The 144,179-nt window shown below is 37.2% G+C and overlaps 8 protein-coding genes and 1 long non-coding RNA gene across 29 annotated transcripts in view; 5 read left to right on the top strand and 4 right to left on the bottom strand.

Annotated features, from left to right (window-relative positions):
• Positions 1-4,639, top strand: part of LOC133854183 (carbon catabolite repressor protein 4 homolog 4-like) — a 21,138-nt gene extending 16,499 nt beyond the window's left edge. For 3 of the 6 annotated variants that reach the window (XM_062290261.1, XM_062290263.1, XM_062290258.1), the window contains 3 exons: positions 1,440-1,614; positions 1,691-1,838; positions 3,941-4,639. In XM_062290261.1, coding sequence (XP_062146245.1) covers positions 1,440-1,614; positions 1,691-1,838; positions 3,941-4,249 — 632 coding nt within the window. In that variant the 3' untranslated portion in view covers positions 4,250-4,639. The remainder of the gene's footprint in view (positions 1-1,439; positions 1,615-1,690; positions 1,839-3,940) is intronic. The other 3 variants (XM_062290262.1, XM_062290260.1, XM_062290259.1) reach the window with 2 other exon arrangements.
• Positions 4,640-14,423: 9,784 nt separating this feature from the next.
• On the top strand, positions 14,424-27,919 carry LOC133853704 (uncharacterized). 3 transcript variants are annotated; one of them, XM_062289708.1, is made up of 6 exons: positions 14,424-14,647; positions 15,383-15,444; positions 15,595-16,704; positions 16,873-17,101; positions 25,388-25,470; positions 27,588-27,919. In XM_062289708.1, the coding sequence occupies exons 3-6, from the start codon at positions 15,637-15,639 to the stop codon at positions 27,678-27,680; spliced, it is 1,473 nt and encodes a 490-aa protein (XP_062145692.1). In that variant the 5' UTR covers positions 14,424-14,647; positions 15,383-15,444; positions 15,595-15,636; the 3' UTR covers positions 27,681-27,919. The 3 variants fall into 3 exon arrangements, with proteins under 3 accessions (XP_062145692.1, XP_062145690.1, XP_062145691.1); XM_062289706.1 differs by having other exon boundaries at positions 16,870-17,101; XM_062289707.1 differs by lacking the exon at positions 14,424-14,647 and adding an exon at positions 14,708-15,155 and having other exon boundaries at positions 16,870-17,101.
• A 3,643-nt stretch (positions 27,920-31,562) lies between these two features.
• LOC133854660 (coniferyl alcohol acyltransferase) lies at positions 31,563-33,270 on the top strand. Its single transcript, XM_062290905.1, has one exon. The coding sequence runs from the start codon at positions 31,616-31,618 to the stop codon at positions 32,972-32,974; it is 1,359 nt and encodes a 452-aa protein (XP_062146889.1). The 5' UTR covers positions 31,563-31,615; the 3' UTR covers positions 32,975-33,270.
• A 2,839-nt stretch (positions 33,271-36,109) lies between these two features.
• LOC133854913 (pentatricopeptide repeat-containing protein At4g19440, chloroplastic) lies at positions 36,110-42,122 on the bottom strand. Of its 8 annotated transcripts, none has more exons than XM_062291179.1 (6): positions 41,865-42,122; positions 38,774-41,302; positions 38,548-38,624; positions 38,318-38,413; positions 36,270-36,410; positions 36,110-36,170 (listed from the first exon to the last, which is right to left on the bottom strand). In XM_062291179.1, the coding sequence occupies exon 2, from the start codon at positions 41,294-41,296 to the stop codon at positions 38,789-38,791; it is 2,508 nt and encodes an 835-aa protein (XP_062147163.1). In that variant the 5' UTR covers positions 41,297-41,302; positions 41,865-42,122; the 3' UTR covers positions 36,110-36,170; positions 36,270-36,410; positions 38,318-38,413; positions 38,548-38,624; positions 38,774-38,788. The 8 variants fall into 8 exon arrangements, with proteins under 8 accessions (XP_062147163.1, XP_062147164.1, XP_062147166.1 ...); XM_062291180.1 differs by having other exon boundaries at positions 36,303-36,410; XM_062291182.1 differs by having other exon boundaries at positions 38,323-38,413.
• Positions 42,123-53,366: 11,244 nt separating this feature from the next.
• On the top strand, positions 53,367-57,387 carry LOC133855071 (uncharacterized). Of its 6 annotated transcripts, none has more exons than XM_062291369.1 (3): positions 53,367-53,651; positions 54,310-55,267; positions 57,155-57,387. In XM_062291369.1, exon 2 carries the CDS (start codon positions 54,351-54,353, stop codon positions 55,260-55,262), a length of 912 nt encoding a protein of 303 aa, XP_062147353.1. In that variant the 5' UTR covers positions 53,367-53,651; positions 54,310-54,350; the 3' UTR covers positions 55,263-55,267; positions 57,155-57,387. The 6 variants fall into 6 exon arrangements, with proteins under 6 accessions (XP_062147353.1, XP_062147356.1, XP_062147355.1 ...); XM_062291372.1 differs by having other exon boundaries at positions 57,058-57,387; XM_062291371.1 differs by lacking the exon at positions 57,155-57,387 and adding an exon at positions 56,988-57,117.
• A 4,412-nt stretch (positions 57,388-61,799) lies between these two features.
• LOC133853922 (uncharacterized) lies at positions 61,800-63,086 on the top strand. The gene has a single exon (XM_062289946.1). It carries the CDS (start codon positions 61,800-61,802, stop codon positions 63,084-63,086), a length of 1,287 nt encoding a protein of 428 aa, XP_062145930.1.
• A 932-nt stretch (positions 63,087-64,018) lies between these two features.
• Positions 64,019-73,572, bottom strand: LOC133854253 (uncharacterized). Of its 2 annotated transcripts, none has more exons than XM_062290354.1 (3): positions 69,988-73,572; positions 64,525-64,717; positions 64,019-64,401 (listed from the first exon to the last, which is right to left on the bottom strand). In XM_062290354.1, the coding sequence occupies exons 1-3, from the start codon at positions 73,432-73,434 to the stop codon at positions 64,349-64,351; spliced, it is 3,693 nt and encodes a 1,230-aa protein (XP_062146338.1). In that variant the 5' UTR covers positions 73,435-73,572; the 3' UTR covers positions 64,019-64,348. The 2 variants fall into 2 exon arrangements, with proteins under 2 accessions (XP_062146338.1, XP_062146337.1); XM_062290353.1 differs by having other exon boundaries at positions 64,521-64,717; positions 69,988-73,570.
• A 2,752-nt stretch (positions 73,573-76,324) lies between these two features.
• LOC133854487 (rhodanese-like domain-containing protein 8, chloroplastic) lies at positions 76,325-94,653 on the bottom strand. The gene is made up of 8 exons (XM_062290717.1): positions 94,308-94,653; positions 90,363-90,416; positions 87,386-87,535; positions 86,346-86,508; positions 84,187-84,278; positions 82,014-82,117; positions 78,460-78,735; positions 76,325-76,701 (listed from the first exon to the last, which is right to left on the bottom strand). The coding sequence occupies exons 1-8, from the start codon at positions 94,635-94,637 to the stop codon at positions 76,557-76,559; spliced, it is 1,314 nt and encodes a 437-aa protein (XP_062146701.1). The 5' UTR covers positions 94,638-94,653; the 3' UTR covers positions 76,325-76,556.
• Positions 94,654-135,645: 40,992 nt separating this feature from the next.
• Positions 135,646-137,238, bottom strand: LOC133853688 (uncharacterized). Its single transcript, XR_009896704.1, has 2 exons — positions 137,194-137,238; positions 135,646-135,868 (listed from the first exon to the last, which is right to left on the bottom strand). It is a non-coding gene; the product is annotated as an uncharacterized LOC133853688 (long non-coding RNA).
• Between the last annotated feature and the right edge of the window lie 6,941 nt (positions 137,239-144,179).

Genomic DNA, 144,179 nt, shown 5'->3' with positions numbered 1-144,179 from the left:
TGAAGTAGAGAAAAGGTTATCTGGGAATATTCACAGCTTATTGGGCCTGGTGTATGATGGCTTATGCTGCTGTTGCCAGGATGGTATTGGGATGAAAGAGCTGGCTCTGGCACCAGCGAAGTTGGATGATACAAAGCTGAGGTGCAATAAAGGTTAATTGGAAAGCAAAGAATGACTGGCAGGTTACATATGCTGGGGGCTTGTTAGAGCCAGCACCTCTGGTGGATATCATTGGCTTTCTTGATGAGTTTCATATTGTTTTATGTGGGATTCCTATGTGATGCGTGGCTTGCTTAGGTAGTTGACTTTTCACTGGCATGAACAGCCTTTGACTAGATGACACCTTCCAGAGGTGGCTTTGCAAGTAAAGAAACAGATTGAATAGCCTCACCAGGTCTGATTTAGGAATTGTCAAGTATGTGGATTTGTTATCTAATGTAGCAAAATAAAAAGAAAAGGTGATTTGCAGTATGAGTAACTTAGGAAACTTTTAACTTGAAATACCTAAGAGCTATGAAAGCAATCTATCATGATAAGATTAGTTGATATTTGGGACTTTGTATAGATGATGTGATAGTCAAACAGAAAGGGAAATAGTATTGCTCAGCATACTTTTTTCCTTGTTGTCATGCTGGTGCTTGTGATCTGATGAGATTGAGTACATGGCATTTTATGTGGGAACAACCACGCTTACCCATTTGTAATTCCTGATCTGTGAATTAATGGTGGTTTTACTTCTAGAGTGCCAATCTGTGCGCTGTTTACCATGCATATGGGAGAAGGGATTTGGATGGAAAGATAATGAGGATAGCAGAGAATACTGTAGGGATTGATATTTTCTCTTGTTTGGGAGTTTTGTAAGAAGGGAAAGGAAAGGAATTGGAAAAAGTTACCTCCCACCCCCAAACCCCGTTTTAGGGCTTTGCTTTCTGCCCTAATACGGACAGATTTTGGGAAAGGATAATATTTTATGAAATTCTTCATGCACAAAAATATCATTGTCAGCATAATTTCTTATTGAAGTAAAGAGGCATAATGGTAAAAATTAAAATGTACTTCATTTTCTTTCCTCTCATTGACCAAATAATGGATGATCAATTTCTTCAACTTTCCATCATGAACATCCAACCAACAAAATGAAAACTGCCAATCTTTTCCTTTCACTATGGATTGGTCTTATCATTTCCTTTCAATTTCTTGAAAACTCAGATACATAATGTTGGTGAGTGTTCCGTCTAGGTCATAATGAAATCAGTTGACATAGTTTCATGGTAAAATTGAGCATGTCTCTATGAAAATTTATTTCTATCACAGCTTTTATTTCCCTCATTTTCCTTTTCCAGGGATTTCAGCTTTACTTTTCCTTGGATGCATTTTTCACATAGAACTTCAGAAGGTTGCTGACTGTATTCTGATTTCCTAACATGTGATGCTGGCAGCTAACATCAACGATCTTCTTTTAGATTCAGCATTAAAACAAGCCCCAGAGGATCGTGGAGATCCTAATGATCCTTGTGTGAGACTAAAACGTGATTGTGTTGGAATCATGGCTGCATTCAAACTCAAAGATCCTCCACATCATGTTGTTATTGTGGCAAACACACATCTTTACTGGTAAACTGGTTCAATGTTTTATAATTTTATGTGATGAATTTTATCATTTGAAGTAATTTTAATGTTTCTGCTGCAGGGATCCAGAATGGGCTGATGTCAAGCTTGCTCAAGCTAAATATCTTCTATCACGCTTAGCTCAATTTAAAACACTGGTTTCCAACAGACTTGAATGTACACCTTCAGTAATAGTAGCTGGTGACTTCAATTCCACCCCAGGGGATAAGGTTTGTAAGATTATTTTCTCCTTGATTTTTATCTTTTTTCCTCTTTATCTAGCGTATGGCTTGCTTCATCCCTCTGGGAATTTGATGACTTTAAACAACACAGAACCAAAGAATCCCGCTCTGAATATAAGTCAACTGCAAATTTTGCCTCTCTATATCCTCATTAGGTCCATCATTTCCTGTGAAGCACCACAGGGAACCATGCTTGTCTTTTTGCCAGAGAAGAAATCAAAAACCTCCTGACATCCACCACTTCTTCGACAACCACACACCCATCTCAAATTTTTTATACACAAATGCTTATCACAATTTGTGATGCACCCAGTTACCACTGGGGCACCCAAGAATACCCAACCAACAAAAGGTCCTCGTTGTAAGCTCCTCATAAACTCTTTAGACATGGCCGCTGCTTTAGTTTCTGAAAGCTTTCCTTTTATCCTCGATCAAATGCCTCACCACCATTCTTATATTGCCATCGTTCCAGCTGTCCACACTCCTAGAAATAATTTTAAACTTTAAAATGCAGCGACACCCAAATCTACCTCCCTCCTGTACACACCGGCATTCCCATTATTGGCTATTATAGTTCACCTGCCCACTAAGCTTCTTAACTCCAGTTCACACCTTAGCACACCATCCACCTTTATATCCCTATCAATACCCTCTCCTCTGTTATGCTCAGTTTCTGTCATAGACAAGGGATGGATGGGAAGGTATTCACAGCCCTCAGCTGACACGCCAAAAATCAAGTATAGATCTTCATGTTTCACGGAACCCATTGGAAGACTTCTTCCTGACCCCAAACTTTCTTATCTCGTTGTCAGCTTCACTATCACAGTTTGTATACTCTTTCCAATTTCTCTGACATGAGTGGAGCCACACTAAGGTGAGTGAGGGCAATTGCCCAACTGAAGTTCAGAGCAAAAACTGGTGTTCGTTTGAAAATAAAATATTCTGGGGTGTTTTCTTTAATTGCACCAATTGAATTCTTTGAAAATGAGTTTACAGGGTCATATTGATAAAGCAAATGTAGTTTTTTTCATGAATTCAAAAACCAATTTACACCATTTCATACCATGTAATGACATTAAAAAATGCAGCCAAATCCATAATTGCTTATGTTTCTTGGGAAAAATAAAAATTCTTGCACTGGAAAACAGGGAATAACTAAAATTCTTCTTTCCCTTATTTTTAACATTCTTAGCAACCAAATTAAGAGTTGATAGAAACTCATGCATGCACCTGTACGGGAATGAACCCATCCCATTAGTGATAAATTTTTGTCTAATCCTGGCCTGTTCATGCGCTTTAGTTAGTATGATCATCTGTACCACCTACTGTGCTGTCTGACTTACCATCTCCTAACAGAACTAAATTCCAGCGTGATTGAGTATCAATGCATGAGTAAAAAGAAGGAACCTTATCCACATGATCAGTGCTTCCTGCCTGATCAGTACTTACGGCCTCACCATTCGAACAGGCTAAAAAATTTCGAGTTTGCTGCTGACACTCAATTCATTGTGGTGCTTTGTGAGCATAACATAGATCACTAACTGTCTTCTTTGCCTAAACATGAGGGCTCCTCCCACCTGAGGAAAAAGATTGATCTGAAATGGGAGGTCCTTGGACTCCATAGCATGCCTAAATGTTTCTGGTGGAAGCTGGGGCTTCAAATTGGACCATAACCTCACCAGAATGTAGTGAGAAATCAAAATTCCTTTATCAGACCCATATATTGGCCTCTCTCACAGTCAACACTTCTCTCAAGTTAATCCCAGTTTCTTATGCCCCCAGGCCTGGGTTGTGATAAAACTTGGGTTCAAATATTACCGACAAAAAAGAAAAAGAAAAAAGAATTCCGCAGGTTCAGCTTTTTAACAATTGAGCTTGAACAGAAGTCAGAAGCTGAACTTGGTCGGCCAACAGCATTCAACGAGCTTAGCAGTGATCAAATTGCAGGCACTTCACAAGTAGTTGCTTTGTTTACCAGGATCAAATAATGTTTTTTTTCTTCTTCTTTCCCCTTAGTTCTTAAGCTTTTATAGATAAACCAATATTCGTACTCAGGAGTTCTTGCAATAGCTCTAACCTTCTTGTTTCAGGTTTACCAGTACCTTATTTCAGGCAACTGTTCATTGGCACAAGTGGTGGAATGTTTAGAAGATATCCCTATTCCCTTGTGCAGTGCCTATGCTTTTACGAAAGGAGAACCACCATTTACAAACTGCACCCCTGACTTCACAGATACACTTGATTATATATTCTTTTCCCCTACGGATAACATAAAACCAGTCAGTTTTTTGGAGCTTCCGGAACCAGACTCGCCCGATGTTGTTGGTGGATTACCGAACTCTAGCCACCCAAGTGATCATCTACCAATTGGTGTTGGATTTGAAATTACCATGGAATAAATTATCTCATGGTGCATGTGGTATTTGCATTCCCCATCTCTCTGTCTCAAAGAAAGGGTACAACTGAGACTACTTGAAAATTATATTAGTGGGTTGACATGTTTTATAAGACTCCTTTTTTTAAAAAATAAAATAAAATGATTATGAGCCTTGATAATTTCTTTGCAAATTGGCCTTCTAGATTGTAATAAGCAAACGCTAGTGTGTTTTTCCATGTAAATTTAAGGGGAAAAAAGGGAAAGAATCAAGTATCTACATCTTTTGACAGAAATATTTCTAGGGACATTTTGTTTGTAACATTTCTTCTGGTTTTTTATCCACTCTCACAAGTCACAGCTTCCATTGATCTTGGGGGATATTTGATTTGTGATGCTTGGGAATAGTTTTTTATGCTTTTTGAGTCAACTTCTTGGTATGGTAGGCTTTGGTAGCTCTATGCACTGTTCTTTCTTTTGTATTTTCTGTTTCTACAAGAAACTCTTGCACACACTATAATATTCACAAGAGATTCTTTGATCCATGGTTTTCGTTCCAGGCCCATGCTAACAAGAATAGATCATGAACTGCATGCTTAGTTCTTATGCCCTTGCAAAAACATCAATCATTAATATTTATAGGTTATTCCTATAGAAATTTTGTTGAAGTAGAGAAGTTTTCAGCCATGTGTGATCTTGACCGTTGATTACTATCATCAATTTCATTATTAAACTTAAGTCGTTGGATTATATCTATGAGAGTGAGCTCCTGGTCATTTCAAACTTATAATTTTTGGAGAAAGAGATGTGTTACAATTTTATCCCAGTTTCTCTTTACGAATAGCTCAGATTTACCAATAAATAATTGAACGGTTTTAATCAAACTGAACGACACTTTTTTTTAGACTCGATAAATGTGGCCGTTAGGCGGTCAGGGTAGAGCAATAAGTTTTGAGAAAAAAACTCCAACATGTGCGTCTTTGGTGAGATTTGATCCACGTCGCTCGATGTAGTGATGCCGAGTGTAGCCGAGTGTAGATTAAAAAATATTTGATGATTCAATTGTAGTCGTTGAATCAGATGAAGAACTATGTGTAAGAAACACTGTATAAATTTGTGTAAGCCGTGCATTACAGTTGTAACCTACGATCCAAAATGAACACCTAAGATTGAAAAGAAAATAGTAGCATGATTGAGAATTAGAATAAATAATCTTTAATTAATAAATATATAATTAATAAAAGAAATTTTGAAGACCAAAATTTCAACACATGTAACGTACCATTTCATATAATTATACTTAATCATGTATGAAAATATTTCTATTACATATTTATATTTAAGGGTCATGGGATGGTTTGACCACCCCAAACTAGCTGTAAGAGGTGGTCAAAATCACCCATAGGCTCTTGAGGGTAGTTTTAGCCACACTCATTTTGCTATTTAGGATGGTTCGGCCACCCCTTCCATTTTTTTATTTATTTTTTTAGTTCTAGTCCTAGTTTTATTTATTTATTAAATATTTTTAGTTTATATATATATATATATATATATATATATATATATATATATATATATATATATATATATTAATGAGGTTTTTTTTTTTTTTCTTTTTTCTTTTTTAATGAGGTTCTTTTTTTTTTCTTTTTTTTTTTTTCTTTTTTTTTTTTAATTTTAATGAGGCATACTATCACAGGCAGAATTTTTCTCTTGCTTGCAAGCACAACTCAGCCACGTGATGGCCCTAAGCAAGGCACTTCTTACGTAGCCAATAACACTAACAAACGTTAGGGAAGGATATTCATAGTGCAACACACGCAGCTTTTACGGGACAACACCCCCGACCTTTACACTCTATCTCAATGAATGTACACATGAATGACAATGACCCTTACAACACAATGGTACCCAAGTCGAACAGTCACCAAGGCTTACAATAGGAACACAGAATATAAGCTCTCAAGCACTTAGTGTTTCTTCACCAACAGCTCTCATACAAGACTCACCCAACCACTTTTTCTGAAGCTCCAGTAGCTCCTTTTATAGGCAACCAACAAGTCTCAACACTGGCAGTGTGGGCAATCACCTGGCCTTTGCCCACACCATGTTGCAGTAGTTCAAATCTCCTGCAACTCATTCTTGTAACTACAGTAGCTCGACAGTTTCAGCCACCTTCAATCAGCCCCTACAGCCTTGCCACATGTCCTCAGCACTTGGGTCATTTTGAATTGCACCAACTGCCTGCCTTGCTTCCCAAGCCATCCTTCAGCATCAGCCAACCAAGTCAATCACGTGGGTCATGCCCACATGGATAATTTGAATTCAGTCAACCAAATGCTTGGGATACTACCACAAGTCAGCACTATTTGAATTCGCCCAACCACCATGCAACTCATCATAAGCACTCAGATAAGGGCAGGGCAATGCCTGGAACCAAAAGACCTGGGCCAAGCCACAGCCCACATAGCATCCATGCCCACAGGGTCAAGCACTTTGGCAATGCTTGGGCCAACACCAACTGAATCTGTCAAGCCTTCCAGCAACACTAATCCGACCCAAGGCATGTCTCCCTCATGCTTGAACATGGTGGCAAGCAAGGGTGCAAGGCATCCCCATGCCGCCATTACAGCCATGTCACGGTTGTGACAACCACCCATACCACTTGAAGTCGACGACCTCATCGAGTGGGTAGCAAAATAATCATGGACTTCATCTTCAAACTACCACAGGGTTGTATCCCTTTCCCATATAGCCTCTGCAGCAGGGAGACCTTTCCACTGAACTAGAAAATAATTCCTCAAGTTCTTCTTATGCTGGCCTTCCCTCCTGTGATCCAGAATCTTCTCAACCTTCTGCTCAAACTCCTTCTGAACATTAGGTGGTGCACTTTTTGTTTTATTTCGGGTAGGCTCCTCAACATCTTCATGGTGAGGTTTAAGGAGGTTGATATGAAAGGTGGGATGCACCTTTAATCTATTAGGCAGCTTCAACGGATAAGCTACCTTGCCCACTCTTTTCACTACCTCAAATGACCCATCATACTTTGGAATTAGCCTCTTGTGGATCACACCTCTGCGAAATTTCCTCAGAACTTTGGTTGGCAACTTCAGCATCACCTTGTTACCCATTGAGAATTCTAAGGACTACCTCTTTTCATCAGCAAATTTCTTCATACGACGCTGCGCATTGGCCAAACTATCCTTGGCTTGTTGCAGCAACTCCTGCCTTTCTCTTGCAAAACGGTAAGGCAGCAGGACATTTGCCCCTCAGTCTTTTGTGCAGCAATCTCATGAGGGCTAATGGTTACTAACCAAATACTAGCTCTGAAGGATTCATGCTAGTTGCAGAGGACTTGTGCATATTGTATGCAAATTGGGCAACATCCAACAACTCTAGTCAATTCTTTTGGCTAGTGGAGGCATGATGCCTCAAATAATCGTTTAGCAATGCATTCACCCTCTCAGTTTGCCCATCTATTTGAGGATGATAGCTTGTGGAGAACTTCAAATCAGATCCTATCATATTGAACAAGGCTGTCCAGAACCGTCTAATGAACCTGGGATCACGATCACTCACAATGTCTTCAGGTAGGCCAAAAATTTTCACTACATTTACAAAGAACATCCTGGTAACAAGGTCTGTTGAGCAGGCACTTAGCACAGCAGTGAACACAACATATTTGGAGAATCTGTCCACAACCACCATTATAGCTCCCATCCCTTCCACTTTAGGGAACCCCCCAAGAAAATCCATGGAAACTGAAGCCCATGGCTTGTCTAGTATAGGAAGAGGCTGCAGTAATCCTGCCTCCCTCCTTTGTTCCACCTTATCTTACTGGCACGCCAAGCAAGTCTTCACATACAGCTCCACATCATCTCTCATCTAGGGCTAGATTGGGACATAAGGGCAAACATCATTTCTCTATCAGGATGTCCAGTCCACTAAGAATCATGGGGCTCTCTCAATAGTTCACGTCGAATAGGACTAGTAGGAACATACAATTGACGACCCTTGCCATACAACAAGTCATCCTCCAACCTATTCGAGGCACAGCACCTTCCTTCACAAGGTCTGCCAACTCAAGTTGGCAGTATCATTTTTGGACAACTCCCAAATTCTATCCAAAAAGTCAGTTTCCACCCTAGACAGTGTAGCCACTACCACATCAACCTGCTTGCGACTGAGTGCATTAGCCACCTGATTATGCCTTCCCAGTTTGTGCTCCCACACAAAATCATACTCTGGTAGGAGCTCTTGCCATCGAACTTGTTTTGGAGACAACTTATTCTGAGAATTAAAATAAGGGTTGGCAGCATTGTCGGTGCAGACTACAAACTTCATCCCCAGCAAGTACACCCTCCACACTAGTAGACAATGGATTATTGCTAACATTTCTTTTTCATGGGCAGAATACCTCTGTCCTGCTTCCTTGAGCTTCCTGCTTTTATAGGCAATAGGATGGCCTTCTTGCACCAAGACTCCACCAATGGCTTTGTCTGAGGCATCCGTATGCACTTCAAATGGCGACTCAAAATTGGGCAGGTGCAAGACTGGTTCACTTGCAACAACCAACTTGAGCTTCTCAAATGCAGCTTGACACTATTCTATCCAATGCCACTTCACTTCCTTCTTCAACAAACCAGTAAAATGGGTTGCCTTCTTAAAATAGGTAGCTATGAACTTCCGGTATTAATTGGCCAAGACAAGGAAAGACCGCAACTTGGACACTGACTTTGGTGCAGGCCAGTCACATATTGTCTTTACTTTGCCTTCATCCATCAAAATCTTCCCCAAGTTGATCCTATGACCAAGGAACAAAATATCTTGGCGAGCAAAGTCAACTTCTCCTTCACAAACAAGGAGTTTTCCCTCAAACAGGACAATACCAATTTCAAATGATATAAGTGGTCATCAAACGACTCACTATAAACAACAATATCATCAAGGTATACAACTACGAATTTGTCTATATAATCACGTAAGACATCATTCATTAAATTGCAGAAAGTAGCAAGGGCATTGGTGAGTCCAAAAGGCATCACCATAAATTGAAAGGAACCATACCGTGTTACGTAGGTTGTCTTTGGCTCATCCCCTTCAGTAATTGACACATGCCAATAGCCCGATCGAATGTCCAGTTTGGAGAAATAGGCAGCTTTGCTCAGTTGATCAAACAGGTCTTGAATCAGGGGCACAGGGTATTTGGTCTTCACTGTGACCTTGTTCAAGGCTCTGTAATCCACATACATTCACAAAGAACCATCTTTCTTCTTCTTGAACAGCACTGGGGCACCATAGGGAGCTTTGGTGGTAGAAGTGGGCAAATTATTCGATTACTGACTACTGAAAACCCACCGGCCGCCATCAAACCGCCTTTGACCACCTATCGTGTATTTAAAAATTCAAAAATTGGAATAAACTTTTTTCCTGAATTAATAGTCGGCCTGTAATTAGTGAAAATGTGATTTTCGTCGAGTGTTGACCCGACTATTTCAAAATGGCGTTGTTTTGGTACTCTATATATTCGATTCTTTTCCCCAAGCCGCATCATTTGCTACTGAAGGCCCCCACACACACACACACACACACACACACGATTCACCTAACCCTAAATCACTCCCTCTTCTCCGCTCACGCCCATTTGTTGCCCTTGCTCAGCCGCCCACAACCCATGCCCAGCTTGCCAATTGCCCGTCTCTCTCTCTCTCTCTCTCTCTCTCTCTCTCTCTCTATATATCTCTTTCTCTATGGTCTCTCTCACTATGGTCTGTGGAGTCTCGATGTCTCGTCTCTTTGTCTCTATCATTCTCGTGTTCAACTGAATCGAGCCATCGAGGTAACCATTCCAACTCCTTTGATTTGTTTGATTATTGAGGATGCAAATTGAAGGTAATCCATGTAATGTTCGAGGTGGCTCATAGAATTCTGAAAATTGGAAATTTGAAATGGTTGTAATCGTATTGTTTAATTTATTTTGCTTTGCTTTTGATTTTGTTTAAACACGGAATATCAGATTTAGTTGAATTGCTTTCATAAGTGTGCGATTCAATTAATGGGTGGATGTTAGATTTAATTGATTTATTTTATATAGATACTATGTTTTTTTTACCCTGTTTCTCATACTCAATTTAGTTGAATAGGTATTTTCTGCTTGTTATTATCCTTCCATGGAAGCCTGACCTGAATAGTTTTTCTCTTTAGATCATGCAATTCATGCCTACAGCACATGAGGAAAATAGAGTTAAAGAGGCTAATGGACCATTAAACATGTCAAATTAAAGCATTTTTTAGCCTAAAAAATTGTTTTGGTTTGGCCCAAAAAAATTCATTTTGGCCCATCAAAGTGGGATTGGCCCAATTTAAAAAGTCCACTAATAATCTGTTACCCGATTTACTCGACCGACAATTACTGATTTATCTGATTTTTTCGAATTACCCAAAAATTTTGAAAATATTCTTTCACGGAAAAAATTCGGGTAATTACCCGATTTACTCGATTATTTCGGTTGGAAATCGGTGAAGGGGTTTCTGACACCGACTTACCCGATACCCAAGCCTATTTGGAGGGCTGAATGAAATCTGCTTCCAGTAACTCAGTGAACTGTTTTTGCAGCTCCACCAACTCTTTTGGAGACATCCTATATGGAACCCAGGTAGGAGGTGTAGCGCCAGGCAATAACTCTATCTTGTGATTAGCAACACGCGTGGGGGGAAGAGTTTTTGGCAGCCCAAAGGGCATGGCATCTTCAAATTCTTCCAACAACTCCACCACCTTCTCTAGGACATCATCAATATCCTTCTCCTTGAATTCTCTCAAGGCAACCAAGTATATGACCTCCCCTCTTCTCAAACCATCTTTTAGTTGCATGGCTGAGAGGACACCATTCTTATTGCTACTATCTCCAGTGGGCAATTCCTTCTTGATTGCTCTCACAAGGTTGCTTCTCATCCATAATTAACAACCCACCAAGGAAAGGCATAGGTACTGCCTTGGCTAATACAAAAAACATATTGCCAAATCTGACATCAAAATCATCAAGAGGGACTACCAGAAATGTTACCTTTCCAAACCATTCCCCATTTTTCAAGGAGACAGCATGAGCAATACCAATCACAGGTTGTAATTCTGAATTTACTACCCTCAACCGATTAGGGCAGTTGCTCACTTTCAACCCCAACACATCCACCATATGGGCAGCCACGAAATTTGAGTAGCACCAGTATCCAGCATGGCAGAAGAGCTCTTGGAGTTGGCTTATATGAGAACATACATCAGCTGACTAGATGCTTCAGCTTTGAGGGCAAGGGCATTTAACTAAATTTGGAGGGGGTTCATTCTAACCTGAGTGTCACCATCTGCACTCTTCTGCTCCACTGCTACAGTGGAAATGACATTCAATTTCTCATTCTTGGGGCAATCCTTTGCCCTGTGAGGACCATTGCAAATGAAACAACCGTTGTTTTTCTTGTTGGGTTGCTTCTTAGCAGCCTTGCCTTTGCCCTTGAAATTCGGTCTGCCCTTGAATAAGGGCTTCTTCCCATCACCTTGTTTCTTATTGCCTTTGGACTTAGGCTTCTGTTGTTCCCCATCCACCAAGCTATTAGCAACAGCCATGGCAGTAGGAATATCGCGAACTCCCTGCCTTCTAAGTTCAACCTGAGCCCACATCTGCAACCCAGTCATGAAGTTATATAGCTTATCTGCCTCTGACATATCCTTGATATCCAGCATCAAAGAACTAAAATGCTTCACATATTCTCGAACTGAAATGGTGTGCTTCAGCTTCTTCAAATAATCCCTAGCAACCCAAGCAGTGTTGCAAGGAAGGAATTGATCCTTCAACTCCTTGCGTAGTGCTTCCCATGACAGCACCTTAGGTCTTCTTGAGTCCGCCACCATAGCTCTGCATCATTAGTAAGATACATGGTGGTGATAGTAACATGTTCTGTTTCTAGAATATGAGCAGCTTGAAAATACTGCTCCATATCCCACAGAAAATTTTCCAGTCCTTGGCATTCCTGGTAACCTTGAAAGGCTTTGGTTCAGGAACCTTAAGCCTGATGGGTGCCTCCCCACCCATAGGAATTCCACTAAGATCCCTATTGAGAACATTCATTTCGGCCTCCATGCGGGCTGAGAATCCTTTCAAGTCATCGCGCAATGACACTGTTTCTTCACATATACTTTCCATTCCGTGAGCAGCATGTTCCTTAGCTCTTTCTTCCATCCGTTGCATGAACTCAGCGGAGTGTTGATCAAGGGTCGCTTTTAGGGATGTGACCTGTTCACAAAGAGTGGAGGAAGAAAACCCCTCCACAGGAACGCCCAACAGCGCCTCTAACTTCGCCACCCTTTCTCGCAAGTCTTGTGTCGAACCACCAGCCATAATCTTAACTTGGCTATGATATTAGTTGTCACGGGCATAATTTTTCTCTTACTTGCAAGCACAACTCAGCCACGTGATGGCCCTAAGCACTTCTCAAGCAGCCAATAACACCAACTGAGGTTAGGGAAGGATATTCACAGCTCAACACACAACTTTTATGGGGCAACACCCATAACCTTTACATTCTCTATCAATTTGAATGTACACAGGAATGACAAGGGCTCTTATAACGCACCCAAGTCGGACAGCCACCAAGGCTTACAATAGGAACACAAAATATAAGCTCTCAAGCACTCAGTGTTTCCTAGCCAGCAACTCTCATACAAGACTCACCCAACCCCTTTTTTTAAAGCTCCATCTTCTCTTTTTATAGGCAACCAACAAGTCTCAGCTTTGGCAGTGTGGGTAGCAACCTGGCCTTTGCCTACACCATTTTGTAGCAAGTTCAAATCTCCTGCAACTCATTACTGTGTAGCTCAATAGTGTTAGCCACCTGCAATCAGCCCCTACAACCTTGCCACATGTCCTCAGCACCTAGGCCAATTTGAATTGCACCAACTGCCTGCTTTGCTTCCCCAGCCATCATTCAGCATCAGCCAACCAAGTTCGCCTAACCACATGAGCACTATTTGAATTCGTCCAACCGCCATGCAGCTCATCATAAACACTCAAACAAGGGAAGGGCAATGCCACCATGTGGCCACTGCCTGCAGCAACCAAGGGACCACCAACAACAAAGGAACCAGAGGGCTTTGGCCAAGCCACAACCCACACAACATCCATGCCCACAGGGTCAAGCACTTTGACAGTGCTTGGGCCAACACAAATTGAATTTGTCAAACTTTCCAGAAACACAAATCCAACCCAAGACATGTCTCCCTCATGCCTAGGCATGGTGGCAAGCAAGGTTGTAAGGCATCCCCCTTGCTGCCACCATTACATCCATGTCACGATTGTGAAACATATGGCTACTTGGCAATTTTAATTGGTTTGACATAGACTTTTGTTAATTTTATGGACATAAGATGGAGAGAGGGACCATCTACATTTTTAGTTTATATCGAGCTACCATCTATAATACAAAATAAAATTGTTATTAGAAAAAATAATGTCGGTAAACCACAAGGGAGTCAAAGACATTTAACCTAAATAAAAAATCCATGTGAAATCACATGTATTTTATATATGCATAGAAATTTTCTACAAATTGGGTTGAAATAAATTCTTTCAATCCAATTCCTTACATTTTATTTTTTTTATTTTTAATGCTACTAAAAAAGAAAAATACTATACCTCTTTCTAGAGTCATTCTGGATGACGTAGATTTAATTTTTTTGCTTAAAAAATTGTATTTCGTAGGTCCCCTTTTGAGATAATTTTTTATTTATTTATATTAAATCCATGTAATCCATAAAGACACTAGAAGAATGCTAGAAACCTAGAAGGAGCTCTAACATTTCTCAATAAAAAAATATGTGTTCTTTATGTGACACGTGTCACTTTTAAAGGTTTGAGTATAAAAGTTTGGAGAAATGATTCTACATCACATTACCCTACATCAATCCTACATCAGGACACATAGGGTGTGAGACCTATGCATGTGAGTTGGATCCCACACTCTATGTGTCCTAGTGTAGGATTGATGTAGGGCAATGTGATGTAAGAATAACACATTCCAAAAGTTTTTGTCCTTTATATATATTATAAAGGGTTGATTGGTTGCACAACAGTTGTACATACACAAGTCTTTTCTCTATATTATATATTAGTTTAATATATTAGATTGAAAGAAATTTTTCCCACCCACTTTCGTCTCAAGAAACTGTCTGTGCAAAAAAATAAAATTAACCCTAGTTGTGTTCCGATCATGCAACCAAGCGCAGAGTCGCCGGAATATTCTTAAAGCGGCGAGAACGCTAAACTGAGTAGATTGAACAGAATCAAGTCATTATTGACCGATTTGAGGCTCAAGAAGGCTTGCTCGGCCCTTTCTGATCTGCTTGCCTTCGCCGGATTCCGGCGAAACCTGGCCGGTAAATCGTGGATCTTTGACTTGTTTTGACCCGCTTAGATTTCGCTTTTTCGCTTTTGTTTTTACTTAATCTAACCATACCGGTATGGAATCGAGCCTGTTTTTACAAGATTTGATGTCCATTTTCCTTGAATTGTCTTAATTTGGTTGGAATTTAAGAGATAGCGTAGTTAGGGTTAGGTTGGAGTGGTGCTGTGCAATCTATGCGGAGAGTCTATAGATCATTTACTCCTTCATTGTGGGGTTGCAACAGAGTTGTGGAGTGCAATTTTCCAGTTGTTTGGCGTTGCTTGGATTATGCCTCGCAAGGTAAGCGATTTGTTGGGAAGTTGGAGGGGGCAATTGGGCAATCGTAATGCTTTGAACATATGGGAGGTTGGCTTCTTTTTGTTTGATGTGGTGTCTTTGGAGAGAGTGGAACGTAAGGAGCTTTGACGATCGTGAGAATGAATTGTTAGAATTTAAGAAGATGATGCTACACACCATGTATATATGGAGAGTGCCGAGTGGTATGGAATAGCGTGCCTGTTTCTATTTTTTTTGAGTTCCTAGAATTATGTTCTTTCTCTATGATTTAGGGGTTCTCTTGTACACTCCTTATATGCTAGGGTTGCGCTTGGAATGAATATACATTGCTTATAAAAAAAGTTTGATTTATTGGATATTAGAGTCTCATTATTAGTCCTTATAATTGGTGCTGTTTCTTATTAGGCCATCCTGTTATGTTTTGCTCTAGGTTCTGAAGCTCCTGCTGGTGGGCCTAGTGTTACTTTATTTGTTGCATTTTGTGCTCTTGAGGTAAGTTGAACTTTGCATACAATGCCTTCCTCTTTCCCTTGTTCATATACGCCCCTTGAGATATTTTATTCGTCTAACTTTCTACATACTAATGACTTCATTTTTTTTCTTGAGAATTATAACTTCTATACACTTGTTTTGGAATGGCAGCCTCTGTAGCTACTGAGAAAGCCTTTTTTTTTCCTGGTTCAAATGAGCCGTTTATTCTCAAAGAGATCAGACCACGCTCTTGACATGAGGTCACAAAGGCCATGGAAAAGATCGGTCTTTGGTCATGGCAATTTTGAGCCTGTTTCAAAGAATCCCAAAATGACCTTGAATGACAATTATGAAGATGATCTACTGGTGGATGAGGATTACAAAAAATTGTTGTATGCCTTAGAGAAGTACAGTGAAGAACCAGAGTCTTTGGAGTTGGAAAATATAGAAGAAGAAGAAAATGAAGATGGTCATGATTTGGATCCTCAGTACAGGATGTTCATGGAAAATTTGAGGGAAGATGGGAAATCATATATACTACAAATTTCTGAAGAGGATGTGATGACCTTTTGTATAAAGTACGAAGGGGAGGACAACAGACCATCTGGTGGCAATGGCAACAACCCGGCAACTCCAAGAGAAGAGGATAAGAGTAACTCGGCAACTCCAAGAGGAGAAAATAAAGGAAATTTGGCAACTCCTGTGGAAGATGGGATTGCCCCAACAGCTACAAGAGAAGAAGATAGGAGGAACTCAGCAATTCCAAGAGAAGATATGAAAACCTCGGCTGCTCCAAGTAAAAAAAAAGGGGGAAACTTATTGACTCCAAGAGAAGAAGATAGGGGAAACTCAGCAGCTCGTAGAGAAGAGGACAGGAGGCACTCAGTGAGTCCAAGAGAAAAGGATTGGTGGAATGCTGTGAAGACAGAAGACACACAAAGTCTAGAAGTTCCATGTAGTGAACTAAATATTTTGAAGGAGGTAAAGAGGATGACATCAGACCCCATTAATCATGTATCCCATAGGGCGGATGGGGGTTCCAGTGTAAACTCTGAGAGTTATCAGTTACTTTTGAATCGCCGGAAACTTGAGGATATTGCTGCAGAGTTTTTGACCAAAAGGGGTAGCTCACTTCGAATCTCCCATTCTCCCTCCCCTTGGGACCAATTACTTATAAAAAAAGAAGAAGATATTTTGACCAAAAGGTGTAAACAGCTGAAACGTGACAATAATGATGGTGAAACTTTACTTCATACAAGAAAGTTTGTGACAAACTCAGCTGTATGTATCTATTTTCGCTAAAATTTTGCTTAATTTTCGTATGGTTTTTGTACTATATTGGTTTAGTTATCACTAAATTGGTTTATTTGTCTGTATTTCCTATTGATTTTTTTTTTTTAATTTTTTTTTATGACATTTGCTTGTATTGGTTTGCATATCATTAAGAAGTATGTACATCGCCCATTGCATGGAAAGATATCTATTGGAAGAGGCCATTCTGAGTTTAGGGAGGAACTTATGGACTCTCTTAGAATGCCATATAGCCAGAGGGAGTACGAAAAGTTGTTGCAAGACTTTACTATTCACAAACAAATCCAACGCCATAGAGAATTGCGTGGGGGAATAAAAGCATATGATACAGGTGTTCTTGGCAAATCATATAGCGAGCACTATCCTGGTAAGTAAGATACAAATACTACTAGCTGCATTATGTCTGACTTTTTGTTTGCATTTCATTTGGAATGATTATGGTTTTGATGATATACATGTAAAACACATTCTACCACACTGTTTCCTTTGTTATATTTTATTATTACCAGAATTTTTGACTTTTTGCAAATACAGGCATGTTATATCACATGATTCTGAAGATGACTGGTTTGCTTTTATCCCTAACATGCAAATAATAATAATAATATATATATATATATATATATATATATATATTTTCTTTTTTCTTTTTTCTTATGAGTAATTGGCCTCAAGGGGAGGAGGAAGAAGAGATTCGAAGTAGTGACCACCGTTTCATGAGAAGTGGTCTCCAGCCGATTAAGCTACCCCTTGAGATATAATAATTATAAGAGTAATTCTATTTAGTATACTCATGTACAATTGTCATACAACTGGATGACATGACAGTAAAAATCTGCCATTAGATCAACAATTGTTTTTTTTTTTTTTTAACAAATGCTTATCCAATAGCTGATTTTATTGTCATGTCATGCAGATGTATAGCAATTGTACATGAGTTGACTAAATAACATTATTCTAATAATAATAATAATAATAATAATAATTATTATTATTATTATTATTATTATTATTATTATTATGGTTTTTTTTTGGAAAAATTACATTTAAGTCCCCCAAACCACTAACTCTTGGACTTTGGCCTCCCAAACTACAAAAAAGTGCCAAAAAGACCACATTTGTAGAAACATTCCCATAATACCCTTGCCACGTGTCATTTTTTCAATTAAAAGATAATAAAATTTAAAACAATTTAAAAAACAGAGAAAAATTTAAAATATGAAACAAATAAAAATAAAATAAAGGGGGTGGCCGACTACCCCCGTTTTGGCCAAGGGGGTAGTTCGGCCACCCCCATTTTGCTCATTGGGGGTGGTTGAACCACCTCGGGCCATGGAGGTGGTTCAACCACCCTGAAACAGCCACCCCCTTGGCCAAAATGGGCGTGGCCGGCTACCCCCATATATATATATAATTTTTGGGTTAAGTACCTTTTTGCCTCCTATGGTTTCAAGTTTTTATTTTTTGCCCCATGTGCTTCATTTTTTGTCACAGATAGTACCTGTGCTATAGGAAAAGACGGAGATGGTACATCCGTCAAATTTTCCTTCTAAAACTAACGGTTTTCCACGCCAGCGACACGTGACACTTTAAAACGGGATACCTGTCCCCAGATGCCACGTAAGTTGATACTTCAGTGCTGACGTAGCTGTCACATTTTTTTTAAGGCTTTTTTTAAAAGAAAAGAAAGAAAAAAACGTGGGGGGGCTGAACTACCCCTAAGACCAGTTTTGGGGGTGGCCGAACCACCCCCATGGTCAGCCACCCCCAAGCGCCAAAATGGGGGTGGTTTCGAGCCTTGTGGGTGGCTCGACCACCCCCATTTGGCCTGTGGGTGGTTCGGCCTTTCTTAAGGGCCAAAATTCCCTTTTATTTTATTTATTTATTTTCACTTTGGCCATTAGAGGTGGTTTCTGCCACCCCCATTTTGTCCCTTGGGGTTTGGTTTGACCACCCTCAAGGGCCATGAGGGTGGTTTGGTCACACTCAAAACTGGCTTTGGGGGTGGCTCACAATTTTATTTTATTTTATTTTTAAAAAAGCCTTAATTTTTTTAAAAAACATATGTGGTAGCCACGTCAGCGCTGATGTGGTGACTTACGTAGTATCTGGAGACAAGTGTCGCAATTTTAAGTGTGTTCGTGTCGATGATGTGGAAATCTATTAGTTTTGGACGGAAAAATGGACGGAGGTACTATCTCCATCTTTTCCAATAGCCTAGGTACCATCTATGATAAAAAATAAAGCACAGAGGGAAAAAAAAAATAAAAAAGTAAAACCACATGGGGTTGTAACCTATTTAACCCTTAATTTTTAAATTGTTTTAAATTTTATTATTTTTTAATTAAAAAAATGACATGTGGGAAGGGTATTATCGAAATATTCCGACAAATGAGGTCTTTTTGGCACTTTTTGGTAGTTTGGGAGGCCAGAGTCCAACGGTTGGTAGTTTGGGAGGCTACTTTCAAAACGGTTGGTAGTTTGTGAGGCTTAAATGTAACTTGTTCTCTTTTTATTTTTATATGTATAAGTAATGTATAAGTAATGTATATTCAATCAAAGCGCAGGGGAGCGCAATCTTAATACACATGGAGTATACAAGAGAACCCCTAGAATATAGAAAAAGAAGCACATAATGATAAAGTGTCACACATCATTAAGATTTCCTTCACCTATGTACTTTATAAGCCATGGTGTCTCCTCCTCTTTCAAGGTGTCTTTTGAGAGTGAGTAAGGCCTATAGACTTTTACATGGTATCAAAGTCACATGTTTTTTGCGATGATGGGTCTTTCCATCTCGTTGTTGTCCACGTGTTTGACTATTAGTTGCCACACGTGAGGGGGCAAGTTAAAGTGTCTCACATAGTTAAGATTTCCTTCACCTGGGCACTTTATAAGCCATGGTGTCCCCTCCTCTCTCAAGGCGTCTTTTGAGAATGAGTAAGGCCCATAAACTTTTACACATAACTCCAAAAACTCAGAAAAAATCAGAGACATGGACACTATTCCAGGCCACTTTCCATGTATACATGGATTGTAACATTATCTTCTTTATCTTTAGCAAACCATTCTCATGAGCTTCAAAACTCCTTGCGCTCCGTTCTCGTCAAAGATACCACATTAAACACAAATGAACCAACCTCCAAATTTGCAAAGCATGATGAATTCCCAATTGTTCCCTCCAATTTCCCAACAAATCACTTACCCTTCGAGGCAAAACCTAATCAACACTAAACGGATGATGATGATGATAATTTGATTGATGGAATTAATTCAGTGACTATTGATATGTTAAGTGGTTGGAGAGGCCATTTGAGGAAGATGAGGTTAATAGGACTTTGAAATTATGAATGGGGGATAATTTGCTAGGTCTAGATGGTTTTTCCATTGTCTTTTCTTTTTTACTTGCCTTGTTGCAGTTTGGTGGAGGATGATATTATACAATTATTCTTTGCTTTTCATGGGAATGGAACTTTACAAGAGTTTTGAATCTCTGTTTTTGTCACATTTCGAAAAAGTCGGGATCTTTAGATGTCAATGGTTTCGGGCCCAGCAGCTTGGGCAAATGTGTATTAGCTCTTTGTTTTGGATTTAATAGGACTTTGAAAGATATGAATCAGGGATAGTTTGCTAGGTCTAGATGGTTTTTCCATTGCTTTTTTTTTTTACTTGCCTTTTGATTTGGTGTTGGCAAGTATATCAAAGAAGGTGCTTGGAAAGGATTTGTGAAATTTCGAGAATGCTTGTGTTGGTGAGGGGAATTCTAGAATTAACCATTGTAGCAAATAGTTTTGTATACTATGTAGATCGAAATAAGGTGTTGCATAAGTATTTTGCAAGTTGGGTTTTGGTGGGATTTATGAGTCATCAATTTTTGTTTTTGCATGATGTACGGTGTGAGAAGACTCCTTAGAAGGTCTTATCACTTAAAACTTTTTCGAATTGCAGTGAATAGAGAAGATGTAATAGATAGGCTGCTCTAGTGGGTTGTAGGGTAAAATTGGTGGTAGTCATTAGTTACTTTCCTTAATTTGTTGTATTCAATAGAAGTTTGCAGTGATGGGGGTGATAGGCTGATGTTGTTATCAAATAGCTAAAAGTTGGAGGTCAATATTTACTAATAAGCAGTGACTGGGAATTACATATTAGGATTTTATAGAGAACAAGAATCGGAGTAAAAAATAGGTGGGTAGAGTCACATTTCTCTCCTCTTACCAATACATACATATGTAATAGATGTTTCTTCAGTAGGTATACTTATTGCAACCATGCCATTTAACACTCCCCCTAAAGTTAGAGCATATATGGTGTAGAAATCAAGTGAATTTGACCTAATCAATTGAGAGGCTGATATAAGTTTCTTTCCTCTGAAATCCCCATAATCTGTGTGCAAAAAGCTGATAAGCTCTGTGTGCCCAAAGTAATGCTTAGAAAAAACATATAATCTAGTGATGTTCTAAAAAGCTGACAAGTTGTGTGTCCTGCTCTAGACCAAAGTACTGCTTAGGAACAACATATTATCTAGTGATGTTCTCCACACCACCGTAAATATGGGCTAAGCAATCACAAATAGCCTTAGACTTCGTAGTCGCAGATGCATCAAGGTGGAGCCGATATCAGGCTCCATGCTTTGACTATCTTCTTTCTCCCACTGGGTGAGATCGTCGAGCTTTGGCTTCTCTTTCTCAAGGTGATTAAAGACACCTCTCTCCCACGAAAATGGATCTCAACAGCTCTTCCCCAGTATTTATAAATTTTCTCATTTAACTTTTAACAGAAGTTATGGGGGAATAACTTCGTGCTTAGTAGTCATGATACCTCAAGATAGTCCTAAAGAAGGTAAATCGCCACCAGAAAATCTGAAGCCACAAAATATGAGAAACAGCCAATGCAATCCTACAACCCACCGGAATAGCTACCAAACACACTGGCAATAGCAAATCAGCTCCCCAAACAGTAGAAAAATCGAACCACCCAACAGCCAACAAATCAGAGAACTCAATGTCATTATAAACGTGTACAAACCCACCGGAAGAGCATAAGAAACTTGAGACGGCATATCCATGTCCGTGAACCACCACAGACAGCCGGAGAAAGATCGGGACTGTCCAAAAAAAGAAAAGTCAGGCTGAAAAAACCAGTCGGAGCTTCTACCGGAGAACTGAAAACTCGAGGAAATAGACCCGGGTCGGACTTGTGATTTGGCCTAGTAGGCGGGTTTGGGTTAAAAGGAATTTGGGTCAGACTTGTATGTTGCGTTTGGGCTGGTACCAGGGTTGAAATCAGACTTGGGTATAAGCGGACATGTTTGGGCTGATTGGGTCTCTATGCATATGGGCTAGACGAGGGTTACTATTTGGGCTTATGGGTTACGTTTTAACTAGAACTTGGGTTAAAAATGTGTTTTTTTATATATGGCTGTAATCGAGCCTAGCCAAACCGGCCTTTAGGGTTTCGGGACTGCCTCGTTTTGAGGATGCCTCATCGAGTTGAATTATGAAATATGTATCCAAGCTCGGCTCCCTGGAGGCTTAGCCTAGCTCAAGTTAAGCTATTAAATTTATGAATGTGTGATCTGAGTCGAGTTCAAGCACGAGTTCAGTTAAAAAGTTTGTTCGAGCCTTTATCGGGCAGCTTAGCTCAGTTCGGGCTCATGTATGGTTTTTTTTTTTTTTTGAATTTTTTAAATGTAATAAAAAATGAAAAACTAATATTCATATTTCAAAAAATACAAAATAATTCATTAAGAAAAATTGGCCAATTACAAGAAAATCTAAAACTATACATAAATGAAAAAAATAAAACGCAAAATACAAATAAAAATAAAGAACTTTACATAAATGAATAAAATACAACATAAAATACAAATGAAAACACTATAATCTCCAAGGTTGCCACCTTGTATGCACTAAAAAAAATTTCTTAGATATTTTACTCCTGTATCATTGACTCAAAGTTCTTTGACCTTGATAAACATGTCAATGAAGGTCTAATAAATAATACAAAATTTGTTAAAAAACTATAATAGGGAACAAAGTACATTGCCTCAACTTCTTGAATTAATTACTTGTCCAGATGGATTGTCCAACAAAAAGCCCAAAAATATGATAGAAGTATGACGTATCAGTTCAAAATATAATACCACATATTCAGATTACATAGCTTGTCCTTACAACTTTTTGAATCACGGCAAGACAACTTCTACCACTATTGGTTCGTCATTAGACTTTCTACCAAAAAAAAAAAAAATGTCTTTAAACTTCAAAAAAGAAATAGTTAACGCATTCATATAGTAAAAGTCTCACTTACCGTTATTGCTGATTTTTTCTCAAGTCTGTGATGTGCTCTCACTCAATCTGACCCACATAACAATATTTGCACTATTTCTATTGATAATGATGCCCGATGTGGTTCAATTACCCTACTACCAGCACTAAGCGTATGTTTGATACGCAGAATAGCTCTATTAGGAAAAATTAATAGCTTTTCTTAATAGAATAGTTATTCTGTGTACCAAACGCACCCTTAATGAAGACTCAGAAGCAATAGTGATGATAGGAACTGCTAAACTATCACGCGCCATCTTAGGGTCCGTTTGAGTTTGCGATTTTAAAATGTGTGATTTTAAAATTTGATTTTTAAAAACGCAGTTAAGCTTTTGGTAAAATCGCAGTTTAGCCTTTAAAATTATGCGTTTTAAAAAAAATACCCTCACCTGCAATTTGAAAAAGTAAATTGCCTGCGTTTTCAAATTGCAATTTTTAAAAAACGCAATTCCCAAACAATTCATTTTCTACGATTTGGTTTAAAATTGCGTCTTTTGTCTACGAAATCGCAATCCCAAACGCACCCTTAGACAAGATGCAGTACTTCAATGCATTGAATTTCCACCATGCTAAAGTCTCAAATTGTGTATCAATATATGTTCCATCTGCATCCTTTTCGCCTATGTAAATACTTTCCTCAACATATATCCAAATCCGTTTTAATAGGCCGAACAAAATCAACACTTATGACGTATGAGAGAAAAATTGCTTGACCAGTAGAAACTTAGTACAACAGTACTGATAGAAGAACCCACTTCAAGAATGAGCAGTTTCCTAAGCACTTGTTGCAAAAGGGATGAATTATGAGCGCCTCCACATTCACCTCACGAAGAACGCTGAGAACATATATATTGTTTGTAGAAGCTTCAGGCTTTGGATAAATTCGAGGAAAACAAAAGTTTATCAACTCCATTTTGCATCGTGGATCCAACATAACTGCTATGGCCATCAATAGATTGCAATCTCCCAATACTTCTCAAATTTCTCATTCATTTTAAGTGCCATTGCTTCGATGTATTCATTCATGTCACTACATTTCTTATCCAATATCTCTTTCATTCTCCATACCTCGAGTAGAAACAAATTAGAAGTTGGGTAATCACTTCCAGGTATAATATTGGTCACTTCATTGAAAATTGCCAAAAGCTGACATACATTCTCTACATTCCCTATCATGGTACCTAGGGAACACTTCTCTAAACTCCATTGTAGTCACCAACATCAAGTAAGTGATGTTCCATCGTGTGAGGACATCTGCAATCTCACTAAATAGCCCCAACCGACGCCTCAGATGTCACCAAAAACTTGATACCCTCCCGAACACAATCAATTATGTCCCCAATTTCACCAAGCCTTGTTTGCACCAACAAATTAGTAATATGCGCACGTTGCACATGAGAAAACTGACTCCCAACAGACAAGAGTTTCCTTAGCCTAAGATCATTTTTTAGAATCCTGATGGCAGCGCCATTGACTTTGGACTTATCAAATGTTATTGTAAAAACCTTATCCTCAATGCCCTATTCTACAAAACACTTTAGAAGTGCATCAACAATAATGAAGCCGGTATGGGGAGGCAGTACATTACGGAAATCCAATATTTGTTTCCGAAGAAACCAACCAGAGTCTAGGAAATGGCAAGTCACTACTATATATGAAACTCTTTGGGAAGAGGTCCACATATCTGTAGTGATATTGACCTTGTCAACACCACTCAACATTGTTTTCAGCTTCTTCTTCTTGATCTGGTAGGTAGAGATGCAGTAGTTCTTAACAGTTGTAGGAGAAATTTTTTGCCAGTGTGGCGTGTTTCCCTCATAAACTTATTAAAAAGAGCATGCTCCATAAGCGAAAAGGGATACTAACGGTAAAGGACCATGTGAGAAGCAAGTTCTCGGACTTTCTTATGGTCATAAGTAAAAGTTGGCGCGGTGCGCACACCACCAGTTTCCTTAGGATCAAGGGACATAGTCTTTTGCTTCTATTAGCATCCACATAAGTCAGACACGAAACCAAATGCCTACCAAGAAGCATAAGTAAAAGTTACTTATCAAAAAAAAGAAGCATAAGTAAAAGTTGACATGGTGCTCACATCATTGGTCTCCTTAGGGTCAAGGGACAAAGTCTTTTGCTTCTTGATGCATCATGCCTCTACTATGGGTTGGTAAAATGTAATTTGTCTTTCAATTTGGTTTGTGTTTGGCATTTATCAAAAAAAAAAATTGTTTTTGTGTTTGGCTGATTAGTTTGTAGTGAGTTTAACATTTAAACTTGGTTTGATACTTATTGTGTAGCTCTTATTCCAATAAATGATTCATATTTTGCAGATGTTACTAAGAAGATAGATTTAGTTCGTTTTGATCATCCTAAAGTTTTGAATCTTCTACGTGGATTTTTCTATTGGTTAAAGGTGAGAATCTAATGTATTTGCAAAACCCTCATATATTTGCTTTAATTCTCCTATATCTCATGCTTCTAGTTGATTTTTCTAATGGTTAAAGGTGAGAATCTAATGTATTTGCAAAACCCTCATATATTTGCTTTAATTCTCCTATATCTCATGCTTCTAGTGTATTTTTCTGTTGGTTAATGATATGGATCTTGTATTTGCAAAATCTCTCATATTTGCTTGAATTCTCATCTATCTCAGGCTGCTAGTTTGATACGTTTACTAATGCAGTTAGGATAATCAAATGTAGATTGTCATTTCACTTCAATAAATTTGAAGACTGTCCAAATGCTATGACCAGATTACCTGTCCTTAATTTCAATTCAATAAATAGAAGTACTGACCAAAATCTATGACCTGTTGTTTCTTTTATATATTTATTTCTTTTCTTCTGTGATGAGACCTCCATCTTCTTCTCTTTATAATGTACCTTTTCTTGCAATGTTGTTTTCATAAATTATAATAAGAAAAGTGAAAAGAACAGTTGTTTGACAAAACTAAGGTGGTGGATAGAGCTATTCAGCTCCAATTTTGAAGTATGCAGCTGGTAACTTGTTCAAGTATCTCTTTTGACTCTGCATCTTTACAATGTGAACTTGAAATTCAGGACTGGCAAATCTTATTCTTGTATAGAAATTTGTTCCCTCCATGCCAACCAACCTCTCATCTATCTCTCATATTTAGAGAGGTTGGAGTTTTGACACTGGGATTAGAGGCTAATCAGGGTGTAGGTTCAACTGGTTTTTTAATTTTAATTTTAATTTTTATGTCTTATAATTTAATGCAAGAATGCATGAAATGAGCTAAAATTTTGAGCATATACACCAATGGAATGATTACAAGAAAGCAAACTGATCCATCACATTAAAATGATAGATGCCATCATTTTGTATTCAACTCTAATCTGAACCACTTCTTTTGTGTCCTAAAAGAGTCAAAAAGATGAAAGATAATAATCATAGAGAATTAAAGAAGATATTATTGTTTGAATTCTTGCACTGAATTTCAGAATCATATAGTTTATACTAGTGTGCCTCGATTATCTGTTATACTTACTAAAGTTGGATGATATCAGACTAATTATTGATTTAATGTAAAGGCTTTTGCCTAGATTGCTTTTAAATGCAGGAAGTAACTATTCATGACTTTGAGGATGGTATATTGGAACCCTCTTCCTTTTTTCCCCTCTGGTGGAGTTACCTGCTCTTTAATCTCTTAGATTATGCTTTCCTTGGTCACCCCAAATTTGATTCGCTCTGGTGAATACCCCTTTCTCTTGTGAGGATTTTACTTCTTTCAAGGATGATGTACATTATGTTTATCAAGAATGATATCATTAAACTCATCAAATCCCTCTAACCCGGTTGTGTCTTCACCCAATTCCTTTCCTTCTTTAGAACTTTATGTTTTTTCTTTTTGTCAGATTCCTTCTTTAGACCATCCATATGCCATTTATTCTAGGACCTCGTCATGTTGGCAACAATAAGTTTACCTGATAGAGAATCATGAATATGACCATGGATGGCCAATGAGCAGACGACATTTCTATCTACACTATGAATTCTGATAACAACTAAGCATGATGTGCCTCTCTAAATCCTTAAGCTTGAGGAATCGACTGGTCCTGTAATTACCGGTTGAATGGGGATCAACAATAAATAAGGTGTTTATGCACCAGAGATGTAACTCCTTATTCAACCTGATTTATAAGTGTCCAGTTTTATTAAATCTTTTACTTGCTAGTAAGTTCACCTGGAACATATACTGCATCTCGCACTTAATTGTTTTCGTTTGCATTTTATATATGTTATCATTAAACTATTTCCTTCGACCCAAAGTCAGCTGTTAGAATGATAATTTTGAATCCTCTAGTTCATTGGACTTTGTATTTTGTGTTACTTACTCTTCCATGTCTGCTCCTTATAGATTGTACAAGTTCTAAATACGAATTGTAATCCAAGATATTTCCTTTATAATTGAAAATGTCAGCAACTATTCAATGTTTTTAGATTATGTTCTAATTAGTCTCTTTGTATGCCGATTACCGTAGTCTAATGCATATGATGATATTGTGCCAGAATTTGTCATGCGAAGGATCATTCCGGCCTTGGTTGGATTCGTCATGTCTAAAGGTAGTATGTCAGGATACTTCCTCCACTCAGATAGTGTAATCTATTAGATTAAGGGTTTTGCATGCGCAGAATGTGGTCTGATACATGTGAGAGAGAGAGAGAGAGAGAGAGAGAGAGATCAATGATGTTTTCATGCCATTTTGTACGAAAAATGAACCATGGGAAAACTCACTAGGTAGTACATATTCAACGCATCAACTCGAGTAGCATCTCATCTGTTTTATGAACTCTATGATTTACTAAAATAGGAGAATTAACGGTACAATGGCTTTGAAATATTTTATACACGTGTATGTATATATATATATATATGTATGTATGCATGTACAAACCTCAAGGGGTTGGCTCAAGTGGTAAAAACATTGGTCTTTGTAGTAGTCTTATGAGGTCTAAGGTTTGAATCTCCTTGAGTGCAAACAATTCTTTGAGTCTAGCCTACCGGCAGAGTCGGAGTATTACCCGATCCGTGTGGAGGGGGTGCTTTACACAGGTCTGACGTTTACCTAACATGGATGAGTACACGAAGTAGCCCTGCCTTAGAGGGATTCCTCGTCATCAAAAAAATGTATGTGTGTATGTATACACTAAAGAGATTCACATATTAAAGACTTGACAATATTCATCACTTATTTATTGTTTAGCTTAAACAGAACACTTGACAGATTATTAGGTGCAAATTGCTACTCCTAAAAGTTCAAACGGAGTAAAGTGTAATTAATTGCTGGTTTCAAGCCCCTTTATGTCTCTTTACAAAAGGGTTGCTAACCGATTTAGTTGTTTATGTACATCCCAAGCTCAAAACAAGTTTAATTAGTCCATTAAACAAATTGAGCTTGAACAAAAGTTATAACTCTGTTTGCTAAACGAAATTAGCTCATATGAGTTCGGCTTAGTTTGTATTAGTTCATATAGCTTTATTTTTATTATTTTTCAACTTTGCAATAAGAATAATTTTTTTAAGCATTTAGAAAGATTAAAGAAAATCCACTTTAATATAATTATATAAAGTTTGAATCCTTGTGAATCTATCTATCTATTTATGGGAACTTTGCTAGAGGAAAGAAAAAAATGTTTAAGGGCTCAATTATGTTTGGCAAAATAGAGAGAGAGAGAGAGAGAGAGAGAGAGAGAGAGGGAAATGGAGGAGGAAGATATTATAATATGCTTTTCACATGTTGTGAGTGGGGGGCTCAAATTGGATGGAAGATTGAAATGACATAACAATAACAAAATTTCTAGAAAGATTGATGTCGTTGTTCACATGGTGTGAGTGGGGGCTGATCTTGGGTTTCACCGCGGTTGAAGCTTTGTACACAAAAATACCAATAATACAATGGGTGGAGAATGGAGATGTCCATTTGATCCAAGTTTTATGGTATAAATTTTTGCATAGATACCCTTCTAGTAAACCAAACAACATAAAGAGAAAATTTCACTTATCATTCCTGATCTTTTATCAATTTTGCAATCATGCTCTTAAACTTTAAAAAATATTAATTTAGTGTATCCATCTTTCAGTTTTTTTCAATTTCAACGGTCTGTTAGAATTACCTTTTTCTCCCATGAACTACCAACTTTTGCGCAAAGCCCCCACAAATTACCAACTCAACCAAAATAGAGCATTCAACTACCAAACACAATTATTTTCTCTCATTCCGTCAGTTAGAGGGTTAAAACAAACGGTCAACAGGTCACGTGACTGTCACGTGCCGTTTTACATGAGAGCATGTTGGAAGATGGTGGTAGTTCATGGGGGCATGTTGGAAGATGGTGATAGTTCATGGGGGAAAATAGGAAGAAAATGAAGTTAAAACAACATGTGACGGTCACGTGACCTGTTGACCGTTTGTTTTAACCCCTTTGACTGATGGAAGGGGGAAAAATGATTGTTTTGGGTAGTTGAATGTTCTATTTTGGTCGAGTTGGTAGTTTGTGGGGGCTTTGCGCAAAAATTGGTAGTTTATGAGGAGAAAAGGTAATTACCCCAAGATATTATATGACATCTCTGACTCTTGAGTCCATCTTGAAAATTATTCAATTTCTGAGTCTGATTTGAAAATTATTCCAAAACCACAACAAAATTCTGTATTGATCTGTCCGCTTGAGCGTATCACAAATTTTACCATCATTAAAAATACAGACCGATCTAAAAATCTAAACATAAGAGGTCTTCAAAGTTTCATTTAATTTCAGATTGGAATACAGCTTTCTGTCTTCACCTCCTTTATGCTGAGTACATGTCTGCACAAACTACAATCTCCTCTCCAAAGCTAATTCCATGTGCAGCTTGAACATGCTTTTAGAGCTTCTTGGGCTCGAGTATGAAAAGACTTAAAAGTAGAAGATAGAAATTGATAGAAGTACATATTTCTGTGCTCATTATGTAGCACATTGGGTCGCAACCAGGGTAACAACTGGCAGTATTCCCACCTCTCCGTCCCCTATCTCTTCTATCCGAATAGTTAGTGATAAACATCCACTTGATCTTTTTGTAATTATTACTATGTATTTGTTTTTAGTTCTCTTGTTCTTGTTGATGTTGAGCCATTGGTTAGTCATGGCTTTAGTTTTGTAAGTTCTCAAAGTATCTATAAAAAAAAAAATAAATAAATAAAATAAATAAATAAATGGAAAGTTGCTTAAAGTGGGGATCCAAAAGAACTTATAATTTGACAAGATAGTAATGCCAAAGGCTTTGTTTGCTTACCTCAATGAAAGGTGCTTCACAGTTGCAAGCACTATGGTGGGGGTGATAAAAGTGATTTACCATTTTACCCCTGCCAGTTGGAGGTGTCCAGGGTGCCTAGTGCCTAGTGCCTAGTGCCTAGTGCCTACAACAAAAAGCTCCCCAACTCATGGAAACATAATGCCTTCACAAAAAATGACAAAAATTGCTATGATATGCACTTTTGACCCCTACAAACCCAATGAGGCATTCCTCCAAAGCACTTTCAAAGCTTTAATCATCACCATTACTTTCCTTAAGAGAATATGGCAACCCTATTTCAGCCCTGAAATATCTTAACAAAAAAGATCCGCACAAGAACCAGACGTAAGCTTTAAAGATGATCTTCGAAATAATATTTTTTTTGGCTTTTTAGGGGTTATTTTTGTATTTTCTCTCTTCTGAATTTTCTTTACAGCCTTCAATTTTTATTCTGCTTACTATCATACGCTGTAAGAACGATCATAGATAACTCAACTATGGCTTCAATAACTTGATCAAAGAAGCACTATCTTCCCTTATCTTATTTGGGCTGTTGTTGTGATGCTTTAAAAACCACTAAATTGTATTCAGTTTGGCATCAATCATGCTGCCTGCCAAACTTGCCCATTCAATGAATAATCAAGAGTTTAGTCAGTGATGTGATTGTGAACTAAGGCCATGCCTGGAATAGTGCATGTATTTGTATACATAATTAAACGCACTTGTTAAGTCAGAGGTTAAGTCAGTGAATAGAATTTGAATGTAGTGAATAATTTATTTTTTTGGCATATCTCAAAGACATTTGAGTTGATTATATCCTCCATTTTAGATTCTAAATGCAAAATTTTGACTTGAAACATACAATTTGCTCTTATTGTAAAAAATAAATAAATAAAATAATAATAAAACAAAAGAAGGATAATCGTGTTTGAAGAAACATATCTTGCAATTTGTAATGAAATAATAGCTCGAAGGAGAAAAGTATCATAAACAATAGTATTGAAAGGAAGGGGCACCGACCAACGGACACGTGGTGAGAGGATGACCCGCCTAGCCTAGGGACGAATAGATCTTCTAATGTCCGAGGGTCAACGGGCTCTATTATGCTTTAGTGGGCCTTTGCGGGGCCCGAGAAAGTCTTTAGTAAATGGTACCACCATCCACTATATCATATACAATATTTATAGGCCCAATTCGTGCTCTCAAAAGCACCACTACACACCAAAACACAAACTGCTTTTTTCATAAATAGACTGAAGACTTTCTAATGGAAGTCGAGGAGGCTCCAGAGCACAGCAAATTTGAAGTAAACTTCACCGGAAAAAGTATCATCAGAGGTGTAGATCCCTTGCCGGAGCCTCATGTCCTTACCCTCTCAAACCTTGACCTTCTTTCCGGCCGTTTTCCTGTAACATACTTCTACTTCTACCGCACTCCCCATGTCAGCAACTTTGCAGCCATTGTTGACATTCTTAAGAGCTCCCTTGCTGAAACTCTCAATCACTATTATCCCTTTGCAGGCAAAATTGTTCAAAACCCAAATACTGATGAGCCTGAAATTGTCTGTGACAACAGTGGTGCTCTGGTTGTAGAAGCCCAAGCAAATATCCCTTTGAAAGAACTAAACTTTTACAACCTTAATCAATCTTTGCAAGGGAAGCTAGTTTCTATCAGCACCAACTTTCCCGTGCAAATCCAAGTGACAAAATACACTTGTGGAGGCATTTCAATAACCTTCACCTTTGACCATGCACTAGGTGATGCGAGTGCCTTTGGCAAGTTTCTTGTCTCATGGTCTGAAATTGCTCGAAAGAAGCCGATGTCGTGTATGCCAGATCACCGGAGAAACCTCGGCGCACGTTTCCCGCCTACATACCACCCTTCCTTGGACCAAACTTTTATGAAGTGCACCATAGATGAGATAATAAACATGCCAACAACAAGAATCTGGCTTAAGCGCCTTTATCATATCGATGCGTCGAGCATTGACAGGCTGCAGAAACTAGCATGTGTTGATGGGAATAAGAGAACAAAAATTGAGGCTTTCTCAGCATATGTTTGGAAGGTTATGGTTAGTTCCATTGATCAAAGCCATTCAAAGTGCAAGATGGGGTGGTTAGTTGACGGGCGGGCTAGAATGCGCAGAGGAGGAGATGAGAACTCCATGTCAAACTACATAGGGAATGTCTTGTCTGTGGCTTTTGCTGAGGCAAGTGTCATGGAGTTAAAGAGAGGCTCTATCTCTGATATTGCCAATGATGTTCATGAAGCGATTTCAAAGGTGACTAATCAGGATCATTTTCTGGATTTGATTGACTGGATAGAGTGCCACAGGCCTGGGTTAATGCTATCAAGAACTGTGTTAGGCCAAGGAGGACCAGCCCTGGTCTTGTCTTCGGGAAGAAGGTTCCCAGTTGCTGAAGTTGATTTTGGATTTGGTAGTCCTGTTCTGGGGACAGTCTGCTCCACCATAGAAAGAATTGGAGTTGCTTACCTGAACCAGAGGCCAAGTGGTAGGGGCGACGACTCATGGACGGTTTCCGCTATCTTGTGGCCGGAATTGGCCGCCGCATTGGAGTCTGATTCGATTTTTCAGCCCATGTCTGCAGCTCTTCTTCAACTTTAGTGGTGTTAGTATTCCTTGTCTTCTTTCTTCCTCCTCCCATGTTGTTATTGTACGTTTTTTAAGAAAACCAAAGTAGGAGAAATCTGTCTTGGTTTGCTTAACCCAAAACAGTGTATAAAATTCATTATATATAGGAAAAAATGCAAAATTAGTCCATGTGGTTTACCTGATTTGCAATTAGCTTCCCGTGGTATCAAAATAAAATCTGAGGTATGCCAAAAGAACAATTTACTCCCTACACTTAAATGTTGTCCATTGAATTAACAGGTTTCGTTAGTGTGACACTAACTTAAATATGACACTAACTTAAATAGGACACATGTTATAATTTTATTGGCTCTAACGTGTAGCACCTCAGGAACCTCTGAGTTCATTTTGATACCACGGGAAGCTAATTGCAAATCAAGTAAATAACCGTAGACAGCTGAGGTTGTTACATTTGCTATCTCAATGAAACAGAAACGTGTTATCTAATCTATATTTCAAATAATACAATGATAAGATTAGTCAACACTTAAAGAAAGAAGTTCAAGATCTGTCCTTGAGCTGCGTGAGTGTAGCAGACAACATGAGTTTGTCACGCAAAAAACAGAACCAGTGAGAGGTGTGTCCCTAAGTAAAGACATCAGCCACTTGATCAACGGTAAAAACATGATGCACCTAAATGTCTTTAATTATCACCTTCTCACATATAAAATGGAAATCAACCTCTATGTGTTTAGTACGGGCATGAAAAACCGGATTTGAGACAAGGGCAAGAGCGTCAATGTTGTCACATCAAATTGTAAGAGGAGAAGGAATTGAAACATGAAGTTCTCGAGATAACATTCGTAACCAATATAAATAAATGGTTGCCAATGCCATCGAACGGTATTCTGCTTCCGTGCTGGACTGAGAGACTACATTTTGTTTCTTAGCACTCCATGAGATGAGATTTTGTCCAAAGAAAATACCATAACCACTTGTTGTCATCAGGATTTCCAACCCAATTGGAATTACAAAAGGCCTGAAGTGAGAGTGATAAGGGTGTATAGAAGAGACGAAAATCTACAATACCTTTGAGATAGCGTAAAACCCACTTAATTAGCTGCAATCCAATGGAAAGAGGTTAGCGCATGCATATGTTGACAAAGTTGGTTGACAGAGTAGGCCATCTGGCGTAGTCAACGTGCAATACTGCAAAGCATCGACAATTTGACGGTACTACGAGGGACCGGACAATAAATCACTGTTAGTATTGAACAACTTGAAACTCGAGTCACATGGAGCAACAGTTGGTTTGGCGCCAATCATGTTGGCTCTATCAAGAAGATCCAACACATATTTGGATTGGCATAGATGAAGATCAGTAGAATCACATTAAGCCTGAACTCACAAAAAATAGTTTAATGGTTTGAGTCTTCGAGATCCTTCGGTGCATTCAACTATGGCTCTTTTAGGATTTGATTATATATTAATACATATTTATCCTTTTTAGGAATTGTCTATGTTTGCCCCCATCATAGTTAATACTAAAAAATTCGTAGTCTCTCCTCACTGACCTCACATGACTTTGCTTCACTTCCAGCTACCTTCCTACGTGCCCAACTCTTTAAGTACCTCCTCTCTGCCCTCATAGAATCAGCACAACATGAACACTAGGCAAATTTCCTCAACTCTCTCACTCTAATGTCTAGCATGTTTGGTTTTACATTAGCAAGTTTACAAGCTAATTCGTCCATCCATCATTTGAAATTATGTTATCTTAATTAATTGCTTCTCGTTTTGAACGGTACTCAATTTCTTGCTTTATCATTCTTTCGCTCAGGAGTACAAGCATGACATGCTCGATAGCAGCAATCAAGAACTAAGCATACCGTTCTAACGGTAGGGTTTTTCTTTATCCTACGTGACATCCTGCGCATACTGTTCTAATAGGTCTTGGACCGATTTCACTAATTGTTTCTCAAGTTTATTTTTCCTAATCTTCACCTTAACTATTGTTTCTTATTTATCTCTTAAGCCATTGTTAAGGGGTTCTTAATTCTAGTTTAGTATTACAATAGCTGTCTCTTTCCAGAATTTTTTTTTGTCATATTGTCATATATATATATATATATAAACCAGCTCTTATTTTTCATAAAATTTATTTATATTTCTCTAACAAATCCAAATGGAAGTTTCCCTGGTCTTGCATGCTTGAAACCTAGGACCAAGGGCTTTGTGGTATCAATTTCAACAGGAATGGGAAGAAGCCCCCCAAGTTCCTGGGTCTTCTATTTTCAGCAGATTTTCTAGGATTTTTTTACCATTGTTGGGCTTGGTATTTTCTCTTTGTCCCACTTCAGAAATGTTAAGTCATTTTGGAGTATTACAACTTTTATTATAATTTTCTTACAAACTCACGCTCACATAGTAGTATCTTAAAGGTTAAAGAATTAAGCAACAAAATTTGATAGATAAATTTAATCGTTAAATACTTGACGTGGTAAGTACCATGTAGACTATCACGTCCGTTTGTAAGGAATTTGTAATAAAAACCAGAGTACCCCTAGCAATATTCCACCCAATAATACCTTAATATATTTTGAAGGAATCTACTTGGTTTCATCATTTACATTTGAAGCATAATTTGCTAATACATTAAAGAATATTTCAATCCACAATGAGACATAAAGAATGTCTTTTAGAAGAAATTTTACATGGATTGCATTGTTTGGTACATTTGAATTCATCAAATAACAGATGCCTTCTTTGAAGAGAGTACAATGTTACATGCCATCTTACAATCGTATCGTTAATATGAAAAATTAGTGGAAGGATACTGCATTTTTCGAAAAGAATTGCAGAAGCCCCTTACAGTCCACATAGCTTAGAGCCAGCTTCTCAGGGCCCAAGGTAGTAATGTTATATCCCTCGATCCTATTCTATGTTACATATAGGGTCAATCCAGACTTCCTTTCTCACTGTTTTATCCAAACAAGAAATACAACTAATGATTAAAATCATGGTGGAAAAAAAAAAAAAAAAAAAAATTCAAAATCTATTTAAAAAGAAAGAAAGAAAGAAAGAAAAAGGAAAGGGGTATGTAATTATTTTATACATGCCTTTCAGGTACATTCAAGAAAACAACAAATTTTAAGCTGCTGAGATATACCTGTTCAATTCATGAGCAGTATACACTTCCAATTGAACTCCGACCCCATGTGCATAACACCTAAATTCACACCACAAAAATAGCAATAAGCCACATAAAAATATCCATGCCAGAAGCAAGAAGGCAGACAGGAAAGAAAAACAAAGATGCAGCAGGCACCTTTACAAATAATCTTCATAAGCCTTGGACTACCTCTGGATAAGAAAGGAATATCATAGGCAGATCATCCAGGTGCATGAGGACATCAAGCTTCTCATATTTAAGTTCCACCTGGAGGCCACTGTCTGGCTAGAGTGTATCCTATAGAATAGCAAAACCAAAAGGCAAAACACAAAGTCAACCCATTTTAGCACTAACCAAACAAAATGGAAAAAACTGAAAGGATTCTATGGCTAGACAGAATTCTAATAGCAATTCCTCCTAAAACCTTAAGCTCAAATGACATCCCAGTGCCGTCAGGAATCCGATATTATAAGCCAAATAGACAAACAGATTTCTTTTTCCTTTAAGAAAAATAAAAAACAAAACCAAAAAAAAGAAAGAACAGAACCCCTGCAACCTCCACACCCTAAAAGGGAGTGGGTCACGGAGGCCACAACATCCACCACAAAGGGGAGAGACGGAATGGGTTGCAGAATGCCACAAGCTCTATCCCAGAGGGAGTGGCTCAACCCAGCTGACAATGCGAGCTCTTCCCCAAGGCCACTCACTATGTGAGGGGGTCAGTCACGGACATTGCAACCTCCCCCTAGGGGGGGTAGGTTGCAGACGCCACAACCTCCCACAAAGGGGGTGAGCCACCACCTTTATGAGAGTGGAGGTAGGTCCATGCCACTCCCTCTGTGAGGGGGTGGAGATGAGGTGACCCACCTCCTTCGTGAGACCACCCACAATCCCTTTACCCCTTACCTTTTTTTTAGGAGGATTACTTTTTTCGGCAATCTTTGTTTGGGGTATATAATTATAATTCTATAAGGGCTCCATTAAAAATAAAAATAAAAAAACAAAACAAAAAACTATATGGAATCTGTATAGACTTAAATGGAAGCATCTATTTGGTAACGATGAAAAAGCACAAGGAAAAATAAGAAAAAATTGAAACCACGAGGAGTAGTTTAATAATGACCTAAAGCACAGTGACTAATTGAGTAATTCTGCCTAAAATTAATTACTGTTATTTCCATCAACAATGGTTATCATTCTTGGTGCTGTTGTTCTTGCATAATATCCAACAAAGAGAATAGATTCTTATTTAATTCTCATTAAACATGGCCAACTTCAAGTATCTTAAAATGAGTTTTCGGAAGAAAAATGAATAAAAGTAAAGAACTGAACTTTAAAAGTGATGTGATGATAAGATCTATACTTCCTTTTCTTTTTCTTTCCTCACCCCCCCCCCCCCCCCCCCCCCACCTTTTTTTTTTTTTGAGAATTTGAAGAACTTCAATACGAGATTGTGATGAAAGAACAGGCTGGAACTCACGACTCAAGAGCAATCATGGTTACAAGAAATTTGAACTCAAAGAAATAGAAAAGGTAGAAATCTTTTATAATTATTCCATAATAGTCCTACATTTCTCTTTTTACATAATTATTTTCTTTTTACTAGTCCATTAGGATCCTAAGTTGCATAAATGGACACAAAAGGGAAAAAGATTGTTTTGCATGCTAAATTAAGCAAAATAAAAGCCACAGGGTGGTTTTTTTTTTATTACCTTTTCCTGGTAAGTAACAAAATTAAACAAAAAAGAAAATAAGTGACAAAGCCATAGTAAACAAGACATATACAAGAGAAACACACAAGAAAAAGAGAGAAAATCTAAGATAAAGTTACCAAAAAAAAAAAAAACTCATGAAAGAGAAAGAAGAGGATCCACTGATAGTCCTCACCCAAACTAAAAGTGCTCTTGAAATAGAGATTTCAATTTAATCACTTAGAATCCAATTCCCTCAAAAGGTTGGGCATTCCACATTCCTATCCCTCCAAATACTATTCAAAATTCAATTGGACTATTTTCAGGAACCGTTATTTATCACAACAACAGGAAATATAGCTTGAAGCAGCTAATAAACTACCAAGGAAATCACAAAATAAGCACATTGAACCGATTTAACTATAAACAAAATCAGCCAAAATAGGGCAGTTGTGAATAACAACGAGATGAAATTGAAACATTATGGAAGCAACCATTAAGCCAGCAAAGTACCTTACACCAAACCCCTGACTGAAAGGATAATCAATGAGCCGGTGCCATCCCATGGTCCACAAGCAGCTACCTGAAATCTGTTACAGCAAAGCCTACCTACACCAATCAATTACAACTGAAGGGTGCTGTCTATGGACTTGAAAATTTAATTGAAATACACTTACTGAAACAAGATGACTGCAAATATGATAGATAAAAGACAATGATCACGAACAAATGAAGCAACTAACCTCTAAGGTTCCAAGATCCTACTTGAATCTGGAAGAGAAGGTTAGCAAGGACTATCCACAGTCTACAATCAGCTTCACTAAGAGAATAATAAAATCAAATAACATGTAAATAAAGCATATCCAACTGATAACATAGCAGAATAATCAATGTGTTTAGATAAGTTGAAAGAAAGATTTATCGCAATATAAAGACAAGAATATGTCAAGCACAAATTAAGAACCAAACCTCTAGAATTCCTGATCAGTCTTGATTGGCAATGGTTGAGGGCTGATGCCAGCCATGAATCAATGTAGTATATGTAATTTCATCTAAAGAGAGTCCTCCATCGGACATTTGATTGCATACTTCAAATGCTTGATCTATCTTGTTGTCTTTGCAAAACCCATTTGTCAAGGCATTGTAAGTGACAGCATCAGGGAGAATTCCACTTTCTGCCATCTCATGTAGAAGCTTAATCGCTTCTTTCATATTACCCAATTTACAATACCCATCAATCATAACAGTGTAGGTAATTTTATTAGGACGTATGTGACATGAAGACATTTCCAGCAAGACACTTTGAACATTATCCATCTGGCCTAGCTTACAATAACCGCCAATTAGTGCGGTATAACAAATGACATTCGGCAACAAACCCTCCTTTCTCATTTCAACGAGAAGGTCTTTTGCATCCTCAACACGGCCAGTATTGCACAATCCATGTATTAGAGAAGAATATGTGTTACAAGTTCGTGGAATGCCCTTGCTTTTCATGTCATCATGAAGCTTAAAAGCTGCCATCATATTCCCATTTCTACAGTACGATCTGATTAGTGTGTTATAAACAACAGAATTTAGCTCTACTTTCTTAGTAAGCAACTCGTTGAATAGTTTTTCACCCTCTTCAATTCTGTTAGCTTTACAATATCCATCTATCATCACCCCATATGTATAAACGTTAGGAACCATACCATTTCTCTTGCACTCATCCCAAAGCTCAACAGCATCATCCACTTTACCCATATTACACAACCCATGTATTAGCATATTGTAAGTATAGGTGTCTGGTTGAATTCCTCGCTTAGTCATCTCTTCCCTTAACTTAAAAGCCTCCTCCACTTTTCCCTTTTTGCAACACCCCAAAATGAGTGTGTTGTATGTAATCCTATCCAGTACCAAACCCCTCTCTAGCATCTCTTCAAGTAGCCTAACAGCTTCTTCCATGTTGCCTGCTTCACAAAGTCCATGAATTAGAGCATTTGAGGTCACTATATTGGCTGGAAAACCTTTATTCAATAGCCCAAACCAAAGTTTAACTGCCTCTGAGTGTTTTCTATCCTTACAAAGTCTAACAACCAATGTGGTCAGCAACCCATCACTGGGTCGAGAATTTCTTGAAAGCATCTCCTTGATGAATATTAGTGCAGAATCAAACCTAGACCTCATACATAACCCATGAATGACTGAAGTATAAGCCTCCTGGCTAATAGATAACTGTCTCAATAACATCTCCTCTAAAACATACTCAGCACGTTCAATATCATTATTATTGCAAAACCCCATTATAAGAGAATTGAGAGTCACTGAATTAGGAGTTAGCCCCTTGGATACCATATCATCCCTTATTTTCAGGGCCTGACTAATATTTCCGGTTTTACAATACCCGCCAATCAATGTGTTATATACAACCTCATTAGGGACAAACCCCTTGTACAACATTTCCTTCAATATGCAATTTGCTTCATCAAATTTCTCGAGTCTAATAAAACCATTAATTAGTACACTGAATGTTATAAGACTTGGGTTCACATTGTTCCTTACCATCCTCTCTTTGAACTGCAATGCCTCATCTAATCTCCTGCTCTTGCATAGCCCATGAATGATATTATTGTATGTAACAACATTTGGAGCAATACCCAACCCTTCCATTTTCAAGAACAACCCAATAGCATCTTCAACCTTCCCTCCCTTACAAAACGCATTAATTGCAGTACTAAACAAGTAAACATCCGGAGAAACCCCTCGAAACATCACTTCAAACACTTCATAACTCTTCTGAAGCTGATTTGTATTCACCAAAGAACTCAACAAAAAATTGCAAGTCTTCAGAGAGGGAAACATACCCTTACACGCCAATAACTGAAACACATCTATAGCAAAACCTAAACCCAGATTCTTAAATTGGGTGCAGCAAACATGTACCAATAAATCCAATGCCTGAACCCCAAGAACCCGCTCAGATGCCGAATTCAAATCTGCCATCACAATGGCAATCTCAATATGCCGGTTCTTGGGGTTGGCATATAAAACAGGCACTTTCCCATCAAGCAAACGGATCAAAAGCAATCTTGCAGGAGAAACCATGTTCGATACAATAAGCAAACGAATCAAAAGGCAATAAGATCTCACAGTAAACCGAAACTTAAAAGCTTCAGACGCAAAATAAATGAAATTCAAAGCGGTTTTGGGGTTCACATTGGATTTAACAGAGAAGAGAATCCTATCAAAGTCGAAAGGAGACAAATGGGGCATGAGTTCTTTACACTTAGAAGAATCTAGAGATGGTTTTGAGAGAATAGAAGATACCCAGTTGTGTAAACTCTGGTTGGAAGGCTGTGGATGGCTCTGGAGCTGTAATGGCGGCGGAGGCTGAGGCTGAGGAGGTTGGTCCTGGTGGTGGTGGGAGGTGGAGGTCACGCAGGTTAAGGGGCGCGTGACGGGGTAGAAGATAGGTGTGGGTTTGGAAAAAGGGAGCCTCCTCAAATCCATTGAATACTGCAAAATATTAAACATAATCGGAATATTAGAAGCTTAAATCGCAGGTAACAGAAAATTCTTGACTAAGTACAAACTAGAGCCATTATTTTCATAAAAATATTTATCTTGACCACATTGATACGTAAAACTTTTCAGGTTGAAGTAATATCAATTACTTTAACATTGTGATTAAATGCATGCCTTCTCTTTCTCTCTCTCATAGTATTCATGATGTTCACTGCAACCAAATGGAGACTGAGTTTTACTGCTTTAGAGCAAGAGAGAAAACCTCAACTCAACTAATCTACTATGTTTATCTTACTCGATCTCTCAAACCCCAACAGAGCAAAAAAAAAAGGCTTATTTTTTGTCAAATTTTCTCGGCAACCAAACAAAACCGACAAATAATTACAGTTCCTTAATCCAAGACATCATCCCGTGCAAAAACCAAGCAGCACAAAACCTAAATAAATATATAAAACAGACAAGAAAAATAGCTGAATAAAAATTAAACATAAAATATAATATGTATATATAAAATAGTAATGGAAACAAATAGCGAGATTTACAGAAAGCTAACCCAAGGCGAGGGCAGAGAAATGAGATTACGGAAAGCGTGGTTGTGGTTTGTGTTTGGACACGCAGTTTAAGAGACACTACATGAGCGTCATGATAGCCACGGCAGGGATAGGAGCCGCGATTTGTGGATACGCCGGTGACGCTCTGCCCGTGTTTCGCGCGGTCTTCTCCGTCGTCTATTGCCTCACAATCACCCCAATGTGATGTGCCTCCACCCTCCACCCTCTGGTTCTTCAATTAGACTACTTTCTCACCGGGTTTTAGTTCTTTTTTACGTTGAGACCGTTTTTAATTTAATGGGATAAATTTGAAACCTATGCACAAGCACGAGTAATTTTACAAGATTTTTTTTTTTTTTTTTTTTTTAATAGTGCGACTTTTAAAATTATTATTTGATAAAAATTTAATAATAATAAATCACAAGTTCAATAGTAATTTTACAAGTTATTTTATTATTGGACGAATGACTTCTAGCATTATTCTATTAGCATATGTAAATCAAGATTATGAGTTGGTAGAATGCCCTACTGCTGCTAAACCGTCGTCGATTGGCAACCGACTTTTGTCAGATGGTACGCGAAATAAAACACCGTTTTGACCTCGGTTTGGTTTGGTAGGCGGTAGAGATTTTTTTAGGCAGTTAACAAAACTGAACCGATTCAACTAAATCATGTATATTTTTTTTTCCTTATTTTATTTGAAATCAAAACATCGTTTTGAACCTTAGAGCATTTGTTTAGCCCAAAAAATAACCAATTTTTGCCCATAAAAAATAGTCTTGACTCAATATAAAAAGTTGATGGTTAACCGATTAACCGACCGACATGTAACCAACTTAACTGTTTTAATCGAAATAGTTAGAAATTGTTACTCTCAATATGAAGTCAATTAATTAACGAACTATGGTGGGTTGGTTGGCGAAAATGCCTCTACTATTACTGATTTAACTGATACTCAGTCCAAATCAAGATCTTTGTTAAATTTTCTATCCGTGACTAAAAAATACATAATTACAATTTCACAACTAAAATTATAATGTATTTCTATTAAAACATATTTACAAACATAAAGTTGACCATGGAAACCGCGACCGGGAGTCTACCCCCATGGCGTGCCATGTAAACCCACCCCTCGGCGAGAAAAGGAGTTTGTGAAGGGTAGGTCATGAGGTCTTTACAATTGAACCTCATACAATACAAATTTTATAATTCAACTTTGTATCACATCAATCATATTTTTCAATCATTCAAAAAAAAAATTCTAAGAAGAGGAGAAGGGAAGAAAATTTTCGAACGGGACCATAAGTGCAACCTCAGCAACCCACCTCTCACAAAGGCAATGGATGTGACCTCCGTGAGGGGGTCGTAGGGCCTCTATGACCCATTGTCATGGAGGTCTTGGAAATGGGGTTGTTGGGCCTCTTTGATCTCCACCTTTCATAAAAGTGAGTCTCAATTGCCAACCATAGGAGGAGACCCCCATGTAGCACCCAGCATAAGCAAATACTAAAAGAAAATATAAATTAGAGATAAATAAATAAAATAATGAGTTGGAGTCCATCCTCATGCCTCGAAAAAAAATCCATTAGCATATGAAGCCTCCATTACCTATAAAACATAGATAATTTATAATTAGTCATGAAATAACATAAATCGAAGACTAATAATGCACCTATGAGAGTAACTTAATTAATATATTTCATGTACAATAGGGTATCCAAACAATGTTACAATGCTCTACAAGTTTGATGAAGATGAGTGTATTCATGGACTGACCACAAATGCTAACATCGTTGACATGCTGAATGAGTTGGCTAACAATGGGAAACATAAGTTGCACATACATATAAAGCAACATTGAATGAGTACATAGTATCTTTGTTGACCATCTCTATTGTGTGACAACTTTTGTGTTGTAAACTTTGGATTAATTTGCATGGGTTATAAACCCATTTTTGTGTGATCTTTTCTGCTATAATAAGGTATTGTTTTGATTGTTTGTACTAGAAATTGTGAATTCAATATGTATGGTTATAAACACATAATATGACTTCGACTTTATATGCTATAGACACCCAAAACTCACTTATTATGTCTCGAAAAAAATATACCCGTAAATAATTAAGAACTACATATTTAAAATAAGGCGTTTTCGTGTGCTTTGGGGAGAAAATGAAAACTAGGGTTCATGCAATTTTGGGAGTAAAAGGAGAAATCCGGAGTTGATGATCCCAAAATATGTGATTTGGTAAGAAAATGAGAAATCTTGAGCTAATGATCCATATTTGTGTGATTTGGAAAGAAAATGAGAAATCTAGAGTCAATGGTCCAAATTCATGCGAATTGGAAGAGAATGAGAAATCTGAAGTTGATGATCCTGATTCGTGCGATTTGGGGAAAAACAAAACTAGGGTTTGGTTGGGGGAGACAATAATGAATATTGGTTTGCTTCGATTTGGGTTTTTTATTCAATTGTAGATATATATATTTTAATTTATTTTATGTAACGCTTGTGATATAGTGACACGTCATAGGATATGTTGAGTTGTCTTACATATGTGGCACAAGGCACATGTGCCGCGTTTTTAAGCGCGGTGACTTGGATCTTCGTTAAAAAATTTGACAAAATCTGAACAGAAGTACCAAGTTGGTATTTCGATATAAGAGAGGTACCATCTGTGACACTTTTTGAAATCGAGGTATCCAGTTGATTTAGGTCCAAACCACATGTACCTAAAAAGTATTTAACCAGTAAGTGATTGCTACTTTCATACTATGCACTTTATGATAAATTATTTCGAGAGCTAATTTTCTCAAAGTATTTTTTTTTCTGTAATTGAACAAGTAGTAATCTCTATCTCATGTGAAGGCATTTAATTCTTAAGGGTTAAATGCTCATTACCCCCCTTGTGGTTTGACACGTTTACAAATGCCCACCTCAGTTTCAATTTGTATCGTAGATAGTTGTACCCGAGTGCCAAGTGTTTGACAGGTTGTAGATTGCTTCATCCTTATCCATTACAACCTTTCCCCTATAAATATCACACCCCTTCGTTTATTTTGTATATTTCTGACCCTTGAAGCTAGTGTTACTCTGCTGAGAGCGTGTGAGATCATTTCGGTGTAAGGGAAACATTTTTGCTTTAAGGAGGTAATGCCCTTACCTTAAACCCATTCTTTTGTAGCTGTTATCTCTCGTCGTTATTTTAATCTTAATGCTAGTTCGATATTAGGTATACCATTTTAATGCTTTAGGCATTATAATTCTTGCTTTATGTAGTGATGCGACTTAGGACCGTATTAGAAGTGTTATTAAAACCCTAGCTCTTGCTTAATAGTAGCTTAGATTGATTTTAGTTCGAATGCATTTTTTGTTTGGAACGAACATTCAATCCCCTTGGCCGAACATTCAATCTCTCGTACTTCGAACGATCATTCCTCATAGTACGAACATTCACGCAATGTGTCACGAATGTTTTGTAGTGCCCCAAATTATTATTAGAATTGAGTAGATCTTAATTGGAAGTTTAGACCTTTTTGACTTTTTGCGTTGACCGAACATTCGCTAAAAGTCATGAACATTCGTTCTTCCCTCATGAACGATCGCGATTCCCACCAAGAATGATCGAGGTCCCCCCCCACCAAGAGCGTTTGTGGTCCCCACCACAAACGATCGTTAATGCATTGTACAGTGTGTCAGAAAGTACATCTCACTTCTTCAGCATGTGTGTCAAATTGAAACCACGAACAATCACGGTTTTACACCGAACGATCTCCTAACCCTAGATTTACACGAACGTTCGTGATTCACTTGGAGAACATTCGCCAGCTGGCCTTATCCTCTATGATATCTCCCCTATAAATACCACACTCTCCTTCATGAATTATGTATATTACGACCCTTTGCGCCATTATAACACCCCATAAAAATTTAGAATATTTTTTTATATGAGAACCCAAAGAAATAAAAGAAAAGAGAGAAAAAAAAAAAAAAAAAAAAAGACACTAATAAAAATAAAATAAGATTCTTTTATTCTGCTGGCCCAATTTGGCTAGGGCCATAAAAAGGCCTAGAAGTTATAAACCACTTATTATTAATTAGCATCCACGAGCACCTTCTTCTCCTTGCCTCTTCTAAAGACAACTGATGAGTGTCAAATATTGTGTATTTAAACCCTTTAATTTACATTAGTTAATCTTTTAGTTTTGTTATTTTTTAATATTTTTAGTTAGTTTTGATGTCTTAGTGTTTTGCAGGTGATTAAGAGAAAACAACAGTTTTTAACCGCTTTTGTTAGCTTTGGCTCATTGCGATTAATCTGAACTGATAATAATTTTTATAATAATTAATCCGATGGCTTAGGTTTGAAGAGCAGCTGGGCAGCACGTGTTTGCAAGGGACTTTTAAGTGAAAAAGAAAACAAAAGCAAAAAGGAAAGGTTTTCCTTGTTTGGGCGTGTGGGAAGCAGCAAGTCTACGGCGCCATACACATATATAGAAAAATCATTGTGGTGACCGAAACACATGTATTCCTGGAGGATCGAAAGACACACTCTGCAGCACCACTCCACGAATGGACAAGTACCAAGACAGCATGGGCAGCGCACGGTTATCAAAAGACATGCACAAATTCTTTCCATACCTGCAGCAACTTATCACTTCTTCCAACAAATTCTTCCACATTCTCGGCCAAACCTGGCATTGAACGCACGAGCTGTTTCCAAATAAAGTATTAGATGGAACACGGTTTTCTTTCCTTAAGAAGCACCGGATTGTTCTCGATCTCCATGCAAGAGACCTGGCAGTACATACTTGGCAGCACCGAAAATAATACCCAAAGCAGCTCAGCAGCACTTGAATTTGCAGCCACCACGTAGACATCATGGGCAGCAACTCCACAACTGCAGCACCTCCACGCCAAAGACCAGCAGCATCTTCTGGACAGCACGCCCAGCAGCTCCACCAGCAGCTCCCATGCCATTCTGCAACAGCTTCCACGCCAAGGACAGCAGCTGGACAGCTTTCCATATTTTATTCTCTCCTTCCACTTACTCGGCCAGCAACTCCAAGGCAGCAAACACAAGACACAAAGCAGCATGGGCAGCAGCACCTATCTCCAAGCCACCTGCACCATCACGGCATCACCAACCAGTCGGCCAGCAGGAGCAGCACGCCAAGGACAGCAATGCACGTGCGGGACAGCAGCTCTTCACATGGGCTGCAGCAGCTCCAAGCTTCCTCCATGCCAGGCAGCACCTCCACGTCACCTAGCACTAACCGGACAGCATGGGGATCACATGGGCAGCACAGCTCCACATCATGGCAGCACCAATCCACGCCAGACAGCGCCTGCCCACCATGAACAGCAGCATGGGCTGCACAGCCTGCACCGGAACAGCAGCATTGGCTGCAACATTCTTCCACGCCCAAGCCCAACCAGCAACTCCATACGTGCAGCAGCTCCTGCAAGGGACATCATCTCCACGCCACCTGCAAAGACAGCATGGGCACCACTGCAGCATCACTCTCCAAGCCTCCATGCGCAAGAGACCACCAACCGGCCATCACTCCCACATAAAATATTCATTCCATTTTTCTCCACCAACCAAATGCTCCCCACTCCCACATAAAATAATAACACTTCATTCCACTCAACCATTAAACAATCTCTCCTCACTTCCACATATTCGGCCATCTTCCTTCCCAAAAGAAAAACTGCATCTCTAACTCCACTCCACCCGCTATATATATATGGAAGAAAGAGTGGTTCGGGAGAGGGTGTTCTTGGCTTTTGTTCTCATACAATTTTATTTTTTTGTAAGTCTTTTATTTCATTTATGTCTTTAATAAAATTCTGCATTTTATTTTTATCTATGAGTAGCTAATTTCTCAACTAAGGTTGAGGATGAAACCTCACCTTTGAAGAGCAATTATATTTTTATGTGAGTGTATACCATCCGATTTAATTAGATTTAATATTTCCAATATTTTACTTCTTTCCAATTGTTGAGATGAATACTTGGATATCTATTGTGATTTCCGGATACATGTGATGATTTGAGAATAGTCTCAATTAATTGATAGCTTGGATTTTTCGTTCATCAAAATATTGGATATTCATTGTGTTTCGTCCTACGGATACATTTGATGATTTGGTTAAAAACCAGATATCTTTTGTGATTTGTGCAAAGAACGGATTCATTGAATGATTTAATTAATTTTTGAAGCATAGTAGAACATTCATAAGATTTTTACGGTGAGAACTTCGGATGTGTATTAACAAACATGAGAATGTGTTGCTGTGATTTGGCGAGGTGGATTCTGAAACCTTAGTATTTTTATCAATTGTTCTTATTCATTTTTATTTTTACTTGACAAAAATTCTCGAATATTTGGTTCTAGGTTAAAACATAATTAATTTAAATCGAAATTGATTTTTCTTTGCTTACACACACTTCCCTGTGGATACGATCTCGTACTTGCGCATGCACTATGCTACATATGACTCGTGCGCTTGCGAGTATTGAAATTTGCACATTAACAACCAACAGGTACTCTTCTTTTTTAAGGTTGTCTTAGTTCACTTTGATTTCTCTGTATGTTTATTTTTCTTTGGTAAAAACGCACCCCTCCCTATTTTATTCCTTGTTGAGACAGTTTCCGGTAGGTGACGTGTCGATCAGATGTTGGACAAAGTTGCTCCCGGTTGTATCTGGTTCACCTGAAAAGTAAAGCTGCGTCGGGGGGTTCCGACAACCCCGCTCCGATGCCTAAGTAAGTGTATGGTTCTGAGAATAAATGCGCAGAATAATGCCAAAGAGACTGATTAGCATGTACCTTAGCATCTGAAGTAGTTCTTGTATTTATAGAGGCTGTGGAGCAGTTCTGTTAACTTCACAATTCGTGCACGAGGCGGTTGGAGGAGACGTGGCTCCATGTAAACAACTCTTCCTGGTTCCGTAGATCTCGGTGGCATCATGGGGTCCCACGACATGCATTGTGTCCCTTAGGTTCCGGGTACTGCCGAGACGCATGACTTCCATGACGTGCATCGTGTCCCTTAGATTCCGGGTACTGTCGAGACGCTTGCAGATGCGGATACCAACTAGTATTTGGATCTCCAACTCAGGCCAGTTGCAACAGACTTGGGCCCAAGTGGCCTCAATGGGCCCGGGTAGATTATGCTTCTTCCGACATTTGGGCCTGGTCGGGTGGATCAGAGAGGGCCCATATCCCGGATTGGGCCCAACATCTGAGAAGATCTATATTTGTCCCAACATTCCTCTTCCCCATTTTTTTCCTCCTTCCCCTGTTCTTCTTTTTCTTATTTTGTTCGTCCCAGCCGAGAGGGAGATCAGAGAGAGACCAAGAGAAAAGAAGAAAGAAGAGAATAAGAGATAGAGGAGAGTGAGAGATTAGAGAGACCGAGAGGGACAAGGAGATTGGAGAACTTGATTTTCTTGATACCCAAACTAGGAGAAATTCGTTTTTAGGTAAGTGGAATTCTCATATTTTGATTTCCAGTGGAGAAAAACAAATGGGTTTTGTAAAATATATTTTTGGGTCTTGATTTTATAGTTTGATTGGGTTGATTGATGTAGAAATTTATGGAATTGATAAGGTTTTGATAGGATTTTTTTATAGAATCCTTATGTAGACAGAATGGGTATTGATCTTGGATATTGTTTGATCCTTTTGAATAAATTTATAGGTTTTGTAGATGTTGAAATTTTTGGGTCTTGATTTGAGATGATTCTCGATTGTCAGAGGGTTTTTATGGAGTTGTGAAAATTTAGGTATGTTTGTGAAGGATTTTTCTTGGCAGAACCGAATGGGCATTATAAATTTTGGGGTATATCCTGTGTATAAATTCTTTTGTAGGCCGAATGATTGTTTGATTTTGGGTTGTTTTGGGTTTTCTTTTGAGTTGATTTCCAAATGGGTGTGGATTCTATTACAAGATTTTTGGGGGATTTTTCTGTAGATTGGTATTGTAATTTTGGGTTTATTTTGTGGAAAATTTTTGAAGAAAAACCGAATGGGTGAGATTTTCTTGTGAGAAATTATATTTAGATTGATTAAATGGTCAATTGGATGTTTTTGATGTATTATTACTGATGGCCGATTGATGACTTTTGATTGATGGCCGAAGGGGTGGTGTTTGATTGTGTGATTTTTGGATTTTTGTAGAATTAGGTGATGTTGTAGGGGCTGGATTTTCCTTAAGTAGTGAACTTTGCTTGAAAAACCGAAACCTCTCTTACACTTCATGGAATTTTGCTGCAAAATTTTGTAGGGGTGTGTAACACTCGTGTTACTGTGATTTTGTTTTATGAAGGTATATGAATGAGAATGAATATAGGCTAGTTTAGTAAGTGTAGCAAAAACTCATGTGATCATACATAGTTTATATTTGATGTTTGTGCACCATATGAATAAAGTTGGTGAAAGCATAGTTTTCAAAGTATGTGTACCATATGAATAAAGTTGGTAAGTCATAGTTCTTAAAATGTATTTGTGTTACATGTGCATCATCTAAATAATGTTTTACCCCATGTCACCATGTCATAGATGATCCGGAATAGTTTCATAGGCTAGCATGGCAAACACACCGGAGGATGGTTACGCGAATGTGTGTGCTACCAGCCGGGTGGCCTTCACCTAAGGAAGTTCCCAATCCGGTACAGCTCTCCCCTGTGACGACATGATGAGCAAAAGGACAAGCCAAACGTGCGCCGCTCATGGTTAAATAGCGGAATTGGGCCAAAGGATGATAAAACTTACATGCTATGTGAATGATAATTGCATTCTTCCTTATTTGATCTAAAAATCTCTTTATCTAAAAGGTTTGAGTTCTAACCAATTTTTATACTGCCTTTTGTCATGTTGTGTTACTTACTGAGTTGTCAAACTCACTCATTTCTCCTACAAACCTTTCAGATAACACTGTAGACCAATGTCTTTTCTTTATGGATGGTCCCTAAGAGCAATAGATCGTTATGGACCGACCTAACTTTTGTATTGTACAATATGTTTTTGTAATTCCTGGCATTATGTTGTAACAATTAAAGAACTACTTATATATATATATATATATATATATATATATATATATATATATTTTGGGTAGACCATATAGAATTGATCTGCTATATGATTATCTTGTTACAACATATATTATATCTATATTGCATCCATGATTAATTTGTCAAAAGAAGAACTATAATTTACATTGCTTCATGTGATTTATAAATAACCAAGTTCATCGCATGATGACCTGTCACCATGCATATTATTACTCACCAAGTCATGAAATTACGTTTGTATATTTTTCACCTATGAAATATGTGTTGTTTCATAGTTGAACCACATTTAAATATTGGATTTGAGATAGACGTCGAAGCAGATGCGGCCTATTGGCATATTAATATCGATCCGGTTGATGCTTGAGGACTTATTGGAGGATTTTGAAGACTGCTTATGGTAATTAGTACTTTTGGGTGACGTGTAGGCTTAGTGTTTAATGCTTGATTGTATGTTAATGTTTAGTTTTGATCGATGATTTATATAGTGTGATTTCAATTATTGTAATAACTCTTGGTAGATACTCTGGTTATAATTAATGGTGATAGAATATTTTATGTTTCTGCTACGTAATATTCTCTTTGTGAGGAGTAGAGATCCATGTGGTCTTATTTTTCTTGGAATAAGACTGGAAGACGAATTGTGGAGTTAATTACCAGTTAATTATTTTATCGGGGTGTTACAATAGGTGAACCCCGCTGATCATCTCTACTTATACAACTTGATCTTCATCGGTTGATGAGATGGATCGCACTAGTAGCCATAAGAGACTCTGAAGGCACGTTTTTCTAAATTTCTTAATCATCAACCTTGAGGGCAAGGTTTGCTTTTAAGAGTAGGGGATGGTAGAAACCTGTATAATAATTAAGATATTGCAATAAATTAAGTCATTTCCTTACTAGGTTAGAATTCATTTCCTTCATTTCCTTTTTTTTTTTTTTTTTGAAACAAAGAGGATCTGCTTTCATGAAAAAGACCCAAAGGTCCAAGTACAATGTTAAAGAATACCAAGACTCCCTAAACATAAAATCAGAACTAATTTATGATTTGGGAGCAAACTACCTAAAAACACCCAAAGATTACAATAACAAACATTAGAAGCCATTCTAAACAAATAAGCACCATTACTAAAAATAAAAGATGGCTGATCTACACTATAAAGCGAAAAAGTCCAATAATATCCAAGCATTTAACAGGCAGCCTGTAGATCTAACAAAAAAACCACCAATAGAGGAGGGAGCCGCTAGCAAGAAAACACCAGAACGTCCGAAAAAACCGCCATCAGTCGTGGTAGTGGAAGGCGGGAGAGTGGCGTGTGGCCATCACGCACCAATGTGGAGGGGGCAGTGGGGGACACGCTGAATGTCGGGGGACTCGGAGGACGCCGGTGAACGCAATGGTGAGGCCGGTGTTGTGCAATAATGGAGAGAGGAGCGTAGATCTAGATCCCAAAATTTCGATCCAAACAATCCTTTCAAAAAACATACAAAACACGTTGCCTTGCCCTCACCACTGAGCTCACCAGTTAGCCCCAGCACCTGAAAAAACTTTGCTTGCACAAAGAGACAACAGGAAAAAAAAAAAAAAAAAAAAAAAAAAAAAAAAAACCTCCACCGGTTCAAACACCGGGAAGAACAAAGCTCCAACAGCCCTAAACACTTGGAGAAACAGACCATCCACCCTTGGAAACAAGCCAAGAGGGAACAAAAGCCACCCTAGCCCTAAGAGACACCAGCACCCGGAGGGAAAGGCGTGAAGCCCCCCCCCCCCCCCCCCCCCCTGCGCGGGCGAAACAAAAAAGTTAGAATTCATTTCCTTAATAGGTTAGGCTTATTTTCCTCCATAAAATCAATGTAGGTGACATATGGCTATTTACCGAATAAGAATTTTAGTCAATTGCTATAAGCAATTTGTGGAGGCTGACCCCCTTAAAGGGGTCAATCCCTTTTCTTTTTCTGTATTTCTTTTGTTTGGGCTCATACGACCGTTCTTGCAACAAAATTTTCTATTAATTCCCTCAACTGTTTTCACAATATTCGAAGGATTGAAATTTCTTACAAATTTGCTTATAAGAAATTTTTTACAACCCATATATAAGAGTGATAGGTGTACTTTAAACATGTGAAAATGATATGTTTTTTTATTAATGCTATCAAAAAACATCTGAGAAGTACATGTAAAAAATTAATGTCCACATTCGAAGTAATTCTCGATTCCAACAGCTATAGTTCTAATAAGATAGAATACAATAAGCTGGGACAAGGGCTATCTTAATCTAACAGCCAAACAGCTATAGTTCTAATGAGATATAATGCCTGTTCTAGAATAAATAATCCTATCCGTGTACTGGAATAGAAATTTCCCCCAATGGTGCAACCAAACAGCACCCGTTCTTCCCCAAATAAACACAATCAAAGGCTCGAAGCCTCCCAGTATCGAAGTACAATCACCAGTATCGCAGCCTGCACACGCACGGCTGCCTCCTACCACCGCACACTATCGCTACCGGAAAGAACGCCGTCAGCCCACCACCGACTGCCATCCCCGCACTCAGCGCAGCGACACTTAGGCTCCGACGTTGCAGCACCGCGCAACCCACCGTGACAGCAATCAACGTTGCACCACTTTTGCAACCAACGTGACAGCAATCACAAACACCCACGCACGTCGGAGATCAACCCAGCTTCCGCACAACTTCTGCACAGGTAAACCACTCCCGAACGATGGCTTACTGAACCGTACAGAAAAACACCCCCAAAAAGAACTTCGAGGGGGTCAGCCTCCACAAATTGCTTATAGCAATTGACTGAAATTCTTATTGGTAAATAGCCATACGGAACCTACAGTGATTTTTAGAGGAAAATAATCCTAACCCAGTAAGGAAAGGACTTAATTTATTGTAATAGATTAGTTATTATACGGGTTCCTAACATTTTAGTTAGGGTTTTCCCTCTCTTGCCCTGAATCAGTAAGCTCTTAGTCTCAGTTTGGTTGCATAGAAAATCATGAATACTAGGGCATGCATTTAATGAGAATGTTAAAGTAATTGATATTAGTTCAACCTGAAATATTTTATGTATCAATGTGGTTCACGATAAGTATTTTTATGAATAATGCTCTAATTTGTACTTAATCATAAGAATTATGAATATGAAATATTCTAGTCAATTTTCTCTGTTTACGCTTCGCTTTGAACTTCTGATTTTGATTGGTATGGTTATTATATTTTTGTTCATGTTTAATATTTGGACTTCTTGACGAATTGTTTTAAATTCTCAAGCTATTTTTAGAGTGATATAGGTAGTGTACATGCTTGGTTTTGAATTTAACTGTACGATATTCACAGGAGACTTTGTTTTTCAGCTTCTGTCACAAAATTAAATTCTGACAAACGAGATTGAAAGATGGCTCGTAATGAAGAGAAAGCCCAGTCAATGCTGAACAGATTCATTACGCTCAAAGCTGAGGAAAAAAAGAAGCCAAAAGAGCGTCGTCCCTTCCTTGCCTCTGAATGCCGTGACCTCGCTGAGGCTGACAGGTGGCGCCAGCAGATCATGCGCGAGATCGGCCGCAAGGTTGCTGAAATCCAAAACGAAGGCCTTGGTGAGCACCGCCTCCGTGACCTTAATGACGAGATTAACAAACTAATCCGGGAAAAATCCCATTGGGAACGACGCATTGTCGAGCTTGGTGGGCCCAATTATGCCAAACATGCCGCTAAAATGACGGACCTAGAAGGAAACATAGTGGATGTTCCTAACCCTAGCGGACGTGGGCCAGGATACCGATACTTTGGGGCAGCAAAGAAGTTGCCAGGAGTGAGGGAGCTGTTTGAGAAACCTCCAGAGTTGAGAAAAAGGAGGACTCGGTATGATATATATAAGAGGATCGACGCGAGTTATTATGGGTATAGGGATGAGGAGGATGGGGTGTTGGAGAAGGTGGAGGGGCCAGCAGAGGAGAAGATGAGAGCAGAGGCAGTAGAGGAGTGGAGGAGAGTGGAGGAGGTGAGGAGGGAGGCAAGGAAGGCAGTGAAGAGTGGGGAGGTGGTGAGTGTGGCGAAGGAGGTGTTGTTTGAGGGAATGGAGGAGGAGGTGGAAGAAGAGGATAGGAGGAATAGGGAGAAAGTGGAGAAGGAGGAGATGGAGAGGGAAGGGAGGAGGGAATTTGTGGCGCACGTGCCATTGCCAGATGAGAAGGAAATAGAGAGAATGGTTTTGGAGAAGAAGAAGATGGAGCTGTTGAGTAAGTATGTGAGTGAGGGGTTGTTAGAGGAGCAGAGTGAGGCCAAAGCTATGCTTAATATTCAGCGCTAGATCTGGTAAGGCTTGAATTACTGCTTTTATCATCGAGTGGAGGAAGAGTTTTTTGTGTACTGACTTTTAAGCTAATAGATGGAACTAGATGCTGTATTGTTTTCATTAAGATTCAATATCTCATCTGTCAACATCTAAATGTTATTGATAATTTATGATACTAATGGTAATGATGTTCCTGGACTACTTGTACATTTAAGGGTTTGCAAATAGGATTTATTATGGTAATTTTGATTTCTTGCTCAAGGTATTTTGGTCAATATCTGTTCATGCTTGGGGTGAGATCCTATTGAACCTAATATGGATACAATAGTGAAAGTTTTCCCTTTCTCGCTGTAATGCAGCTTTAATTATATTGCTTTCTTTTATGATGATATAGAAAAACTAAATCTCTTCATTAGAAAAGATTTGAATGAAAATATTTCAGAATTATATGTGCAGTTCTACCCTTGTTTCTGCAATAATGTTCTGAAAGTTGTGTAATGGTGACTACTTTTTTACTTGTTGAGTTGACAACATTATGTCCTGTGTTCTTTAGGCAAAACTGATGTTCTAGATTTAAACAAGGGATGCATAGGCATGATGTTAGGGTAGTGATACATTTCTGCTTGTTGAGTTGACCAACATTATGTCTTATGGTTGTTTTGATCTCTTGCTTTATGATTCATTGGAAACTTCTATATCAATATTCTATGAGCAAATTGCTTACCGACTCTAGTTCAGATAGTTACAAAAACTTAGAATTTTTAACTATATGGCCTTTGTTTTTGTAACCTATGAACATGTTTCAGCATTATTACATATGTTGTATTATATTTCCATTATACACACCAAGCAAAAGGGTGTATACTGTGCTTATATGACCCCAGGAATTGCTTGTATGACCTCAGAGAAAGAGGAGGTTGCATGAAATTAGCAGTTAGTGCCATAACCTTTTCTCCTTCAAGAACATGACTTTTACTTGTCATTTGTCTTTTTAATTAAGGTGCCATTACCAAGATTCAAGTATAAACTGATATGAGAATTTTGAGCTTCTAGTCTTGTTTCTGCTGAAATAAGTAAAAAGTTGTGTAACAAGAGTGAGTTTAAATCCAGCATAATCCTCTTTTCTTTTCTTTTTTCCTCTCGTTTCTTTGTCTTTTAATTTTTCTCATCTTTTCTCTACCTCATCCATAGTTTCTCTCCTCTCTCTTATCACTTTTAAGAGGCTATGATATGTGTAAGTGCACGTCAAGAGGCTAGTTGTTTTTAGATTGTAAGGTGTAATCAATAATTATCAGTTGGACTATCTGGTTAAGCTTCCTCATGGTACTAAGTCACGCGTGAATTGTGATGCATGCAGTTCTAGATACTTTCAAATCATATTCATGCTGATGTTCTCTCTTGGAATAGAACGAATGTTTGCTGCTAGAAAACAAATAAAAAAGAATAAAATAAAAAGAAAATGATCTATAAAACAATTGATGTGGTTTGAATGTCAGGGTTGAGGGAGCTAGCTGAAAATATAGTGATGGATTACCTTTGGGATAATGAGCTTGGTGTTCAGATTGTGAAACGTGATGACTATTTGAGCTTATGTTTTCCTATCTGAAATGCAAAGGTTATTTGTCTACATTTCTTAAATGTTTTTTTGATAAGTAAATTTAGTCTTATTGAAATGCGATAAGGATGTATCACCTTTAGCATTGTAATTTTTTTTTTTTTTTTTTAAATTTTTTATTTCAGCTATTATTGCTTTTATGGCATTGGGATTGAAAGTATCCCAATGATATTATGCTATGCTTCTTTATGAAAGTCTTTGCTGGTGCTGCACGTTTATTGTTGAGCCTCGAGTGAGTGCACACAGACAAATGGTGACATCTATGCTTGGGTCCTGTTGGATTTGCTCTTAGGTCATGTTGATGCTGATAGTGATTTAGATCAAAAGGCTTTTGGGACCGGAGAACTGCTATTTTAAGTTGTTGCATGTTGCCTCTAGATTGAGGATTTCAGAATGTGATTACCATAAACTGTTATTATGTTCTTGTTTAACATTCCATGTATTATCTGTGATTGGTTTCTACTGTAAGACTACTTATGTCCACAGTTTGTCATTTCAAATTTATTGAGTTGCTAGGTTTTTATTTTTTTTGGTGGATTCAAGGTGATATGCTTTTGTACTCTTTAAGCTTTATTACTTTCAATCCATATTGTTCTCTATCTGGTACATTTGAGTGTCTTGTAGCCTTTAGTTGTTGGAACCCGTAGGATAGTAACGTAATATTTACCCTTATTTTTAAACTTTCCTTGTTTTGGGATTTGTTGGAATATGTCTATAAGTTATTAGCTTATTAAAAATCAAATACTCTCAAAACCATGGAATGGTAGCCAGATTGGTCGATGACTTCACTTTGGTTTCATAAGAAGCTTCAGGCATCTGTCAATTGTTAAGGCAATGTTTGATGTGTGTTTGAGGGAGACATTCAACTACAGGCATTGATTATTTCAATGGCAGACACTTGCCAAGGTCGAACTCAAGCCCAAATCCAAATTGATAGCCCCAAAAATATTCTTGCTACAAATCCAATGTTTGATATGTGTTTGGGGCCATTGCGGAGATCTATGGCCCTATGCAGAACCTTACACGATTACATAATACCCTCTTATTTTTTCCTCTTGAAATTTTGCTTGTATCCTTTCTGATATTAGCTTAGATCTCTCTTCATTTTAAAGTTAAAATCCTTTGAACGTTTTTAGCTGTGTCAATTATCGTGCACACGCGTTAGATAAGTGAGTCGCTTCTCACATTGTGTTTGGAGGCATTCTCATAGGATTTCTCATTCTCTCTTCCATTGAGATCAAGGGTGGAAAACATCCTCACTATAACCCTTTTCCTTCATCGATTAGAAAAAAAAAATTAAAAATTAAAAAAATCAGGACCAAGGTTCTTCGTGGTGTAGGTTTGGCGTTGATGCTGTAAACCCTAATGGCACCATTTTTAGCCATCACTAAGTTCTTTGTTAGTTTTAGAAAACCAAGAAATGGTAGCAAACGCAAATGTTGCCAAATTGGTTAGTTTTGGCCTTTAGGTGAGTTCCAGAAGCTTCAATTGTGCATTTTCTTTAATTCACTGTTACAGCATATGGTCGAATTCAAAGAAACTTAGTTTTTTTTTAGCTTTCTACGTCCAATTGTTGAATGTGGACCAATAAATCTCGAAAACTTTACACAAAAATAAAATATAAAATACTCGAGTCAAGTAAAACAAAAAACAAAAGACAAATAATTTTTTTTTTAAAAAACAACATACCATGGGTTCAATAGGGTGTGGAATTGGAGCCTCCGTATTCATAACTGGTGGAAGATCAATAGCAAAATCTGGACAAGCAAGGGGGATAGTAGGTAAAATGGGACATTGTGAATACATTTTGAAAGAAGTGAAATGTGTAATCGAGAAAGGGGCTGATTTTGAAAGAGGCAGAACTCGACTGGAGTGAACTTAAAGAAAAAATGAGAAAGATGTGATTTTGCAAGGAGGCAAAACTCGACTGGAGGAAACTTAAAGAAAAAATGAGTTGGGAGAGGTTGGTTAAATAGAATGGCACAACTTTACTCACATGGTCCCACCGTCCCAGGTTTGACTGCAACAGTTAAAAAATTTAAAAACATTTATTAATCTCTTAACTTCTGGCGGGGGCGAAACACACATAATTAGTTTAACACGAGTTACATTTGGGGTGAAACACACATGATTAGTTTAACAATATTATTTGTCTATTTGAACAACAAAAATATTTTTTTTTTTTAAAAAAAAAAGTATTATGTTAAATATTTTGAAATTAGGTTGTGTTTCTTTCACCGTCAAACATGAGAGACATATAACTCATTTCTCTCTTTCCTATCTCCTATCTCCTCTCTTTAAACTACAACACCACCTATCCCCGTGGTGTCAAAACCCCTCCACCTCTTGCCTACTATCTCTCCAACCTCATCCTGTCCCTCAGCAGTGAGCACCACCTTCCTTCAGATGGTCCTACGGAGGGACCCGGCATGGGCCATGGCCTCCCCTCCCCACTTTTGCAAGATTCCTAAGAAATTTGTTTTACTTTATATTCTAGGGCTAAAGAATTTGTATTTGCCCCTTCTATTAAAAAGTAGTTCAACTATATGATGATTGATGATAGCCCCAACCTCTCAGTCCTAAATGGGCTTCTGCACTTTCACTTCCTGGTCTTCAATTTTAATATATTTATTATTCATGCTTTGCTCCTATCGATTACAATTCCTGGTTCCGTCCTCCCCTTTCGCCCACCCACCATTCCTCTTGTCATGTTGTAACACCCATAACCCCTCTATCTTACAATAGCCTAACAACTCCCCCCTCTCCCCTCCCCTCTTGAAAAAAATAAGAAAAAGAAAAAGAAAAAAAGTATACATATCCCAATTAAACTATCACTTAATTGTCAATGTCCCTCTTCAAACAACCAAATAATGTCAATTCTCCCTCTAAGACCAACAAAAAGACAATTTTTTTTTTAAAAAAAAAAAAGAAAAGAAAAGAAAAAAAAAGGGTGAAAATTAAAAAAAACGAAAAAAGAATAATTTTTTTTTTATTCAAAAAAAAAAACCAAACGAAAAAATAAATGAAAATTATATAATAATTTTATTTTTTTTTAAAAAAACCGTTTTTATTTTTTGTTTTTATTTTAGATTTTTTTTAATATTAATATTTTATGAATGATATTTTTGTCATTAGATAAGACATTGGCATTTTTTGATAGTTTAGGAAAGGAGATTGACACAATAGATAGTTTGGATGGACATTGACAATATATAAGGTTAAAGACCTCAAATGGCGAAAATAACAGCTCAATAGGATGGAAATGAAGTGATTTTAAGGAAGAAGATGAATAAGATGCACTAGATAGTCACTATTGATAGCTACGGGCACTTGGGAGAGGCCCAATCTCTCAGAAAATAACACTGTTCACTATTTCTATTCTTACATTTCTCCCCACAGCTCTCTTCCTAAATACCCGCTGGAAAAGAATCAATCGAGAATCTATCCTCAACCAAAAAACTACAGCTGTCATAACAGCAAGGCGAATAATAAAGCAGTCTATAGCTGGACAAATGCTATACAAGGTATCAAACGCCCATAACCGAAACATGCAAGAAAACAATTAAAACGACTGCTGAAATACCCAAAACGCAAAGGGAAAAAGCCAGCTCACTATTCTACTAGAAGCTTCTGCACTTTCACTTCACCATGCACGTCATTCCTATTACCCCACCGTATTCCACCGTAGGTAAGTGGCACCACCACCCTTACGTCGGCAGGCCCACAACACAATAAGGTGGTAATTTGAGAAGATTATATATACTTTTCAAAAAAAAAAAGAACTCTTCCCCTCCCGGTCCCTCCTCCTTATCCGTGAGTTTTTTATGGGGTGTTATTTATTTTTTGGAGTTTTTGTCAATTTAACGATGTCGTGGTTTTTTTGTTGGTTTCCTAACTAGTGGGGAAATATATTTTGTACCAAGTTTTCAACCTTATTTTTAGGATCTTAACCTAAATAAAGTTTTTTTTTTTTTTTTTTTTTTTTTAAATTTTAATTTTTATTATTATTATTATTTTAATGTAAAATATACCATGCTTGTGAAATGCTAGTTACTGGATTGAGCATTGATTATCTATGGTCAAGCAGGTTTTCAAATATGCATAAATTCCGAATAGAAAGATGAGAGTCTTTAAGATATGAAAGAACACATTAAAATTTTCAGTGATCTATCTGCTGCATATTCTGGATTTTGATGAATTGGAGTGACTTGGATGATTGGAAGACGATGCAGAGTCGAATTGAACACTAAATTTCGGTTGATGGGTGGTGGGTCATTTTTGAATTGAACAAAAATACAAGATGGGTCTATTTTTGTGCAGATACCACTAAATTTTGTCTCGAACATGTTTGAAATGGCAGTGTATAGTGCTGACAAATGTAGAAGGGCTTAAAATTACTAGACTATTCATGACACTAGTTTTCCTGCTGTGCCATTCAATCTTGTCTGAAAGACTGAAACTAAATGCAGAGATTGGTGGTGTCTGAGTAAATGCGAAATTAAGAGACTTGGTGGTGTCTGAGTAAATGCAGACATTTGAAATTTGAAGTAAATGCATCGTTCAATCAGATTGGTGTGTGTAAATGCATCTGCTGTGAGTGGTTAGAGTAAATGCATCTGGTGTGTGTAAAGGCAGAGATTGGTGGTGTGTGAATAAATGCAGACATTTGAAGTAGTTGAGTGAATGCGAAATTAAGAGATTGGTGGTGTCTGAGTAAATGCAGAAATTTGAAATTCAAAGTAAATGCATCTTTCAATCTGATTCGTGTGGGGGTGTGCAAAATGTAAATGCAGTAGGTGAAAGCTACTCGGTCCTAAATTAATAACCACAGACCAAGACCCTTCCAAGAACTATATTGGCTTTCAGCTGGTGAAAGGTGTACTACTTCTATAGACACTAAGACTCCAGTGTAAACACAAGTCTGTCCAGTAAATACAATGGATTATGTGAGAATGATGCTCCTTGAAGACTCGGACTCCGAAGATGAGTTGGAGCTACTTACCGCAATTGTTTTGGCACATAAATATTTCAATAGAGAGGGAGGATCCACTTCACGTCGTGGTTCTGTTCGAGGACGTACATACATTGATCGTGATTTTTTGCAAGGCCACCAAAGACTTTTTCTCGATTATTTTGCTGATTCACCAGTATATCCTCCAAAAGTATTTCGAAGGAGGTTTCGAATGCATCGTCATCTTTTTCGTCGTATTCAATCTGCGGTAGAAGTTTATGATCCTTACTTTGTCCAGACAAGGAATTGTGCTGGAACACTCGGTTTGTCTTCCCTTCAAAAAATAACTACCGCATTTAGAATGCTCACTTATGGAGTAGCAGCTGACTACATGGACGAGTATGTGAGGATTGGAAAAACCACTGCAATAGAATCTCTAGAAAAATTTGTTAAAGCAGTGGTTTCAATTTATTCCAACAATTACTTAAGGTCTCCAAACATTGATGATGTTGCTAAATTGCTGGAAGTTGGTGAAAGACGGGGTTTTCCAGGAATGCTGGGAAGTATTGATTGCATGCATTGGAAATGGAAGAATTGCCCAACTAGGTGGAAAGGTATGTTTTCTCGTCATTGCCATGAACCAACAATGATTTTGGAAGTAGTGGCTTCACAAGATCTATGGATATGGCATGCGTTTTTTGGGTTACCAGGTTCTCAGAATGACATCAATGTTCTAGAACAATCTTCTATATTTTCTGTGCTCACTGAAGGGTGTGCACCTCCAGCCAATTACTCAGTCAATGGTCATAACTACACATTAGGATACTATCTTGCTGATGGTATATATCCACAGAGGTCAGCCTTTGTAAAGACAATTGCATGTCCACAAGGAAAAAAGGCCAAACAATTTGCTGCATCCCAAGAGTCAACAAGAAAGGATGTGGAACGCGCATTTGAAGTACTTCAAGCACGATTCGCAATCATTCGTGGACCTACACGTGGTTGGAACCGTGAAATGCTCAAATACATTATGAAAGCGTGCATAATACTGCATAACATGATCATTGAAGACGAGAGAAATACTAATGATGCTATTGACTTTGAATATGAACAAATCGAAGAAACTCCCCATATACAGATTTCTCGTGAGTATACCCCTGAATTTGTGGAGTTCATTCAAAGGCATTTGAGCACTAGAGACAATCAAACTCATTCTCAGCTCAAATTTGACCTTATTGAGCACTTGTGGCAATTGCATCTTAAGAATTGTTAGTCTTATTGTATGTTTCAACTTTTTTTTCTTCTTTTTTTTGAGATATTTCTATTTGGTTTGGTGAATTGCATTTCTAGAAAATTCAGATTTGTAGGATATGTGTTTGTTTTTGTATGTTGATTGTTCCCGATATACGTGTTTGTTTTTCCCTTTGATTGAGTATTGACAAGAATCTAATAAATAAATAAATAAAAGAGAAATAATATTTAAAAGCATGTAAAGAAGATAATAGAGAATCTGTTGGATCGTGTATAGAAAAATCAATAGCTAAAGTAGAGAGTTGTATTTTCTCACTAGCTATTTTAGCTACTATTGCCGGAGATGCTCTTATTAGATAATTAACATAAATTTTTATTTTAAATCCTTTCTTTTAATATTCTTTTTTTTTTTGAGAATCCGGATCTTATTTCAGAACCTTTTTTTTTTTTTTTTTTTTTTGTTCATATCTTTTATTCTTGTTTGTTTTCAGATCTTACATTTTTTATTTTTTTATTTTTAAAAATATAGTTTTTAGTTCCTGTTTTATGTAGTTGATTTTGTTCTTTGTTTTTTTTCTAGAATCCGAATATTTAAAATAATTTTAAAAGAAAAAGTCTTCATAATATAAAATGTACAATTACTAGCATTCATCAAGCAAAAAAAGATTACTACGGGCCTACGGCGTATCCATATCAAAAAGTCATACTGAGGGAAGTGAGTCTGAGAGAAGAACTAGGGTTAGCTTTCATAAAAGATGAAACCATTATTAATTTCTTTTTGACAAAATGATAGGAAAAATATGAAAACTTTTAGTTTAACTCCTCAGACTAGAGCTGGAGATGGTGGGATATCATTTCCCCCATCTGCTTTTATATGGAAAAGCTATGCATGCCTTTCCAAACTTGCAAGAAGCAAATATAAAATAAAAGGAGATCAAACCACAATTCTTCATCAACCAAATGAAAATAATAAATAATAAAAACGGACAAAGATAAAATATTTGCATACAACAGGTGATTGATAAGGGGTGGAAGTAGAGCAAAATGTAGGAGATGGATTCAGCTTCTAGCTATCTCTACTCAGATATTCTTGATCCTAAATTTGAACAAATTTAAAATAGGAGTTTTGACTAGAACAAGTTTTTCCTTGAAATTGTACTCCAAAATCACAAAAATAGAGCTCCCAATCCAGTAAGATATGTCTAATAGAGAGAGAAAATCATAAGGTATGTCTAATACTGCAAAGAAATTCCCAGTAATAATTTAGCATGTGATCAGTAGGTCTCACCAGGTCCCAACTTCCTGTACAAAATATTGCATACGCATCAGCTGCATACCTAGCATAAAATAAAAAGAAAATAATTTAGTTTCCACTGACAAGTAATTAAAAAATTTCTATGCACAGAAAGATTGTTAATCATTCAAAAGAAAAGGGATGAAAGATTAGTCAATTTACTTGCCAACACCATGCAGCTGAGTCACGTGGGTCCAGCTTTCCCACAAGTACTCCTGAGAGAGGCGCTGTATCATTGCTGCCCTCTTCCTTTGTAGACCTAGTGTTTTTATAATCTTTTCTATCTCCTCTGGAGTGACCTCAGTTGCTGTCTTTGCATCAGGACAGAGAGTAAAGAGATCCGATATCACCCTTTTAGCCTGTATTGAGAAATATACATAGTTAAGCAACTCATTTAATTACCACCATCTGCCAGCTAGGAACAATTATCAATCTATACAATTTTTAAAAAATCCACAAAGATCCATGCACCATCCTAAGAACAACAATCGGTTTATAGAATATTTCCAGCCTTTGAAAAGACACGTAAAGATGAATCCCACCGTCACGAGGCTTCAAATAAGATTTACTGGGATGTTTAACCAACACAAAAAAACGAATGATGTGACAATTAGCCCTGGACGGTGCATCTTAGTTTGGGATGGTTTGATCCAATAAAACTGGAACCAAACTGGTCCAAGGTTGCTTTCCTAAATTACAATCTATAACCAGACCAAGGATCCCATGGAACCAAACCCAGGCATCTGAAGCAAAACCAAACTGAACAAATCAAAGAAACTCATATTTGCCCGTATAAGTTTGTTTCCAGCCTTCAAGTGAAATAAGTAATTTTTTGATGTATGGTTACAAACAAAAAAATCCAGACAACAGAATTAGAAACTATGATAATCTCTAAGATGATAGCAGAATAGGCAGCTTAATTAGTTTAAAGACCAAGAAAGGCAACCCATGCACATTCAACCAAATCTCATGAGGCCCAACTGAAATCCAGAACGCTGTGGCTACCAGACACGCTCACAAGCAGGGGCGGAGAGTAACTTTCTTTGCCATTAGCAATGAAATGCCCTCCAAACTGTGCATTATTTTTGTTTTACAGAAACAGCCGAGTCTTTCCTGGGAAGACATGGAATATTCAGAAGTACAGTCGCAGTGATAAGCTTATGCTTTTCAGACACTGATCCACAAATCCATGAGTATTCTTTCTTTTCTATTTTTTCCCTTTTTAGTAGAAAAGATAACCTTTCTGGTAACCAATGAGCTTTAGCTAAAATCGTACTTCCTTCCTTTGTAGCAAGGTGGAGGGTGACGAAGTGGCTTCCTTTCCCACCGGGTGCGTGCAACTTCCCAATCAATTTTTTTCCCTTTTTGGTAAGCCACAAATCTATGTCGTAAACCATGTCTAGATCAGTTCAGCTTCTAAATTTCTCACCTTATTCTCGTTAAGTTCTTCACAATCATCAAACCAATTCGGTCACAACCTTTCTGCAACAAATTTGTTAGTGGACTCCAAATTGTCATTGAAACAAGCCTCCAAAAAAATAACTCCACCTTAGATTGTGATGCAGGAGGCAATCTTGTACATTTGTAAAGCCAACATAGTATTTACTAATGTATTTGGAAACAGATCATACATATTAGAAAATTATAACTCTCGAGGTATTTTATTAAATTTTTAAATTTGATGTTAAGTTAGAGGTTGTTTGATTACGAGTCCAGCCTGTTCCGTTCCTTAGTCTTGCTTGGTTGTTAAAAGTTTGTTCCTTTCCCTAGTAGGAGTTCTATGTTCTGGATCTAAGGATTTTGCTTCTATATAAGCAAGTCTTGTGGCCCTGTAAACAATTAGAGAACTTTGACAAATAAAATTTCAGCATATTATGGTTTCTTCAATGCCGAAGCTCCATTAAAATTCTTCTAGTTGAGATGCCTAGAATGCCATGGTGAGACTCCAAGGTTTCTAAACTCTCTCTTCTTATTCTTCCACTTTTTCTTTATTTTGAACTTCAATCAGACCTCATCAAACACTTTTCAAGCCTCTATCAATCCCTAAGTTCCAGTTTTACAAACCCTAACATAGCCCATCATCAATTGGCATAGAAAACCCACAAGATATGAAACTTAATTGTTCTTGGCACCTTCATAGGTGCTGTTCACAAAAACCGCTCACGGATGCTGTCCATAGCCATGGACTGCACCCTTTGATTCTCACTATTCTTATGTTATTTCAACTCTGAACCCTCCATAATCCCTAAACCATCCTTCTTGACTATAAAACCCAGCCTTTAACCCAGCTATATTGGTCATAGGAAATCCTAATCCCTAACTAGTGGGCTGTCCCTGTTCTTATCTAGTTCTCGCATCTGCCATAACCACTGCGGTTCAATAGCTTAAAAATTTAGTAGTATAAAGAACCCTTCGTACTGGAAAAGAAAAAAAGGAAGGCTTTTTAGTTGTCCAGCTACATCGGGCTTCATAATATTATTCCTATTATTTTTCTCAAGCTTCTTCCTTGTACGAAGGTAACATGTGGACTCGTCCAATTCCTTTGCCTTGGCGTCAATGAGGCACATGTGAGCTGCATCAACGGCAAAAGATATTCCTCTCATCCCTTACATATGGAATTCCAATTGTCTTTTATGACACCATCATATTTGGAAGAAAAAAAAGTGTTTTTTTAGACATGTTCTTGACATCCAGTACAATAAAAAAAAAAATTATTATTGACCTATTTCAACCAATAATTAGTAACCCAGATACATTTCACAGGCAGACCAACTACTATAAGAGTTCCAAATGGGCAACTCAAATAGTTGCAGTCATTGACTCGGAACTACTCAGGGAAGACCCTAGATGGCAGTCAAATGCAGCATGTTGTCTATAAGCAATTAAAGTGCACAAGGCATCTGCATTAATTACATTGCACCATACTAAATCTATTTGGAAAAAAAAAAAATATGAACAAAAAGTTAGAATGTACAAAGTTGCCATTGCCGGAATTGGTTACAGTTTAAAAAAGAAAAACAGATTTTTGGCTCTGAATCAGAGAACATTCCAAGGCCTGAACTACTTGTACAGTTGCAACAAGAAGCCACAAATGAGAGAATAGTACAAATCAGAGTTGTTAGATGAAGAAAGACCATCAAGCTCCATGTATACAGCAGCAAGACAATTCAGCAGGATTCACACAGAAAATCTGATTTTCCATGGTCCACTGGACATCTAAATTGGTAGAGAATGCTTGCACCCTTGACTACCAGAGAGGAAGAACAAGCAATCAAATGCAGCATGTTGTCTATAAGCAATTAAAGTGCACAAGGCATCTGCATTAATTACATTGCACCATACTAAATCTATTTGGAAAAAAAATATATATGAACAAAAAGTTAGAATGTACAAAGTTGCCATTGCCGGAATTGGTTACAGTTTAAAAAAGAAAAACAGATTTTTGGCTCTGAATCAGAGAACATTCCAAGGCCTGAACTACTTGTACAGTTGCAACAAGAAGCCACAAATGAGAGAATAGTACAAATCAGAGTTGTTAGATGAAGAAAGACCATCAAGCTCCATGTATATAGCAGCAAGACAATTCAGCAGGATTCACACAGAAAATCTGATTTTCCATGGTCCACTGGACATCTAAATTGGTAGAGAATGCTTGCACCCTTGACTACCAGAGAGGAAGAACAAGCAATGGTAGAAAATGGGGCCAGCCAAGCCAAGAAAACTCCTAATCATTTTAAGTGAAAGTCCCTACAAGGGAAAACAATTGTCTCTAAGGGATAGCTTAATCGGTAAGGGACCACACCTCAAGAAGCAAAGGTCACTAGTTCGAATCTCCTCTTTCCCGTCCTCTTGGGGGACAAAATAATACTTAAAAAAAAACACCGAAGAGGGAAAACAATTACTTTCAAAACAAATTTCTAGATTTTTTTCTTGACTGCTAGGATAAGAAAATACAACAAATCACAGAAGATAACTGAAAAGAAAAAAAGGGAAGGGGGGCTGTGAAGCTTTGACCTTCAGAAAGCTATGTTCCACACCATCTATCTCTAAACAGCCAAATGCATTGAGAAAACAAACAAGAGTCACATGCTCATTAATGTCTCCCCTTCCAAAATTTCCATGCCAACTAGACAGCATATCGCTGACTGTCTAAAACCCAAGAGACCAAACAGAGAAACATAAGACACATTTCCCTAGCCAATAATAATGCTACAACAGAAGATTTACCGAGTCACACACTGCCTTACACATACAGCACCAATTCAAACAAATATACTATCTCGGATGCAACAATTCAAATCTCCAAGCTAGCCTATTTCCTCTTTATAAACTATTCACAGCATTTTCTCTTGCACATGAAAAAATGGATTCTATTATTTTTTATAGAGTTGAAAATTTCCAAATATTTTGAAATTAAAAAATTCAAATCTTCAATTAACACACATAAAGTGTGAGAATCTAATAATTTTTGAACTCCCAAAGTCCATCCCATTTTATCACAAAGTTGGTTGGCTAAAAGATATACTACTTTTTGAAAAAAAAAAAAAAAAAAAAAAAAAAATCTACTAGAAAATGCATATCAAAATTTGTAACTAGTTGTCGTATTATGATTTTCTTGTATTGTTTTCCTCTTCTTCTTAGTTGTCTTTCTTGTATATTCCCTCTGTACTTGATCGCACTTTGCGCTTTTAATGAAATTTCTCTTACTCATCAAAAAAATTTGTAACTAGAAGCCTAGAGTTGTGCAGTCCCATTAGAATGCCATTCTTATAAGATAACTAATATTAGAACAGTGTCGAATGCTTTTTTCAGAACAAAATGAGAAACATTACAACCTGTATAGTGTATGGGAAGCAACTGACAGAAATTCACAAAAAAAAAAAAAAATTGAAGAACACTTACAGAAAGATATGGAAAATAGGGAGGCAATTGAAGGCAGGTAAAAGAAGGCATTGTTGCTTTCTTAATGAAGATTAATACCTATAAATATGTTCGCAAACACGGTGGGCCATAGTGCTGCTGTAAAAATCATAGAGAAAGAAAAAGGAAAAAAAAAAAAAAAAAACAGAATGCCTACACTAAATGATAGCTATTGCCCAAATGTCAAAAAGAAGATTCAAAAATAAAACAATAATAAATGTTCCACGTGAGGTTGTAGGGAGCACTACTCTATTTCCATGATAGAAGTGATAGAGAGCTGAAGAAAGAAGCATATCAGTTCATATTAATAGCCATCATACACAAATAATTACGCACTTCCAAAAAATCAAATTCCCAAGGAATAGTAGAGTGAACCAGGTTGGTACCACCCTTGGATATATTATGCTGGAAAAGAGCCGAGCAATGACAGAAGTTTTGCTGTAGCAAGACCTAATCAACCAGAATACCAGCGATGCAATGTCCAATTTTGTTGTCCACAATTAAAGAGAAAATCGTTTAATCAGCCACCATAAATTTGGCAGCTTCTATAACAAAGTTATGACATCCTAGAAAGAAAGGAAATTTCTAACTAGCCAACTATAGCTTCAAAGAATAGCATATAGTTATAGCAATGAGGTTGCAAAAGCTGAAATTAAATGAACAATTGGCTAGTAATTAGGCTAAAGCAACACAAAATACCAGAAAATACCTGCAAACCAGTTGTCCGATTTAGGAGCATACATATCACCAATACCCTCCAAGGATCATGGGCATGATCCTCTTGGAGTAGACCATAGCTGGAGCGTGGAGGTTTCCACATGTTATCTGGACTTTTTCTTCGGTAAGCTGTGTGTAGCTTCTCAGAAGTAGATAGAACAGTCTCAACTCTCACATCTGTTTTACACCAATTTTTACCTTCCAACAGAAGGCCATCTGCATTTTCTTCTTCTTTGGGCATCTTTTGAAAGTAGGGGGAGACCTTCACAGAAGTAGCACGAGCTTTTGTACAAGCTTTTGTTGGTCTCAATTGTCTATCATTACCGTCATTTCTCACCTCTTGCTGCTCTTCTTTGGGTATCTTTTGAAAGTATGGGGAGACCTTCACAGAAGTAGCACGAGCTTTTGCACAAGCTCTTGTCAGGCTAAATTGTCTATCATTATCGTCATTTCTCACTTCTTGTTGTCCTGTTGACCTACAGAAGTATGGGGAGACATTTCGAACATTAACATGAGCGATTGTTTGCTGTTTTTCGTTTCTTCTCCTTCGCTTCGAACCAACAGTCTTTCCAATTTCTAGCTCATTTTGCTGTACTTCTTCTTTCAAGCTTTCATAACTGCTTGGTATTACAACAGCTTCCTTCTCAACCTCCCCAGCTAAGTTGCAGCCACCATCAATAGCTAGAATGGAGGGATTGTTTGTGACCTTAAAAGAGAAAGTGGTTTCTTCCCCGTCATCATGCTGGCCATCCTTTAAGTTTGTTCTTGTTCCATTACTCTTATAAATGCTTCGCGAAAGGACATCCTCAAGCTTCAAAACCTCATTTTCATAACTTCCATCCAATGGACCAATCCTGCTCTTCATTTGGTAACCGGGATCTCTTTTCTGCATATCAAACTCAAAAGCCTTACCCTCCTCTTTTACTAGCTCACAACACTTGCTATCATTTCTCTTCCTCCTCCTCCTCTTATCTTTGCTCTTGTTGCAATCTTCTTCCTCTTTGATCTCATTTGGGGCAGAGTCAACATGAGCAATTGTTTGCTGTTTTTCGTTTCTTCTTCTTCGCTTGGAACGAACAATCTTTCCAATTTCTAGCTCATTTTGCTGTACTTCTTCTTTCAAGCTTGAATAAATGCTTGGTAATATAACAGCTTCATTTTCAACCTCCCCAGCTAAGTTGCAGCCACCGTCAATATCTAGAATGGAGGGATTGTTTGTAACCTTAAAAGAGAAAGTGGGTTCCTCCTCGTCATCGTGCTGGCTATCCTTTAAGTTTGTTCTTGTTCCATTACTCTTGTAAATGCTTCGCGAAAGGACATCCTCAAGCTTCAAAACCTCATTTTCATAACTTCCATCCAATGGACCAATCCTGCTCTTCATTTGGTAACCGAGATCTCTTTTCGGCATATCAAACTCAAAAGCCTTACCCTCCTCTTTTACTAGATCACAACACTTGCTATCATTCCTCTTCCTCCTCCTCTTATCTTTGCTCTTGTTGCAATCTTCTTCCTCTTCGATCTCATTTGGGGCAGAGTCAACATGAGCAATTGTTTGCTGTTTTTCGTTTCTTCCTCTTCGCTTGGAACGAACAATCTTTCCAATTTCTAGCTCATTTTGCTGTACTTCTTCTTTCAAGCTTGGATAAATGCTTGGTAATATAACAGCTTCATTTTCAACCTCCCCAGCTAAGTTGCAGCCACCGTCAATATCTAGAATGGAGGGATTGTTTGTAACCTTAAAAGAGAAAGTGGGTTCCTCCTCGTCATCATGCTGGCCATCCTTTAAGTTTGTTCTTGTTCCATTACTCTTGTAAATGCTTTGCGAAAGGACATCCTCAAGCTTCAAAACCTCATTTTCATAACTTCCATCCAATGGACCAATCCTGCTCTTCATTTGGTAACCGGGATCTCTTTTCTGCATATCAAACTCAAAAGCCTTATCCTCCTCTTTCATTAGCTCGCAACACTTGCTATCATTTCTCTTCCTCTTCCTCTTATCTGTGTTGCTATCATTCCTCTTCCTCCTCTTATCTTTGCTCTTGTTGCAATCTTTTTCCTCTTCGATCTCATTTGGGGCAGTGTCATGTGTAGGAGAAGCATATGAGCACCTGGTTCCTGACGACGGAACCACCCACGATTCTTCTAGTTCTAGACCCTTCTTACTAGAACTGGGATTACTCTTCTTCTTCTTATTATTATTATTATTATCATTATTATTAGTATCATTGTAGCAATTAATTGCTAGATTAACATCACGTTTAATGTCATTGATCTTCCTTCGCTTCCTAGAATTAAGATAATCATCACAAGAAGCAATTCCATTCTCATGGGTGAGATTGAGATTGGGGACATCTGCATTTTCTCCTTCTTTGGGTATCTTTTCAAAGTATGGGGAAACCATCACACAAGTAGCACCAGCTTTTGCACAAGCTCTTGTTGGGCTAAATCGTCTCCCATTACCGTCATTTCTCACCTCTTGTTGTCCTGTTGACCTCCAGAAGTATGGGGACACCTTTCGAACATCAGCGTGAGCAATTGTTCGCTGTTTTTCCTTTCTTCGCCTTTGCTTGTAACCAACAGCCTTTCCAACTTCTAGCTCATTTTGCTGTACATTTTCTTCCTTCAAGCTTGCATAAATGCTTGGTATTATAACAGCTTCATCCTCAACCTCCCCAGCTAAGTTACAGCAACCATCAATAGCTCGAATGGAAGGATTGTTTGAAACAGCCTTGAAAGAGAAATTGGGTTCCTCCTCATCATCATGCTGGCCATCCTTTAAGTCTGTTCTCGTGCCATTACTCTTGTAAATGCTTCGCGAAAGGACATCCTCAAGTGTCAAAATCTCGTCTTCTAAACTTGCATCAAATGGACCAATCCTGCTCTTTATTCGGTAATCGGGCTCTCTTTTCTGCTTATCGAACTCAAAAGCCCTATCCTCCTCTTTCACTACCTCGCAACACTTGCTATCATTTCTCTTCCTCCTCCTCTTCTCTTTTTTCTTGTTGCAATCTTTTTCCTCTTCGACCTCATTTGGGTCAGTGCCATTAGAGCGCCTGGTTCCTGGCGGCGAAACCACCCACGATTCTTCTAGTTCTAAACCCTTCTTACTCTTACTCTTACTCTTCTTCTTCTTCTTATCGTTGTTATTAGTATCATCGAAGCAATCGATTACTAGATTACCATCAGGTTTAATATTAGAATTAAGATAATCAGCACAAGGAGCAATTCCATTCTCATGGGTAAGATTGAGATTGGGGTCATGTGCCTGTGATTGAGGGGTGGATGACGAAGCAGAGAGATTGAGAGAACTTACGGCGGTTGAGGGAAGAAAATTCCTCTTTTTCCTCTTCTTTTTCTTCATGGCTAGACTCGCAGTCTCTCCATCTCCGGCTAATAGATTACCTGTCCTAAACATCGCCGATTGCTCTGGTTCCGCCATAATCGTATGCAAACGAGTCGAGGAATCCTCTCTTCCCGCTGCTTCTTCTCAATTACTCTTTTCTTCCATCGCAAGTCATAGGCGCCGGTTGTTCTGCCCTTTCATCTTCCTCTCTCTCTCTCTCTCTCTCTCTATCTCTCTCTCTCAATTTTCCTTTTTATTTTTGTTTATTTATCAATTTCGTTATCTTTTAAAATTAATCCTATATTTTTTCTCGATTACAAATGAATGCATGGGTTTTAATTTTGTCTATTAATAGTTTTATGATTTATCAAATTTTCAAATCGGTTATCTATAAATTAAAAATTAAATCTACGAGTAAACGCGTTGTTATAGTCTTATAGATCACTTATTCGATTTTTAAATCTTAAAATGGCATTTTAAGGCATGTTTGGGTGAAAATTATTTTGTAAATATTTTTAAAATATTGCTTTTTGAATTTAAATTCTACTCAAATTTTATTCAATTTTTTTTTAATTTTGTCTTAAATTTTTTAAACTATCAAAACATAATTTCATAAAATAAATTCTCTCGATATTTATAATTTTTTAAAAATTCACACACCTAAACAAGCTATTAAGTTTTTCAATTGGATCATTTCATGTGTTTTCCGTTCATTTAAGTGATGGTCGTTAAGCCACGTCGATCACTTGCCATGTTCGATGTGGCACGCTCTACCCGCGGGTCTAAAACCTGCGAGTGAATCTTAAGAGATACTTGCTTTTGGGAAAAAAATGGTAAATTGCTCCTTATGGTTTGAGATGTGGTTTAAAAATTGACAAACTTCTCTAGGCATTTTAGGGTATGAAAAATTTTAAAAAAAATATTTTTTAAAAAAAAAGAGAGGAAAAAACACATTTTACTCCGTAAAGTTTTACCACTTTTTCACTTTTACTTTTAATGTTTAAAAATTGACAATGTACCCCACTAAAATTTTGAAATTGTCAATATTGCCCACCCATTACCATTTCTGTCTTTGCTGAAAATGACCCATTTTTTCGTCGTCCTTTTTATTCTTTTTTTTTTTTTTTCGCAAAAAAAAAAGAGATGAAAAGTCTAAAATGTCAATTAAAAAAGAAAAGAAAAGAACATAAACATTAAAAAACAAAAAAAAATTGGGATGACTCACCATCCCATCCCGCCCAGGTAGGGGTGGTCGGCCACCCCAAACCTTTGGGGCCACGTTTTTCAATCAAATTTTTTTTTAGAGAAATGATATTTTGCCACTCAAAAACATAATTATTGACACAATTATTGACTTTTTTTTATTTTTTTTTAAAATAAAAAATACAAAACCAGACTCCAACTCATTTACATAATTTTGTGATTTTTTGTTTAATAAAAAAAAATTAATAATTATATGAATAATTGTGTCATGGGACAACATATCATATCTCTTCCTTCAAAAACAAAAAACAAAAAACAAAAAACAAAAAAAAAAGGGGTAATTACTTTTCCCCCATGAACTACCAAAAAATGCGCAATACCCCCATGAACTACCAATTCGACCAAAATAGAGTATTCAACTACCAACAACAACCCTTTTGCCCCATTCCGTCAGTCAAATGGGTTAAAACAAACGGTCAACGGGTTACGTGACCGTCACACGCCGTTTTACCCTCATTTTCTTCATCTTTTTCCCCCATGAACTACTATCATCTTCCTCTTTTCCCCCATGAACTACCATCATCTTCCAACATACCCCCATGTAAAACGGCACATGACCTGTTGACTGTTTCTTTTAACCCCTCTAATTGACGGAATGGGAGAAAATGGTTGTCTTTTGTAGTTGAATGCTCTATTTTGGTCGAGTTGGTAATTTATGGGGGCATTGCGCATTTTTTAGTAGTTCATGGGAGAAAAGGTAATTACCCAAAAAAAAAAATATATATATATATATATCATATCTCTTTCCCTTATGGTTTGTGCCGCTCCATTTGATCGCTCCCGCCTTTTCCGTTATGGTTTGTGCCGCTCCATTTTATGCTCCCGCCTTCTTGCCATCAAACATAAAGTTGCCTTACTTTCTCAATCATCAACAAAACTTGTATCCACTCCGTCTGTCAGTTTTTGGAACCCATTGTATTTTTTTTTTTTTAAAAAAAATTTCCCTAATATGAACCCATTGTATAATACGTCATTTTATATATATATAAAGCTCTTAATAAAAAAATTGTAATGATTTGGCCATGCTAGATATGCAACTTACGCTCTATTTGTTTTAACGTAAAGTGTTTTGTCAAAAAGAATATTTTTAAGAAAATTGTTTTTTTAATATTTTTCAACGTTTTGCTCATACAAAAAATTAACAACGGCAAAAAAAGGCCAACAACATCCGGCGAAGGTCCAACAATGGTCCAGTGGACTACGACGATTTGAAAAGAAGCTTAAACTCGAAAAATGGTTTACGATTTTAAAAAAGAGAAATTTTTTACAAAAGTTAAAGAAGCTTTTATTTCGGTTTGATTATTATTTTTCGTTGCACCAAATACTGAAAAGTACGGAAGATATTTTTCAAGAATCATTTTACGTCGAAATAAATGGAGCCTAGCTTTTTTTTCTTTCTTTCTTTCTAAGCTACACAACTTAGCCAAACCATTAAAATACTCTCTCTCTCTCTCTCTCTCCATAACCAAAAAAAAAAAAGGAATTATATTAATTACTTATTCAACATCTGCTGGAGTATAATTTATCGGGAGTCCTTTTACAAGAGTTGAATACTTGCTAGAATACCACCCTAGTCCAAAAATTAAATGTTAGATTTAAACTCAACAATTTAATATTAACAACTATTTTTTATTAGAAACCTAATGTGGGAGTCTACTTATAAATGAACATTCCAACAATATATCTATGTATGTGTGTATATATATAATGGGGGAGGTGGGTCAATCTCTTAAATCACCACATTTATTTATAAATGAATACACCATTATATATTGTGCTTACAAAAAAATTTGGTTACCGCATCTTTTTACTACAAATCCTTTACAAACTAACGATGTAGTCCACGTATTAGCTATCATGTCAGCTGCTAAAATATGAATTGTCACGTGGCAGTTCGCATGGTACTTACCATAGTTATAAACTGACACGGCAGTCCGCAACGTCTAATCCAGCTATCAGCTTGCCTTGCATTCCAAATCTCGATATAAGTGCCATTTTGCGTATCTTTGATGGCCAGGCAGCACGGGTCTTAGTCGAGGGGCAGTAATGCAATTTACACAACAACATCCTCTTAAATCCTTCACACAGTCTGTACAGCATCTGAAAAGAAACATGTATGTATACATGATTCAAGTGGATTGTTTGTCAAAAAGCAATATTAAATAAAAATACAGGACAAAAGAGTAATAAGGTGGAAACATTGGGCACAGTAACTGAAAAAAGATCAAATCAGATCAGCGTATGAGAATCTGAGTGAAGAGATTACAACAATAAAAATGTTGTTTCGATCAGATTGAATATAGATTCTGTTGAAAGACATCTCAAATTTCTATTTGGAAATGAAATACTTATTTTCAATATTCTTAGTGTGAAAGAAAAGCATTCTCCTTGTCACATAAGAAGTTAGTATTCTTGTATAATAGACTAATAGTGATATCTAATTAGAGATACAAGCAATTTGGTATTCCTTGTTCAACAAAAATTAGAATATACATAAGTGTTACTTCTAAAGATTTGTCGCTTCAAAACAAGCCTAATTAGGCTTTAGCCCTAGGTGGATATTCCCATAAAGAAAGTTTGAGTTGTTTGATCAAGCGGTTGGTTGTTTCAATAGCCTTTGGATGTGTGGTTGTGCAATTATTTGCTTTGATTTGAATTTGGAGAATACACCAAGGTGGAGTTTTAATCAATTCAAGCCAAGGTGCAGATTTATCGTAACGTGTATTGGATTGAGTAGTGGTACACTATAAAGAAATTATCTTGCCCTATCATGCTTCTTGGATGAGAGTCTTGAGGAGGATTCTGTGTTGTCAGGCTTAATGGAGCTCAAGTCAAGATGGAGCTATCATGAAAGATTGAAAACTTGATAGAATTTTAGTCAAGGTGGATATTTGTTGAAAGGTGTCTCAAATTCCTATTTCGAATAAAATACTCATTTTGAATCTTCGTAGTGTGAAAGGAAAGTATTCCTTGTCACAGAAGAAATTAATATTCTTGTCTAACAAAGATATCTAATTAAAGATAGGCAATTTGACAATCCTTGTCTCAACAAGAAACAAAAATTTGAAGCTCATAAAAAAATGTTGCTTCTAAAGATTTAGTGACTTAAGAAAAAGCCCAATTAAGGCTTTAGCCCTAGGTGGCTACTCCCATAAAGGAAGTAGTTTTAAAGGCAGCCACACTTGAGAGAATTAGAGAAAGGTTTCTCTTTTGTCAGAAGTTCTCTTTTGCGTGAGCAAAAATTTGGGTGAATTGGGGCCTCAGATTTGAGTGATTTTATCTTTACCAATATTTTGCACTCCATCTTTTGATAGTAGAATTTTTTACGGTTGTCTCCAACTATAAATGTAGGCTTGTCAAGCCAAACCACGTAAATCATGATTTTTTATGTGATTAGCTTATTTTACTTTGTTCTTTTCTATTTATTCGCGATCTGAAATATAATTTTTTTACAATAGATTCTCCAAGTTTGTTGCTTGCCAACAATGACAAAGCATCTTAATTTTCAGATTCAAGGCATAAAGGCTCCAGTAGCTCTACTACATATGGGGTTCAGGATATTCAGGATCTCCAACTATGTCTTCGAATCATCAAAAGATGGAACAGTTGAAAACTGAATCTGTTAGTACTAAATCTCTTAGCATTCACTAAGGATCACCCGATGATTATGTCCATATCACTGGTTAACTTTCTCAAGATGCATGAAATATCCTACTTCGCAAATCTCAGTCAGGATCATTGGTGAAGGTGACAACCCTGAATTCAGATGCACCAGATATGAACTGGTTCATTGGAGCCTTTTACGTTAATCTAAGTTTGGGAACTTTAGGTGAGGAGGATAAAGAGAAGGAAGCTTACAGAAAAAGCAGGTTGCAGTCAAGATTTGCGCAGTTCCGATGCCTTAACTCGGAGACTTGAGAACCACATATGTAGCATCTGGAAAACGTATTACACTGAGAAACTTGTTCACTCCTGGCTGCATTAACAATGGCTTCAGGCTTGTAGGCAGAAGGTGGGAGAGAAAGACGGGAATCAAACACAAACAAATTCCCAACCCATTCTGCAGGACCTTCACTCTTCAGATAATGGGAAACACCGCCCTTCAAGGAGTACAAATTTTGAAAGCCCCTTTGTCTGCCATATCAAATTTAAGAACCTCTTAAACTGAGAAAAAAAAGGAGGAATCTAATAATCTTGCAAGAGTAACAATAATGTGTGGCTCACCACCCACTATGCATGAGAGAGGGGTCCACACTTCAGAGGAACTACACGCAATGCACAGTGGGATTTTGTACGTCTAATGGAAGAAACACATATAACTTGGAATAAAGCATTTATTAATTGTTCTATAGATTGTCAGACTAGATCAATATATGCATAAAAACTTAGAATAAGCACTGCAAAATACTAAGACTAAACACATTCCAAAGTAATCCACCATAGGTCAAACGCATCAAAGTAAATCATGTAACTCATGCCAACTTAGAAAATTTTTCTAATGCCAGAACGAAACAGTGTTCATGGAATGCACATGAAAAACATAGTCTTTTCCATAATATACTTGGATCTTCGCTAGTCAGTAGCATTGCAGTACCAACAATCTGCATAATGCCTTATGGTTTAATGGATTTAGAAAAAATTCATCTGTCTCATAACACTTAACGGTTCAAACTCCTTAAAATTGATTGATGACTTTTACCCGACAGTAATGTTCTCAAAGTTGCTGGACTGCTTCCACACAAGTAACCAAGTGTTATGAGAGAGCAATGAACACAAGCTGTCGTCAAGCTAATCCAATTAAAAGGAGTTGATCCCCAAAACATTCGATGTTGTTGTAGTTTGCACAAAAAGTTCAGAGAGAAGGTAGAGGCTTGTCCCACCTCACGTGGCCTCACATACTTTATTATATATATTGGTTGAAAATATTACAATGACTAAAATACCCACATACTCTAAACCCTAATAAACTTTTCCAACACTCCTCCTCAAGCTATAGCATATATATCTTATAAGTTCAGCTTGGAAGAAACAAGGGAACGAAAAACACCCATAAAAACATACTCTAATACTCCCCCTCAAGCTGGAACAGCTTGGAGCTTGGAGCTTAGAGCACAAAGACAGGCTTCTAAAAAAACATAAACAAGAAAATGCGCTAACCAAACATAAACAAGCTGAAATTCTACAAAAAGCCAACATCGAACGAAAATTCGCCAAAAACTTCAACAACAGTCAAAAACTTGCTAGGGCAACATCGTCCGGACGCGGCCTTAATATGAATATGCGTGAAGCACGTTATGGAAAGCGGTTGCACAGTTCACCGTCCGGACGCTCTATGCTTCCGTCCGGACGCTCTATGCTTCCGTCCGGACGCTCTATGCTTCCGTCCGGACGCCACCTAGAGAAATCCAAATCAGTGGCGATCTAGGTTTTCTAAGCTTATAAATAGAGGCCTTTAAGCATGTATTTTTTACAAAATTCAGTAGTGAATTCTTTTGTACTAAGAGAGGGTGTTTAGGCAGAGATAGTAATATGTGCTAGCTCTCTTAGGATTGTTCCTGTGTGATTTGATCAACTTTGAAGTCTAGCTTAGAGAGGAGCCATAAGCTAAAGAAATCCATTGAAGACCCCTTCAAGTAGGAGACTTAGTTGAGAAGTGTTCACATTGGATTACATATCAGAGTGCAAGATATGATCGCTGCATAGAGGTATGTGAGTGTTACTGTCTTGTTACTAGCTTTGTCTTCTGAATAGTCGAATTCCTGGGTTTGGTTGCCCCGGAGTGGTTTTTCTCTTAATTGAGTTTTCACTTCGTTAACAAAATATGTCTTCTTTAAATTCCGCATTTTGATATTTTGTTACACATTGATCACACACACATGGTAAATTAGAAGTCTATTTATTTTTCAATGTTTCCCATTATCAATCCAACCAACAAATTACATTTGATTGATGATCAATACTACTAACAATGGACAACCAACAACAACGTTTGAATGATGATCAATACAATCAACAACGGTCAACCAAAACCAGCAACAAAGTTTGATTGATGATCAATATAACCAACAACGGTCAAACACAACCAACAACGATAACTTGTAAACACTACTCAAGTACTCTCCCTGAGCAACAAACCCGATGGTTGCTCCATGTAGCCCAATCAAGTGATAAACCACCTGAACCGATTAAGAAACCACTTCAACAAGCCGAAAACAACTGTATCGGCAAAAAACATTCTGAACCAGTCAATAAAGAGCAAGAACCGGCCAAAATTGCACTAAACTAAACTAAACTGGGCTAGAACCTCATTGAACCGGCCAGAATATGATCAGAACCCACAATAAAATGCACTAAACTGGACAAAACACCATAGGACTGGCCGAGAAACAAAGTGAATCAGATAAAATACGAATAAATCGGTCGTGAAACTCACTTAACCTGTTAAGAAAGGCACTGAACCGGACAAAGAAGACATTGAACCAGACAAAAACTTATTGAACCAGCTCTAAAAGATGTTGGACCGGTCTTGGAACACTCTGAATCGGTATAAAAAGTTATGAACCAGCCAAAAGGATGCAAAACCGGCCAATATAGTAAATAAATTGAGAATGTGGCTATCCTTATCCAGGATAGGGAGGGCTACCGACATCAACCAAACAAGGGTCTTCCTTGTTGCTGGAGACGTTGCTGGCCATTGTTTCTGGTGGCGACTGTGACGGCGACACCATAGAACCCTTTGTGAGGATTGTCGTATACCACAAAACACCACAGAAGTTGCCAGAGAACACAAAAAACCATCGGTAAACACCACAAAAGCTGCCGAAAACCATTGATAATCACTAGACTTCACTGGAATAGCCACTAATCACCATAGAGAATGCCTTCGACTACGGAAACTACTAGAGACACCACAAAAGCACCGAAAACATCACAGAAAACTATACTGCACCACCAAAGTTGATATGATACCTCCAAAATAACAAACAAAATCGATTTTTTTTTTCTTTTTTTTTTTTCCCCACTGGAGATTTTCTTGGTCATGACATATAGCTCCTTCAAGGCTTCATCAAGGCACCGCGCATGTAGGGGGGGCTTAGCCCACACGGGCGATGCAACCATTGGGACTATAAACACCAACACCAAAATATCAAATCTCAACCAAAAGGAAGAAAAATCAAGACTATAAACGAGGGGTTTAGACCAAGGATCCTACTAAAACCTAAACCTGCACGGATACCATGTTGTAGTTTGCATGGGTGGAGGCTCGTTCCACCTCATATAGCCTCACATACTTTATTATATAGGTTGAAAAATATTACAATAACTTAAATACCCGCATACTCTAAACCCTAAAAAACTCTTCTTATTTATGTCAAATGCAGAGAGAGAGAGAGAGAGAGAGAGAGAGATACCTTAGAATTGTGGAATACACATCACATCGGATACCTCCAGTACAATACATCAATATATCTGTCTTTTCTTTGTCAACATTTGCTAAAGGATCTGAAGCAACATCCTGGACGATCACAAACAAGAGCAAAATGAAGTACACCAATAGCCATTTTCAGAAGAAAAAAATTTTACAACAAACCTAATATAGTGATGCTCAAAATAAAAATTAATATGTTGTGGACTAATCCAACATGTAATTGTTCATGCAAGAAAAACAATGTGTAGCACTAGTTCTACAGATTAAAAGAATTATATCAACAACAATTCTTTACTTTATCTAAATTTAAGAATGCCAACCTTGTAGGTGCACCAATAAAACTAGAAGCTCAGTTATTCAAGCATGGTGCTAGTTGCACCACAGACATTAAAATTTCCATTATGTTTTTTCAGATGTTTGGGGTAGAGTGAGTTATGCCTAAACGGGTGGTAGACCTTTCGACGTGTTGTATAGGGGGGTCGGGCAGAATGACAACATTATTGTTTAGAATGTAATTCCTTCCTATTCTGGTGCATATGAGGAGAAAGAAACACTCAAATTTTCAATGATTAAGAGAGACCGAGCTCGGTTCTACGAACTTGTCTTCTCAACACCTTATTGGAGTGGAACTTTGCTACTGTTTTACCCCGTGTTTCAAGCTCTGCACATTTTTGTTCTCTTTTTTCTTGTTTTTAATTTGTTGGGTGTTTTCTCTTATATACTTCATGTGTACTTGGGTTGCACCCCTTGCGCGTCTAATGAATTTCCTTTACTTATAAAAAAATAAATAAATTGACGCCTCACCCCCTCTGCAAATGAAATTTCTTCCTCTCCTCTAGAAGTTCTCGAAACCAGACAACCAAGAAAAACCTAAAAAATTGCTTGAGGTAATTGTCTCTCTCTCTCTCTCTCTTCCCAATCGGCATCTCTCTCTCCCGCTCACCCTTTAAGTTTCTCTCCATATGTGTTTCAAGCCTTAGTTTTGATGAATACTAATGATTGGGTAAGTATAATCTCGATGATTATTGAAAATTTGGCAAAATATTAATGATTTCTAGAAATTGGAGAGGGAAACGTGCATGTGTTTTGGATTGTGAGAATGCATTGGTGTCTGAATATCTATTCGAAGATTCAGACAATTTTTTTAGATGGATTGTGAAAATCTGTTGTAGAACCCGAAAAACCCCTTTCACATGTCAAGGATTGGCCTCAAATATGTGATAGTTTGAGTTCAATTCTTTTGAGAGAGGACTGATATGGGCATTGGTATTGATAATGAACTGGAAATTGTTAGGAATTAGGGAAATTGGAGAGGGAAACCCGTAACCCACATACTGCATGTCATGGATGTTGCTTCAAATTTTCAATCCAATAGATGCAGAGGTGGGTGGGTTTGAAATCTTGAGATCATAAGGGTACCCAAATGCTTGAAATTGCAAGATAAATTGGGTATTTTACTGTTTAGTTAATTATTACATGAGGAAAATGTACTGCTGAATGTTGAATTCTTGTGCACCTTTCTCATGATTTTAATCTTCTAAATCTCTGCATTTGATGTTTAAGCTGAATCAACTTACTCTCTGTTGGTTATGACAAAGATTTGGCGACTGCATGTGCAAAAAAAAAAAGAAGAAGAAGAAGAAGAGATGATGCTGATTTCAATAGGTGTAATTTTGAGATCATGGTATCTGACTTGTAAACTAACAGCTTCAGCAGTAAAGATATCATAATAATGACAATCAAAAGAGAGAAATTATGTGAGATTTGCTTGATGCAGTGAATGGACAAATGATTATTTTGTAGCATTTGGCATTGGTGCTGTTTTATGGACTGCAAATGCCTTCCCACATGGTGGATTAACAGAGGATAAAGTGTTGAAATTCCTCCAATGACCTTTGTGTGTGTACTGTATTGAGGCTGCTTGTGTAGAGTGATTTTGTGAGTGTAATTAAATCTGTAAGGCTTAGATAATTTAGGTTCTTAAACTTTAGTAGCAGTGATAAAACAAGAACAGGGGATGAGGAATTCAATTCATGCAAGGGGGAAATTTTACAAAATTCAAGCATACCTTCTAATTGGATCTCTTTGTGAAAAAATAAGACACACCAAATAGGAAAAAAGGAAAGGAGAAGAAGGTTTTTGTTTATTGACCATACCTCTGTCGAGGATAGACCAAATGAAGTGCTCCTAAAGCAGTCTACAGAAGGACGTCGAGCCCCAGAAAAATGACCAATATCCCATTCATAACCTGATTACGGTCAATCACAAAATCTCAAACTTCAATGGGAATTATCAACCTGAATACTATGATAGGTTTGAGAACTACAATAACAATAACAAGATCACACCACACAAGAATGCATGACTAAGGTCGTCATATCAGCCAGTACTATGAAATAAAACGAAATTTAGACATGTATGAAAGGTGTCCTTAGCACATATACATGTCTATACTACCATTTTACTCATTAGTTTTGCCCCTATATAGCTGTAATGATTTTTTCATTACATATGTTCTTAATGGTTTTTCAAATGAATCACACAGCTTTCAAAATGGATTCTCTTTCGGGTTAATGGTATCATAACCCAGTCAATGGCTAAGGTCAGAATACCCCACCATAGATTAATTATCACAGCTCCCTTTATTAGCATAGAAAGCTGTTTGGATCCATTACCATGACTTGGGATTATAACAGTTTTTTAAAAAATTATATTTAAAAATAATAATAATAATAATTTTTTATGAGATTACTCTTGGGAACCAGAAGTCTAAAATATCCAAGACAATTTGCAAAAAAATGGCTTTTCTTTTTTTTACTTCTCCAAAAAAAAAAAAAAAAAAAAAAAACTGGATAATTTTGATGTTTTTAAGGCTCCCGAGCCCATTGCTACAATATGTTATCACTATTGAAGACAGAGTCAATGGTATATCCACTGAAGGGTCCAACACAAGTGTTAAAAAATAATAGAGTACTCTTTCTGGGGTTTAGTTGAATTGAATCGGTTCTAGCACCCTTCGATTAAAAATATCAAAATTTCCTATCCTTGTTTGAGCTTAATTTGCACCATATATGGTTACCAGAAATAATTTCTCAGTTAAAGTAGGATTTTCACAGCGTTCCGTTTTTTTAAATTTTTATTAGTGTGGCTTCTATATAACAAGTCTTGAAGAGGCAATTCAAAGGAAGGAATAATAACAATTCCCTTGGACTTCTGGAATCAATTATAGATTCATCTGAGACTCATAAAAACATAGTGAGAATAATGTTTTCAATGATTCTTTCCCTATTATTTTAATTTCCTGCTCTGCATATGAATTCTTAACAGAATAAGCCCAAACTCCTCACACTTTTGGATTATCTCAGATCAATCTCAAATTTCCAAAATTCTAACCCTGTCCATCAACCCTAGTCTTTCCTTACAGATTTTTTGTTCTTCCTTTACGAGGTAAGGGACATTTACAAACATTTGATTCTTGAAGAATCTAAAAATTTTCTCACTTTACAAATTAGAGTAAGCTTTCCAAAAACCTCTTAAAACCTTTGTGATGTGCGAGTAGAACCAGGAATGGAATTGTTATTCGCCAGGTAATTTTTGTTCCTAGTTTAGCTACACTAAAGAGCAAGGAATAGCTATTCTAGGGGAATTTCTATTCCTGCCACTTCGGGACTAGTTATTCCCATATTTTAGACACATTGAATGGCTTTCCCTATAAGTTCTAAGGTGGAAAATCAAGAAAGTAATTTGAGTTTCTTTGATAAGATTAACTGTACATGTAACTATGCAGACATGTCGTGTATGTTCTTTCATAACCTCAGTCGACAACTAGATGATCAAGCACAAAGAAATCTGTGGGGATACGAAATAACATCCAATTAGTTGGAAGGAAGAACTCATTGAGTAAAATAGAGTTTTATACAAAACATGCCTTGGAATGGATTAACAAAGTTATTAGTGAAGTACCACTAGAATATTGAAGTAATATCAATCCAAATATCTTTGGTGAACCTGTTTGACTTGCGTCAATGCAAATATGATCTATTTCTCTGGTGTCCAATATGTCCATCCAGATAGTTGATTGTGCTTTACTAGTGATTCTGATGGCAGGAATACTTCCACAGTTATGACTAACGTTGGTTATTTAAGGAGACAATAATGGTATCATGCTACATCTTCCAATCTTGCTCATTTCACAAAGTCTGGTAGGCAAATGTAAATGAAAAGGCATGACAGGAGAAGATATAAAAAAGAATTACGAGCACATTTTGGCTAATAAAATGTAAAAAAATAGATCTTGGAAAAAGAGAGGAGCTACCATTTCTCACATCCAGTAGAATGTAGTTCGTATTAATATTCCCATTTGAAGCAGCATCAATTCCATCTACTGGTTCCAATCTCTTTCTCCATTCTGATGGTGCTAGGGGTGTTGCTCGCACTGAAGGGTCTAGCAAAGGAAGATGTGAAATGCCTCCTTCCAGCTGAAGAAATACAATTGTAATCAGGTAACAGTTTTTATCAAAAGCGAAACACACACCCGGCTGGATTGGGCCATAGTCCTGCACAACTTACAAATTCATTTAAAAAATTGGGAGTTTAGCCTGTATAGCTAGTTAGGAGAAAAAAGTGAAATATAAAAACATGCTGGATCTCCTATAAATGAAAAGGAGAGTCTTGTCCCTTCAAAAGGGTACTAGATCCAAATACATCAATCCCCCAACCCCAAAATCCATACACCCAACTAATCAGTAAAAAAATCTGTGTGTATATATATATATAATATCATATGATATATAACATACACCCGGCATACTTTTTTTTATATATATATAAGTAATTGAGATATCATTAAAAGCGTAAGACGCCCCCTAGTATACAGGGAGTATACAAGAGAAGCCACCTAACTAGTAGGAGCAAAAAGAACAAGAAAAATCATGATAACTAATCACTAAATGAGAAACAAAAGCAGCATGTCCAAAGATACAAGGTGTAGAAAAATAAATACTTATTCTCCTCCAAAGTCATCTCATGGTCCTCAAAACTTCTGTCGTTCATTTCCTTCCATAGGCACCACAAAAGGAACGAAGGTACATCCATACATACTTACACAAACTATAAAAATAAAATTAAAAAAATAAAAATGTAAAAACAGAAGTTCATGGAGAAAAACAGGCAAATTAGTCTTATAAGATAGGGGAGGGAGGGTATAATGTTAGGAATAAAATTAAGCGAGAATAAGAGGCTGCAAAACCCCATATATGAGCAGAATAAGGAAAGTAGTTTGTAAGAGAGAAACAGGGGAAAATAAAAACAAAAGGATGCGCAAACACATAGAGATGCACAAAAATATAAGCTTGCCTGTACTAGCGAAGGCTTATAGCGCAACTTCAGCTTTGGAAAGGCATGTTCATTATATGCTGCAGAAATCTGAACCAAAATATCAGAAAATCTATCATCTTCTCTCAACCATTTGACATACAGAAGAGCATCTTTTGACGGCCCACTGTACTGCACGAAGATGAATCAAATCAGCAGGAGTTATGAAGAAATGGATGCTAAACAAATGGTAAAAAATTACTTTATGAAGCTACCAAGCATTATAAAATATTTCAAAATAATCCTGCTACACAGTTCAACTTCTAATATCGTGATTCAATATATACCGTAATGCATTAATGAACCAAATCTCTCACTTTCATCTTCACTCAATAACTGTTTGACCATCTATCATCTATGTATAGACACAAAGGGGGAAGTAAAGGACCAAACTACCCTCCAGAAAGCTGTATATAAGAAAATAGTGACACTATTAAAACCACCTCAAGATGGAGCAGGGATACAATTATGTGCACCTTGTTACAACTGCACAGAAATAGATTGCTTTAGTAAATGTATATCTAAGGTCTTTAAGCTTTGCATACTGATGCAGCCTTGGAATCAGAATCAACTTGTCTTTAGAGTGATTTTCTGTTTGGGTAGCTTTAGAGCTTTTCGTGTGTGGGGTCATTATACAAGATATGATTGAAGCAAGACTTTTTGAAGTTTATATTATAAGTGTCTTAGGGTTAAAACAGTTTTTGGATTGAATAATTAGTTTATCGGTTATGGATTTTTTACGTGCAGGAGTTGATCGGAAATTTTATAAGTTGCTCAGAAATGAGGCTTGCTTAGAGTTTAGAAATTAAAACAGAAAAGAGAGAAAAGGTCGAAGGAGAGAGAGAGAGAGAGAGAGAGAGAGAGAGAGAGAGAGAGAGAGAGAGAGAGAGAGAGAGTACAGAGCAGGTGATAACAGGAAGGTTTGGGCTTTGTGAGAAGGACAAATCCATCATTTGCAGCACTTTCAGGCCCCAATCCAAATCATAGGCACCTATGATCTTTGGAATTTTAGTTTCAACTGCAACTTAAATGACAGTTGCCACACTGTAAAATGGTCCAAATCAGGGGATGAATATGTCATTTTTTAAAGTTTTGGGAAAACATTATAACAGCACCCATAATTGAGGATGAGAAGTGCACATAATCCTACATGAATAATTTTATTGAGAATTGAACATGCAATGCATGTGCCTCAACTTCTATTTTTGAGAAAAGTTAGCCCTTATACTCATTAAATATGGAAAATGCTACTGCTAATGATTCATACTTCAACAAAGTTTCTCAACAAATTTTTGTGAACATTTGTCTTGTTCCAACATACTCTCTTTAATTTGATACTATAGTTTTACCACCTACTCTAATACCATCCAATACCGTACTCAGTTCATCTTTATCGAACATATGGGTTCATACTTCATACCGATATGTCATGTTTATTTGTTTAGGGAAAAATGCAAAAGCAGGCCATGTGGTTTACCTGATTTACAATTAGCTCACTGTGGTATCAAAATGGACTCATAGTTTCTGGAGGTATGCCAAGAAAATAATTTATTCCTTACAGTTAAATTTTGTTCACTGAATTAACAGATTCTGATAGTGTGACACGTCACAACCAATAAAATTATGACACATGTCCTATTTAAGTTAGTGTCACACTAACGGAATCTGTTAAGTCAATGGACGGAATTTGATTTTAGGGAGCAAATTGTTTTCTTAGCATACCTCAGGGACTTCTGAGTTCATTTTAAAACCATATGGAGCTATTTGTAAATCAGGTAAACCATATGGACTAATTTTACATTTTTTCCATTTGTTGAAGTGATTCCATACATTGCTACCATTCTTTAGATTAAGCCAATTTTGTTGCATTTCCAAAATAGTTATTAAAGAATTTACCAGTTTCCCAAACTGAGAATCACTCCCATGAAACTTTGTACCAAAATATAAGATGCTTATCAGTCAACAATGAGTAGGAGGCATTGTAAACGATATCTCTGCCACCTCATCTAATACACGAATAGAGTCATCATGTCCAGATTCATCATCACGTCTAGATTCAGTAGAAGACTCATTCAAACGATCTCTAACTAATGGATAACATCTAGAGATAGGATTCTGTATTTTTGAATTTGAATTTAGATAGATTAGAATTCTGTTTTTGTAATTCAAACTTTAGATAATTCTGTTTTTGTAATTCAAACTTTAGATAGGATTACATGTAATCTAGTCCTCTATTTATACCATTCTAAAATCTTTCAGGCATATCATATATAATAATTCGTAAAAATTGTTGTATTATGATCACAGGATCATGCAATCATAAAACCTAGCTCCTTATGCCCATCATTGATCTCCAAGTCAAGTTAAATTTTTAGCAAAAGCAGCATACGAGCATGGGAATTGGGGCAATCTTTTGCATGGTAATGATGGCATTGATGCAACAAAGAAATATCAACCTGATCTCATAACCATTACTTTTTTTACTCGTAAAGCAAAAAATTTCTGATCATTCGCAGCATAAATGTTGACTTGGATATTTTGGGTGCTAGGGAGACTCTAACAAGTCAGACGCAACTACATAAAAATCCCTCACTTCATGGTCTAGCAGACATGTCAAGGAACTGTATCACATTACATAGAACTGCAGGAAACTATATACCCAACATAAAAATTAAAGAAAGAATATATGGAAATAATTTGTGTGCTAAAAAGTGGGCAATTTATCCTTATAAAGAAAGGAAGAAGGCAGGGAGAGGGTTTATATGACTCATGCAACATCATGAGACACTCATGGTGGACACCCACTACTGAAATTCAATTCAGAAAGACAAATGCAAATAAAAGAAAAGACACCCACACACACATAGGTATACATGCTGACAAACACATGCAGAAACATTTACAGGAAAGCACAAAGAGAATTTGAGAAATTAGATTTGATATACAGGAAGAAATCTACCTGTGCATTTATCCCTTGTTCATTCAGATATACTCGCCCATGTATGTCCAAACCCTAATAATAGATATGGAGAAAAGGTTAAACGTGAGTGATGTAAACAGCAAGACAGCTTGTTTTAGATCAGATCCAAAAAAAAAAAAAAAAAAGAATAGATTTCAGACAATTGTTTGATAATTTTTACTTCTAATCGATGTCCATTCACACTTGGATGTTCAGATCTTTTCTTCTTTTTTTTTTTGTTAAGTATATTATTAACAACACCGAAATGTAATGTAATTTTTTAACACTGAAATTAATATACACTAGAATGGATCCAAGCTCCATGAGGATTAGGACTTAGTAGAAGTGAAACAGTAACCAAGAATATAAAACCTAAGAAGCAGCGATTATAGCTTTCCTCTTATTTATCTTCTTTTAGCAAGTAACCAATTAGCATGCCCTTATATTGTACTGAGTATGGCAGACAAGCACAGCATTCAACATATAAGTCTGTTTAACCTTGGTGTTTTACTTGCTCTAAAGAATTATAAAAAGGAGTACGAGGAAAAAATTATTTAAAAATACAAGAAAAAATGTCCTCTCTTCTATTATAAAAAAACATTATTCATGGAAATCCAAATACAAAATGCTGCAATACCTTGCTCTATGTATGTATGTATATTGTGGTTGAACTAACGTGTGTATCTTTTTCTTTTTTTCTCTAATTTTTTTTTCTTTTACCTATTATGGTTAATCAAACAATTTAAATGGTACAGCTTCAGGAGGAAAAGGATCCATTAACAGTCAAAGAAAAATAAGGTACTGACTCTTGCCTCTATATTTTCTCTATATATTTTTTATGTTGTTGCTGAAGCCTAGTTCTGATTGACTTGGATGACATGGTTGTTTAACCATGGCAGATTATTATTTAGTAAACCTATTCTATCATTCATATGATTGCTATAAATATTGCTATGTAAACATGAGATTTTGAGGAATACTTTTAGGCCTTTGAAAAGTTTCCATTCTCTTGTATCATCTTCTTCCTCGATTAATAGAAAAACATTTCTCAAAAAAAAAAAAAAATCAATAGAAAAACGTACACATTATTGCTACTCCATAAACGTATGCAAACTTGTCGAACCATGTATATTCACGTTTACTATTTTCTCGTTTATTCACTGGGTTTTATTTTTATTTTGTCACAAACTGATGTGCTATTTTCAACATCCAGTGATAGAGTGTTCCGGTTGTTAGGCGTTTCTTTCCCAATGGCGTCAACCCAGATTTAAAGTACCGAAATTCAGTGGTTCCAATTATTCCCTCTGGAAGTTGAAAACGAATGTGGTGCTCATGAAAGAGGGTTGAGCAATCGCAATTGCAATCATAATCCAAAGTAAGGAAAATAAACCACAAGATATGACCAATGAGGAAATTAAAATGAAAAAATGAATTAGCAATGACAGATCTTTTTCTTGCAATTAATGACTCTGTTTTCTTTAATGTAATCGATCAAAAGACTGAAAGAGTTGCGGTACAATGAGGAATATGTCAAATAGAATTTTTGGTCATAGGCAACTTTAGAACTTAAGAATGAAGGAGGGATCCTCACTGCAAGAGCACCATAATGAGTTCGATACTTTAGTGAGTATATTGATAATTGCTGGTTTTAAATCTTGAAAATGAAAAGAAAAAAAAAATATCTACTATTTGGTTTGAAGCCAGACTAATGAGATTCTTTGATAATTTCAATAAAACCAAAAACCCCAGTAGGAGTCAGTTGTTTCCACATTGCTAGTTTTCACATTGCTATCTAAAGAATCTCACAAAAAATCAAGCACAAGCGCTTTGGGTGATGCAATGATGGTAATCTGATGATCTACAGAATGAGAAACTAGTAGGAGAAATAATTCAAGATGAAAGTCGAAAGGGCATAAGACTTTGAAGTGCTGAAATTGTGTCATCTGCATGAATATTCCAAGTCCTAGAAAATGAATTGTGATAAATCTAAAGCAAATGGGCAGGAAGCAGAGTTTACTTTGAAAAATTCCAAAGGAAATTTGGTAGAGCTCTTCTTAAGATGATGTAGTGTTATCTGTCGTTTCACATGAAAAATCTACAATATGAGTGGATTTTCAATTCTAGTGCTTCTTTTTTACATGACACCATGCAGGGATTGGTTCCACATTAACTGACTGTGCAATGGAAGCATTTTTTACATGGATAATAATAATATAAACCAATGGGAGCTGGAGACATCAGCATTTCAAGTGTGAGACATGTTCTAAGTATGTGAAAGTCTCCTATCATTAGGAAAACTTGATCTAGATGGTCATCAATTTTTATGGAGTAGAAAATGTTATAAAATTGTAAATGAAGCACTCATTGTTGGGTGCCATGACTATCGAAACTAGTGTTCCTAATGAGTAATGGGTCAGCCATGACTTGGAATAGGCATTTAGGCCACACAAATGAGCATGGACTTCAGATATTTCTTAATCGAAATCTACTTCCTAGTCTAGAATCTAATATCTAGATTTTTGTGAAGACTACTGGTTATTGCAGAGTAAGTTGTACTTCTTCAACCGCTAAATTAAAGATCTTTTAGATTTGATACATTTTTCTACATTGGACTATCCAACTGCGTCAAAAGGAGGTGCATCATACTCTGTCTCCTTTCTTAATGATTTCTGTAGAAAAGTATGGGTTTATATGCTTAAAAAGAAGAGTTAAAATATATTTTCTTGTTTCATGAAATTGAAACCATTGGTTGAAAACAAAGGGATGGAGAATTAAGAGTTAGAGAACCAATTATGGAGCCCAGTATATACCAGCCAAGTTCACAGAATTTTGTATTAAGCACGATATAAAAAACAATATACAATTGACAAAACTCTGCAACAAGATGAGATAGCAGACCGCATGAACCATATACTCAAGAAGCAAGCTAAGTTCAGCAGGACCAGAGCAAGATTGTCTGGTAGAGAGCACTCGTATAGGCTGTTATTTAATGAATTGTTCTCCAACTACTTTTTGTAGAAACAAAATTCCAAAAGTGTTGTGGTTTGAATAATCTGTTAATTACTGTTTCCTGCATATTTTTGTCTGAGATGCTCATGCATGGATTACTAAAAAAAAACAAACAATAAGCTGGATACAAAGACAAAAAATGTATTTTTCTTGACTATGCAAATGTAAGAAATGTGTACAAATTGTGGGATCCCACTGCTAACAAAATTGTCATTAGCCAAGATGGTATTAGAGAGGACTTGATGCAAATGGACAAGTCACAGCACAACAAATGACTGGGGATTGAAATTGATTCTTTTTAAAAATTTGTTAAATCTGCTAAACACTTCACAAAATATTTGTTTTTGACAAGTAATCAAAATTTATTAAAACGCAAAAGGGCACACCTAAGTACACACGATGAATACAATAAAAACACCTAACCAAAAAAAGATAAAAGATAAAATAAAGCAATGAATTCTATAAATATGAAAACATTCATACGCAGCCATCCATTGGTATAGAGTATTGAAGAAGTAGGCATTTAATTCCACCACCGTCCTCTCACTGTCTTTAAAGTTTCGATCATTTCTTTCTCTCCAGATACACCAAATCAACTTCACAAAATATGTAGCAAATGATGTTGAAGAAATAGATTATGAAGAACGAGATTAAAAATGCGCCAGTAGGGCTTCTAGATTACGTTATTGCTCAGCTCGAATTTCAAAAGAAATCTACTTGTTATCAAGAAGCATGTAAATTTGGGGATGTAGCTCCATGGAAAATAGCTATGATGAAAGAGACGAAGGCATTGCATAAAAACGGAAATTTAGAAATTAGTTGAATCAACTAAAAGTCGAAAAGCATATTCAGTGACCGGTAGAAATTGCAGATATGTAGAAGAAATCAGATACGCAAGTGAATTTTCTATAAAAAGTGAGGGATTTGGGAGGAAACCTGTAAGAAGGAGAGGTGCCTGGCGACCTCGGCCTCTGGATTTTTGATGACCACAAAACTGTAAAAATTAACGACCACGAAATCATCGTCTGAAAGCTCTTCCGCCTCGGCGCGGCTGCATTGTGCGGAAACGTCAGGATTGCCGTTGTTGATGAATCGGTTTCGGAGGGTAAGAGAAACTGAGCAGACATGGGACTGTCTCTGAGATTGGAAGAGAGAGTTCTTTGTAAGTTTAACAATGCTTCCGCTTCTGCTTCTGCTTCTGCTTGTAGGAGAGGGTGAGATTGCAGGGGCGAGCGCACCTGAGATAACTGCAAAACAGCACCTCATCCTACCTTTACACCACTCCAAACACCCCCTATAGCAAACTTACTTTTATGGATGTCAAATAGCCGTTTAAAAAATAGGATTTTTTTTATTATTATTTTTTTGTGAATTTATTAATCTTACAAACTTTTGTTACTAGAAAAGGCTAAGGTTCGTTTGGATATGCGATTTTAGAATGTATAATTTGTTTTTAAAAAAAAAAAATTATAAAAACGTAATTAAACATTTGACAAAATCGATGTTTAGCCTTTAAAATCATATGTTAACCTTTAAAATTTTGAGTTTTAAAAAAAAAGAACTCACTTGTCCACGATTTGAAAAAGTAATTTTTTGCGTTTTTAAGTCGTAATTTTTTAAATATACAATTCCAAAACGATATATTTTCTACGATTTTGTTTAAAATCGTACTTTTTATTTACGAAATCACAATCTCAAATACACCCTAACAACTGCTATCAGTAGATACAATATCAAAGATAGAGTGAAGAATTTCTTTAATATGGACTAGTTTGTCCAAAAGAGAAAGTGCTTATTTGGCTAGTCTATGAGTCATCTTAATTCTCTCCCTCCTGACATGGAACACCTTCATCTTTGGTAAACAATTTAGTAGGTGTGAAGAATCAGTTATGGTTACTGATTATTGGCTGAAATCTGTAACCGTAACCGAGGTAACTGGTTGGCCAAAATATCCAACACCTTTAGTAACCGGTTGGCCGGTTATTTAATATTCGGCGGTTACAAGTTAATACCCGATTATCCGTAATGGTAACCAAATTTTAAAAAATTGGGTCTTTTAAACTTATTATTGGTTTTTGGCCTACTTTTTGAGCTTAATTTAAACATTTTTATCTCATTAAAAAAACAATAATAATATTTGGAAACCATTTCCAACTCGATCAACTCTTCTCTTTTCCTCTCTATTTTTTTTCGAAAACAACTATCGCTCAAACGTTATTTCAAACAACATAATATTTCTATTTCTTTTTTTTTTCAGTGTCTGTAATTTTGAAAAAAAAAAAAAAAAAAAAAAAACCAACGACAGATCCGTGTGCAGCGGTGTGCTGCATGAAAGGCAGTACGAAAAGTTTTCTGAACCGTGTTTCCTGTTACGACAGATCTTGGCCCTTAGAAATGCTGCTCCTTATTCAGGTTTCACATGAAGAAACTCTGCAGAAAGCCAACAGGCAGTAAAGCTATACAATTCAATCAAAACTGTAAAACAAATGCTTTCTCATGAGGATTAAATACCTCTTTCTCCCATATGATTTAAAAAATTTATTTTATTTTATTTTTTTTCTATTTTTTTTTTCATACGTGGTACATGTACTATGTGAAAAAATGAAGATGGTACCTCCATCAATTTTTCCATCCAAAACTAACAGAATTTCACATCCACCCATTTTGGGTCACATGGCCACCCATTTGGCCCTTGGGTGTGATTCAGCCGCTCCTGAGGGCCAAATTGGGAAAAAAAAAAAAAGTTATTTAGCCATCCTCAAAACTAGCCTGAAGCCACCCCCTTAGTCAAAATAGGGGTGGCCGGCCACCTTATGTGGCCTAAAGGGGGTGGCTCAGCCGCCCCTAAAATTTTTTAATTTTTTTTTAAAAAAAAAGGCTCAAGATTTACAAAAAAAAAAAATGAAAAAAATTGTGTAGCCACGTGTCAGAATTTCAATAGTGCCACATGTCGCTAACGTGGAATTCCGCCAATTTTGGACAGAAAAATTGACAAAGGTATTATCTCTGTCTTTTCGCATTGTATAGGTACCACGTATGAAGGAAAAAAAAAAAAAAAAAAAACCTAAGGGAGAAAAAAAAAAGGGTAAATGTATAATAAGTCCATGGGTTTGCGCGAAAATCCTAAAAGACCTCTCATTGTTATTTTTCCAACATTCAATCCTTTAGTTTTTCGCGAATTGAAAATAGGTCCTTTCGTTAGTGGTACTGTCCATTGCTCTAACTTCCATCATACTGACTCACCGTTTGTCCACGTAGGACTGGACAGCTCACAATAAAAACAACACAGTTTAAAATCTGGCCATGACACGTCAGCATCTAACACATGCGAAATTTCTGATGGGCGGGATGTTGAAAATCGAGGACCAAGGTTAGAAGAAAAAAGAAAAGGCAAGGACTTATCATTTTCATCCTCACCCAAAAACAAAGACTGTCAATTCGTCTTCTTTGTCATTGGAGAAGGGCACCGTCGTCGCCGTCATCACTGTTCCGTTCCTATTGCTAGTAGGATTTAGGGTTTCCCATCGTCTCCGTCGTCATTGTGTTGAAGGTAATATCTCTGAGATTCACAATTTTAAGGTTTCCCCAATTTGGGGTTTTGGGTTATTTTGTCTGAAAATCATGAAATGTCGTTGTTATTACCGATTTGGATATAATTTTATATATTTTTGAGTTTGAAATTTGTTATTTAGGGTTGTTATCACCGATGTTGATTTCTGTCTTTATGTTGTAATTTTTCGAACATGTGGATCAGTTAATGCTGAGATTGCTTGGAAAATGGATGGTGGGGACAGTAGAGTAAGGTTATATGTTTGTCGTTATAGGTAGTTGCGAATAAATTAATCAGTTAGCATGTGGAGCAATGGGGTTATTGTGGTCCCCGAGCATTTGTGTCAGATTGTAGTAATATAACATTGAGGTCCTTGAGTTTTTCGTATATCATAACACTTATTGCCACATGATGTGCAGTTAAACTTTGGTTCCTAAGTTTTTCGTATCCAAACTTACCACTTTGTGCAGTTGACAGCAGTTGATATGTGGCTCTTGAGTTTTTCATATTAGGGTTAAGGCTTACTTGCTAAACATTTGATTATATGCAATGTATATTAAACCTTGCATGCAAACTTCTCATGTAAAACCCTGCATATTTGTGTACAGCATACTTTGACTTTGATTCTCACATTCGTTCACATATATGAACTGCAGATACGATCGATGGTCGATATTGTTAGTATTATTGGTCTCATTCTGTGTTTGGACAAAATCACTTGTTTGTAAATATGCTGTTTTATCAGGGATTCCACTATTCAGAGCGATGTCAGAAGATTCTGCACTGCTTTCAAGACAGAAGTTTTCGGTTCCCTGCCAGCCGTCCGGACGCCCATCTGTCCACTGCTCCATCCGTCCGGACGACGTGCCTTATCGTCCGGACGCCAGTCAGACCAAGCATCATCCGTCTGGACGACGTGCATTTTCCGTCTGGACCTCTACTGTATCGAGAAGCTACTGTTCCAACCTGTATCCGTTCAGACGTCTCAGCAGCCCGTCCGAACGCCTCTCAGTGATCGATCAGATTCGGATTCTTTCCAAGTTCAATTTAAGGGAAGATGGCTTCAACGGTCCGGACGACATAGATTCCCGTCTGAACCCGCTCATACATAAGGCAAGAATCACAATTCAAATATCACAGTTTGGACGTTAGTCAGCCTTGGTCCGGATGCGCGTGCAACTAATATGGAAATTGCCATTCGACTTCAACCGCCCAGCTGCCTACTCCTCATGGTCTGGACGCGCGCATAGCAGATATGGAAATTGCGTGTTGAAGTTCAACCGTCCGGGCGCTCATCCCCCATGGTTCGGACGCGCGAAGCCTTATATGGAAATTACTTGCAGCGGACGTGCGACCGTCTGGACGAGGCTCTTAAACAGGAAAGATTTTCAACGAAATTCTCGAAAAATCATGTCGCACTGTTGTCCGTCCGGATGGCCCAGGTTCACAGTCCGGACAGCGTCCGTACATATTTCAGCAGTCGCCCATCCTGCACCTTAGCTTATAAATAGAGGCCCCTGGGCATTGAGAACTGCAATAATTTGGTATTAAATTCCACAAGTGCTCAGAGACGTTATTTTTCCTCTGAAGCCATTGCAAGTGTGCTATTGTTGCACTACATCTGAAGTCTATCTTAGGGGTCGGCTCTAAGGTAAAGGATTTCATTGAAGACCCCTTCAGGTAGGAGACTTGGTTGGGAAGCGTTCGTGCTGGGTTACACGTTAGAGAGCAAGGTACGACCACTGCATCAGGTATATGTGAGTGTTACTATCTTGTATCTAGCTTTGTCTTCTGAACAATGAATATCCTGGGTTTAGCTGCCTTGGAATGGTTTTTCTCTTAATTGAGTTTCCACTTCGTCAACAAAAATCTCTGTGTCATTTAATTTCCGCATTATTATTTATGTTGACACTTTGTGCACACACTTATTATTTATTTTATAAGTCAATTTCAATTTTTAGATATAATCATTCACCATGGTGGAAAAGTGCAACACAATCCTGGACTTACGTATATTGGGGGGTTGATGGATGAAATAAAAAATTAGGATACAGATTTCCTTTCGGTGTGGGAAATTGAGGACGTTGTTAAAGATCTTGGGCATGTGAATGACTTACATTATTGGTATAAGTTGGATGACAATGATATTGATGAATTAGGGAAGCCATTGACAATTGATGAACATGTCGTCGATTTTCTTAACATTATAGAAGTTTATGAATGTAGTAGTGTTCACATATATGTCGAACATAGGGTTGATGTGCCAATAATAGTTGCGGAAGTACCCCTGTTGCCACCGCTAGAGGGTGTTGATGACAATGGCCATGAGAATGACCACGTTGAGGGGCTCATGGACCATGCTGAGGGGGGTGTTGATGACAATGGCCATGAGAATGACCATGCTGAGGGGGGTGTTGAGGGCAATGTTGAGGGTGATGTTGGTCAAGCCGAGAGGGATGTTGGTACAAAGCCTTCAAAGAAAAAGGGAAAGAAAAAGGTTGTTTCAAGTAAAAAAGTTACAAAATCGAAGGGTGCAAAGCCTTCAAAGAAGAAGAAGAAGGGGCCTGCCATTGCTAAAAGGGGTGGCCAAGTATCTATTAGGATAGGTGGTGGTGAAGGTCGTGGTGTGCCAGACGTAGTAGATGAAGAAAACTTACAGTTGAGCGACTTCGAAGTAACTGACGAAGATGATGAGGATTTGTACACAACTAATGTCCCACTTACAAATGACTCTATGGAGAATTGGTGGGGAAAGTTTGCAGGTGTTGGGCATCATGACGACAATGTTAATGAGGGTAAAGAGTACTACGATAGCGAAGAATTAGTAAGTTTGGATGGGTCCGGTGATGAGGGGACAAGTCGAAGGGTGAGGAGGTGTCAGGTGTTCAATGAGAGCCATGACATGAGAGTGCCAATTGAGTTGGAGAAGGATATGTTGTTTACTGATTTTAGTGTCTTTAAAAAGGAACTAAAATGGTATGTTGTGCAATAAGGGTTTGATTTCAAATATAAACACAATGATAGGGTGAGGGTGACTGTGGTTTGCAAGGGTTCATGCATCTTTGGATGCAAAGAAGGAATCAATACAGATAAAAACCTTCATACCAGACCATCAATGTAGGAATCAATATGAGAACAAAAGATGTGACGTGGAGTTTCTTGCCACCAAGTATATGCTTGATTTCAAGGATGATCCCACATGGACCCCTTATGCATTGCAACAGAGGGTGAAGAGGGATCACAATGTTGATGTCCCAATAGGCCAGTGTTGGAGAGCAAAAAAGATGGCACTGAAGGCAGTCTTTGGTGCACATTCTGAGCAATACCAACATTCAACGAAGTATTGTGAGGCCATATTAAGGTCAAATCCTAACAGTAGTGCATACGTTAAGGTGGATGCCTCATGCTTCCAGAGGTTATATATTTGCTTAGAAGCATGCAAGACTGGTTTCAAGTATGGTTGTAGACTAGTAATCAGTTTGGATTCTTGCCACCTTAAAGAGGAAATAGGGGGTCAGTTGTTGTGTGCCATTGGGAAAAATGGTAATGATGATATGTTCCCCATTGCCTATGCGGTTCCAAAGGCTGAGACCAAGGCATCTTGGGAGTGGTTTATAGGACTTCTTGTTGATGATGTTTATGTTGGAAGTGGCGAAGGTCGTGGCTAGACTATTATGAGTGACCAACAGAAGGTAAAGTTTACTATTTTTGCTTTTTTCTTTTTTTAAAAAATAATAATAATTTATTGTTTTATTGGTGGAATTATTGATAGAATTATTTGCATATGTTTAGGGACTTGGTCCTGCAGTAGATCATTTGTTGCCACATGTTGAGCACCGAGTTTGTGTACGTCACCTACATGCCAACTTCAAGTCAAAGGGATACAAGGGCAAAGCGTTTAAGGATGAGTTGTGGGGAGCTGCAAGAGCATCAAATGCAATGATTTTTCAGCATCACATGAAAAAGTGATACAAGGGATGGATGCTGGTGCTTATCAGTATCTTAATGATATCAACCCTGCATCCTGGTCTAGACATGCCTTCTCTACACATTCCAAGAGTAATATGCTTTTGAATAATCTCGCTAAGACATTCAATGCATGGATCAAAGATTCTAGGGACAAGTCGCTCTTGACTATGCTAGAAATGATTTGGAGGCAGGTGATGACAAGATTCCAGCAAAAAAGAGAAGGAATATGAGCCACTACTCACAAAGTATGTCCCAAAATTCATAAGAAGTTGGAAAGATCAAAAGATTAAGCAAGGAACTGTATATGTAGATGGCGAAATAAGTTGGAGTTCGAGGTTGATCACATGTTTGACACACGTCGAATAGTTAATTTGGAGCAAGGTACATGCTCATGTGGAAGGTGGCAGCTTAATAGTATCCCTTGTGCACATGCCTGTACTGCCATTTACAAGCACACATAAGCCTAAGAAATATTTAGATGGTTATTACATGATGGAGAAGTACATGCACGCATACCGACCACAAGTACATGCTATGCCAGGGCCTAAAGAGTGGCCAGATGTCGATGGTTGTGATGAAGTATTGCCTTTAGTTGTGAGAGTTCAGCCTGGACGTCCAAAAAAAGCTAGGAGAAAGGCACTCAATGAGCCCACCAACCCGTACAAGATAAGCCGTAGTGGGTATGTGGTAATATGTGGGAACTGTAGGGGACAAGGTCACAACTACAAGGGTTGCCATCTACCTCTAAACCCTAATCGAAAGAAATAGAACCCAAATAAAATAAAGACTTCAAATGTAAGTGTAATATGTTTCTACTCTTCTATTAGCAACTTTAATGTTAACAATGTTCTTACTCCTTACATTGTTTTAGGTATCCGAAAATGAAGCTGCGTCGTCCCAACCTGCTATGTCATCCTAACCTCCTGCATCATCCTAACCAACTACGTCATCCCAACCTCCTGCATCATCCCAACCAGCTAGATCATCACAACCTATGCAGACTTGTGCTAAAAAGATAAGTGGACAGACAATGGGTTCAAGCTAGGAGAATATGAGAATACTATTGTGGAATTGTAGTGATATATTGTGAATGTCCAGGTGTTGATGGTTGTGTTTTTTGTGAATGTTGTTACTTTGGAAGGCGGATGTTGTTATTTTGGACATGGTTTATTAAGGTGGATGTTGTTTTGGACAGACAATAGGTTGATGTTGTTATTTTGGACATGGTCTATTAAGGTAGATGTTGTTATTTTGGAGAGACAATAGGTTGACAATTATGTGATGTATTATATTTGTTATTATGATGACAATTATGTCCCCTATTAATGTTGATGACAAGCATTGTATTGGTCAGGTGTTATGTTGATGACAACTATGTGATATATGATAAATGTTCTTGTGATGACAATTAGGTCATGTATTTATGTTGACAACAACTCAATACGGTTTATTGAGTATTTGTTTTAGGTACTACTCTGTTTATGTGATACATGTGGTCCCTTATTAATTAACTAGAATTTGGGTTGTTTTGTCCGAAATTAGTAGAATTATTATAAGTTCTGAAGGCAGTCTTTGGTGCACATTCTGAGCAATACCAACATTCAAGGAAGTATTGTGAGGCCATGTTAAGGCCAAATCCCAATAGTAGTGCATACGTTAAGGTGGATGCCTCATGCTTCCAGAGGTTATATATTTGCTTAGAAGCATGCAAGACTGGTTTCAAGTATGGTTGTAGACTAGTAATCAGTTTGGATGCTTGGCACCTTAAAGGGGAAATAGGGGGTCAGTTGTTGTGTGCCATTGGAAAAAATGGTAATGATGATATGTTCTCCATTGCCTATACGGTTCCAGAGGCTGAGACCAAGGCATCTTGGGAGTGGTTTATAGGACTTCTTATTGATGATGTTTATGCTGGAAGTGGCAAAGGTCGTGGCTGGACTAATATGAGTGACCGACAGAAGGTAAAGTTTACTATTTTTGCTTTTTTTTTTTTAAAAAAAAAAAAAAAAAAAATTTATTGTTTTATTGATAGAATTATTTGCATATGTGCAGGGACTTGGTCCTGCAGTAGATCATTTGTTGCCACATGTTGAGCACCAAGTTTGTGTGCGTCACCTACATGCCAACTTCAAGTCAAAGGGATACAAGGGCAAAGCTTTTAAGGATGAGTTGTGGGGAGCTGCAAGGGCATCAAATGCAATGATTTTTCAGCATCACATGAAAGTGATACAAGGGATGGATGCTGGTGCTTATCAGTATCTTAATGATATCAACCCTGCATCCTGGTCTAGACATGTCTGCTCTACACATTCCAAGAGTAATATGCTTTTGAATAATCTCGCCGAGACATTCAATGTATGGATCAAAGATTCTAGGGACAAGCCGCTCTTGACTATGTTGGAAATGATTTGAAGGCAATTGATGACAAGATTCCAGCAGAAAAGAGAAGGAATATGAGCCACTACTCACAAAGTATGTCTCAAAATTCATAAAAAGTTGGAAAGATCAAAAGATTAAGCAAGAAACTGTATCTGTAGATGTCAAAATGAGTTGGAGTTCGAGGTTGATCACATGTTCGACACACGTCGAATAGTTAATTTGGAGCAAGGTACATGCTCATGTGGAAGGTGGCAGCTTAATGGCATCCCGTGTGCAGATGCTTGTGCTGCCATTTACAAGCACACACATAAGCCTAAGCAATATTTAGATGGTTATTACATGATGGAGAAGTACATGCACGCATACCGACCACAAGTACATGATATGCCAGGGCCTGAAGAGTGGCCAGATGTTGATGGTTGTGATAAAGTATTGCCTCTAGTTGTGTGAGTTCAGCCTGGACGTTCAAAAAAAGCTAAAAGAAGGGCACCCGATGAGCCCACCAACCCATACAAGATAAGCCGTAGTTGGTATGTTGTAACATGTGGGAACTGTAGGGGACAAGGTCACAACTACAAGGGTTGCCATCTATCTCTAAACCCTAATCAAAAAAAAAATAGAACCCAAAGAAAATAAAGACTTCAAATGTAAGTGTAATATGTTTCTACTCTTCTATTACCAACTTTAATGTTAACAATGTTCTTACTCTTTACATTGTTTTAGGTATCCAAAAATGAAGCTGCGCCGTCCCAACCTGCTATGTCATCCCAACCTCCTACATCATCCTAACCAGCTACGTCATCCCAACCTCCTGCATCATACCAACCAGCTAGATCATCACAACCTATGCAGACTTGTGTTAAAAAGATGAGTGGACAGACAATGGGTACAAGCTAGAAGAATATGAGAATACTATTGTGGAATTGTAGTGATATTTTGTGAATGTTCAGATGTTGATGGTTGTGTTTTTTGTGAATGTTGTTACTTTGGAAGGGGATGTTGTTATTTTGGACATGGTTTATTAAGGTGGATGTTGTTTTGGACAGACAATAGGTTGATGTTGTTATTTTGGACAGACAATAGGTTGACAATTATGTGATGTATTATATTTGTTATTCTGATGACAATTATGTCCCCTATTAATGTTGATGACAAGCATTGTATTGGTCAGGTGTTATGTTGATGACAACTATGTGATATATGATACTTGTTCTTGTGATGACAATTAGGTCATGTATTTATGTTGACAACAACTCAATACGGTTTATTGAGTATTTGTTTTAGGTACTACTCTGTTTATGTGATACATGTGGTCCCTTATTAATCAACTAGAATTTGGGTTGTTTTGTCCGAAATTAGTAGAATTATTATAAATTAAAATCCAACCCCAAATGCACGAAAAAAGTCATTCATTCAAATACATTAATATCCGCAAAATGTTAGTACCAAATTATACTATGATCCCAAAATTGGAGTGGTAGATTCACTCTATCAACCATCCAAAAAACCAAGTTTGATGATACCATTACAAACACACTACCATTGGAGAGCACCTTACCATTTCATACACTATCATTGCATACAGTCAATGCAGCTCCTTACACCCCATGAACCACACTCCTGCCAAAGCAACTGACAAAAACACCAACATTTGAGTAAGCTGCCTCGTTTGTTGTCTAAGCTGAATCACCTCTTCTTTCAACACCGTCAATTCATTACGCAATGGAGGCAGTAGTTCCTTTCCACGAGGACATATGTAATATCCTTGACCTCTTTAAGGGATAGAATAGTAATTTCCTTGAGTGAGAAACTAAGCATAGTGGATTAGCCTAGCAATGAGAATAGTTAAAACAAAAAACAAAAAAAATAAAAAATTATTTCCAGATAATCAGTTTCGTATTTTACTAAGTAAATCTGTAAATGCTTTTTACTTTTATTAATATTATATTAATATTTATACCCAAACCCTAACCCTATAAATTTGTACTTTAGGTAGCCCATTTCCCCTTTCACAAACCCCACCAGCCGCACACCTTGCTGAACTGTAGTACTTGTAGACAAGAGGGTAATCTCTTGTCTCCTTCTTTCCTTATTTTTCTTGTTGACCATCTGTACATATTTTCCATTTCCTTTTGTACCTGAACTTTTCTTTTTCGTGCATATAAGGTGGCTATCAGACAATGTATTTTTAATGGTCTTGTTATTCTTCTTTTAGCTTATTTTCCCTTTTATTTGGTTTGTAGCACAGTCGTATGACCAGCACTCCTTGATCTCTGCTATTGAGTTTTTTTTTTTTTTTTTCTACCTCATTGTTTACTCACCCTGCAGTACCTTGCCTTTGGATGTATCTCTCCTTTTAATAAAATAAAATTTTCTGCACCGGTTGTGGTCCTCGTGGAGCATTTATTTCTATTATTTTGTTGTCTTCTTCCCCAAATGTAGATCTGGACTCCTGGATGTCGTAATCTAACCTGTCCTCTTCACCCTTTATTTTGGTCCTTGGTCGTTCTGCTGTAGCTTTATAACTCATTTGTTTTCTAATTTTTCCCCATTCCTTTGACTCACCGTAGGACCCATTCCTTGTTCTTTGTTGTTGTTTTTTTTTTCTTCTCTCCTTGTTGTACGAGAAAGGCCCACCCACCTTACATGCACCTTGACTTTTGCTTTCCATATTTTAATCTCTTTTATTATCTCTCTTTCCATGAGGTACTTAAGACACTTATTGCACAAATTTTTCCCTTTTCTTCTGTCTGAACCGGGATTTGCTCAGATTTGTTGCTTGTGTTCTAGCCATTTTATCTCCTGCTATGACTGTTCAGCTTCCCTTCCTAAAGCATTAAATTTTGTTTCTTTTCTTTTCTTTTGCCTTTAGCCGTGGCTTGTGGATCCCATAATTTCTTCATGTGTCTATCTAATTTATTCCTTCTTTTACCATGTTGTACAGTAAAAGTTGACACCCAATATTTATTAAAAGTTTTACTTCTTTTCCCTTGCGTAAACATAATATGTTGGAAACTGTTAGTTATTTCTTTTACTTTCATTTCTTTTCTCTCTATAGCCTATTTTCTGAATTGATTAACCTCACCAAATTTCTTCGAATTTCATGACTCTAATAATATATATGTTGTTACCTATTTAATGGTATAAATATTATTTCGTTAAGGTTGTTATACATATATTTTGGAAACCATTCTCAATATGCTAGCAAACCAAGCTGTAGATATGTTAGTACGTTGTCTAGTAGCGAGCTTACGCTAATGGCTTTGTTTGAACCTGTATTCAGGTGATTAGCTAGCAGCCAAAAAATTTTAGTAGCTGCGTTCAGAGATGTAAGGGATCCTCTACCCCTTCTCAAATTGTTTATGTCATATTACTTTAATTATTTCTTTATTTGCATATTTGCGATTGATTGTTCTTGTTCTGTATTTCAACTTATTTTGTTTGCATGAAGGATTTTGTCTTAAATTAGTTTTGATATGAAAGTTATTTAGTGGAAATGATATTTTGAAAGTAGTGATTTAAGAAAAACCTTAGTTCCAAAGGACTTTGCAATTTTAGAAAATTTATTATTTTACCCCGAGATGGGAAATCACCACTCTTAGAAGTGACGAAAAGAGAAGCATATAATTGTAAAACCCTCCTACACGTTGCCTCAAGATATACAAGAAAGAATGAGAAAGTTTTATGAGATAAATAAAAGAGAAATTTTTGAGATAAGGGCACGTGTGTGGAGGAGACTATTTTTGGCGCCAGAGATATTGACAGAAATTCACAGAGGATAAGCTCGGTACCGTTGCTTGAGATGGAGGCGCACCCGCTGAAGAACGTTGAGAAGCGGTAATCCGTCTCTAGGTCATGCTAAGTGCACTTTGATTAATTAACTGACGGAGCAGGCCTGCGACCACAGTTACCTGTCATGGTTACAACAAAGACCGCACAACCCTAAGTACACAGGGCGTAATAGTGTACATGGGCCCTATTATGAGAAATCAGTTTTAAGTATATTAGTATAAATTATATCTTCCGTATAAAAGAATGGGTCTTAACTTGGTTTATTGAGAATTGAATTGCAATTAATTAATGATATGACACAAGAAGTTTGGACGGGTTTTTTTTTAGATTCAATGTTTTAAGAGAGGATTTTAATAAGAAGGTTATCTTGTATAAATAGTGATATGTATTAATTGCGCCTTGAATTCCGACTGGAAATAAATTGTTTTGAGGTTTTAAAGAAATGAATTTAACTCAACTGTTTTATGGTTGAGGATTTCTTTACTGAGCATTTCTCGCTCACCCTTATTTTGTTTTGTTTTCAGGTTTTGAGCAGTGAGACCTAGGCGGCCGGAAATTGGGAATTTAGGCTAGCAGTAGGAGCATTGCATGACCCTTTTGTTGTCTCTAGTACATTAGCACGAACTTATGCCCTTGGGCTTTTATCTATGTTGTTAGACTTAACTGTTATTTGATAATCGTTTCCGCTTGTAATGAAGTTTATGAATTTGACAATTTCCGTTCGCTTTAGAATCATGCATCCTAGTTTAGTGCTTTGGCAAACCTTATGATTTTGCGCCTCTGAGTTTGTGTATGGACGACCCTAACCCTAGCCGGTTTGGGGGCGTTACAACATGTCTCTTTGTCAAATCAATAGAAAAAACGACATTGTCCGGCTTTCTAACCAACCAAAAAAAAAAAAACAACAATAACACAATAAGCAAATGACATTCTCATAGATTTTACTCATTTGGGCATATCATCAAACAGTTGGGGTGCGGTTCGCTTACCCTTTGTGCATCATATATGGCACACCCAAAAAAGCGCCTCCCAAGATTTGCTATCGTCCAAGTTCTTAGTGGGGATCGAAGACCGCAGTTGCAAGACGGTGCATCCACACCCACATCACCTTTCACAGAAGGCATCGACGAGGACGACAAAGACAGCGATTGTAAACCCTAAAAATGAAGATTGGGAAACTTTCAGGAAAAAAACCCTAACTGAAACTATGGTGTAGCTAACTTACCGATACTCAACCTTATTTGCATGGGTTTGATTGCAGATGTCTTCCATTTGACATGCTACTTCTCCTTCTTCCAATTTTTTTTTTCTTTTTTCTTTTCGAATCATCCTTCACCTCGGCATGGACGATTTTAAAGCCATTCTTTCTTAAAGAAATTTTGCACGTGTTAGACGCTGGCGTGTCATGGCCAGATTTTAAATGGTGTCATTTTTATTGTGAGTTGTCCAGTCCTACGTGGACAAACGGTGAGTCAGCAGGACGGAAGTTGGAGCAATGGACAATACCACTAACGAAAGAACCTATTTTAAATTCGCGAAAAACTAAGGGCTTGTTTGACAAACCATTCCCTACTCTCCCTCTTTTTCTTTTCACTTCTCATAAAAAAATCAAATAAAAAACATTCTAACTTTTTTACACTTTTTATATAACATCAATCATATTTGATTACTATTCAAATAAAAAAAAAACCCACTACAAAACAAAATTTTTTCACTTTTCTATAAAACATTCTCAAATTTTATATCACATCAATCACTTCTTACTATACAACACACAAATATTCTACAACACAACTACTTACCAAACAGGCCCTAAAGGATTGAATGTTGGAAAAAATACAGTGAGGGGTCTTTTAGGATTTTTGTGCAAACCCAAGGACTTATTATACATTTACCCCAAAAATAAAGTGCTTTAAACCACAAAGGTGTGTAAGGTATTTAACCCTTTCCCTGAAAGCTAAACCATAAAACATTCTGCCTACAAAAACACAATGGTTATTAAATTTGACATCAAAGATACAAATATTAAAAACATTAGAATTTTATTATTTTAGGGAAAGAAAAAGAGATGAAAAGTTGGAATGAAAACCGAAAGTAAAATCATAGAAGCTGGAATTTTATTATTTAATTTTTTAAAATAAATAAATACATTTAAATATACTCAATACTGTTGTGGCCTTAGCAATAACTTGATGTGTTGTATGGGAGTGCCACCGTTGCCAATACCTCCCCCCTCACAGTCTTGTACCATCATCTCAATGCCATCTTCCCACTGTCCCTATCCACAGAAACATCAAGCGGAATGCTATTTAAAAAATAGATTAATATTGTCATATCACTAGTGTTGGTACAGTTTCCGGTATGGTGACGTGTCGCCTGATGATTCGCTAGTGGATCCTGATCTACCACTCCAATCCTGCAAAAATAACAAACAACTCGTCGGGGGTGCCGACTACGCCCACTCCGATGCCTAAGTCAGTTCAAATCAATTTTCTGAAGAATATCTCAATCTCAAGAACTCAGAGAATGCGTATCTCATACCTGGTGCGGTGGTCTTTATTTATAGGCCGGGCTTGTGGTCTTACCAGACTTGTAACCTTATTAGACTTCTTGACGCCTAGTTGGATTAGGAGTTTGAGTCCTAGCTTAGCTGAATCTTATCTTCAGAGAATTTGAATAACATTGTAGAATTCGCAGTTTGATTGTGCTTGTATCTCTTTAAATTGAATTCCACATAAATAACTACCTTATCCCATTAATCATGGAGTTGCGGTTTTATCCCTGATCTTGTGGAATTTTATCCTTATCGTATTTTGGGACTTCTGCGGCATACTTTCAACCAACCTCCGAGGTGATGATATCCGAGATATGTTCGCTCCGCCTTGGAGACTCGGGATATCGCCGTACCATAACTGGGTTGTAAAAGGTCGAGCCAAGACGTTACTATTCCGACTTGATGTCACCCCCGAGGCGCTGTTACCCCGAGACACAAATACCCGAGATATGCTCACTTCGTTCAGACTAGGAGATCTCGGGATGTTTTATATACCGCAGCTTGGACTGTTAAGACCGAGACATCATCATACCCTCGAGATGTCTCTCTTCCTCCGAGATGTCCTTATACCTGGACGATCTTTTCTTCGCTGGGCGGAACAAACGTCCGAGACATAATCCTGAGACCATAACCCCGAGACGTCTTTGAATCCACGTGTCTCTGGGGTTGATTTTATCCCTAACAGTTACCCCCCTAATTCTCTGATTTTAGAAATAAATGGAAATAAGAGAATTATTTTCTGTCTTATCAATCGAGGGCGCGTCTTTTCAACAGTTCAAACATTTAAACCTTACCGCTTCTTTTCCCAATGATGATGTCAGCTCTGTACCGCCGTCCCTTGTCATTATGAAATGGTACTCTCTAGGCAGCGCATTTAATTCTGGAATACGGTAGGCGCGCCTTTTCACCTTCGAAAATTTTGAAATGATAGCGCCTTTTGGTATTTCGGACACGTGGGAGAGGGGATATTTAAAGTTTTAAATACTTTTACTGTTCATTCCTCGTCGCTTACCCATTCTCTCTCTCGATCCCCATTGTTAAGCTTTCTTTCTTCTTTGTATTTTCTGTTTCTACCTTTCTTCTTTCTTCCATGGCTCCTAAGAAAGCTGTTCCTGCTACATCTCGGGTTCGGACGAAAAAGTCCGACGGCTCTGTGGATCTCTCTCCTTTGGAGAGTAGGGTGGACACCGCCATTTTTGCAAAGCATAAGGGTGTCCTTCGTTTGAACTATGAGATTTCCCCAACAGTGAAGTTGTTCTATCAGGCGCCTGGAACTCAGGTTATCGACGGTGGCGACGTTACCTTGTACGAGAGGATGTTTCTTGCTGGGCTCCGATTACCGTTTCCGGAGATTGCTCGGGACTTCGTCCTTTTTCTGATGAATGCGCCCAGTCAAATTATGCCCAACGCCTGGCGGTATTTGTTCGCCTCTTACATCCTTTGGAGGCTCGTGTTGAAGAAGGAGATGAAGATCCAGCAATTTTTCAATATCTACAGACCGAGGCAAACTTCAGAGGGGATGGTCGAACTCTGTGTTCGTCACCCGCCTGTCTTCATCAAGCTCAAGAGTGGGTTAACGAACAACAAATTCTGGGAGATGCAATTCTTCAGAGTCTCTGGGGAGTGGGAATGCCCTGTGGGTACCCTTCTGCCAGAAGACCGTAGGATGCCTCGGATTTGGCAACTACTACGTCCTGACCGAAGCGACCCCCCTTCACTCAGTGTATCCGACTTGGCGGATGTCAAGGAGATAAGTGGGTGGTCAGCTGCCAGGGTCAAGGCTGAAAAGTTTGAAGAAGTCGACTTCGACAGTCTTGTGACTGAGGAGAATTTACGGCAATTTCTCGGGTACGACATCCCGAGAGACAAACAGCTCATTACCAAGAGAGGAGCTATTAAGAAGAAGAACGATGCCCCTCCATCCCCGAGGCCTGCTGCTAAGAAGAGGTCGTTGAGAAGTTTTGACAAAGTTCCCGAGGATGTCCCTGTGCAGAAGAAACAGACCGTTCCTCTAGCTGCCTTGGGTGCAAGGAGAACTCCCCCTTCGGCTCCGTCTTCTGGAGTTAACGTTGAAGAGGGGTCTGCAAGTTTTCGGGGTTTCATTCCCGAGGTTTCTCCTACACCCGAGGTTAGTGCTGCTCCTTCCTTTGCTCTAAGGGATGAATCTGGCTCCGAGGCCTCGTATCAGGGTGAACAATATACATAAACTTCTTTTGCCGAACCTCCTCTTGGAACTTCGACAACGGATGTCCCGGAACCGGAGAGGTCTGGAGAAGGAGATGAGACTGTTCCTGAAGCCCGAGACAAACAAGTTACGCGCAGGGTGAAGCATCCGGCTAGGAAGTGGAAGTTCACAGCCCAAGACCGAATTGCTGAAAAGCTTTTGGAGGCCGAGCGGATGTGGGGCAAGGCGGTTATAAGACCTTCTGATGCCGAGGAAGTGCGTCAAGAGCCTTCTGCTTCATGTGGTGAATCTCTTGAAAAGATAGAGGAGGAAGCTGGCACCCCCCGAGTTGATCCTCTTGTTGAGGAGTTTGAGGCCGAAGGTACTCCCCGAACTCCTTCTTCGGATCGTCCAGACACTCCACCACCTCCTGAGGAGAATCGTGAAACGGGGAATGTCACCCCCCAAGCTCCATGTTCTGCACCCGTACAACCTGAAACTCATACTGGGGCACCTGAGGTTGAAAACATTGAAGAACCTAGAAGTTCTCGGGAAGCGGTTGATCAGGATATGCCGGGTGCTGCTTCTGAAGTTCAAAGTGTAAGTCAACCCGAAGTAACTACCCCTCTCGGAGTTCCTGAAGAGTCTCGGATCGACTCCGAGAACATTATTCCCGAAGCAGGTGTGCTTCCCGAGTCTTCTATTAGGGGCGGGTCTCGTGTTGAGGCCAGCCCTTCTAGATTAAGATCTGATGAGTCCGAAGCGGCTCCAAGTACAGGGGTTGTACCTTCTGTGGGTCCTAGCTCCTCCTCCAGGGTCTCGGCTGGTTTCGAAGTTTTGGGCAGAGGCCTTCTGGGGCATCCAATGGAGGCTATAAAGAACCTCATTCCTGAGGGATATCTGGGAACTGCTGGGGTGTCTTCTCCCGAGAGGATTGCTCAAGGCGTTCTTATCTCTCATTATCAAGTAAGTTTCTGAAACTAAGCCTTTTCATTCTTCCCGCATTTTTGAGTTTGACTTTGCTTACTTTTCTCTTTATAGCTCCTTGTGAAGATGATCGCCCTCTGGCAGAAGTACGAGAATCGTCCGGCGCCCCCGCCAGCTACTGCCCCCGAAGTGCAAGCTCGTATCTCGGGCCTGGAGAACGAAGTTGCGGCATTGAAGTCTCTTCTTCGTTCTAAGGACGATGAACTCACATCTCGGGATTCGATCATATCCAAGATGCGCTCTGCCAATGTTCGATTGAAGAAAGAAGTGCTAGAGGCCAATGACCGGTACGCACGTTCTGTTGTAAGTCTTTCAACCGAGCTGGATCGTGCAGATCAATTATCTCTTCGTCTGTCGGCCATACAAAACGAATGCTCCGAAGCATGCAAAAATGCTATGAATGCTGAAGCCGAAAAGGACAAGCTGAAAGATGTGGTTGAAAGGCTCGAAGCCGAGAGAAATAAAGCTGTTAAGGCGCAGGATCACTCGGAGAGTCTCTTGATTAGGCTTAGGGCTAGATATGACACAGATCAGGCAAAGCTTAAGCGCTATCTCAAGCAGTTGAGCTATGTACCACACCTTCGGGATCATAGTTGGGCTCGGGGGTGCCATTGGGGTTTTGAAAATTTTCGAACCTTAGTAACGAATCCCCAATATAAGTTCGATCCCGCGACGGTTAATCCGATGCTTGTTGGCTTTCCTGAAGAAGCCATCTTAGAGATGGACGAGTTCGGTAAGGACTTTATGCCTGATGTTCCGAATTGGGGTGTTGACGCGCCAGATCCCCGAGAAGATCCTCTTGACGATCCTGCAAGCTAGAAGCTGTGCTTTGTCCTGAACTTTTCTTTTTCTTTTTGCCAACCTGTACAAAACTTCGAATATGAAATCTTTTGAATGAAACTTTTACCTTTTACTTCTTTCTTTTCTGATCATGGCATTCGGAGAAGCCTTTTACTTAGGCATTTTTCTTTTCCGAAGTCTTTTTGTATCATCTTGCCTTCCGGAAACCTCCAACCGGGAGGTTTCAATCCTTTGTTGGTTCAACCGTTAGGTTTTTCTTTTTCTGCTCTCGGTGTTGGACTAACCGAGAGACTTTTCCTGCTCTCGGTGTTAAGCGAGAGACTTTTCCTGCTCTCGGTGTTAGCCGAGAGACTTTTCCTGCTCTCGGTGTTAAGCGAGAGACTTTTCTAGCTCTCGGTGTTAGCCGAGAGACTTTTCCTGCTCTCGGTGTTAACCGAGAGACTTTTCCTGCTCTCGGTTTTGGACTAACCAAGAGACTTTGTTAAAATACCGAGCCGTTCGATTCTGATATGCTGCCCATGTGACGTGAGCATCGTCTCTTTTCTCCTGCAAAAGATCCAGGTGTACCTTAACATTTTCATCGTTGAGTCCTAGATTGTAGTGAGCTACACGGAAGCTTGGAGATCCTACTTCGACTGGTACCACCGCCTCGGTTCCATATGTGAGTGAGAATGGTGTCTCGCTCGTTGGAGTTCTTTTGGTGGTTTGGTACGACCACAGCACCTCTGGAACATACTCGACCCATGCTTTTTTCTTCTTATCAAGCTTTTTCTTCAGAGTCTTTACCAGGGTCTTATTCGTTGCCTCTACCTGACCATTCGCCTTGGGGTATAGTACCGAAGCATAATGGTTTCGGATACGGAGCTCCGAACACCACTTCCGGAATGGTTCACAGTCAAACTGCTTCCCATTATCCGTGACGAAAGCGTGAGGAATCCCAAACCGGCACACCACTGACTTCCAGAGGAAAGTTATAATATTCGTTGTGGTTATAGCTGCTAATGCTTCTGCTTCCGCCCATTTAGTAAAATAGTCCACAGCTACAACCAAGAACTTCCGTCCACCTTTTCCTACTGGCATTGGGCCAACTATATCTACCCCCCACTTTGCAAATGGCCACGGAGAAGTGAGGGGAGTGAGCTTCTCGGGACTTGCTTTCATGATTCTCGAGAACCTCTGGCACTTGTCGCAGGTTTTGACGAGAAGAGCCGAATCTTTCTTGATCGTAGGCCAATAGTAGCCGGCTCGGATGGTTTTCTGTGCCATCATTCTTCCTCCTGAGTGGTCTCCGCACACACCTTCATGGATTTCTCTGAGAACATAATTCGACTCGGCCTTGGAGAGGCATTTGAGCAGGGGTTCGGAATATCCTCTTTTGTACAGTGTCTCCCCAAGAAGGCAAAACCTTGCTGCTTGTATCTTCACCCTCCGAGCCGTGACCTTGTCTTCGGGCAGCAACCCGTTTCTGAGGAACTGAATGATATCCTTTGCCCATTCAGGTTCTTCCGGTACTGAATCTGCTTCCATGACCTTGGTTCTCGGGGCTATCGAAGGCTCGGTCAGAACAATAATTTGCCTTCTTGATGCTTCAATCTCTTCTTCTGTCCCCGATGCAATCTTCGAGAACTCGTCGGCTCGGATATTTTCCTCCCGAGGTATCTTTGTGATGACAAACCTTTCGAAACAAGATTGGAGTCGCCGTACCTCTTCCAAATACCTGGCCATTCTATCTTCTTGTGCTTCGAATTGTCCTTGGACTTGGCCTACGACCACCTGAGAGTCACTCCGGATTTCGACATTAGTTGCCCCCATCTCTCGGGACAATGCCAATCCTGCTATCACCGCCTCGTACTCAGCTTCATTGTTCGTTGTAACGATGTCCAGTTTTACAGCAAAACCAAAATCTTGTCCTTCGGGATTCTTGAGGAGGACTCCTACTCCGCTTCTGCCCTGTGTGGAAGAACCATCTACACAAACAACCCAGGTTGACTCCTTAGGAAGTTCTTCTGCTTCAGGGATGTTGCTGAATTCTACCAGGAAATCTGCCAGGACTTGTCCTTTGATAGCCATCCGAGGATGAAACTCGATATCAAATTGTCCGAGTTCCACCGCCCAGTTGACTAATCTTCCCGAGAGGTCAGGTTTTTGCAACACCTTCTTCATCGGATACTCGGTTAGAACTCTGATGGCGTGAGCCTGAAAGTATGGCCTCAATCTTCTGGCTGAAGTAATCAGAGCGAACGCCAATTTCTCGATCCGAGGATACCTTTCTTCCGCGCCATGCAGTGCTTTACTTGTGAAGTACACTGGTTTCTGAACTCCTGAATCTTCTCGGATTAGCACCGAGCTTACTGCAGAGGGAGATACTGCCAGGTAAAGATAAAGGATCTCTCCTTCAGTTGGGCGGCTCAACAGTGGTGGATTGGCTAGGTATTCCTTCAACTTCCCGAAAGCCTCCTCACACTCCTCACTCCACACAAATGCTTTCCGTAAAATTTTAAAGAATGGAAGGCACTTATCTGTTGACCGTGATATGAAACGGTTCAAGGCCGCAATCCTCCCTGTCAGTCGTTGAAGTTGTTTCGTTGTTCTCGGGGCCTCCATCTCGAGGACAGCTCTAACCTTCTCTGGATTAGCTTCAATGCCCCTCTGCGACACCATAAACCCCAGAAACTTGCCTGAAGAAACTCCGAAGGCACACTTCGCGGGGTTGAGCTTCATGTTGTATTTCCTCAAAGTCCGAAAAGTCTCTCGGAGGTCTTCTATGTGTTTGTACGCCCGAGCACTTTTAACCAGCAGATCATCTACATATACTTCAATGTTCCGGTCAATTTGACTTTGAAACATTCGGTTCACAAGTCGCTGGTACGTGGCTCCCGCATTCTTCAATCCAAACGGCATCATCTTATAGCAGTTAAGTCCTCGGTCTGTAATGAAAGCAGTTTTCTCCTGGTCTGCTTTTTCCATATGGATCTGATTGTATCCCGAGAAGGCATCCATGAAGCTTAAGAGCTCGTGTCCGGCCGTCGAATCACCCAATAAATCTATCCGAGGCAAAGGAAAGCTATCCTTCGGACATGCTTTATTCAGATCAGTGAAATCTACGCACATCCTCCACTTGCCGTTAGACTTCTTTACCAGCACCACATTGGCCAGCCACTCGGGATAATCCACCTCTCGGATGAACCCAGCTTTTAGCAACTTATCTACTTCTTCCGCAACAGCCGTGTTTCGTTCGGCTGCAAAGGCCCTCCTTCTCTGTTTCACAGGGCGGTAATTTGGGTCCACATTCAGCTTATGGACAATAACCGAGGGATCAATCCCTGGCATATCTTCATGGCTCCAGGCAAATACATCTTTGTTGCGCCTCAAGAACTCCACCAGATCTTCCTTCATGGGTTGAGGGAGTTGTGAGCCTATATGAATTTTCTTTCCCGAGTCGCCTATCTCGAACTCCTCCAAGGCTTCCACAGGCTCCCCCAACGGTGATTGCTATTTTCCATCCTCCTTAGTTTTCTCCCCCCGACTGTGCTGCCTCGGGGCATCTTTCAAGGACAGATTGTAGCACCGCCTAGCTTCCCTCTGGTCTCCCTTTACTTCTCCAACTCCCTCTTCTGTTGGAAACTTCATGCTGAGATGTGGCGTTGAAGTCACAGCTTTGAAGTCGTTGAGAGCCGTCCGTCCTATAATGGCATTGTAGGCCGAGGCCTTGTCAACTATCAGGAACTTCACCATAATGACTTTCTGCCTCGGATAAGTCCCGGCTGTCACAGGTAAATCAATAGAACCAAGAGGCAACACTTTTTCTCCAGCGAAACCATGTAACTGGCAGGAGACTGGAACCAACTTTTCTTGCGGAACACCCATGTGATCGAAAGCTGATTTAAACAGAATATCAGCCGAGCTCCCAGTGTCAACGAGAATCCGCTGAGTCTGATAATTTGCTATGGTCAAGGTGACCACAAGGGCGTCTGTGTGCGGAAGCGAGACTCCAGCATAATCATCATCAGAAAACCCGATAACCAGAGGGTTATATTTCCGAGACTTTGGGGGCTTCTGGACCAAATATACTTCAAAATCATCCAGCTGCCTGGCATACGCCTTCCGAGCCGAGTTGGACTCGCCTCCTCCTCCGAATCCCCCCGAGATAGTGTGAATGATAGGGAGATTGCCTTGCTGCGCCCCCCGAGGTCTGCTCCTACTTCTCTCCCTTCTTTCATCCCTCCGAGGTCTAGGTGCTGGCTCTCGGCTTCTTCCTCTTCTTTCTTCTTGTCTCGGTTGATAGTTTCTCCTATCATCCCGATCCTCTTCCCTCTTGGACCTCGGATAATGGTCTCGCTCCTGCTGATTCCTCTCATTGACAAGGAATCGGACTAGCTTCCCATTCTCGATGAATTTCTCAATCAACTGCCTCAACGATACACACTGCTCGGTCAGATGATCGTGTGAATCATGGAAGGCACAGTACTTGTGAGCCAAGTGCGGAGGTGGATTTCCTGGAATGGGTCTCGGTCTATGGTAATTCAGATCTTTCTTGAGTTCCATGAGCACCTCGGTGATGGAGGCGTTCAATGGTGTCCACTTGTAGTCTCCGAAATTCTTTTTTGCCTTCTTATACTCTGCGGGACCGGCGTCCTGTATGGGCTCAGGATTCTTCTTTTTCTTGGGCTTCTCGGTTGACGGCTGTTGTTGTTGCTGGGAGTTATCGAGAAGGGCTCGGAGCGTTTCTTCCTGATTGATGTACCTGTCCATCTTCACCATTAAGGTATGGAGATCTTTCGGCGGTTTCAACGCCAGTTCTGCCATCAGAGGTCCATCTTTCTTCAAGCCTTGGAAAATTGCTCCGTAGATGAAATCGTCTGGTGCACTCTCTGTGTCTAGCTTCTCCTGGTTGAATCTCCACAGATAGTCTTTTAGAGACTCATTCGGTCCCTGCCGTACCGAGAGTAGGTACCCTCGGGGTTTTCTTCTAGCTCTCCCGGATACGAACTGGGCCAGGAATTTCCTTCCAAGAGTGTCAAAACAATCAATCGACCTCGGTGGGAGATTCCTGAGCCAGTCTCGGGCCTTTCCTGACAAGGTGAGGGGAAAGGCTCGGCATGCCACAGCATCTGGTGTCTTGTGCAGGGAGACATGGGATCGGAAATTGTCCAAGTGCTCCACTGGATCTTCACTGCCTGAAAAGACAGGAATGTCAGGTACCTTGAATCTTCCAGGTAAGTCGCAGTTGGACACTTCTTCAGTGAATATGGACTCCTTGTGCTGGAAGAGGTTGTCAACAAGGGACTCTTTCCCATCACGCTTCTGGTCAATGGTCTTTGATAGTGCATCATATTTTGCACCTAAGTCCTGGACCATCTTCTGCAACCTCCTTTCGGATTCTGTAGGCGGAACTGGATTCGCATGCTCTCCATGGTCCTCGTTTCGCGGCCCAGCTCTCTCTCCTGACCCTTCGGGGTTTCCCTCTGGGTTTGTCCCATCGGCTGCATCATGATTGAACGGCGGCGGAGTTTGTGCGGCTAGGAGCACAGCATTCTGAGCCAGCAAATCCTCCACATTCTTTTGCGCCTGGGCCAACTGTTGACTCAGTTGGGTTATCCGGGCCTCTGGTCCAGCAGATTCTGCTTCTCCACGAGCATCGTCTCGGCTGGTAGGAGGTGCTTCGTTTTGGATTGACTTGGAACGTCTTGTAGTCACCATCGCGGATTTGTTTTTCGTAAGAACGATTTATCGTTCCCACAGACGGCGCCAAACTGTTGGTACAGTTTCCGGTATGGTGACGTGTCGCCTGATGATTCGCTAGTGGATCCTGATCTACCACTCCAATCCTGCAAAAATAACAAACAACTCGTCGGGGGTGCCGACTATGCCCACTCCGATGCCTAAGTCAGTTCAAATCAATTTTCTGAAGAATATCTCAATCTCAAGAACTCAGAGAATGCGTATCTCATACCTGGTGCGGTGGTCTTTATTTATAGGCCGGGCTTGTGGTCTTACCAGACTTGTAACCTTATTAGACTTCTTGACGCCTAGTTGGATTAGGAATTTGAGTCCTAGCTTAGCTGAATCTTATCTTTAGAGAATTTGAATAACATTGTAGAATTCGCAGTTTGATTGTGCTTGTATCTCTTTAAATTGAATTCCACATAAATAATTACCTTATCCCATTAATCATGGAGTTGCGGTTTTATCCCTGATCTTGTGGAATTTTATCCTTATCGTATTCTGGGACTTCTGCGGCATACTTTCAACCAACCTCCGAAGTGATGATATCCGAGATATGTTCGCTCCGCCTTGGAGACTCGGGATATCGCCGTACCATAACCGGGTTGTAAAAGGTTGAGCCGAGACGTTACTATTCCGACTTGATGTCACCCCCGAGGCGCTGTTACCCCGAGACACAAATACTCGAGATATGCTCACTTCGTTCAGACTAGGAGATCTCGGGATGTTTTATATACCGCAACTTGGACTGTTAAGACCGAGACATCATCATACCCCCGAGATGTCTCTCTTCCTCCGAGATGTCCTTATACCTGGACGATCTTTTCTTCGCTGGGCGGAACAAACGTCCGAGACATAATCCCGAAACCATAACCCCGAGACGTCTTTGAATCCACGTGTCTCTAGGGTTGATTTTATCCCTAACAACTAGGATGATGAGATGATGTATCACTAAAATTTAACATTTAAGATTAGTAAGGGCTTGTAAAACAAATAAACTAAGGGCTGGTTTTTACTGTTACGGTATCTTAATTATATGACAGTCTTATAATAATCTACTAAATAACATTTATCTTTAAAAAAAAAAAAAAAAAGTGTGGCACACGGTATATGAGGTCGTTTGATTACTTGGAGTTTAGTCTCTCTCCATGCCACATCAAGACCTCTAAAAAATTGACAAGTTTTTCATGCACCACATCATTTATCTTAATCATCAAAATTTAATCTTACATCATTTATGATAATAGCTTAAAAATGCTTATTTTTCCTATTAAAATAAATATTATCACACTTTATTATAATTTAATTCTTGCATTTTATATTTAATTGTGGAATATTGTTCAAATATTAATATTAAGATTAAATGATATATTAATGCAAGAAATTGTGTTATGTAGGAATTACAAAAGAAATGAAAGAGTAAAGACCAAGAGGTGGGTCAAAAGAAGAAGTTTATTCTATGCCCAAGATAAAGTCCAACGTGTAATGCAAGAAGAGGTGAAATCAAACTGCTGGACCCAAGAATTGGAGAAACATTCTAATACTACTACATGACAAAATCAAGAAGAAAAATGTGTCTTTGGCTCTTATAAAAAGAAGAAACAGAGTTTTATTTCAAGTGTAAGAGAGAGACATGGAACAAATAGAAAACTGGGATTCTTATAGTTGTACGAATCCAAAAAGAAGAATGACTCTTATCTCTATAAGAGAAGCAACACGGCAACAAACAAGAGATCCGAAAATTGCAGAAAAAGAGAAGAAGACGTTCAGCTCCAGATCGAAAAAGACAGCGACGACGGTTCAATATTTGCTTTAATTTTATTCTTGGTTATTTTATTTTGCTATCATGATGTTAAGGATTTTAACGATGAAATTTATTTACATAATCATGTCTAGCTAAATCTCAAGCTGAGGCTAGGGGTGAAACTTTTAATAAGATTGTAGTATTTATTTTCCAACTCTTTTATGGTTTTTAATGTCTGATCTTTTTAATTGATTGCATGATTTATTCTTAGAAAAAGGTTTTTGTTTTGCAAAATTCCTTGATTCATTGTTAGCTACGAGTACAGTGAATGCTTTGAATTCCCTGCGAATCAAATAACCAATTTTGCATAATAAAATCAATCAATTTCAAGATTAATCTTTTGATGATATTTTCTATTGGTATTCACTAATCTATTTTTCAACTATCACATGAGTTGCGAAATAAATATTACAATTTTGTTAAAAGTAAAACCCCAATGCCTTAGCGATTTCTTTTAATTTTTATTTCTGCTATATATTTTATTTGCATCATTCAACTAAATCATTTGTCATAGATTTTTCTTAATTTTATTTTTTTTTCAGTGTTATTTGTTTCCCAAATCCCAGTGGTTCGACACTCAGACTTTTGAGAATTACTACTTCACGACAACCTGCACTTGGGTTCACACACTTAAGTTGTCAACAATTTACACATTGTTAGCACCACACCAAAATTCCATTTATTAAAAAAAAAAACAATAAATAAATAAATATCTGACATCCATTCTCTATCCATCTCTTTAATTGAACGGCATGAAAAGAGGCCGGTGTCCGATATTCTAATCTATCTCAAAAAAAAAATAATTTTATGATCCGTTTGTTTCGACATAAATGATTTCCGTCATAAAATATTTTCGGCAAAATCATTTTCAGAAAAAATAATTTTTTCGAAAATATTTTCCAGCGTTTGGTTTGCACGAAAAAATTACAAAATGCGAAAATCAGAGTTTGCCAAATACCACAGGAATCGAGCGACGTTACTGGGTTCTGACGAGCAAGTTTGGCTGGATCCGGCCAACATGGCCGGATTCCAGCCGGACTCTTCCGAATCCGGCCGGATCCTAACCGTTTTGGCAAGATCAGTGGCCGGATCCGTCCAGATCCAGCCGGATCCCGGCCGTTTTGGCCAGATTCGGCTGGATCAGTGGCCGGATCCTACTAGAGCCTGCTAGATCCAGCTGACTTCTGACCATGGCCGGAATCTGGCAATATTCCAGCCAGTTTCGGCTGGAATATGGTCTGCTGGCATCTTTCCAGCCAAAACTGGCGACAGTGGCAGGATGTCGCCGGATTCCAGCGCCGGCAGGTTTCTGGTGATCGGATGTTGCCGGACTTCGGCGCCGACTGGATTTCGACGACCGACAATTACTGAATTTTGACAATCGGATATCAAACGTGCGTACAAGAACAAAGAGTTTAATTTCGGAAAACGATTTACGATTTTAAAAATTGTAAATCGTTTTCCGAAAATTAAAGAAGCTTTTACAATCAAACTGAAAATGATTTCCGTTGACCATTATTTTTGCTCCTACCCAATACCGTAAAATGTCAAAATTATTTTTCAGAAATCATTTTATGCCAAAACAAATGGAACATTATTATTATATGAAAATGTCACACAAAACAAATTCGGTTTCAAGGCACTCCATATGCTCAATTTGCTCGTTGGACCTATTTTAGGACAAGGTTGGGCCTTCCATTGAAGGTCTAACTCAAGTCACACTTGGTTGGGATTGGGCATCCTTAGAAATCCAAGAAATGTCACTCAACTTTTGATATCCTAATGGGTCACTTGAGCAGCCCAAAAAGCCGAGCCCTTTCTACAGGAAAGTATGGCATGTTGGTTATTTGGGGAAATAATTCACAAAAACAAAAAGAAAAAAAAAAGGGAAGTAATTGAAAGACGATTTGTTGATTCAATGATGTTTGTAATGTTAAATGAATTGGAAAGGATTTGAAAGGTTGAATCTTTCTGGTCTTTTCCAGGAAACCCGGCCTCCGAATAAAAATTAGCTACAAACGGTTTGTAGTAATTAATTACAAATCAGTATAATAAAGTGATATGTATTTTTAAAGCATATGTTTCTCACGTGCTTTATTGTTAATTATTAAATAAATATGTGGGAAGCACATACATATGCTATTAAAAAAATATGTGCTTCTTACTAGTTAAGGAACACGTGTTACTTTATTAGACTAATTTATAACTAATTCCTACAAACAAGTTTATAACTAATTTCTGTCTCTGATATCCTAATTATACAATTTCTATACCTTCTCTATTATTTACAATGTTATTTATACAATCCGACTATACTAATTAGGCTTGTAATTACAAGAAACTCAACTACTAACCGTTCCTAACTGGACCCTAACTAATAACTAATAATTCTAGATGTTATACCAGGTTTTTTATGTGTCCCTCTAAAATTAATGTGACTTTTAAAATTATCATTGAATCAAAATCTAATAAGTATCTATCACAAATCTAATTGTAATTTTAAGTTTTTGAATGACTTAAGAAGGACATGAGTATTGTAAAAGTCCATGGGCCTTACTCACTCTCAAAAGACGCCTTGAAAGAGGAGGAGACACCATAGCTTATAAAGTACCCAGGTGAAGGAAATCTTAGCGATGTGGGACACTTTAACACGCCCCCTCACGTGTGGCAACTAATGGCCAAACACGTGGACAACAACTGGAGGGAAAGACCCATCATCGCAAGAAACCTGTGGCTCTGATACCATGTAAAAGTCCATGGGCCTTACTCACTCTCAAAAGACGCCTTGAAAGAGGAGGGGACACCATAGCTTATAAAGTACCCAGGTGAAGGAAATCTTAGCGATGTGGGACACTTTAACAAGTATGAGTTCTAGCATTACTTGATTGATATGGTTGCACAATTATAGAGAAATGCCATTTTTTCTCCTCCTCTTTATCTCTCATCCAACTCCGTTCACATTTTTTTTTTTCAAATCTATCATTAAATTTGTAATACTCATATGTGAGTCCTACAAATCTAATTGTAAATTTAAAAAAGAATTGGACAAAATATGAACAGAAGTTTAAGAAATAGCAAGTCCATGATATATTCGATGAACATAGATGAAGATGTAAACCAAATAAAAATAAATAAATAAATAAATAAATAAAAAAGAAAAAAGGTTACTATTGATTAAAATGCCCAAAATGTTGGCAGTTAAGGATATGGGTTTTGACCATGTGACAAATGTGTCATTCCGTCAATTCTTTTGTCTAATTTTAACAGTGGACGTGTTGGCTGACATATTTTTTTATGTAAGACCAATGAAATTATACCACGTGTAGTAAAAAGCCATACCCTTATACCACATATGCTTGTAAATAATAATAATAATAAAAATAAATAAATAAATAAATAAAAAATAAAAAGAGAAAAAGAAAAAGAAGCAGAAGAAAAGAGATAGGTGCGAGGGTGGCTACACCCTTAACCCCCAGAACGAGGGTGAATGGGATATCAACCACCTCCAACAGCCACTCCCATTATTGGTAGTGCTGCACAAGATGCTCCCCTTGCTGGGAGTGGTCATCCCCCTTGTGAAGATGGGATTGGTGGAGCTACCACCTCCATCCTTTTTATCTGATTTTTTTTTTTTTTTATCTTTATGTTTTTTTATTTACCGGCATACATGACATGATGACATTCCTTTCGATATATGTGGCACCGTTTCATTGGTTGTAAATGGAGAAACTTCACTTAACATTCCTTAAGCAACTTTTATCATATTTACAATTATTCCCCTAAACTTAAAAAACTCTCAATTTAGTTTATCCATTTTTCAATTTCACATATCCATTAAGACTTAATGGTAAATCCTAATGGAGTGATGTCAAGATTTTCAAAATACTTTAATTTTTTTTTTTTTTCAAGAAAAAAAGAAGAAAAAAATTATGAGGATTTAAGTGTTGGTAAAGACTTAATAGAATTTGCAAAAATACCAACACTTGAATCTTTGATATATATATATATATATATATATATATATATATATATATATATATATATATATATATATATATATATATTGATAATAAAAAAAAATGAGTATTTTGAGAATTTGAATAGGATTTAACGAAAAATTTTAACGGATGAGTGAAATTTAAAAAAACTGAAATATGGATATATTAAATTGAAAGCTTTTAAAGTTTAGAAATGTAATTGCAATAACGGTGACTATTCGGGATTAATTGAAAATTTTCCTTTTGTCTTTTTTAGGTGGATTATTTTTTTTTATTTTTTTCCTCAGGTAGAAAAACAAAAAGGAATGTGTATAACTCGGACGTGGCCTCCATTAATGATGGAGTGAAGACAAGGAAGGCAATTCCAAAGATATTTTTGCATTAATTTGTCCTCTCCCTATTTTGGCATAAGTAGAGCTCCCCACAAATAGGGATCGATGTGAAATTGGAATACAAGAAGAAATGACTTATTGCTTTTCCCTCAGCTTTGGGATTAAGGTTTTTGTAATTACTACAAAATGTGGGTCCTAAATCTTGCAATTCCATAAATAGAAATTGAGTGGAACCTTTAAGTGGTCTCCCTATTTATTTATTTTATTTTTAGATACATGAAAAAAAAAATTACAACAGAAAAGAAAAAACATAACAACTAGAGTTGGACAACTCGAAATATAACCTAAAAACATAAGCACGCAAAGACAATGCTTTCAAAGATGCAAACTATTTGGTTCGGGATATAGATGCTAAGAATCGAAACCACAAGTAAAAATGATTTTTAATATATATTGAGTCTCAAATACCCGAACACCAAGACAATGATAAAAAGTAAAAAACAAAATATATATAAAAATAAAAAATAAAAAATAAAAAAAGAAGAAAAGAAAAGAAAGGGGGACAGAGTAGATTGCTTAAAGTTAAGGACGACTTTTGACATTTCTTGTAAATTGTACACAATTATGAACTGTATATGGATGTATCCATTGCACTTGCGTGAGCAATATACTTGACCCACCATGATCAATGGCCTTTTACGGTTTTACCCTTTATTTGCATGATTTTGTTCTATATGAACTAGGAGGAGTGCTTACATATTACCCTTGTGTCTCCATTTTATCCCCCCAAAATTGATGTGACTCTTAAAATCACTATTGGATCAAAATTCAATAGTAGTCTATCATAAATTCAATGGTAATTTCAAGAATCACATCAATTTTGGGGGGACAAAAGAGAGATACAAGGGTGATATGTAGTATTACTCATGAACTAGTTCGTCTAGAAGATAAAGTATTTATTTGGCTAATCTTTGAGTTACCGTATGTCCCTCCCTCCTGACATGGAACACCTTCATGTTTTGTAAACAATTTAATAAGGGTGAAAACTTAGTTACGGCTACTGTTAGTACCCGATAATCCGCACTGGTAACCAAATTTTAAAAAAATTGAGTCTTTTAGACCTATTTTGGGTATTGGGCTTACTATTTGGTCTTAATTTAAACGTTTTCATCTCTTTTTTTTTTTTTTCTTTTTTTTTTTAAAAAAAAATGATGTCTGGTACCGTTTCCAACTCAACTCTTTTCTTTTTTTCTCTATTTATTTTTTTTTTTTTGTCAAAAACAACTATCACTCAAACATCACTTTAAACAACATAATTTTCTTTTCTTTTTTTCTCGGTATCTGTAATTTTGGAGGAAAAAAAAAAAGGGGGTTAAATACATAGCTGTTCATAGCACAGGCACCATCTATGATAAAAAGTAAAATTGAATGGGCAAAAAATAAAATTTACAAACCACGTCAATTTTGCATTTAACCAAAAAAAAAAAAAAAAACTGTAAAACAAATGCTTTCCCACTAAAGGCTAAACCATAAAAAATTCTGCCTACAAAAACAGAATGGTTATTAAATTTGACACCAAAGATCATACAAATATTAAAAACACTAAAATCTTATTATTTTAGGAAAAGAAAAATAGGCCAAAAGTTGGAATGGAAACTCGAAAGTAAAACCCTAAAGACTATAATTTTATTATTTAATTTTTTTAAATAAATAAATACATTTAAATATACTCGATTAAATATATTCAGTACTGCTGCGGCCTCAATATTAACTTGATGTGTTGTATGGGAGCGCACAAAGTTACCAATACCTCCCCCCTCATAGTCTTGTACTATCACCTCAATGCCATCTTCCCACTGTCCCTATCCACAGCAACATCAAAATTTCATTTACCAAATAAATAAATAAATATATGATATCCAGCCTCTATCCATCTCCTTAATTGAATGGCATGAAAGGAGGGCGGTGTCCAATATTCTAGTTTATCTCAGAAAATAAATAATTTTATTATTAAATGAAAATGTCACACAAAATAAATTAGGTTTTAAGGTACTATCCCTATGCTTTGCTCCTTGGACCTAATTTAGGTCAAGGTTGGGCCTTCCATTGAAGGTCTAACTCAAGTCACACTTGGTTGGGATTGGGCATCTTGGAAATCCAACAAATGTCACTCAACTTTTGATATCCTAATGGCTCACTTGAGCAGCCCAAAAACTGAGCCCTTCCTACAGGAAACTCAGGAAAGGAAGGCACGTTGGTTATTTGGGGAAATAATTAACAAAAAAAGATGGAAGTAATTGAAAGACGATTTGTTGATTCAGTGATGTTTGTAATGTTAAATGAAGGAATAATTGTACTCCTGGTCTTTGAGGTTAATCTAAATTATGAATCATTTTCTGTGGTACAAAAGTTTATGAAGGGTCCTTGTGGTAAACTATAACTACAAATCATTTCTTGAACTCGTTTTCCGTCCACCAAGTTAACGGAGTCCGTTAGTGGATTACAATACAAATGATATTTAGAGGTTGTCTTACTATTTAGAAAATATGGCAAACTAACAGATTCTATTAACTTAGTGGACGGAAAACAGGTTTAGGGAGTTATTCGTAATTATAGTTTATCACAATGACACTCCATGAACTTTTTATACTATAGAGAGTGATTTGTAATTTAGGCCAACATCAGGGACCAGTAGTACAATTATCCCTTAAATGAATTCGAGGATTTGAAAGATTGAATCTTTATGAGCTTTTCGAGGAAACCCGACCTTTGAATAAAAATTAGCTACAAACTAGTATAATAAAGTGACATGTATTTCTAAAGCATGTGAGAAGCATATGTTTCTTATTAACGCTATTAAAAAAATATGTGAGAAGCACATGCACATGCTATTAAAAAATATGTGCTTCTTACTTATTAAGGGACATGTGTCACTTTATTATACCAGTTTGTAGCTAATTTTTGTCTCAGGCCTCCTAATTATACAATTTTTATACCTTCTTTATTCTTTACAATGTTATTTACACAATCTCACTCTACTAATTAGGCTTGTAATTACAAGAAACTCAACTACTAACCGTTCCTAATTGGACCCTAACTAATAACTAGTAATTCTAGATATTATATCTATGTCTTAGAGCACTCACAATGGTTTATGTAAATTTTTGTGCAAAATGGCTAGTCAAAACCCACTTTTGCTAACTTAGCTAACCACCTTTTAATACCTTATTCCATCAGCTTATCTAAACACATTCTCTATTTTATAAAAATAATAGATTTTATAATATTTTATTCATTTTAATTAAAAACTCAACTTAAAAAAAGAAACTCTCATCGCTAGCAACATAATCATCGTCCTATTCTCTATCATCGCCAACATAGTATCAATGAAAAACCATAATAAGAAACCAGATAACGATCATGAATTACTAGATTTAAGAAGCATAGGTCATTTTTTAGAATTGAATAAGTTATGAGTCAAATATCACTTCAAGTTGAAAAACTCTGCAAAATCAAGTTGTATTTTGCTTGACGAAATAAACCAGCAATATATTAGCCTTATATACAGGAGATGAACCTCTCCATTTTTCCTTACAGTACATTGTATTTTTTTTACTGTCTTTTTTTTCAAGCGTTTTTTTTTTCTACCATTAAAAACTTGATTGAAAAATTGAGAAAAGAATCCAAAATTGTCACATGATCAAAACTTAGATGTTTAATTATCAAAATTATAAACTCAAGTCTTTATCTGTCACAATAGCAAAGCTCATGGGGGGATGTGAGGCAATTTCCTATAAAATTATTGCTTTGAATTGAAGTTTTCCCTCTTACATTCAAACACATAAGGAAATTACTTGGCACCACCCAAAAGAACATGAGATGGGTGTGATTCCAAGGCAGGTATCATCAAAATGTGCCCACTTTTTGGGCAATTGATGGCACACTCATTTGTAATTTCATAATCACAAAGAAAAAAGGAAACAGAAAATATCCAAAATTCACATATTTTTGTGGTGAAAAGTAAGACCACTCCCTCAGATTGGAAATGAGATTTTTAACCACCATCATCCATCCTGTCCCAATTTCATCAAATTGGAAAGTAGGGGTAGTTGCATTTGTAGTGTCCGAAATTATAATTAATAAGTAAAAAGTACATTCTAAAAAACATTAGCAAACGAACTCATAATCTCTAGCCTAATGAATGGGATCCGACGGGACACGAGTTGGGTTAATGGGCAATTTACACGATGATTTGGGTTAAGTATTGTAAAAAAAACTATAGTATATATGTTGTAATTTTTTGAACGGTTTAAATTTAATTTTAAATCTTTCATGGAAAAGAGAGAGAAGGGCATTCTACAACCCATTACTGTTCCAACTTCGGTTGTAAGGAGTTTAGTATGTGGTAGTTGTAATTTGTCTTTGGAGAGACTTCACTTAACCTTCCATATGAAACTTTTATTATATTTACAATTATTCTCCTAAACTTAAAAAACTCTCAATTTAGTGTATTCATATTTTAATTTCACTCATCCGTTAGGATTTAATGGTAAATCCTAACGGAGTAATGTCAAAATTCTCAAAATACACTATTTTTTTAAGAAAAAAAGAAAAAATATTTAAGTGCTAGCAAAGATTTAATGGAATTTGCAAAAATACCGACGCTTAAATCTTTGATTTTTTTTTTTTCTATATTTTTTGTTAATAAAAAAATAAATATTTTGAGAATTTTGACATGATTTAATGAAACAGATAAGTAAAATTGAAAGATTAATATATTAAATTGAGAGTTTTAGAGTTTAAGAAGGTAATTGCAATAGCGGTGACAATTTATGAGGTTAATTGAAGTTTGTCATATTGTGTTTTTTTAGTGGATTTTTTTTTTTTTCAGGGAAAAAAACAAAAAGGAATGTATATAACTAGGACGTGGCCTCCATTGATGATGGAGTGATTGGAGTGAAGACAAGGCAATTCCAAAGATATTTTTTTGCATTAATTTGTCCTCTCCCTATTTTTGCATAAAAGTAGAGGTCCCCACAAATAGGGATTGGTGTGAAATTGGAATACAAAGAAGAAATGAATTATTGCTTTTCCCTCAGCTTTGGGGTTAAGGTTTTTGTAAATACTACAAAATGTGGGTCCTAAATCTTGCAATTCCATAAATGGAAATTGATTGGAACCTTTAAGTGGTCTCCCTATTTATTTATTAATTAAAATTTTTTAGATACATGAAAAAAAAAATAAAAAATAAAAAATTACCCATCATGATCAATGACCTTTTACCCTTTATTTGCAGGATTTGACTTAAGTATATATATATATATATATATATATATATGAAAAAATTTATTTATTATTCTTGATTTTGGTGTCAGAATTTCTAAAATAATCATATATATTTTTTTTTTAGAAAAAAATTGCAGGATTTAGGCGTTAGTCAGGATTTAACGGAATTTACAAAAATACCCATGTAATCTTTGAAAAAAAATTATATATATATTTAAAAAAAGTATTTTGAAAATTTTGATATAATTTGACAGAAAATCCTAACGGAGGTGTGAAATTGAAAGATGGATACACTAATTGAGATTTTTCAAAGTTAAAAAATATAGTTGTAAAAGTGAGAAAAAATCAAGGGTGGTAAATAATATAATTTTTATTTTATTGTTTTACTGCTCACTCTTTCAGTCTTTCTTATAAAAATAAAAAATTAAATTAAATCCGAAGCATTGAAAAAACTAAAATACATATGCTGTAGTGTTTTTAAGGCACATAAGCCAAATCCTTATTTTATTGGTTTAAAATTGTATTTTTGTCTACGAAATCGCAATCTCAAACACTACTTTTCTACTATAGACGTTTAAAAGCCGGGGCAAGTTAATTAATTGAGACTTGCTTTCTTTCACCATCTAAGCTTTTCTGTCATTGATTTTTAATAAATAGATATTATTATAGTCACGTTCAAATAAAATAGTCATTTTAATCGCCCACTCCTACTCTTTTACTTTGGGAAAAAAAAAAAAAAAAGAAAAAAAAGTTAATTGGGACGGGATGATGACAATTTATGAACATGTCCTGATAGAGAGGCTGAGGCTTCCATTGAGAGTATAATGAGAGACCCAAATACGATGTTGCAAAATCCATTAATCCACCAAAGGGTGGATTGTGCTTCTCTTTGGTTGAAGACAAATTAAGATTGGAATTGGGTGGTGTTGGTCACCTTTCAATTTCTGGCTACAAAAAACTCCTAGAAAAGTTCAAACAAGGTTGAATCAACATTATTTATAATTTTCAGCCAAAGAAACAAAAGCATCTTTGAAGGTTGTTTCCTTCTCAAATAATTATTCTACCCTTTTTTTTTTTTTTTTTTTTTTGGACATCATGGGGGACTTTATGTGAAAAAAAAGAAAGCTCTTTGTTTTAGAGTCCGTTTGGGTTTGCGATTTTAAAAAGTGCGATTTAAAATAACGATTTTAACATGTGCGATTTGAAAAAAAGTGATTTTTAAAAACGCAGTTAAGCGTTTGGCAAAATCGCAGTTTAGCCTTTAAAATCGCGAATTTACCTTTAAAATTCTGCGTTTTCAAAAAAGCATTATCTTATCTGCGATTTGAAAAATCAGATTTTCTGCGTTTTCAAATAGCAATTTTTAAAAACGCAGTTCTCAAACGATCTATGTTCTGCGATTTGGTTTAAAATCGCACTTATTGTCTACGAAATCGTAATCCCAAACGCACCCTTAATTTAATAGAAGATGGGCCAGAAAATTGACTGGCCCTTTGGATTTAGAAGATCATTAAGAAGGAATAAATTAGATAAAATAAGTATGATTTGGCTCTATACTTAGGAGGTGTTTGGTACGCGAAATGACTATTCCATTAGAAAAATAAATGGTTGTTTTATCAAGAAAATGAATTGCTATTCCTAGGAACATAAGAATGTGAAATGAAATAATTATTCCTCAGTTTGGTGACCATACACATGCTCTAACTAGAATTAAATCAAAATTACTAAAATACTCACATTTTATTTTAAAGATAATTGATTCTTCGACTGTATATTTGGCGAACTCTAGTGGCCAGCTAATAGATTTCATCGAACTCTAGCTACATAATGGTGGTGGATTTTGGCAAACTTTGGCAACTGGCCACAACAGATTCCGAATATATATATATATATATATATATATATATATATATTTCTTTTTTTCTTTTTTTTTTCCAAAATATATAGTCTATTCCTAAAGGAATAACCATTCCTATAATTTCCTCAATTTATAGAATAGTCATTCTCATCCAAAGATAAAAAGCTTACCAAACTTTGAAATAATTATTCAATTCTACGGGTTTAATCCTTCTACCAAACGTACTTTTAGAGATTCAAGAATTGTAGTCAACAAACCAAAATAAAAATAAAATAAAATAAAATCACCTCCATTAATTGTCCTTTTTGGACAACAGTGATGAGATAAAGGCGTAACGAGTATAATTTTTTAAAAAAGAACAAAATTTTAATTCACATTTATTTTTCTGATTATTGGCACTAGTAGGCATAGGTCAGAAGAATCTCTCTAAATTTATGTTTTTTCAGACTCTCTGATTATTGCAAAAAGGTTTTTTCACTTCGCCTAAGCAAAACAATAACTAGAGGTATTTGTATAATCAATCATTTCGCTGCTTATTTACATTGTTAATTAGCATTTTGATTTATATTGCTAACAAGTTTCACTAATAAAAGATAATATTTAGTTAAAGTAGAAAAATATTTAGAGAGTTTGATATATATTTAGTGAATTTGAAAAGCAATTAGCTTAAAAAAAATTTAAAAATAAATTTAGAGAAAATTTAATGAGCCCGTTGTGAATTCTGAGCAAACTCAAATTGAAAGGAGTCTGAGCAAACTGGAATTGATCAATATCAATACTATATTCATATCATTCATCTTCTTAAATACATCATTCACAGATTATTCATCATTTACAATACAGATCAGAGGTCGTAAAGCAAAATGAATCTGAAACTCATATTTGCCAACTTTAATATAATTAAACCTGCTTCTTTAAATGTTTTCCGGTGATTAGAGATTGTGAAGTAATTAATTTGCAGTTTTCCATATTGTATCATTCTAGATGCTTCTGAGCAAAATATATTGTCGTACAATATATTGGCCTATATGGGGTTGATACATTGTATCAGTACTGTTTTCCTTAATAGTGAAAACGACAGTGATATAAAAGTTTCCTTAATATTCGATTAGACCGAATATTGATTCGGCTCCACCCCCTCCCCACCACCACAAGATTGATTCTCCTCATTTATAGCTTACGTCAATCTCAACATATATACTATATTTTATTTTATTTTATTTTTATCTCATCATAAAATAAAATAACTACGGCCTTACCTAACAACCCGAGCAACTTAAATCCATTCCTAAGGCTTAGCATCAGTTTAATCCACTAACCATCCAAGCAAACGATATCTCCTCTTCAAATCTATTATAACCAAAACTAAGAAAAACTAGATTACTAAATAAATAAATAACAAGCTTCTGACAATAACACCATTTATTCTAAGAGTCTCATTGTATCTTATCTCCACATAAACACAATTATTAGGCTAACAATGAACTTCTCAAATGCAGAAATTCTTAATCCGAACAGTTGAGCACTAATTTTTCTCAATTTAGTATCAAGAATAATTACGCACTTACCTCGCATGATAGTAACCTTACCCGGCATTAATACTTGATTTGAGCGTAGACATTCGCCTCGTAGTACGTGATCCTGATTTTGTTAAACCACTGCATGTTCCCAGCATTTCTCTATGTCGTCATTGCAGCGAAGGACAATCGATCACAGTAAGAAGGCGCTCATCCAACCAGTCAATCACACACATATTAGTAGCGAAAATAGTTGATCAAAAATTGGTAATAATCATGAAACTTATCATTATACTTATTCAAACTACAATCTAACCGATCTTAATCATTATGCCCAAAGTATCAACCTATATCTTAATCTGAACCATTAAGTACTAATTTTACTCAAATGATCGATTCTTTGATTGTTCAGAATTCCTATCTCCAAATTCCTAATTAACAAATCCACTGCTTACATATCCTCAAAATTCATAGACCAAAATATCAAATTTTATCAGGTCCTACAAATTAAAATACCTGAAGAATTAACAATCCATACCTCAAAACATTGCAGTCCATAATAATCCTCAATCGCCACTAATCAATCTTATCAAAGAGATTAAAAGAAAATCATCATATCCAAAAATCTTCTAAGACTGTCATATCCCTTGAACTTTAATTCCTTTGATTCTTTAGGGCTATGATCTTTTTCTTATCCTGCATAAATACTATTATCCTCATAGGTCAATGGATACAACCTTAACCTCAATCCAATTCAATTATGCCATTGACCAATCCTCAAATATGATAATTAGAGCATTTCTCAAACTTAAGATCTTCCGAAAGATTCATCTTATCATATGGATTATCTTATCCTCTAAAAACTCCAAACATTCCTCAATTACTAAATTCTAACTTCACTAAAGTTATCAGATCATAAGACTATAATTGCTCCAAGATCATCAATTTACTTGATCAACCTATTTCCTTATATGTCCTTAAAACACATGAATCAACATCTATAGATATCTTTGTTTACATCCACGAGTAAATCAAGTAATCTCAAAACTTCAATATTTATCTCTATGCACAAAAAATATCTATATGATGCTTAATACATTTATTGACTTAATATCCATAAATCTGACAAACTATCAAGCATCCGTATTTCTATAATCTATATCTCTAAAAGTATTTCATAAATCATGACTATACCTCAAAATATGGTGGTCATCAATACCTATCCATCCAAAACAAGTTGGTCTATAATTTGCTATTCCTCGAGAAAGATTGAACAACTTAACACTTTGGTAAACAGGTCTTGAAAACCTATCATACTTTGATACTGATCATAACTTACTCCTTAGTATTGATTCCAACTTAGAGACTTCAACCTTAATAAGATCAATCCTAGGGTTCACAAAGTCAATCTGCTATGATTGAAAATCCTATCCGCTCCCTAGATCTTATAGAAGTTAGACTCTAAAAAGATCTACTCCTACAGTCCATAGAGCAAAATGCTCTGATACCATGTTGTCACGCCCCCGTTTTTGGGATATAAGGGAAAACGTGAGTTTAAGTGCTAAAAACAAACATTATAAATGAAAGCGTGCATTTACAACTAAAAATTTAAAATTTCTACTCTCTTAAACCTTTCTATTTATAAATCTATACAAAATCATGAACTCCAAAAGGAACAAATCATACTATACAATATTAGGGTTTGGTTGGTTCATCACGAACTATCGCTCTCAGCGAGGTCTACGCCCTTACAAGGAAAAGTCTTCGTCTTACGGTTGTCATCTGGAGAGGGGTGGAGGAAGAAGGGGTGAGTTCGACAACTCAGTAAGGAAAATACAACACCAGGGGAAATAAAATATGCTATAAACCTTTATGCCAAAATCTTTAGTCATGCATAATGACAGATTTATTCTACTCACTTTTAAGAATTAATTTCACATATGATGAATTGCATAAAGTAAATTGAATTAGAACCTAAACCAATAGTATATTGATTTTAATTTATTTTAGATGATTTAAATGTATTTGAATATATTAAGATTACGATGATGTTTAGAAGTATGAATATGTGATTTTAGATTGAGTATAAGTTGGAGATTCAAGTTATGAAAATTTGTCTGGGAAGTGATATGCTAGGCTGCTTCTGTTTTATAAGAAAACACATATTAAAGCATGATTCATAAAGTGAAATGTATTGTTTTAGGACAGGTGGCATGACATATGAACAATTAAATAGAATTTGAAGAATATGAATAATGGTATAAGAATGACAGTTTATTATGATCCAGTATACTCTTTTTATCAGTTTTCTCTTTATTCCTTTCTCTGTGGTTTAACCTCTTATAGACTCTACACCGCCAATTCCCATGAGCGGCGCACGTTGGCTTTGTCCAAAGGACCTATAGACTCAGCCTGTCGTCACAGAGAAGAGTCGCCGGGTTGGGGGTCTTCCCTAGGTGAAGGCCAACCTCGGATGGTAGCACATACCGACTTGCGGTATGTTTGCCATGCTACCCTATACGGTACCGACCTAACTGTAGTAGTGCCTCAAGGTTAAACAATTACTGCACATAAACGTTTTCTGTAATACTGTAGGCTCTGCTTTATCTGTAAACTTTATTTCAAAACTGTAAGAGCTGCTTTTATAACTGTAGTCATGTGCAGAATTTAACTTTAGATTCTCTTTTCTTTCAAAACTGTATTCATAAATAGAGTCATTTAATTTGGAATGCTCTATAGTCATAACTTTCAAATGCTCTCTTTTTCATTATTGCATATTTCACAACTTTGAAATGCTCTTAATTATGACTGTAATTATGCATAAATCATAACTTTAAAATATGCTCTTAATCATATCTGTGAGTATGCATAATTCATAATTTTAAAATGCTCTTAGTCTTAACTATAATTATGCATAAATCATAATTCTTAAAAATGCTCTTAACCAAAACTGTGATTTATGCTCAAAATTCTTAAACAATATCATATGAGTAATAAAGCTTGGCATTAAAAATCGCATGAGCAACGCTTTGTAAAATTCTCCAACACTTTTTCAAAAGATTTATAATAAAATCTTGTTGGGGTTTTTCGGTGTTGTATCCCCTTACCTGGACTTTCCATTAGCGTCAGGGTCGAGCTTCTACCTAAATAAAACATAAGGATGAATTTAGAGGAGCGTTCTGATATTTCTAGTTTAAAACTTAACTAAGATATCTTATATATATATATATATATATATATATATTCTACATACAAAATCTCTATTCTAAATCTACTACACTTATGAAGACCATATTTCTATCCAACTAATATTTTCCTAGATAGAAATTCATTTCAACGAAGAAACACACCATATAATCATCTAGAGAAAATATCAATAATCATCCCACAACAACTAAGCTCATAATCAAGCCTAAAGCCATGGTTAAAACTCAACTCTAAGAATCACAAGTAATCGGTTACACGGCTAAATCGAAAATCCAAATTCACAAAAATTCCCAAAACAGTACACAGTCAAACTCATAAAAATTCTCCATATTTATAAATATGGCAGAACACCTCAATTCACCCAACTCTCAGAGTGATTCAGCAACTAAAATCAACACATCACTACTGACACATAAAATCAATACTTAAAACTTAGCTCAACCTAACAGTGGATTATTTCCATTCAGGAGTACACAGCCAATCTTCAAAACCCATAATACCACACAATCGGTTAAGAGACAAGAAACCCAATTCAGACTATAGCCAAAACAGGAGGAATATACACTCACTGCCAACAACCGGAATCACACCCAATCAGTTTAACAAGCCTCAACTAGAATCTCCCCACTGCCAAAACCTTTACAGCCAAATCAGAAACACAGGCAACAACAAAAATATTCATCATCAATTCCTAAATATCATGCATATTGATCAAATAGCACAATACCCAAATATACCTATTCAATCGGCCAGCACCCATGGAAAACCACAAAACAGAAAATACCAACAATGATATCTCCCACCAATATTCAATCACCACATAATTACCAAGAAATTACTCTAATTTAAAGAATAACTCACATTAAGAATTTTCATAGAAAATCCACCGACAAAACAGTAAAATCGGCAACAGAAAGGATCGCCGGAAATTCACCATCGAAGAATCGGGTTGCGGGTTGCACTACCGGGTCTGGCGGGTTAAGGTCGGGTTCTGGGTCACGGGGCTTCGAGTCTTCGTGGATCGGCCGGAAAAACACCTGAGCCCGCCGGAAATCGGCTTCTGGTTCGCCGGAAGTCCACCTGTACCGCCGGAAAATCACCTCGGACTCCACCACCGAAGGATCGGGCATCAGAGCTCTCGGGTCTGGCGGGTTGTGGTTACTCGGGTCCTCCACGATCGGCCGGAAATCGGCCTGGGCTCCACCGGAAATGCACTGCCACGCCGGTCTTTGGTTCTGACCACCGGGATCGCACACCTGGGTCGTCGGGTCACGGCCTCTTCCCGCTTCGTCTCTCTTCCACTCAATCTCTCTCTCGGGTTCTCTCTCTATCTCCGTTTCTCCTTCTCTCCCAATCTCTCGGCCTCATCTCTCTGTCTCTATACTCTCACTCTCTCTGCTCGTGTCTTGGGCGGAAGAAAGAAGAAGAAAGAAAAAGTAATGAAGAAGGAAAGAGGAAGAAGACCAAAAATAAAGAGAAAAGAGAAGAAAATTATAAAGGGATAAATGAACTTGCCGTGCAAGTTCTTCATTCTTTTTCTTTTCTTTTTTTTTTTTTTTTTTTTTTTTTTTTTTTTTTTTAACTAAGGTTACTTTTTATCCTAGTTAGATTAACCTTAGTTAATCTTTTTTTTTTTTTAAAAAAAATCTAGTTAACCCATAGTTAACTTTTATCTAGTTAAATTAACTAGAGTTACTCTTTAAAAACTAATTAATAAACATAGGTATTTTTTTATTGGTTTTTTTTAAAAAAAAATATGTTGTCTAATAAAAATTTGGGGTATTACAAAAGCCATAATAAAAAACCAGATAACGATTATGAATTACTAGATTTAAGAAGCATAGGTCATTTTTTAAGATCGAAGAAGTTATGAGCCAAATATCACTCCAAGTTGAAAAACTCTGCAAAATTAAGTTGTATTTTGCTTGACAAAATAAACCAGCAATATATTAGCTTTATATACAGGAGATGAACCCCTCCATTTTTCCTTACAGTACATTGTATTTTTTTTTACTGTCTTTTTTTTCAAGCGTTTTTTTTTTTCTACCATTAAAAACTTGATTGAAAATTTGAGAAAAGAATCCAAAATTGTCACATGATCAAAACTTAGATGTTTAATTATCAAAATTATAAACTCAAGTCTTTATCTGTCACAATAGCAAAGCTCATGGGGGATGTGAGGCAATTTCCGATAAAATTATTGCTTTGAAATGAAGTTTTCCCTCTTACATTCAAACACATAAGGAAATTACTTGGCACCACCCAAAAGAACATGAGATGGGTGTGATTCCAAGGCAGGTATCATCAAAATGTGCCCACTTTTTGGGCAATTGATGGCACACTCATTTGTAATTTCATAATCACAAAGAAAAAAGGAAACAGAAAATATCCAAAATTCACATATTTTTGTGGTGAAAAGTAAGACCACTCCCTCAGATTGGAAATGAGATTTTTAACCACCATCATCCATCCTGTCCCAATTTCATCAAATTGGAAAGTAGGGGTAGTTGCATTTGTAGTGTCCGAAATTATAATTAATAAGTAAAAAGTACATTCTAAAAAGCATTAGCAAACGAACTCATAATCTCTAGCCTAATGAATGGGATCCGACGGGACACGAGTTGGGTTAATGGGCAATTTACACGATGGATTTGGGTTAAGTATTGTAAAAAAAACTATAGTATATATGTTGTAATTTTTTGAATGATTTAAATTTAATTTTAAATCTTTCATGAAAAAGAGAGAGAAGGGCAGTCTACAACCCATTACTGTTCCAACTTCGGTTGTAAGGGGTCTAGCATGTGGTAGTTGTAATTTGTCTTTGGAGAGATTTCACTTAACCTCCCATATGGAACTTTTATCACATTTGCAACTGTCCTCCTAAACTTCATAAACTCTTAATTTAGTGTATTAATCTTTCAATTTTACTCATCCATTAAATCCTAACGGAGTGATGTCAAAAGTCTCAAAATACCCTCATTTTTTTTTTCAGGAAAAAATAATAATAATAATAATTGTAAGTATTTAAGCGTTGGTAAAGATTTAATGAAATTATCCCCTAAACTTAAAAAACTCTCAATTTAGTGTATCTATCTTTCAATTTCATTAATCTGTTATGATTTAATGGTAAATCCTAACGGAGTGATGCCAAAATTCTCAAAATACTATCATTTTTTCAGGAAAAAAAAAAGAAATTTTTTTTTTAAGGATTTTAGCGTTGGTAAAGATTTAATGGAATTTGCAAAAATATCGACACTTGAATCTTTGATTTTTTTTTTTATTTTATATTTTTTTGTTAATAAACAAATGGGTATTTTGAAAATTTTGATAAGATTTAACGAAAAATCCTAACGGATGAGTGAAATTAAAAAAAATTGAAAAATGGATACACTAAATTGAGAGTTTTTAAAATTTAGGAAGGTAATTGCAATTGCGGTAACAATTTACGGGGTTAATTAAAGTTTTTTCTTTTGTCTTTTTTTTCTTTTTCTTTTTTTTTTTTCAGGGAGAAAAACAAAAAGGAATGTATTTATAACTCGGACGTGGCCTCCATTAATGATGGAGTGAAGACATGGAAGGCAATTCCAAAGATATTTTTTGCATTAACTTGTCCTCTCCCTTTTTTTGGCATAAAAGTAGAGCTCCCCACAAATAGAGATCGGTGTAAAATTGGAATTCAGAGAAGAAATGAATTATTGCTTTTCCCTCGGCTGGGATTAATGTTTTGTTTGTTTCGGCGTAAAATGATTTTTAAAAAATAATTTTAAAATTTTACAGTGTTTGATAAGGACGAAAATAATGGTCAACAAAAATCATTTTTAGTTTGACTGTAAAAGTTTCTTTAATTTTTGAAAAACGATTTACAGTTTTTAAAACCGTAAATCGTTTTCCGAAATTATATTATTCGTCCTTGCATGCACACTTGATATCCGATTGTCCGAATCTGACAATAGTCGGTCGTTCGAAATAGGTGGCACTGGAATCCGGCATCGTCCGACCACCAGAATAATGCTAGCGCCAGAATCTGGTGAAATCCGGCCATCGTTGTTGGATGCTGGCGGAATCTTGCCGGATCTAACCATTGATCCGGCCGAATTTGGCGGGATATGACCGGATCGGGCCACTGATCCGGCCGGATCTGGCCAGAATGGCCGGAGTCCAGCCGGATATGACCGGATCCGGCCACTGATCCGACCAAAATGTCCGGAATCTGGTCAGATTTGACCGGATCCGGAGGAGTCCTGCATGAATCCGGCCAAATATGTTCGCCGGAATCCGGCGACGGCGACCGGACGTTGCCGGATTCCGGCGACAAATGCATTTTCAATTTTTGTAATTTTTTCGTGCGAACCAAACGCCGAAAAATATTTTGGAGAAAATTATTTTTTTAAAAATTGATTTCGTTGAAAATATTTTACGACGGAAATCATTTTACGTCAAAAAAAACGGAGCATCAGGTTTTTGTAAATACTACAAAATGTGGGTCTTAAATCTTGCAATTCCATAAATGGAGATTGATTGCAACCTTTAAGCGGTCTCCCTATTTATTTACTTATTTAAATTTTATAGATACATGAAAAAAAAAAAAAAAAAAAAAATTACAATAGGAAAGAAAAAACACAACAACAAAGATTAGGCAACCCAAAATATAAATCTAAGAAAATAAGTATTCGGTTTTAATGTTTCAAAAGATGTGGAAATTCTGATTCATGATTGATTCGTGAAACGAATGTCAAAAATTAAAATCACCAATTAAAGTGATTTGTGATGTTATTGAGCCCCAACAACCGAAGTCCGAAGAGTAATAAACAAGAAAAAGGTGCAGCAGTGTACAGTGCTTTAAGTCATGGGTGACTTTTGACGTTTCTTGTAAATTGTACACAATTATACATGGATGGGTCCATTGCACGGTTTGCACCTGCGTGAGCAATATACTTGACCCATCATGATCAATGACCTTTTACTCTTTATTTGCAGGATTTGACTTAAGTGACCTAATATATATATATATATATATATGTGAAAAACTTTATTTATTTTTCTTGATTTTTCCGTTAAATCATAATGTATTGGTGTCAAAATTTTTAAAATAACTATATTTTTATTTTTTTTAAAAAAAAATACAGAATTTAAGCGTTAGTCAGGATTTAACGAAATTTACAAAAATACCCATGCAATCTTTGAAAAAAAAATTATATATATATATATATATATTTTATTTTTTTTAAAAAAAAATACAGAATTTAAGCGTTAGTCAGGATTTAACGAAATTTACAAAAATACCCATGCAATCTTTGAAAAAAAATTATATATATATATATATATATATATTTTTAAAAAAAGTATTTTAAAAATTTTGATATGATTTGATAAAAAATTCTAACGGATGTGTAAAATTGAAAAAAAATTGAAAGATGAGACTTTTTTAAAGTTTAAAAATATAATTGTAAAAGTGATAAAAAATCAAAAATAGTAAGTGAAGTGTTCTCTCTCTCTCTCTCTCTCTCTCTCTCTCTCTCTCTATATATATATATATATATATATATATATATATATTTATTTATTTTTTTGCTACTCACTCTTTCTTATAAAAGAAAAAATTAAAATTAAATCCGAAGCATTGAAAAAACTAAAATACATATGCCATAGTGTTCTTAAGGCACATAAGTCAAATCCTTATTTGCAACATATGATGCTCCCAATGACGCTAATAAATGTTGAATTTTGCATTTTCTTTTTGTATGGAATCAAATAATATATATGAATTACAACTTTTTTATAACTTTGTGACATGTGTTCACATATGTAATTTGAGTCACGTTAATCACTAATTTTTTTTAATTACTTTCAATCACATAAATATTAACACGTGTCAACAAATTGTAAAAGAAATGCGTATATAATCAAATTACTTAATTTAAAAGGATAAGTAAATATTAGATATTTATTGGCGAATAGTAATTCGTATCGGTAACAAAATAGACCTAATATGGAAAGTCGTCTTGCTTCTTTTGTGTAAAATTAATTGAGTTTTTGTTTCATGAGCTGTTAAAGATCTGTTTGGGTTTGCGATTTTAAAATGTGCGATTTTTTTTTTAAAAAATAATTTTTAAAAACTCAGTTAAGCGTTTGGCAAAATCGCAGGTTAGCTTTTAAAATTATGCATTTTCAAAAAAGTATCATATTGCTTGCGATTTGAAAAAAAATAATTTTCTGCATTTTTAAATCGCAATATTTTAAAAATGCAATTCTCAAACAATTTATTTTTTACAATTTGGTTTAAAATTGTATTTTTGTTCCCAAACGCTTCTTTTCTACCATAGACGTTTAAAAGCCAAGGCAAGTTAATTGAGACTTGCTTTCTTACACCATCTAGGCTTTTTTGTCATTGATTTTCAATAGATAGATATTATTATAGTCACGCTCAAATAGAATAGTCATTTTAATCGCCCCACTCCTACTCTTTTACTCGAAAAAAAAGAAAAAGAAAATAGGGGTTAATTGGGACGGGATGATGACAATTTATGAACATCTCCTGATAGGGAGGCTGAGGCTTCGGTTGAGAGTAGAATGAGAGACCCAAATACGATCCACCAAAGGGTGGATTGTGCTTCTCTTTGGTTGAAGACAAATTAAGATTGGAATTGGGTGGTGTTGGTCACCTTTCAATTTCTGGCTGCAAAAACTCCCAGAAAAGTTCAAACAAGGTTGAATCAACATTATTTATAATTTTCAGCCAAAGAAACAAAAACATCTTTGAAGGTTGTTTCCTTCTCAAATAATTATTCTACCTTTTTATTTATTTATTTATTTATTTATTTTTTTTACAACATGTGGGACTTTATGTGAAAAAAGAGAAAGCTCTCTCTTTTTGTTTAATAGAAGA

Source organism: Alnus glutinosa, chromosome 13, assembly GCF_958979055.1.
Source record: "Alnus glutinosa chromosome 13, dhAlnGlut1.1, whole genome shotgun sequence".
Classification (NCBI taxonomy): domain Eukaryota; kingdom Viridiplantae; phylum Streptophyta; class Magnoliopsida; order Fagales; family Betulaceae; genus Alnus; species Alnus glutinosa.
Note: the sequence above shows the minus strand (reverse complement) of the source record. Positions and strands in the feature narration are given on the sequence as shown.

Bases quoted from the DNA above. Each gene is read 5' to 3' on its own strand.
- LOC133854253 (XM_062290353.1), bottom strand. From the start codon at position 73,434: ATGGCGGAACCAGAGCAATCGGCGATGTTTAGGACAGGTAATCTATTA. The intron at 64,718-69,987 runs GTATTTTCTGGT...TTCTCAATACAG, and splicing joins ATCGGACAACTGGTTTGCAG to GCTAAAAGGGTGATATCGGA. The intron at 64,402-64,520 runs GTAAATTGACTA...ATTTTATGCTAG, and splicing joins CAGCTGCATGGTGTTGGCAA to GTATGCAGCTGATGCGTATG.
- LOC133855071 (XM_062291369.1), top strand. From the start codon at position 54,351: ATGGCTCGTAATGAAGAGAAAGCCCAGTCAATGCTGAACAGATTCATT.
- LOC133853704 (XM_062289706.1), top strand. From the start codon at position 15,637: ATGAGCCGTTTATTCTCAAAGAGATCAGACCACGCTCTTGACATGAGG. The intron at 16,705-16,869 runs GTATGTATCTAT...CATATCATTAAG, and splicing joins AGTTTGTGACAAACTCAGCT to AAGTATGTACATCGCCCATT. The intron at 17,102-25,387 runs GTAAGTAAGATA...CATATTTTGCAG, and splicing joins ATATAGCGAGCACTATCCTG to ATGTTACTAAGAAGATAGAT.
- LOC133854487 (XM_062290717.1), bottom strand. From the start codon at position 94,637: ATGAGGTGCTGTTTTGCAGTTATCTCAGGTGCGCTCGCCCCTGCAATC. The intron at 84,279-86,345 runs GTAGCTCCTCTC...GACCGTAATCAG, and splicing joins TCTACTGGATGTGAGAAATG to GTTATGAATGGGATATTGGT. The intron at 76,702-78,459 runs GTAAGCTTCCTT...GTTTCTTTTCAG, and splicing joins GACTGCAACCTGCTTTTTCT to ATGCTGTACAGACTGTGTGA.
- LOC133853922 (XM_062289946.1), top strand. From the start codon at position 61,800: ATGGATTATGTGAGAATGATGCTCCTTGAAGACTCGGACTCCGAAGAT.
- LOC133854913 (XM_062291179.1), bottom strand. From the start codon at position 41,296: ATGGATTTGAGGAGGCTCCCTTTTTCCAAACCCACACCTATCTTCTAC.
- LOC133854660 (XM_062290905.1), top strand. From the start codon at position 31,616: ATGGAAGTCGAGGAGGCTCCAGAGCACAGCAAATTTGAAGTAAACTTC.